Source organism: Protopterus annectens, chromosome 10.part0, assembly GCF_019279795.1.
Source record: "Protopterus annectens isolate FY-2018-M chromosome 10.part0, PAN1.0, whole genome shotgun sequence".
NCBI lineage: Eukaryota > Metazoa > Chordata > Ceratodontiformes > Protopteridae > Protopterus > Protopterus annectens.
The window spans coordinates 6,465,758-6,609,936 of record NC_056744.1 but is presented as its reverse complement, the minus strand read 5'-3'; positions in this window follow the sequence as shown (position 1 = coordinate 6,609,936).

Here is a 144,179-nt window from a genome sequence, read left to right as displayed (position 1 = left end):
ACCCACATGGTAAGAGTTGTGGGAGCTAGGTCCGACTCTTGACCAGTTACAAGTGACGTTCCACAGGGCTCAGTCTTAGGACCCCTCTTGTTCAGCATATACTTCTCAGAGGTTCAAGCAAGCACAGGGGGACTATAGCTGACCAAGTCCGCAGACGACTGCAAACTAGGGGCTATAATTGACTCTCCTGCTGACACAGACATCCTCCAAAAGGGTCTTACTGAGACAGATACCTGGTGTCAAAATCAAGGCCTCAGGCTAAATGCCAAAAAGTGCACGGTCATCCCCATTGGAAAAAACAAAGTACCCACAAATTACCACATAGGTGGTAGTCCCCTAAATATGGAAGATGTAATAAGGGATCTGGGGACCCAAGTAGATAGTAATCTCTCCTTTGATAATCACATTGCCAAAGTGGTTAGAAAATCCTTCTATGTGGCCCACCTAATCACAAAAGCATTCACATTCAGATCAAAAGAGGTCTTTGTGCCCCTGTACTCATCACTCATCAGACCCATCATAGAGTACAATACCCCATTTGGGATGTACTTTACAAGACACCTGCAACAGCTGGAAAGACCACAGAAATACCTCACCAAGAGGATCACTGGCCTCAAACAGATGCCCTATGCAGCTCGACTGAAAAATCTCCAGCTGTAATTGGTTGCATACCGCCTACTCAGAGGTGATCTCTGCCTGGCATACAAGGCCATGTCCAACCCAGAATTGATGGACATGCTCCACCTAAAGAAAACCATATCCCCTCGAGCCACACACTCTAGGAATCTAAAGCTCATCACAACAATAAATAGGACGTGTTGGAGAGATAAATTCCTCTCCCAGAGACTTCCCATGCTTTGGAACAAGATTCCAGTCTACATTAGGCAAAGCTCCTCACTAACACTCTTCAAGAGAAACCTTGATGAGTGGATGGGAAACAGAAAGTTTACCCTGGGGATCACTTCAGTGGCTGTGCTGGAGAGAGGCACAGGGAACTAATCTAAGGGGGCAGTGAAAGCCAACACATTCTGGCTAGGCTTATAAATGCCTTCGGGCAGATAGCCTAGTACCTACCTATGAACTCTGAACCTATAAGTGTTGATTCCACTTCATAGTTTTCTGGATTTATTTTTATGATTTTCACATACTTTTGCCTTTGAATGAAACGTATTCCATTTGTTAGAATTTTGTATCATGTATGATATGTAATAATTCTCTTCTATAATACTGTTAAATCTTCAGAAATTATGATACCCGTGTATTTAATTCTTGTATTAACGAGGCCAATGTTGAGTCTGTTTAATAAATGTGTATCTATTTTATGATTACTACATATAATTTCTGTATTATCTTTATTAAAATTAATTTTGAATTTTTTTTCAAATAATTTGATAACTATATATTTCATGCAAATATTTATGTCATCAGTGGTCAGTAATATGTCATCTGCAAATAACTGAATGTTATATTGAGGGGTTTCATTAAGTTTCAAACCATGTATATTTGTTAGTTCCAATATGCAATAAAAATAAGAAAGTGCTCGTACGTTACTTCACAATAAGCTACACATTTAGTCTGTGATAGATCCGTAAAACTTAATTTATTGAAACAAAGAGCTTAGCACTTTCATCCCTTCATCTATGCTCTGGGACATCACCCGAACTGAATGAGAGGGGAAAAAGTCACCATTATATATACAGAACATTCTGTGCTCTACCAATTAATACAATTACAGACATTAAATTGTAATTAAGCAATTAAAAATTGTGTATTGAACTAAAACCTTAAGGAATTCATAATTTCAAAGCTTTGTTTTTCAATACTGGTAAGAGAGAAACATAATCGTTAAGACCTGGAGCCATGGTAGCATTAAGTCTAAATATCCAGTATAACTCTCTTAAATCCAATTTTAATTCCCACCACCCACCACGGGACACAATTTTTAATTGTTTAATTACAATTTAATGTCTGTAATTGTATTAATTGGTAGATTGGGGAGTGTTTTGTATATATAATAGTGACTTTTTCTCCTCTAATTCAGTTCTGATGATGTCCCAGAGCATAGATGAAGGGATGAAAGCACTAAGCTCTTTGTTTCAATAAATTAAGTTTGACGGATGTATCACGGACTAAGTGTGTAGCTCATTGTGAAGTAACCTATGAGCACTTTCTTATTTTTATTGAGTACGGCGTTTAAATGCTTGGTCTGAACGTTTTTTGTGTGTTATTTCCAATATGTACAGCAAAGGGTTCTATGATTAATGCAAATATTAAAGGGCAAATTGGACAGCTTTGTTTGGTACCTGTGTTAATGTTAAATCCACGACAGAAGGGATCAAATTTTAATATATGCTTTAGAATTTTTATAAACATTCCGTAGTGACCTAATAAATTTATCTGGGAACCCATACATTTCTAATGCTCAGAAAAGAAAAGTCTAGTCAACTGAATCAAATGCTTTTTCTATGTCCAAACTTATAATAGCTGGTTTTGAGTTGGTTATCTCAACATAGTCAGTTATAGATGTAATTATTTTAATATTATTCTCAGTATTTCTATCCATAAGGAAACAAGTTTGATCTTTGTGTATAATTAATTTAATATTTTTTTCAATCTATTTGTAAATGTTGATATGAATATTTTATAATCTGCGTTTAATAATGAAATCTCCTATGTGAGGAACATTGTTCAGGGCCTTTACCTTGTTTAAATATTGGAGTTATTAAATATCAGTACCATTTCTTTGTGAATTATTACAAAAACTTTTCTCAATAAATTATTAATAATGCTAGGGAATAATTTATAAACATCAGAAAGAATTTCATCTGAACCTGTGGGTTTATTATGTTTTAGCTTTTCAGTTTCTTCTTTGACTTAATTTAATAAATATTTTTTCATTAAACGTGTAACTTGTTCCATATTAATTTTATTTTTAATGTTTTTTAAATTCTTTTAGATATTCTACATGCCTTGATGGGGTATATGTTTTCTTGAAATATTCCTGAAAACTTTCTAAGATTTCTCATATATCTGAAGTTTTCTCCCCTATATTAAAATTTGTTGAACATTAATTGTATTAGATTTATAAATTGATTTTGATCTGTTAGCTAATCTATGTAACACTTTTGGTGTTGATGCATATGAATGTAATTTGACTTTCCTTAAAGCTTGTTCTATCTTTTGAGTCAAAATATTTTGGAATTTTTATCAGTTCTTTAATGTTTTTAATATTTTTTATTACATTTTTATAACTTAAGTTTTTCAGAATGTAATTTACTTTCTATGTTTTGAATTTCCTCACATTATTTTTTTAATATTTGCACTACACCATTTTTTTAATAAATGAATCTTTAAATAATTAAATAAGTCCATAATATAAATTCATTAATACAGTTATTATTGTTTATATTTACTTAATATTCTATTTATTTGTTTAACCAAGCCTTAAATTCTGGTTGCATTAATAAATAAGCTAACGTTCTGTATGTAATAATATAAGATCTTGGGTCAGTGTGAGATTAAAGCATATGCAATTATGATCAGAAAATGGGCAGGTAATTATCATTGCTTTATCGAGTTTATTTTGTATTCAGGTTTTTGACCCAAACAGGTATGAGTAATGTGTATAGACTAAAGATTTGCGTCTCAGTAAAAATTTACATCATAAGATTCAAATTTTCTATCATTTTTTTATCTGAATCTGGGATTCTTGTTTCTTTTAAAGTACTAGTGTCTTTACTGTCTAAAACATGGTTAAAATCTCCACTAAATATTAAATTGTCTTTCATTTCAGTTAGCAGTAGATCAAATTGTTCCTTAATCATTTTTGCTCCAGCTCCAGGAAGCCAATACACATTTGCTTTTGAAATAAATCTTTCCATTTAATTCCATTCTGACAATTGATAACATCCCTTGTGTATCATTATATAAATCTAAAATTTTGGTATAACTACAGATTTTCTTTCCACAGAATAACTGTATCACTCATTTTATCTAAATGATGCAGCTGCATAACTCTGTTGTCTTTATTGTTTAGATAGCCAACATCTTATTCCAAAAGATTAGTTTCCGTAAGCAAAATTAGGTTTGCTGTAGTAACTTTCAAAAATGTAAATAATGAGGTTCTGTTTCTGGCACTATTGATGTAATTTACTTTTAATGAGATGATGTTTATAGGGCTATCCACAGAAAAAAAAGCATATGCCCTTATTACGTTTAGAGTATACCTTGCATCTAGCTAGCTGTCTCCATAATTTCTTTCCGAATTTGAACAACAGAGAGAATCAAAACTGTGTACTCTGATTATGTTTTTACAATGCAGGTATTATATTGCCAGTACTAAGTCTTGTAGGAAACTTATGCAGCTGTGGAATTCCTAGTATTGAACTGAAAAAGGGCAACCTGTATTAATTCAGACAATTCCAGTCTGTTGTTTCATACTATGCATTTTCTTGTTATTCCTACAGTGGTACAGCATTTCCCATCAGGATTAAGGTACATTCTAACAGAACATTTTTTTTGACGGCATATTGGTAAGGTAAGGGATGAACTCCAGAAGCATTCTAGAGGCAATTACATAGTCCTCTGTACATACATTTAGAAAGCATTAGAGACTCGATTCCTTTTCCAGGTCCAAGACTGGCTTTGCTAGGACCATTCTCCAGAGGCACCTGGATCCCCATCTTTTCTCCTTCCTTTGGTAATCAACCCATATAGTCAAAAGGTTACTGCAGCAGCAAGAATGATAAACATAATATAGTTGTGTAGGTTGCACTTACCTTAGTATATATTTGAATTCCTCACTGCTGCAGTAGCTGCTCCCCTTTACTTCTGTATATAGTTAGTTGTTGGGATATAAGTTATTTGTTACTGTCATATATTTAGGGGTTCCAGACAAGCACTCCTCTCTCTATGGGCAAACAAGTCCTGAAAATGCCTTATTTCTGTTGATTTCTCTCCTGTGAGCTGTCCATTCATCAGTCAGACTGAAGGTGCGAAAGGGAGCCAGAACTTTGTGAAGCTGGCAAGTTGTTTCCAGGGCAGAAAAAAAACATTTATCCAAAAGGCTACTACAGCAGTGAAGGATTCAAACCTCTACTCTTAGGCAAGTGCAACTTACACAATTGTTCTTTCTTGACAGACAGCCTATCCCTGTCTGAGAATCTGAAGGCTCATCTCTTTGACGCCCCTTTAGAAAAAGAGTTATACTTTGGACCCCCACATACCTCTCAACCTGAAGACATCCAAAATAGGAACAAGGGCCCTTGAAAATACCAACATCCAGCTAAAAATATGGTCATCTAATTGGCATAACATTTAAATACCAAATAGAACATAACTTCCTGCTTCCATTAGGAATGTGGGACACTAGAAAAAAAACATGTTTAAAAGCAGAGTGGCAAAAATGATGGAAAAATATAAGCACATTATCAAAGTGACTGTGAATTGTATCATAAAATTCTAACACACAAGGTCATTTAATTTTGCTTCAGAAAAAGAAAGTTGTAAGATGTGTGTCCTCTTTCTTTAAATTATTCTTTCCACTAGTATGTTGGTCATGTAGTGTGGTTTTATATGAATTAGATTACTTCAAAAATTACATGTGATGAGGTGAAGTCAGAAAATTGTGAGAAAGGATAAAGCAAGCCTGAAAATAGAGACATACCTCCAAAAAGAGCTACATCCTAAATCAGGCCTGAAAATAGAAATGTTCCTCCAAAATAGGGACAGTTGAGAAGTCTGGACCCCCCCCCCCCCGTCTTACAATGCTTTCAAAAATGGGAGGGTCTGTGGAGTCAGTAAAAGTGTCACCCTTCTGTTCCAAAGTACAAAAGAAATGATCTCCCTGAGCAAGGGCTTTACAACCAAAGGCAGGGAAAAGGCAAACCATCAACAGGTTGGAAGGATACACAGAAAAGAAAATGGCATCATGAGGTCAGAGAGAGAGAGAGAGAGAGAGAGAGATTGGGGGCCCTCAAAATTCAGCCATTAGCAGGGAGTAACTGTGACACTAACAGCCTCCTCCTTCCCATCAAAACCCATACCTCTTTCCTTAATTGCCCTAGGATAGGTGGCAGAATGGACTCCTACTACCAAAACCTGTCAAGGATAATGCTGGACCACTGGTTATTAGAGATCATCTCTACTGTGTGCAGACTACATTTTATCTACATGCCAGAAACAAAGGAGACATCTGTCTGTACCAAAAGGCCAGGAACCTTTAGCATCTCCCTCCTTTAACAGAAATGTTACTGTAAAGAACTATAGAGCCCTTTCACTTTGGCTAGGAGGGAGCTGAGCATTTACTCCACACTTCCTTGTTCCTGGATAAGTCAGATCATGGAGACATATACTTGAATTACAAAGGCAAAACATAGTCTTAAAATTTCCAAAATTCAAAATGTTCATTCTGCAGGATTTTTTTCCTCCCTTGCAACTGACCATTATCTGCCATCAGCTTCTCTCCTTATTCTCCACATCTACCTGACTCATCTTAGCCTCCTTCAGCTTAACTGTCCTGGTCTTATGAGGAGATCGATGACACTGGTGCAAGCATCATAATGCTGCCAGGGAGTGTGCCCTACTTCCTGCCACCCTGTGGCAGCCTTGTGACCCTTGCATTCAGTGTTCTCAGGAGGTGCATCGACATGTGCAACTTCCTGACTAAGACCTGAGCAAGCCATGTGGGAGACAAGAGGTTGGGAGGCCTGTATGAAATGGATATGTAGCAATGAGCAAGTATCAAAATACTGGCAATCTACATAATTGGAGAAGTAACTGCAGGACCTTTCATGTCATAAAAGGTACCACTACAATCAGCTGGTACATAAGTAAAGGGAGGTAAACATACACTTACTACTTCAAGTTAGCCATGCAAGCTTTTGAACAGATCCTGGAATACAATTTGCTCTTAAAGGCAACCAATATACCAGTTCAAAAGATCTCTCCTGCAGATCACTTAAACGGGACCTCCACTTAGTTACACTGGTGTGCGTTAGACTAGGATGCATTAGTAGACCTCATGAGCAGATGAGGTTTACCAGAGTTAGACCTCTGCCTGATGACTAATAGGCAACCTACAAAATTATGCTATAGAGCACTAAACAAATATGCTTAGAGAGTAGATGCCTTCTCCCGATACTGGACAGGTCTTTTTCTCTATACTTTTCCTCCAATACTCACACTTCCCAGAAGAGTTCACAAGTTGGAGCTGGGAGACACCAGAAATGGCCTGGATTGCCACATTGTGGCCTAGACATCACTGGCTCTCTTACCTACTTCAGATGGCAATGAGAGAACCTCTACTGCTGCTTCAGTGTGTAAACCACCTGATGTAGTGCAGGGGTCCATAATACACCCCAAATTGTCTTTACTCAGACTAGCAGCTTGAAAGGTATGACTTCGTTACCCTTTGGAATCATGATGAAAGATAGAAAACCAAATACAAGGAAGGATAAGTTCAAGGAACTCATACTTAGCTAAATGGAAAAGATTTTACCTTTGGTGCCCAAAGAGGAAACAGCAGTCACTGGATGTGTGTGTGGCTCTCCAGTATCTCTCTGAATTGTTCTTTTTAGGTTTTGCTTATGTCTCTGTAAGGGTTCATTTCTAAGTTGTTTCTGCATGCTTTCCTGGAGACTCCACACAGGCATTCAGTCCTCCACCCAATGCAGTTCTGATAGCCCTACACCAGTTGAGGCCTCTCAGGAGACAAGTAGCCACAACATGGTGCTTTATATTTGTTTTGGAAAACCTGTCCTTAGTACTTTTTTATCCAGTTGCTTCTGCACCTCTAAAATTCATTATTCTTGCAAACAGCCTTTTTTTCAGTCCCATAAAGATAGTCTGACCCCATGCACTAACCTCTTTTTTATGCAGAAATTAATTTCAGAAGCAATGCTTTAACCAAGCTATTTAACATGTGGTCATCTTCTTTCCTAATCTCCAAAATAAGAGTAAAAGGATCTTATACTCCCTAGATGTGCATAGACACTTGAGGTATAACTAGATAGAACTAAGACTTTCAGAAAATCATATCAGTTGTTTGTGTCATTTGCATAAACAAACAAACAAAGGCTGTCAGTGTCAAAAACAAACCATTTCAAAATTTTTAGCACATTACATTAACTCACTATAAAACCCATGGCAGGACCTTGCATGAAAAATTCCAACCGTAGTCAACAGTGGGGCACTAAAAATGTCCTTACATGCACTGCTATAGTATTCCTTACATATGGGTTTTCCTTGCTGTGAAAGCCCAATGTCGGCCAGTATACCAAAGCCTACTAAAGTTATATGGCACAACGGATGTCAGCCAAAATGTCCCCACATTGCTAGGGCCATAAAAGTGATGGCTAGGCGTCCCTTTCTCAGAACTTCTTTGCCATCTTTCCAAACGCATCTCCAGATTGTCAGCCTGAATGCCTGTGTCCTTTTCCTCCAGAATGAATGTATTGTTTGTTCTTCACTTTTGCCTATGTCCTCCTGCTGGTACCAAGCCATTTCAGATAAGTACCCCATAGGAGTTTTGTTTTTCTTTGTTTTTTTTGTTACTCTGGGGGGGGGGGTTAATAACATCCAGGAAGGATAAATGCCAGTGCAGGAGACAGATTCCTCATGAGGACCACTACAATGTGTCTTTTTTGTATAGGAGCTTCTCATGACCATAACTCCTGTCTAATTTGTCAGGGTTTTGTTCCTAAGACTCTCTGCAGTAGGCTCTCTTTCCTTTCTTTGTACCTTGAGAACCAGCGACTTATGCTGCTCGCGAAGGGAACAATGGAAGAAACTTCCTGCCCTGAGGGTCAAACATTGGTGAAGAAGGTGAAAATTTTAAAAACAGAATATTCTGCTGTCCAGCCTCTGTTGGGTATTCCTCTCAAGGTCATTGAGAACCCGGAGGCCTGCCTAGCCTTGTTGTTGGATCCTTCTGCTGTGACCATTTTCCAGGCTGGCAAGGAACCAGATACCAGTATGTCCACTGAGGCTATGCATGCATCTGTTTTGGACACTGAGGGGGAACCACGGCTGATTATTTCTGAGGGGCCTAGGGGAGTTCCTCAAATTTTAGTCAAGGAAGAGGTGTATTCTACAATGATTGAATGCAGGCCTACTTTGGGGCCTTCACAATTCTTCATGGCTGATGTACATTTGAAAAAGAAACAAATGACTAAACATATTTCTCCTGCTCCTAGGGATCAAAAATCTGAGTGGCAGGCCTTTACTCAAGGCTTATTTAATGCTTTGATGGCCTTAAAACCTCCTTCAGGTGTTTCTATTCCTACTGCTGCTGGCTCCTCCTCTCCACAATAAGGCCAAGGAAACAAGAGTCCTCTGAAGAAGACTCAGATTATGATGAGGAATCCCTTGCTTATTCTTTCCAAATTCCTTCTCATTTGGACTATGAGTCAGAGTAAAAAGAATCTAATGGTTGTGATACTCCCTTTGAAGAAATTTCTTTTGGGGATACCATCACTAGGATGATGGAATTTTTCAAGTGGGATTGTGCTCAGGTTTCTGATATCCACAAAAGGAACTACGAGTTGTTACAAATGGAGACTCCTAAACCTTCTGCTATTCCTCCTGTTTTGGCTGCCTTATTGGATGCCTTCTCTAATGCATCTAAAGCTCCTGATTCTCTTCTTCCTGTTCCCAAGAAAGCAGATAGATTTTGTAGGGTACCTGAGGATTGTAACTTTTTGTATAAATGTCCTGCTGCTGACCCCAGTGATGTCTGTAGATTCTGATAAACCTCAATTGCTTCCTTCTCCTAAGTTGCTCCCTTCTGACAAGGATAAAGGAACCATGGAAAGGTTAGGTAAGAAAGTATACACCTCTGCCACCTTAGCTTTTAGGGCTATTAATTATCAGACCCATATGTCTAGGTATGTGCTAGACCTCCTTTCTCAGGCTTGTCAGCTTATCTCAGATCTTCCAGATTCACAGGGTAAAATTTCTGCTCTGTCCCTGTTAGGGACTTCCTCTCAAGTGGTCAGGCATTCCATCAAATGCAGCTATGATGTTACAGATGCTTCTTATAGAGCTGCTGATTTTGGTTCTGTGAGAAGGGATTCTTGGTTTAGGCTTCAATCTTTGCCCAATGATATCAAGGTAAAATTAACGGATGCCTCTCTTGACAATAAGCTTTTGTTTGGCAAAGCTGCTACTGGTTTATTTACATCTCTTCAAGACAAAGGCAAGGCCTTGCAGGAACTTACATTTTTGTCTCTCCTGTGCCTAAATTCCAATCAAACTATCCTAACAAACTTGCTTTTGCTGCAAGCAATCTAGGTCTGCTTCTAAGAACAAAAAAAGTGGTAAGAGGCCTCCTCCTTCTAAGGCTACTCAGACCTCAGGGATTCAGGTGCCTTCTTTTCCTGATAAACCAGGGGCTATGTGACTAACTGTCTCTTCCCAAACAAATTCCTCTTTCTTTTCAGCTTTCTCTTTCTCTCCCTATCTGGCTTCAGGTTACTCAGGATTCTTGGGTTCTTTCCATCATTCACCAGGGGTACTTCATGGTGTGGAAATCCCTTCCTACCTTTATGGGCATTCTTCAACCACCTCAGGAACAACTCCCCTTTTTTCCCAGAGGTGCTTCAAGAATGTCTGACTCAGGATACCATCCAAGAGGTACCTGTGTCCCAAAGGGGAGAGATTTTACTCCAGAATATTTCTAATGCCAGCGAAAGAGGGTACTTGGAGACCTATTCTTGACCTCTCTCATCTAAACAACTTTCTGAAAGTCCCCACCTTTCCAATGTTGTCTTATTAAGCTCTCTTTCCTCTCCTATTCCCTCAGGCCTATATGGTATCTCTGGACCTCAAGGATGCTTATATTGATATTCCCATTCATCCTCTTTCCAGGAAGTTTTTACATTTATTTCTCTGTTGCTTCCTGGTATTTTCAGTTCTCTGCTTTGCCCTTTGGTCTTTTCACTGCTCCAAGGGTGTTCACAAAATGCCTGGGTCCTGTCATGGCCTTTTACAGGGCTCAGGGGATCCAAGTTTTTCCTCTCCAGAAATCCTGTTGCTAAATCTTCAGTTTGTAATCTCTCTTCTTCTAAGCCTGGGGTTCACAATCAATTTTACAAGGTCCTCTCTGAAACCTTCTCAAGATCAAGTCTTTTTAGGGTGCAAGATTCAAACAGTGTCATCCAAGAACAATAAATACAGAGGAGCTGGTTCCAATGGCTGTCCAAGGCACACCAGCCACCAAGGAAACACTGGAAATGAGAAATGAAAAACGTCAGCAGGTGTACAAAGATTACATTCCACACAGTACGCCACCAATGAAAAGAAACATATCAAAATCACTAAAATAAAGTACATGCATTCAAATCTGAATGGTGTTTGAAGATACATTCCACACAGTACACCACCAAGCAAATAATGTCACAAAGTCTTTCTTTGAACAAAGTTTAGTGTTGTTGTCCTGTTCCCATCCAGGACATCATCAAATCTAAAATTCCACTAAAAAAGATTTCTTTTAATTAGTTCCAGCCACCAATTAATTAATTACATATTAGAATAACTGAAGAGTTAACCCCTTAAAGGGACAGATATTTAAGACAACATTTGAACATAAAAAAATCATCAAAACAATACACTTCCATAGAGTTACAAACTAAATATACATATGAAATAAATAAAGGTACAAATGACTGGATTAATAATTACCATCATAACAATGTAGAAAACTTTATTATATATAACTGATGTTCCAATCATAATGTCGCTACCTTTAATTTTAAAGCAGGTACAATTGAAATACAGTCATTTAAGCCTGGTTGTTTACTGTCTTCTAAGTCCAATTGTCACATTAATTCCCTGTACTCTACAAAATATTTCCATTGCCCCCTTCTGTGTTCATTATTTAACTGTACTATTGCAGAAATCCCAAACTTTTTGTTGTGGCAGTACCTTGTAAACAATGTCCATTTATTAGTAACTCAGAAGTTATAGACTTTCCAGAAACAGAATTATAAGGACAAAGGCGTACTTCAATTGTAATAGTAGTGGGGTAGTATACATTGCTGTATGTGATCAATGTATGTCTTTCTATATAGGAAAACTGAAAGGACCTTAAGGAAGTGGGTATATGAACATCTCTATGACATCAATAAGAATAATGAGAATAATGCTTTGACAAAGCACATAAGGTACTGCCACAATAGAAAGTGCAGGTTTTCTGTAATAGAACAGGTAAAAAAGGAACCCAAAGGAGGGCAATGCAAAGATTTTTTTAGAGTACAGGGAACTAATGTGACAGCTGGACTTAGAAGCCAAAAAGCAACCAGGCTTAAATGACTGTATTTCAGTTGTACCTGCTTTAAAATTAAAGGCAGCTATATTATTGGAACATCAATTATATATATAATAACATTTTCTACATTTTTAATGATGATAATTATTAATCCAGTAATTTGTACTTTTATTTCATATGTGCATTTAGTTTGTAATTTTATGGAAGTGTATTGTTTAGATGATTTTTATGTTCAAATGTTTTAGAAGAATGTCCCTTTAAAGGATTAACTTCTAAGCTTATTTTAATATGTAATTAATTAACTGGTGGCTGAAGCTAATTTAAAGGAAGTTTTTAGTGGAATTTACTTCTGATGATGCCCTGGACTAGAACAGAATGAAAGGGCTAAATTTTGTTCAGATTAAGGCTTTGTGACATTATATGCTTGGCGGTGTACTGTGTGGAGTGTATCTTCGTACACCATTCAAATTTGAATGTATGTACTTTATTTTAGTGGTTTCAATATGTTTCATTTCATTGGTGGTGTACTTTGTGGAATGGAATCTTTGTACACCTGTTCAGGTTTTTCATTCCTCATTTCCAGTGTTTCCTTGATGGTTGGTTTGCCTTGGACAGCTGTTGGAACCAGCTCCTCTGTGTTTATCTTTCTTGGTTGTTTATCTTCAAAGCTGTAGGACCTTTTTGGTGCATTTTCAGTTTTGTTGTGTGTAGTTTGAATTTGGGGTCTAGTAACATGTCCAATCCTGAATCGGACATGGTAAATGATGAGTCACATGGTATCGAGAGCAACCCAGTCGGAGAACTAAAGCAACTGGTTGAGTTTCTGAGTCAATACTGTCTTTTTCTATTATTTCCATTGCCAACTTTGATTCTTCTGGTCTATCCTGTAAACTGGAAGGGTTCCAACATGAAGTGAGTATACTGACAGAGAATTGGAAGAAGGGGCCGTTAGTGTCAACTCAGAATTTCTGTACAAGATGAATGGATTTTTCAAACAACTGTATGAATCCTGGACATAATTCTCAGGAACATTTTGGTCCCTTTGATTTAAAAGCATGGCTACAACTGGATTTTTCTTCTCAGTACAACAAACTAGCAGATAATTTTGGACTTTACACGGACAATCTTATTAAGTTAAAAAGACTACTATTTAAGTACAGGTCTTTGCATTTGGACAATTGTTTTTTAAAAGAAAGTATTCTAAGGAAGCAAGTCCCAAAGGGACTTAGAGTATATACATTTACCAACAATATTATAAAAGACAGTGTGTTTCATTCTGAATTGGTAGAAATGTTCAGTAGATGGGGATTTAAATTTATGAGGGCGATCATAGCATATAATGAGAGTACTATGAAAAGCCTGTTTAATGAAATTGAGAACATAAATAGAATTATACAAAATGATCTATTGTTTACCCTGGACGAATACAAGAATAGGTATGAAAACATGTTTAAGGATGTAGATATTAAATGTAAGCTTTCCAAAGATCATAAACTCAATAAATTAGAAAGAGATAGAAAGGATTATGAACGAAAAACGATGTGCCCACTGCCTAAAACTGTATTTAACCATGCAGGGGATAACATTGTGGTCGCTGAGACACCGAAGCCCACAGGTGACAGAGTAATGGGGGAATTTAGAGAAGATAGGAATGAACCATTGAGAGATTTTGTCACTAACTTGGAAAACCCTTTAGAGTTCCCACCTCTCAGATGGTCAGAATGGTTGAACAACAGGGGTCATCAGCATAGTGGAACTCGTCAAGGCCCATACAGAGGAGGAAGAGGAAGAAGAAGAAAAAGAGAATAGGTAATGATGCCCTTGTAGTCACTAGTCCCATCTCTAACCCAATCCAGGAGGATAGACTTGTTTGGGAATTTCATAACTTTGCGTTTTTTAACTATAGTGATATTAATTGGAATAAAACTCACTTTTCATGAAAGGTTTGTTTTTGTTCCATTGAGTTTTTGCAGTCATACATGTACAGTGATTGATTTTTAAATTAAAAACAAAATTAAATTCTGTTTGAATCAGAAGGGCAGACTTTTGATAACAAAAATCAAAGGAAGAGTATATTAAATCTGCATTATACCCCACTCTACAGCAGTTGGACAGCTTTTGGGAATACAAATTGGAGGTCTTGACTAATAGTGACGTTACTAAGACATACAATTTAAATAAAAAAGAATACCTGTTGTTAAAGGAGTTAGCTAGTGATATGGGTATTCATATTATGAAACTGGATAAAGGGGAAATTGCTATTATGGACAGTGTGGACTGTGTGGATAGGATGTTAAATACTCATAAAGAAGGTGATACATACACAGTTGCATCAATTAATGAAGTTAATATCTCATATCCCTATATCAACTGTTTTTTGCATGATTTATTGATGCGAGAAGTGCTGGATATTGATACTTATTGAGTTTCTAGTGAACAAGCACCCTCATATTCCCTCAGTTTTGGAATACCAAAGATGAACAATGATATTAACCCCCCCCCCCCCAAGGTTACTTGTGTCAGCTAATGGATCAAAAACACACCCACTTGCAGTTTACATAGATAGAAAGTTAAAAGAATTTTTTGATATAAAGACACATATAATAAAACGTTCATGGGATGTTCTGTCATGAATGAATGATATTGAGTATAGAAAGGATATTATATTTATTATAATTGATGTTAAAGACTTTTTTTACAGTTATTCTGCATTCACAAAGTTTAGAATGGTTTGAGGACATCCTATATACGGTTTCCCATTTATCAGTAAATGGAATCTACTTTGCATGCTTGAAAGCCGAAATACTCAAAAGTTATTTTTGTGAGATGAAAATAACAAAAGCGAAAATCCCGAACTGCACATTTTTCCAAGTAAACACTTGCCCAAAACTTCACAAAAACACAGTGTAGTATCTGAAACTCACCTAGCTGTGGGTATGTCCCCCACACTCCCCAACTATAAATACCAACCCTGCCAACTCCAGGAATTCACTACAGTGGGGAAAAGGACAGATTTCCCCACATTGCACAAGTGTTTACTTGCCCTGGGAAAAACTGCATGGTTCAGGATTTCAGTTTTCATTATTTTCATCTTGCAAAAATAGCATTCGAGTATATGGGCTTTTGACCAAGCAAAGTAGACCCCAATAAATGATATTCGGACCTTGTGTGATTTAATGGTGTTAGTACTAAAATATAACTATATATACTATGAAGGAGAAATTTTTAAGTAAAATAGGGGAGTGGCAATGGGGGCAGCATTTGTGCCCCCATTTTCACAAATTTGGTTTTATATGCATGGGAGTTGAAGATTGTTACTAATTTCACATTTCTTCCAAATTGTGTGATATACACGAGATTCTTGGATGATATTTGTATATTATGGAAGGGGGACAAGGATCAACTGAAAGAATTTATTGATTGCATTGGTAACACTACATTATTTCTCAAATTTACACATGAAATCTTTGAGAATGAATTACATTATTTGGATGTAACTATTATCAAAGATATAAAAAAACTCCCAGTACATCTCTAAAATTTACCGGAAACCCTCCTATAACAATTCTTTCCTTCACCATGACATTGAATATCCACATTTCTAAAAAAAGAAACAGTGAAAGAGCAAATAATAAGTAGATAACATTAAAAACATGTTTATACAAAGAGGATATCCAGAGGACGTTATTATAAAAATACAGGGAGAAGTTTTTAAAGGTTGAGGAAAGAGATATGTACCCATTATTAAAGAGAGAGGTAATACGAAGTGTGGTAATGATGCCTCTCCAGTAAGTGTAGGTCAGTGTAACAAAGATTACTGTAACTTTGAACAAGCACTATGTATAGAGTTTAACCAATATTCATATAATATCAAGATTATGGTTCAAAAGTATTGGCAAATGTTTCAACAATTACCAGAGATACCTAAGGTGTTTAATAATTTACCGAAGGTGGTATATAAAAAATGTAGAACCTTAAAAAAATTTTAGGAAATGAGAAAAACATACACAAATTAATTTATGAAAGTGGGAACCTATAAATGTGGGATTTGTGAACAATGTCCATTTATTAGTAACTCATAAGTTATAGACATAATTTCCAGAAACAGAATTATAAGGACAAAGGCATACTTCAATTGTAATAGTAGTGGGGTAGTATACATTGCTGTATGTGATCAATGTATGCCTTTATATATAGGAAAAACTGAAAGGACCTTAAGGAAGTGGGTATATGAACATCTCTATGACATCAATAAGAATAATGAGAATAATGCTTTGACAAAGCACATAAGGTACTGCCACAATAGAAAGTGCAGGTTTTCTGTAATAGAACAGGTAAAAAAGGAACCCAAAGGAGGGCAATGCAAAGATTTTTTTAGAGTACAGGGAACTAATGTGACAGCTGGACTTAGAAGCCAAAAAGCAACCAGGCTTAAATGACTGTATTTCAGTTGTACCTGCTTTAAAATTAAAGGCAGCTATATTATTGGAACATCAATTATATATATAATAACATTTTCTACATTTTTAATGATGATAATTATTAATCCAGTAATTTGTACTTTTATTTCATATGTGCATTTAGTTTGTAATTTTATGGAAGTGTATTGTTTAGATGATTTTTATGTCCAAATGTTTTAAAAGTCTATTCCTTTAAGGGGTTAACTGTTCAGTTTATTTTAATATGTAAGTAATTAATTGGTGACTGGAACTAATTAAAAGGAAGGGTTTTTTTTGTTTGTTTGTTTTGTTTTGTTTTTTTGTTTGTTTGTTTTTAAGTGAAATTTTAGTTCTGATGATGTCTTGGATGGGAACAGGATGAAAGTGTGAAAGTGCTAAATTTTGCTCAAGTAAAGGCTTTGTGACATTATTTGCTTGGCAATGTACTGTGTGGAGTGTATCTTTGTACACCATTTGAATTTAAATGAATGTACTTTATTTTAGTGGTTTCAATACATTTTCATTGTTGGTGTACTGTATGGAAAGAATTTTTGTACACCTGTTGAGGTTTTTCATTCCTCATTTCCAGTGTTTCCTTGGTGGCTGGTGTGCCTCAGACAGCTGTCGGAACCAGCTCCTGTGCGTTTATTGTTCTTGGTTGTTTTTCTTTGGAGCTGTAGGACCCTTTTGGTGTATTTTCATTTTCATGGCATCCACCATTCCTATGCCTCCTATGGCTAAACTCCACATGAGAAAGTTTCAGTGGTATCTGAAGTCAGTTTGGCTCCAACAGGCATATCCCCCAGAATTTGTAATTCCTCTTCTACCTTGTCTAAAGAAGGACCTTCAGTGATTGATTCAACAGTTGTCTTTAAACCCAGGGCTACCTATTCATACTCTTCTCCCTGTGACATCTATCCTCTAGGCCAGTGATCAAGGAACCTCAATCTTCACCACTGATACTGGTGCGGAATGTTCATTGAGAGAAAAATAAACACATACAATATTTTCAGATGCAGCCCTAATGCACCAAGAACAATTTCCCTTAAGAGCGCACAGGGAGTGCACACTCTAGTCCTGGGGCTGGACTCCCTCTCCAGGCCCCAAATAAGACTCCACATTAGCCACATCAGAGTTGGGACCTCGACCGTGTGTTCCAAGCCAAGTCCTCCAACACCCTCTGTGTGAAATCAGTGCCCTGTGTTGCTGTTCAAAGTAACTGACACAGTCTTTGAGATTTAATTTACACACACACACACACACACACACACACACACACACACACACACACACACACACACACACACACACCTGGGAAAGGCTGGCACAGATTTACCCGTTATGTCACATCCACCCAGACTATAAGGTAGATACTGTCACCAGAAGACCCAAAAAACAGCTGCTTTAAGGCTCTTACAAGGGTACCCAATTACTCTTAGTGAAATTACTACTTATACAAATGGTAGTGCTAACCAGACAGCAAGACTTTCAGGAACATGGAACCGCAGTGCCACTAAATAAATGCAAGTACTCTCAAAAGTTAAAAATAATTTCTAAAAGACCAGCCAGAATGAAAGGCATAGATATATTTAATAATAAATAATAACATAGAAAACATGAAAATACTGAATATCTCTTTACAATAAACACCATAGTTTCAATCACAGGAAATATAAACAACAACAGTGATAGAAAGACACAGACAAATACAGAAAAAAACAGCATTTAACTAATCTCACTATGTTTTCCTAACTGACTGAAGAATTACTGTTCACTACTTGCTTGCTAGAGCAAGGCAAGATGAAGTTAGATGAGTGTCTCTTGTCAGGTCTAATAACAAAGTGCTGAGTGCAACTATCACATCTCTCACTAGTATCTAAATACAATTTAAGTGCTGGCTACAGGATGACATCACATCTGGTCACCTGACTCTGTGGTTCCAACACTACCCCCTTATTAGATACTTAGCCAGAATTTGGGACAGATGTGTCACAATTTACACACAGAATTTTAGCTAAAGGCTTAATACAGCATATGGAAGCTATAAAACAATTCCAGCACTTCTACCCTTCCTGCAGAAAGGCCTTGCATCTCTGGCTGCATTCAGACTTGTGAGATAGAATCTTCATGACCTTGACAAAGTCATTTAATTTCAGGCTATTTTTCTTAAGGTTAGCTGGGCTGAGGTTAACCCCTTCCCTTCCAGTATCCTCTGTTAAAATAAATATATTTCAGCAGTTACAACAATACATATTGACATACAAATATATTTCTTTTCTCTCCAGCAGGACCCACTGTTGATACATTTTTAACATAAGCACCTTTACAAATACATTTTTAGTGCAAGCATCTGTACAAATCAGTTTGATATTCAAATGACATAATTCTTTACAAAACTCCAGCTATCTATGCTGGCATATCTTACACATTCAATGCCCTACTCTCCCTAGCACAGCTGGGACTACCTCACATCATCGCACTCTCATCTCAGGAACTCTTCACAGATGCCTCAGATGTGGGATAGGGGGGTCAACAATGGGTCCCTAAAAACATAGGGGGGTATGGTCACCTTAGCAGAAGGAGCACTTCAATGTCAAGGATATGTGGGCCATTCTGCTGGCTCTTTAGACCTCTCACCCTCTCTTCATCCTGGGGCCTGTAAAGATATTCAAAGACAATACCACAGTGATGTTTTATATCAACAAAGAAGGAGGGACAGGGTCTTACCTCCTTTGTCGGTTGGCTCTCCTGGTTTGGGATCTTGCTGTAAAGTATCAAGTGAATCTCCAAGCAACATACATCCCTTCAGGTCAAAATGTTGTGGCAGACAATCTTAGCAGGTCCTTAACTCAATCCCATAAACAGATGCTTCACAGGGATGTGTTTCTGGACATTCTCCTCCAGTGGGGTACTCCTCAAGTAGATCTATTTGCCTTCCCTCTGAACAGACAACTTCCTTGGTTTTGTGCCAGTGTCCCAGGTCCTCTGGTGTGGAAGGTGGTTGCCCTCGCTTTTCCTTCCTCCCATTCCAAAAGTCCTGTGCAAAATTCAACAGAACACTCCAAAAATGTTGTTAGTGACTCCCTTTTGGCTAAGACAGCATTGGTTCCCTCTTCTACTGCATGTAGCCAAGGGTGAACATCACAAGTTACCTCAAAGGGTGGACCTACTCACACAAGACAAGGTATGGCTCACCCATCTTCACCTGTCCACTCTACAGCTGAGATAGTCGGTGATAAGATTTTGATTTCTTACAGACAACTTTTTTCTGAGGGTTTTGCAGGAGGCCAGAAATCACACTACTAGGAAATCCTACTTATCCAAATGGAAGAGTTTTTCTATGTGGTGTCTGTCTCATAAGCTGGACCCACTTACTTTGGTTCTCTCTTATTTGTGTGAGTTGTTCAATATTGGTTTGGCCTAGTCTTCTGTTAAGCTCCAGTTATCAGCTATCTCTGCTTGTCTGCCTTTATCTCCTCCTATGGGTTCTAGGTTTGAAGCTAAACAATTGCTTAAAGGGGTCCTTCATATCAAACCACCCAGGAAGCATATTCCTCATTCCTGGGATCTTAATTTTGTTTTGAAGAAGTTGACTCCAGGCTCCTTTTGAGCCTGTGGCTTCAGCGTCCTTGCAACATTGTTCTTGGAAGACAGTTCTTTTGCTAGCCATTACTTCTGTTAGGTATCTGAACTGCAAGCCCTTATGGCTTGCTTTCCTTTCTTGGTGTTTCATAAGGACAGGGTCTCCTTGCGTACTAATCCTCCTTTTTTGCCCAAGGCGGTTAATGTGTTGTCACTTAATTAGTCTATTCATTTGCCTACATTTTTTACCTCTCCACAATCTACCAGTGAGAGGGTGCTACATATTCTGGATGTGCATAGACAACTCAGATATTATTTGGATAAGACTAAGGCTATTAGGAAATCTGATCAGTTGTTTGCTTCCTTTCAACTTATGTCCCTAGGATTAGCTGTATCCAAGCTAACTATTTCTTCTTGGATTTCAAAGTCTATTTCCTTTTATTACACCTCTCATGGCAAAAGCCTTAGTTCTTCAGCAAAGGGTTCATTCTACTAGAGCTGTGGTTTCTTCTGGTGCCTTTTTCAAGGGGTCAGATACTACCCCTATTTTAGAAGCAGCTACCTGGACTTCTGTGCATACATTTACCAAGCACTACTGAATAGTATTGTAGTATTAGTACTGAATACTGAATAGTATTTCTAGAGCTAGAGTTTGTTTTGCCAGGGCCATTCTTCATGGTTTCATAAAATGCTCTACTGCTCCTTCCTCCTCCCAAGTCTCTTCTTAAGAATTAGCGCACTCCCATATGTAAGGAATACTTCAGCAGTGAATGTAAGGATAATGTACAGTTGTCCTTGCCTTCAATGCAGCAGTATCAAAGGTCCATAGGTTGGTACTAGGCTATTGGTCCTAGGGCCTATACAAGCCTAGCCATAGCAATTCCCTGGATATTTCTCCCCACAATATTTACTTCCCTGGACCCTTGTCTAGCAGGGCAACTGATGTGATCCCCTTGGTGAATTTCCTATCTCCCATCCAATCGTCAAGGTTCCTTTTGAAGAGGGCCAAGGAGGCACTCTGCTTGACATGTATGGGCAGTCTATTCCAAAGTATGGGGAGTCTCTGGGTCAGCAACCTACCCCTCCAGCATGTTTTGTTCATTATGATGATAAGGTTTAGATCCCTGGAGCGTGTGGCTCTGAGGGATTGGGATTTCTTTAAGTGGAGCATGTCCAACAGCTCAGGGTTTGACATGGCCTTTTATGTTAAGCAGAGATCACCTCTGAGTAGATCATATGCCACAGAGTATAGCTGGAGTTTTTTTAGATGGTCAGCATAGGGCATCTGCTTTAGGCCTGTGATTCTTTTAGTGAGGTATTTCTGCGACCTTTCCAGCTGTTGCAGATGTCTTGTGAGGTACATACCAAATGGGGCATTGTACTCTGTAATGGGTCTAATGAGGGATGAGTATAGTGGGACAATAATCTCCTTTTTTCTGAATGAAAAGTCCTTAGTGATGAGGTGTGTCACATAGAAGGATTTCCTGACTGTTGTGGTGATGTGGTTATCGAAGAAGAGACCACTGTCCACCTGTGCCCTTAAGTCTCTCATCACACCTTCAGTCTTTGAAACACCACCATGACCAAAAACTAATAATCCACAAGAAAGGACAGATAGATCCACACCAAAGTGAATGATTTAGCGCTTTCGTTTTTTAATAAAAACTTCATCAGAATTCTGATGAAGTTTTTATTAAAAAACAAAAGCGCTAAATCATTCACTTTGGTGTGGATCTATCTGTCCTTTCTTGTGGATTACACCTTCAGTCTTTAGTGTACTGCCATCTATGTGGTAATTCGTGGGTACATGTTTTTTTCTCAAAGGGGATAATTATACATTTCTTGGCATTAAACTTGAGCCCATGGCTCTGGCACCAAGCATCTGTTTCTATAAGGTCCTTTTGTAGAATATCCACATCATTTGGGGATTGAATAATGGCTCCCAGTTTGCAGTCATCTGCAAACTTTGTTAGCCAGAGTCCCTTAGTGTTGGCCTGTACTTCAGAGACATAGATGCCAAACAAGAGCGGTCCCAGGACTGTACCCTGAGGTACTCCACTTGTCACTTGTCTGGAGCTGGAATTTGGAGTTGGCTACTTTTACAGTCTGGGTTCTGTCAGTAAGCCAGTTGGCACCCCATCGAGTGATGTAGGGATTTATGCCCAGCTTAGTAAGTTTATCTATGATTCCAGAGTGGGGGATGGTGTCAAAGGCCTTGGTGAGGTCCAGATAGGCTGTGTGGACTGCCTTACCCTCATCCACAGCTCTGGAGACTGATTCGAAGAAGCCATTCGGGTTCAGGAGACAAGCTCAGCCCTTCACAAACCCAAACTGGGTGGGGTCCAGTGTTTGAAGGTTGCCAATGTCTTTGTTTATAAGTTCCATGATAATACATTCCATGCCCTTGCAGATCAGGCTCGTCAGACTGATGGGACGGTAGTTCCCAGGATCCAAGGTGTATCCCCCCTTGTGGAGTGGGATAACTGTAGCTGTGCACCACTCAGTGAGCACAAAGCTTGAGATAAGGCTATGATTAAACATAACACTTAGGTGAGGTGCCAGTTCATTTTGTAGTTCATGTAGTACACAGCCCGGGATGTCATCTGGTCCCATGGATGCTGTATTCTTAGCTTTGGATAGTGCGGTTTCTACCTTTGTGGCCATGATTACCGGAATTTGACAATCTTTTGGTATTGAGATGGGCCCTTTAGGGGATGAGAGGGGGGAATGAAGTTGGCACTAAATCGATCTGCCAGGATATTGGCAATATCCTTGGGATCAGTATATTTAATGCCATTCTGTTGTAGCTCAGAGCAGATCTGAGCATTGCCATTTAGATTCTTGACATAACTATAGAAAGCTTTGTGGTTGGCTTTGGAATATTTGGCAATTTTATTTTCGTAACTAGCTTTGGAGGACTTTATGAGGGATCTCAGCTTCTTACTGAGGCTGGTAAGGGAGTTTTTGCATCCTGGGATTTTCCTCTTTTCTGCAACAGTTTCTTCCTTCTGTTGTATTGTTTGTTTATGGCAGGGAACCACCAGATTGGCTTCCTTTTTTTGGAGGAGAGCATATTGGTTCTATTTGGGATGGCATGATTCATGCACGAGTGGATGTGCTCGTACAGTGCCTTAGTGTAGGATTCAGCAGTCGAACTATCAGCTCCTGTCTGCATGGATGTCACAAAGTTTGTCACTTCTGACTTGAATAGCATGAAGTTGGCTTTGGAGAAGTTTTTTATGGAGGTTTCCTTACTGGGGGCTGGGATGTGGATGTCAAGGGTGATTAGCTTATGGTCAGACCTGACCAATGAGGGGGTGACCACTAGTGTGGAGCATCTATCTCCCATGTTGGCAATGACCAGGTCTAGGATATTGGAGCCCCTGGTGGAACAATGGATTAGTTAATCCAGGGCATTGGAATTTATGCATTCCAAGAACCATTGGGAAAAGGTGTTGGTACCCGAATAGTTTTCCCAGTTAATGGCAGGGTAGTTGAAATCACCCAGTATTAGGGTGTTTGGTTGTATCTTAATATTTTTCAGTATGTTTAGAAAGGTGTAGTGAGAATCTTGGGGCATGGTGGGGGATCTGTAGCAAGCTACAATTTGGATTGCAGTCTTACCTAGTGTTAGTTGCACCTGGAGAATTTCAGATGCATTGTGTTGGGCAACTAGCCTGGAGGTGTGAATATCCTTGGTGAATATGGACACTCCTCCACCTTTAGTGTTTTGGTCCCTCCTTTCCCCCTTAGTCTTTTCCCTTCCTGGATGTGCTAGTCACCTCCTGTGGTTCCTTAGACTGGTGTTTCTACTTGGGCAATCAGTTCTGAGGAGCCATGCTTGGACGTCACTTTTATGGTCCATGCAACACAGAGACTGTACGTCTAATGTCCGGCATTCCATAAAATTTTAGTAGATTATCGTATACTGGCTAACAGTGGACTTTCAAGGCAGGGAAAACCCATATGTAAGGAATACTGCAGCAGTGAAGGCAAGGACATCTACTGTTATGGAAAGATTTTACACAACTGTACTTTATCAATGTCTTACTGAAAGGATTTAGTGCCCATGACATTCTAGATACAGACACCTGCTCCTCATTTCACACCTTTTCAAAAATTACAGGTTAGCTGCTATATTTAGGGCATGGGCATGATCTGCCTTTGCAGTCCTGAAGAGGCATTCCCCAGTCCCGATCCAAACAGTAATGCGCCTCCTCACCTTGATTAGAAAAGTTTTGGGAATGTTCTGTATATGTTATGATTGTAAAAATGACCCAATAAAAACATAATATGGTTGCGTGGGTAACCTTTTTAAATGCAGTCATTGTTGCAATCATGTCTCTCACCCTTTTTTCCCTCTACTGCAATAGAAACATGAGAGGCCAGGGTGGGTATCCATCTCACTTCTTCATCCTTTCAATCCTGTACATTACTCCTATCTCTTCTTGTTCAGGTTCCCTAAGAAGGACTGATATTCACAGTGTCACAGGCTGGTTCATCTTAAGCCAAGCCAGCAGACCTTAATTTAAGCATGGTTGTGGAATGGAGATCCAAAGATGGTGTGGGCAAATGATACCTATATAGCAGATTCACAAATATATCTGAGTTGACAAAGTTAGAGCATCTATGGGGCATGTGTACTCAGCTCTGAAAGTTAAGTGCCATATGTTGGATTCAGGCAGCAACAAAGAGCCCTTTAAGCTATGACTGCAACAGTGGCTGTATTTGAACATCTACCATTATGGTACGTTGCCTGCATGGCTTTGCTTTCTTTAAATTTGGGAACTTGCTGAAAGCAGACATCTATCCTTCTATCATGACTTCCAGAGCTTTTGCTAACATTTCTTGAGTAAAGTTGGACTCCTCCCCAGAACTGGATATCAACATGAAATACACCCTAAAATGGAGGACCAGCTCTTTCCATTTTCCATTTTTTTATCCCCTTGTACCTGATCCTACCAGCCTTGACCCTAGTGTACCACATACACACTAGGAATACCAGCCATCTTCTTACCCCTCCATATTACTTGGGTATTGCTGGGGCTAGTTGTAGATCCCAAGGGCATCCAGGGATTGGCCATCTGTGCTTCTTGCTGGAAGGGTTCTTTTATATATACCATTTTACCTTTCCCTGCCTTCCACATTCATTGACTGCATCTGAGGGCAACTTCCCTTCTTGGGCCACACCTCCTCTTAGGGAGCAATTTTCCATTTATTTTTTATTTTTATAAGAGGCACCTGGTTGAAAGTCTATTGTTCTGTCAGTCCCTTCTAGCCAACTACCAAATAACAGCACATAGTCAGTTTGGGAAAACTTTTACTTTATTTTATTGCTCTTTAGCTTGAAAGAGTGCCTCCTGGGTATAAATGACATGCTTGATTTGTATTTTGAGTAGAAAAATTAAACAAGTATACTTGTGAAAGACAAATTCCATTAAAGGACTGCCATCTGCAGTGTCACTGTGTTTGGAAAAGAATTGCAAAGTTTCTTTCTGCAAACACTATGTTACTTTTAATAAAAAGGCTTTGCATCTCCATCCTTAAAATTTGAGAGCATTTCTTGAGCACAGAATATACTTGGCATTAGCAGGGCAATCAAATCCTTCATTATCCAAAAAGGAGTACAACTCTAAAATGTGTAGAAGCCAAATGAGAGTTGGTGAAACAACTTGCAAGCAGACAGCATAATGCTTTTGTGACCATATCAGTCCATCTGAAGAGTATACCTCCCAGATTCAGAGAGGTATTGCATGGTCCATTCTCATTTCCTTGGTCTTCATTAGTATTCCTACCTGTGTTAAGCCTGTTCAAATGTAGCCATCAGCTGCCAGTCAGGTCTCTGCATTACTGTTTGAACCCTCCTACCTGGAAGCTTTCGAAGCACCCTCAGCAATACAAAGAGAATAATTCCTTCTTTCAATGGCTAGGGGATAATGTTTCCTGAAAGCATTAAAGTGTCTTCCCAATCTGGGACAGCAATAAAGATAAGACAAAAACAGACAGCACTTAGTAGAAGCACAGGCTGTACGATGCGTCTTAGCATGGCTAACCTTTCTTTTAAGTTAACCTAAGTCTATGAGTATGGCTGTTAGTTTGGGACAATTGTTCCTATTAGGAGGGTAACACTTTAGTATTTCAAAATGTACAGTTTTGTGTGTTAGCATTAAGTTAATAGATTTTAGGGGTATAGTGGGATGTATTTGTTTTTGTTTTATTTATTTATTTTTTTTGTTTGGGGACTTTCAATGAAACAAAAGATTTTGTAAGATGTGGCATAGGCTCAAATGGATATGACAAGAAACAACTATAGAAAAGATCAACCTGCCAAGCATTAGTGTATGCATGTAACACAAAAGCTGGAACCAAATACTTAACAAAACTGTTACGCATAAAAGGTGGGAATAAGTCTTTGAGTAGGGAACTATATTAAAAATGTGTAGTACAAGTAGTTATGCAACAGGATACACATTTGGAAAGAAATGAAGATGTGAATTTGACAAAAGAAAGGTTTTGGGATGGTTATTTAGTGGAATACCTGGAGAGAGGAAAAGAGGAGTACTTATATTAATAGCAATAGTGATAGAATCCAGTGGTGATAAAAGAGGATAAAAAAGATAATGATGGTACATTTGTAGCACTAAAAGGCTACTGGCATGGGAGGATGATTACAATGGCATGTATTTATATTATTATACCTAAAACTGCTGTGATGGAGTATACAAAAAGTCTGGGAGAAATAATTTCAGCAGGGAATATTACTTCTAGGTGTGGACTGGAAGATGTGTCAGGAAGGCAGAAAGGAAATATAACAAGGGAGGTTAGATTTTTGAAGAAATTTATGAAAATATTTGTATTTGGCATGGAAAATATGAATTCAGTAGTAGGAGTTTGGAGTGAATTTATTTATTATTCACCAAGATATAAAACCTGGACTAGGCTAGACAGAATTTGCATTTCACAGGAAAATACACATTTAATTGAAAGTTTTAATACATTTTCAGTAACTATTTCAGATCATATGCCAATAGTAACTAAAATACAAATGAAACACTGGCACTTTCCCACCTACCTGTTGAAAATAAAGAAATTTAAGGAATGGGTAGAGGAAATTATTCAAGATAGAAATTTATTTTGAAAATATAGCTGGGGAATGGAATAAAATTAAAGTGGAATTTAAAAATATGGTGAAAATAAAAAAAAATAAGAAAGCTATGTTAGGAAATAACAAGAATTTCTATTTGAGCAAAAGAACTAGGCAGGGGTGTCCTCCCTCCCCTTTGTTATCTGCATTATGTTGGCAAAGAAAATCAGGGACACAGAAATTCAAGGATATAATTGGTATGGTATTCAAGAAAAGCTGGGTCTGTTTGTTGATGATATCATTTTATACCTGATAAAACCACAAAAGGGCATTTCCATGCTGTAGAACATTTTTAGTCAGTTTCAAATCTCTTCAGGATACAAAATTAATGGCGCTAAAACAAAGGCAATAGATATAAATTATGTACCCAGACATGAATTGGTTCAGCAGTATCCATATTTATAGGCACATGATAAAATTAAGTATTTAGGAGTATGGATTTAAAAAGATCTTTAGAAAAGGGTAGGCACAAATTACATCGAAAAAATGGGAATTGTGGGAGCAAAATATACGGGGGAAGAATGAGGTTTAAAAGAAGACAGAATTTGAATGAGCTAAGTAATGTCTGACAGACAGTGGTTTGGTAAATTACAAGTGATGTGTAATGTTTGCAACTAAAATGATGTCAAAATAGTTTGTGATGTATAATGTTTGCAACTAAGATTATGTCAATATAGTTTGTTTCCATTTATATAAATGTATGATTTGCTATGTCAAAAGTGATAATTTAATAAGGATGGTTCTTGTTTAAAAAAAGATTCTGGTGTGGCAGATGGTCCTTGTTTAAAAAAATATTCTGGTGTGGTAGCTCAGATTCTGGTATGGCAGCTAAGGATATGTGGGAAGAGACTAAACAAAATATACTACAAAAACTGAGAAATTGGAAGCTCTGTTCCACAGATATGGATAGCAAAATACAAGTAGATAAGATGTTTTTAGTCACTTTAGTTTTATACATAAGCCAGGCATATTTTTATCAACCAGATAAGTTGTGGATAGCAATTTATAAAGATCTGAAGGATTTTATCTGGGAGGAGAAGATGGCAAGAGTCAAGTGAGGTAAGTTGATTCTTCGAATAGAACAAGGGTTTGGGGATTACCAAATTTGAAGGGGTATTTCAGAGCTATACAGTTAAGGCACCCATACATAGCACAAGCAGAAACCTATAATTCAAAGTGGAAAGGGATGATGATGAAACAGGGGGAAGCTCAAGAAACAATGAGGGGCTGAGATTTTGGATGCAGATTCTTTAGGAGAATAGCAATAACGATGCAAAATATTATTTTCATAAACTAACAGAAAGTATTCTAAGAACTAAGCCAGCACTGGAATGAAGAAAGGAGGTTTTGTCAATAGGGATGATTACAATTAGGAATACAGACAACAGGCAAGAGGAGGCTGGAAAAAGAACCAAGGTATTGGCAGCAAATAATTAGAGAGGGAAAGGTAATAGAACTGGAAGAGGCTAACAATTTATTTGGATTGCAGGCTAGAAATTGACTTTCCAGTCTCTTTGCCTATACTCTGATATCAATCACTGATAGGAAAGGCAATCTCAAGGCTGCAGTCCAAATGTCTTTTGGTCTCTTCCCATTTTTTTAACTTTCTCTCTCTAATTATTTGCTCTCAATACCATGGGAACCCATGTAATGATAGCTGAAAAAAGATAATAATGGCAGATTTCTGATGGTGAGGCACTATGGGCTACCGGCAAGGGATGAGGATTACACTTGCATGTATTTACATTGCACTTAAAACTGCTATTATGGAGGTTTAAGAAAACTGGGAGAAATAATCAGCTTTCAGAAGAGAATATTACTTATAACTGGGGACTGGAATTTGAGTTGCAACAATGAGGATGTCCTGGTGGGTCTAGAACGGCAAACATTACAAAAGAAGGTTGATTTCTGAAGAAATTTATGAAAATTTTGGTATGCGAGACATAAATTCAGTAGTAGGAACTTGAAGAGAGAATTTACATATTATTTACCAAGGTACAATAACTGGACTAGACTAGAGGGAAATTATATTTCACAGGAACATATGAATTTAATTGAGAACCTGAACATACATCCGATAACATTTGTTATATTTTCTCTTCTAGGTCCTCCAGATATATCCTCATTGTTGCAAATCAAATTCTAGTCCCCACTTGTGAGTAATATTATCTGATGAAAGCTGATTATTTCTTCCAATTTTTTTAAGCTCAATTATGGCAGTTTTAAGTGGAATATAAATACATGTCCACATAATCCTCATCCCTTGTCAGTAGCCACTTACTACCACAAATCTGCCATTATTATCATTTCCCCCTGTTCTATTACTATTGGAGCTCCTTTAGCAATTAATGTAAGTACTCCTTTTTTCATTTGTCCCCAATATTCTGCTTAATATTCATCCTGAAATCTTTATTAAATTCACATGCTCAGTTATTTCCAAGTGTGTCTCCTGTAACATTGCAATTTGCACTCTGCATTGTTTAATTCAATTACTTTTTCCTCACATTCCAAGATAATATAGGAAGTGTCACCATTTTGATAAGAAGTCATTATTCCCACCTACTATATGACAGCTTTCTTAAATGTCTTTTTCTAGCTTTTGCGATGCATGGACCCACTAATGTTTGGCAGGCCAATCCTTTTCACAGTTTTCTTTTTTATCAACATTAAAACCAATATCACATTTACAAGACTTTTTGTTTCAATGAAAACCCTCAAACAAAGACCCAAACACACTCCCACAACACCCACATAACTGACTAATGCAATACAAATACACAAAACTATGTATATCTTCAAATAAGGAAGTTTAACCCTCCTAATAGGAATAATTTTCCCAAATAGACAGCTGCAAACACAGGCCTTAACTAATCTAAAATTGAGGTTATATATGCTAAGGCCCATGTTATTGCCTGTGCTTCTACTTTTCCACTAATTGATGCCTATTGTTTTTAACTGTATTCCCCTCCCAGATGTGAAAAACAGCTAGCATGTTTTCAGAAAACATTAACTTTTGGCCTTGGAGAAATCATTGTTCTGGCTTTTTATTGCCCTATTATCAACTTGTCTCCATGGAAATGCAAGAGAAAAAATGTAGCCTCAGCTGCAGACTTCTAATGATAATCTAAAACATTTATTGTTAAAGAAAAACTTTTCATTATATTTAGTGTTCTATTATTTACTTTTTTCCACATAAAACGTGTTATTAGATTAAGCCAAGGGACTTAATCCAGACATTCAGCTATTCAAACGTAAGAGAAAACGTATCAGCTCTAATACTAAAAAAATAAGAAAGAGGAAAAGAGGCATTTGTTTAATTTAGTATATTTATCACATACAACAAATAAAAATGATTTATTATAAAACATGCAATTTATATCAAAAAATGTTCATAGAAATACTATGAACAGAAACTGTTTTACTTACAATTACATTTTTCATTCCTCTTCCCTCCTGTCAGTGTCCTACCAAACATTAATGACATGAAGTGAGGCAAATGCCTTTCAGTTCCCCACAAGTTTGACAAAGTCAATACAAATCAATCTCATCGATCTTATTTGCTGCCATTAAAAATGGTGAATGCACTATATATATATATATATATATATATATATATATATATATATATTTTTTTTTTTTTCCCCATTCCTTTTACTGTTGTTTGTACAATATTCTGTAGTTGCTGCTGTTCTTGTTGTTACTTAATATGGGTAAATGTTTGCAAAAAATGACTAAATGGGAGCATAAAATCTCACTCCTGGACCTGCTTGACAATTGTGTGATTTTTTTTGAGGCCAAACCATTTTAATATCACATGTTCTGTTTGTCAAGGACTCTGTTCCGGAACAGAGAAGAAGAAGGACAAAGATAGAGACAGTGAGAAAACAGAAAGCAGAGGATCATACTCCTTCTTCAGATTGTAAGATTCCTTGATCACAGATAAAGGACTCCCCACCACCATTCACAATGGCAGCTACAACTGAGTCTCCCTTAGAGACCACTGTTATTTGAGACAAGTCTCTTTCTCCAGTTCTGAGTAGACAGTCATCTGAAAGAGAGTTATCTAGAATCATTCCACTGAGGCCACCTTCAGCTATGTCAGTAAGATCCTTGGAGTCTTTCGAAAGTACTGCAGAATCAGATTGGAAACTCATTATTGGGGCTTTTCTTAAGATTTAGAGATGGGACTCAACCTATCCCCTTCTGTATCTAGAGAAGATTTGTTTCCCACCCTCAACTTCACCTCTGCTAGTGGTTTCAGAGCTGACCTGTCTCCTAGAGCCTGTAACTTCGGCACTGATGTCTTCTCCTCCTTCAGCTCCAAGTTTTTTGCATCCTACCCACACATCTCAGAGCCAGCTACTCAACATCAGATCTTTGGTACCTTCTTTGGCATCAACTCGTGATACAGTGTTTGAGTCATTGGACTTTGAGCTGTTAGCATCTGTTTCAGGCTGTGACCCATCCAGTTCCTCACTGCCAACATTTCACCTTTGGTATGAACCCCAATTGCTTCAGCAGAGGATGGCTTGGCTTCATAGTTGTACTCCTATATGCCAATATATTCCAGACTGGTGATTGAAAGCATGGAGAAGATGCTATCTTCTCTACTGATCTGCTCTACTGGGCTTTCCTCAGCACTGACCCCCACCATGAAATATCCACCTTTCTGTTTGTTAGCCCTCATATTATGACTCCCAGGGACAGAGCAGAGCTGACATCCCCAAAAAACTACCACAGTGCTAACAAACTGTTCCAGAGACTCAGACCACCCATGATCAGAGATCACAAGGAAGAAAACATGTAAAAGGAGACACACGGACTTTTCAGTAGAGACCCCCAGCTTAGACACTAACTTGGAGGATCAAAGGTGTTTCCACAATCCCATCATGAAGATGCCTCATTTACTGAAACCCTTTAGCTAATGAGACAGAGGGGATCTTGGCTCACCAAACTACCTCTCAGGATGAAGAAGGGATTTTTGAGGCAGACTGTTCATCTCCCTCTGCCTCTCAGGTGGTTCCTCCTGCTGACAGTCTTATGGACTTAGTTGCTAGGACAGCATGGCAGGAGCCAAATGCTACAGTAGCCATACCCCAGAAAGGATGGCAAGATATTGTACCCATCTAAGGATAGGCATTTGTGATCAAAGGGGCCTCCGGTGAATTCCATGATCATTGCAGCAGCCATGAAGAAGGAGCTCACATGTGAGTCTTCAGCTGCCCATCATCCTAACATAGAATCTAAAATTATAGACAGAATGGGGAAGTGAGACTACACTTTGGGCATCTTTGCTCTGAGGGCATTTAACTATCTGACTCATATGCATTACTTCGGGACCTAGCTCATAAGGCTGTGAATACTATGAACACGTTTCCTCACAAAATTCTCAAAAGAAACTAGAAATAACCCTGCAAATGATGTTAAGTATCACAAACCTCTATGTATCTGCTCCATAATGCTTCCAATGGGGCTGTTAGAGCATCAGGTATTGGACTCACAAGGCACTGCCACTCCTGGCTCTGCTTATGCAGTTTTGCAGTCAATTTCAAAGCACCTTCCCCTAACACCCAGTTTGAATGGCACCTTTTCCCTTGACCCTATGGGGAAAGAGAAGTTCTCCAAGTGTGAACAGGAAGGCAAGATGTTGTCTACCACGGGAGTTAGATTTGAAAGCCCTCAGTGACCTTTCAATAGTAATATGAATGGCTTCAAATCCACGTGCTTTATAAAACCTCAATGTTTTTGATTCATTTTGGACAGAACTAGCCACAGCAGTGGCATACCCTTTAATGGATGCTGACCTAGAGGTTGAAATGGTCCACAAAAATCATGGTTTTCACAGTCCCTTCTCCAGAAAGTAGAACCAGCAGTCCTGAAGGGTTGCCTGACTATCCACTTCTGGAGACAGTCAGGAGGCATCTTTCTCTTCACTCAGATGAGTGGCTGGCCATCTTGCAAGACAAATTGGTGAGGGAGAGAGAGAGAGAGAATATCTAGATGCTACACTATTCCCTTTTCCTTTCCCCAGTCCCTCTGAAATTACAGCATGAAGCAGCCAAGAAGGACATTGTCATCCTTCTTCAAAAAGAGCCATCCAGGAGATCCCATCACACCAGAGGGGTCAGAAAGTTATTCCAGATTCTTTTTAGCACCCATAAAAAACAAGGACTTCAGGCCAGTCCTGGACCTCAGCAGCATAAAGAACTTTGTCAAAAAGACACCATTCAGAATGGTCACTCGCATGCTGACCATTCAGAAGGATCACCATGCAAAAGATCTTGCCATGTCTAAGAGCAAACAATTGAATGCATTTAACAGGCCTCCAAGATGCTTACATCCACATGAAAATTGCAAAAGAATCCCGGAGGTATCTATGCTTCTGGCTGGGAGCCAGTCACTATCATTTCAGAGCCCTGACCTTCTGTCCCATCATAGCCCTGTGGATGCTGAAGTGCAAGGTGATAGTCACAGCCCACCTGTCACTCAAATGGATGCTTGTGTTTCCGTATATGGATGATTGTCTCCTTGCTGAAATGAGCTTAGAGTCCTTACTTTCAGCCAGAGACTATTTTTTACAGTTGTATACCCTTAGGTATATCTGTCAATCTTGAAAAAAAATCATGCCTTCACTCTGTGCAGAACATAAAATTTATTTGATTTAAATACAATAAGCAATTTTGTAAGTCTTCGAGTAGAAAGCTCTGCAAACTATCAGAGCCCTAAGCTACATGTGTTATATCCTGCAAAGTATATAACAGCTGGCCTGCTTCCAAAGCTTCAGTGCTCCTTCCACACATCCAAACACACAGCCAGCTTGAGCTGAGCTGACCAAAAAACTAATTTATGCACCAAGCCCTTCATAGCCTTCCTGCTGCTTAAGAGAAAACTCCTCTCCGGGCTTTTAAGAATCCACAGTCAGCTCGTGCTGTTTCATTGTTGGGCAGATAGGTTCTCTTTGGGGGATAAACCATCCACATATTAATTTTAATGTTTAAACCATAGTGCACTTGTCTGTTTGACAGTTTAAAAGTTGATTTAAGCATTATATAACCATTTTTCTGTGAGGAAACTGTGTTTAAATTATGTTTTGGTCTAGTAAAGCATATTAGAATGCTTTTTGCTGTGTTTTTTTAATTGGGAAACATTATTTTATACTGTTTTTAAAAGGTTACCAGGTTGTGCTGATTAGTTTCCCCATGAAAAAAAACACTGTTTTTGTATTGACCATGGAACAAAATGTATTTATTTATCCTTTGGTAACTGAGTTAGTCCCACTAGGCTAATGCCCTTTTTCAGGAGAGACTTCAGGTGGTATTCATATTACTGGGTGATGTGGCTAGGGCATCAGGGAACTTCCCTGACTCTTTTCATTGTGAGGGGAACATTTTGCTGCACTTTCTGCTTCTATTCCTGGCACAGAGGTAGTTAGGAGAAACTGTGCAGTAATGGAGGGAGAAGAGAGTTGTTCTTTTGGTGATAGCTGTGTGGTACTGTCAGTCAGACAGAATACTGTTGAAAAGCAAGTGGATAGTACAAAGAGAATCTGGCTTACTTTAAACCTCAGGATTTAAAAGCAATTGTTGTACCTGAACGTATTTAGGTTTGCCTGATAAAAACCTGGTTGGTTTATTGAACAAAGATGATCCTAGGGATGTGTCTGAAATTTCATGGTCAGATATGAATGAAAAGGTTTTCAGAATGGACAGTGAGTTGTATGGAAAGGAAATGTGTCATGATATGGGTGCACATAAGGTTATAGGCAGTTTGCAGTCTGGAAAATTGGATGCTGATGCAGTTTAAGGAGTAACAGGTACTGTAAACTGTACTAAAAATGTTTGTTGTTCAGATAAAAAAGGAGAAATAATGAATAGATATTTTGTGTAGGATAATATAATGTTACCTTTGGGTTCTGAAGCAAAAAATATTATATCCTTGATTCATTTGGGGAAAGAGACATTTTGTGATTTAATATTTGATAATGAAGACTTAATGGAAAGTTTGTTGTTTAATTGTGAAAAAAAAATAAAGGACTATTACCTGTGGGATGAGTTTACCGCAGTGGTGCAGCAGTAGCATTGTTGCCTCACAGCAAAAGGTTCTCCCGTTCGATTCTCGGCTAGAGTGTGGGGAGTGCCTTCTGTGTGGAGTCTGCATGTCCTCCCCGTATTTGGGTGGGCATTTGAAAGGCATGCGTAAGTGGGCGTGCCTTCATTGAAGGTTGAACGTCGAACTGGCACCTCGGCATTCATGAAAATCTACTGCCAATCATTAGCGGACCAAAGTTCCGCTGTGGTGACCCCTAACTGGGAAAAGCCGAAAGACAAACAACAACAATAACAACCTGTGGGATGAGTTTATATTTTTAGGGCAAGGGACTCAATTAAAAAAATGCTTGCTCAGCTTTGCACTAATAAAATTGAGTTAAAAAGTGTTAAAAATGATCTTTTATTTATGTGTTATTCAAGTTCTGATATTGTGAAAGTTAATGGTGAGAAGGGTATTTGGAATGGGGAGTGTTAAGTGAATGTTATTTTAAAATAAGAAAAAGATGTGCTAAAGCATTTACCAAGTGTTACATATAGATGGTAATAGAGGTACAATTAGGTATATGGGACTGCCAATACCTTTCTTTTGTGGAGCTTTCAATCATCTGATAAATGACTGTACAAAAATATGATGCAATCATTGAGGGGGGAAAGGTCATATGATGAATAAGTGTAAAAAGGAATGAGGAAGATGTGAAAGTGAAGGGCATTTTTGTTTTTTTGTAAAAAGAATAAGGAATATAATGTTGGGCAGGATGACGAAAATAGTAATGTCTTAAAGTAACAAGGAAGTGGGAAATAGCTGTTAATGAAAAACAGGATGATGTAATAAAAGATAACTTAGATAAAAATATTATATTTCAAGAGGATAAAGTTAACTGTACTGAAAGTGTTGAAATGAAGAAAAAATTGAAAATGATGTCAGATATTTGTGAAGAGACTGTAAAGGATATAAGGAAAAGAAATGTGATAGGTGCTAGGGAAAGGATGAGGAAAAAGATTTAAAAATTCATAACCAAAGATTAAAAAGAAAGTTAATAAGTAGTTTCAGATGTGTTTCATTTAATGAAAACAGTGAAAAATCAGAATTTGAGGATCAAGGAATAGTTGTACATAAACTCAGAAACATATTCAAGTGGCAAAAGAATAAATAAAAAAATAAAATGCTTCCTTTAAACTTAAAAAGAAGAAGAAGTGTTTATCTTAGAGTGCTTTCAGTAAATATGAATAGTATTATTAATATTGTAAGAAGGATAGGGACACTAGAATGGTCTGCTAAATGCCAAAGTAAATATTATTCTTATAGAGGATGTAAGATTCCTTATAAGTAAAGAAAGACTACAAACAGAAAAATTGTGGGGAGGAAAAATATGAAATTTAGGAAGTGAATGTTCTGTAATAGCTGTATTGTGCAAAAATAGTAAAATATTAGATACACTGTTGGTAGGGATGGGAAGATTAACTGTTGTGGATATGAGGTGGAGAGAATATGTTTATAGAATTATAGTATTATATGCATTATACAAATGGCAAATAAAGAAAAAATCTGTTTCATCAACTATTAGGTTATGTGGTGGTTAACATGAAAATTATTATTGCAGGGGACTTTAGCTGTGATTTAAGGGGGATGTGTAAAAAGAAAGAGAAATATGTTAAAATACAAGAAGTTATAAAATGTGGTAAGTTAGCTGTGTGGAATAAAAGTCAGTGGACTTTTAGAACAGAGGCAACTGGATATGAAATTTATTATTTTGTATTGTCAGAGGTTTTGGAGTAATAGATGGTGATACAACAGATAGCTTTTTGGATCATTTTCCAATATGGATATGGTGATTGAAGAAAGAGAGTATATTAAAATACGAAAGGAAATAGAAAGAATAAATGAGAAATTATGGGATGAATTTGGAGAGTGAAAGCATTGCAGTCATGGAGAGATCATATAACCATGAAGGATCTTTATAAAAAAAATGGTCTGAATGGTAGATTGAATTTAAAAAGAAGTAAAAAAAATTCCCAGTGGCAGGAGGATGTAAGAAAGGAAGTGAAAGTGAAGTAGGAAAAGATGTATGGAAATATATTGGAGAATTTAGAGATGAATACAAGAAAGCATTATAACATTACTGTTTAAGCAGAGATATTATTTACAAAGGAGAAGGGAGGAGGTGTCTACATATCCAGGTGAAATAGTAAAGGAGGATATCTGTATAATAAGGGAAACTAAAAATGTTAAGGAAGAGATAAAAACAGCACAAGAGTAAATTATAGAGAATAGAAAGTGAAAAAAAATCAAGAACAAGTTAAGGTAGAATTTGAAAAATAAATTACTGTTTACTGAATTGGATGACGTACTTAGGAAAGTAAATGTCCAGATGGTATAGGGTATGAAATGTTCAAGAAATTATGGGGCTAGCAAACAGAGCATTTTGTAAACATTTTGAAGGAATGGTTGAAAGAAGGGTTTGTTTATGAAGAGTTATGTAGTAGAATATTAAAATTTATATGGAAGAAAAATGAAAAAAAAATTAAATAAAAATGGAGACCTATCACATTAATACAGATTATAATATTATGAGAATAATGCAGAGGAGAATGAAAGGAAGGATGAAGGACATAATGGAAGAATGTATATATTGTATAAAAGGGAAGGTATGCCAGGAATTGTTATTGGTGGTTCCAGAAATTGTGGATTATGTTATAAGTGAAAAGGAAGATGTGAAATTTATGGTAATGCTTTGTGTGATGTTATGGAAAGGTATGGAATAGGTAATAGAATCAAGAGGGTATGTATGTCAGCATATCAAAATAGTAGAGTGAGATGGTTAGCAAATAGGTGGCTGAGTAAAGATATATGCATGAATTGTATTATAAAACAAGGCTGTCCCATGAGTGGGATATTGTTTGCATTAGTAATGAATGTGATAGTGAGTGAAGTATCTTATAAAATGAAAGCTGCTTGATGTGTGATGCAAAAGGAAGTGGATATTTCAGTAGTTTTGACATCTGCAGATCATATAGTTGTGGTTGCTAAGAATAAAATATTTTTGAGGGAAGTGTTGGTTTGTCCAAATGAACAATGAAAGGAAATGGGAACAACCTTGAATAAAGATAAAAGTAAGGGTTTGGGTGTGAAAATTGGAGGGGTGTATTTTTCAATGAATGAAATATCTTTGTTAAGGACAAAATTTGTGGAAATGGCATAGTTATGAGGCAATGGGAGGGTCTAATAAAAGAAATGAAAGAAGTATGTCAGTGTGGAGAACTCATAGATTATCATTCAGGAAAAAGTTTTATCTGGTGAATTATGTTTTAATGGGAAAATAGCATATATGTCAAATGTCTATATGATCCCAAAAATATGAAAAATAAATTGTGCAATTAGTGTTTTCTTTCATATGGAGTTCAAGATTAAACCCAGTGAAAAGATGTGTGCTGTATATGAGTGTAGATGAAGGGGGATTGTGGTTATAAAATCTAGTTGTTTGTTCTACTTCTTTAAACTTGTAACTTAAAGTGGGTAAATGAAAAGAATGAGAAATTAATAGTGTAATGTTTTAACTATAAGTACAAAAAACAGGAGATAATAAGTTCAGGAAAATTGATAAAGATTATATTAATAAAGAAGTTAAAAATCATCAAGAAAAATACTAATGTGGAAAATGAAAATTGATGATATAGAGAAGAATAGAAGGATGTGGCATAATAATGTGATGAAACAATATTATTATGCAAATCCATAGAAAATTTTATCAGAAGAAACAATAAAAGATATTAAAGAAAGGAAAAAGTTGTGTATTACGATTGTACAGTAATTTCCTTTGGGGACTTATAATAAATAATTTATCAGTAAAGGGAAATATGCCATATAAAAAGAAGGCTGAAAAGTGTGCTTATTTTGTGTACAGGAAGAGACAACAGAGCTTGTTTCTAAAATGTATAAGAGTGGTTAAACTCTGGAAAATGTTCTGTGAAGATTTATTTTGAGAATATTAATGATGTAAACAATATAAATATGAATGGATATTATAAAAATAATAAGAAAGAACATGTTAGAAGGGTTAGATAAGAATTTATTTTATGTAAATATGGGTTATTTGGAATGAAAGTTTGAATGAAATTTTGTTTATATGGATTTTGGCTGTTATATTTTGCAAAAAAATTAGATTGTGGTTGTAGAAGAAGGACTGGGATCAGTTATGGAAGAATAATAATGATGATGTTCTATAGGAATGTGTAGATATGTACCTGTTAGTATGTATATTTTGTAAATATGTAAATAATACATTATTTATGTTGTGTTAATTAAAGGACCACTACTCTTTTTGATAGGTGCTGTGAGATCTTTTACATCCACCTGAGCTACCACCAACTCAAGCAGATGGGGTCTTGGTTTATTATCTTATCCAAAGAATGACACATTTCCCTTATGCTTCATTGCATTGTCAGGAATAGAACCCACAGCCTTTTGCACAAACGCCAAGCTGCCTGTTGTGCCACTGATACTACCAGTCCCATAGTTGTTCCTTCTTCCAGCCACAAAAAGAAAAAGTTAACTAAACAGTCTTTGCTACCACATCAGACTAGCAGTTTTCCTCAGCCACTGGTGAGTGACTCTGATGTGGCAAAAGTTAGTTTTTCAGATCACTCATCTTTTTCCCCCTGGTGTTGTCCATACACCCGCTGTGGATCAGAAGTTAGCCACGTTCTCTGTGGCTGTTGGGGTCCCCTCAGTGGGCAAGGGAGAGCCACTTTTCTCAGTTTTTGGAGAAAGGGCAGGAAAGGTACCCCTGCTTATCCAAAATGTTGTAGCCATCCCTGGTCAAGCTGTTCCTGCAATTAATAATCCTGTTTGTGCAAACTTTTCAATGAAAAAGAAACAAAAAAATCTAACTTTACCATAAAAAAGAAACAAAAAATCTAAATTTGCATCTTCTCCTGCTCCAGTTCCACTGGAAAGGAATAGTTTATTAAGTCTGACTCATGGTCTTGTACAGGCCGTTGACCCTCCTTATCAGATGGTTTCTTTTAAAAAAAACCAAGGGATTCCTTTTTTCTGGTAGAGATTCAAGAAACTGAATATGGTGATGAATGTGATGAGACAGATACAGGCTTTTCTGCTCCGATTTCTGATACAGACTCAAAAGACAGCATGCTATCTGAATCTCCCTGTCAAAGATTCTGTTTCTCTGAGACTGCTTCCAGAATGTGCCAGTGTTATCAGTGGGAGAGCACTGGTTTCTCAGTCCCTCAAAATACAATGAATTGTTACAAGTGGAATTCCCAGAACCTCCTCCAGTCCTCCCAGTGCTGCCAGCATTGAGTGTTGTGTTTGTCACAGCCTGTGGTTTCCCTGACAGGCAGATGGAATGTACAGTTCCATTCAGTCTTTTGAATTTCTAGAAACTCATCCCAGACCTGAACCAGCAGCAATAGCTTTTGTTAATCCAACTGCTGCTAAGCATTTTGTTAATTCTAATCTTTACACTTCTGACAATGATGGCAAAACAATTGATAAGTTTGGGAAACAAACAAAATCAACCGTATGGTCTGTTGAAAGAGGTATATCTCACAGAGGATACCACTGCTCTGGAATAGACTCCCCAACCACATTAAACAAAGTTCTTCCCCATCCATATTCAAATGCAACTTGGAGCTGTGGAAGTGAAACAGAATAGCTACACCAAGACTGCCCCCTGTACTTGTACTACAGAGGCAAATGTTAAATGCTTTATCCCATACATAGGTCCTCTCATACTATCTATGATATTATCCCAGTTATTTAATTAGGGGTAATATATCATTATCAACCATGGTCTGGGTATGGCCAATCTCTAGCTAAATGGGATAGGTTAATTCAAGCACAAAAAGAGAAACTGGATAGGCTTAAAATGGTTCACAAAGTTAGCTAGCCTAATACTATTGTAAGAACCTAAAAATGCTTCCGCAACTTTAATTTTAGAATTTTAAATTGTCAGGCTCATACCTTAAAGTTTATTCTGATTAACTGCAAAAGTATAAGGAATGCTTTATCTGCAGTTTCTTCCTGTGAGGAAAAATCTGCTTTTTGTGGTTTAGTTTCTTCTGTTTCTCAGGACAGTAATCATTGTTTAAAGTGTGTTTATGACTGTAGACACTACATGTAGGGCTGGTCCCACTGGTACAGGTCCGAGGAGAGTTGTCACTGGCCGCATTCTCATAACCTCCCAGAAGATATAAAACATGAGATTTTAAATTATCCTTTGGCTAGATATTTAGATTTTGGACCTTGTACTGCAGAGTTTATCAAACAATGTGATGGAAGTTGTAAAATAATACAGGGAACCTCTCTCTGATTTTTTAGCCCGCGTTTAAATTTTCTGAGATTTTCTACTCTCTCATCCAGTTTTGGCAATAAACAAGATAATCATTCATGGTAGAATGCTGCAGTTGTTTAAAAAACAATGACGGGGAACTTCCAAGATATGGGACCCCCCCCCCCCCAGAACAAAGGACAGTCAAATAAGTCAAAATGTCCATAGCATTGATATATATATATATATATATATATATATATATATATATATATATATATATATATAGATATAGATATATATAGATATATGTGTGTGTGTGTGTATGTGTGTGTGTATGTGTATATTTATTTATTTTATTTTACATTTGTTGACCGGGATAGTCTGACTGGATACATGTCCATTTTCAGCGGAGGCCCGGGGAGAAAAGCTCCAAAGGAAGTAATACAGAGAAGGAAACTTATATAAAACACTCTAAAGTTCATAGATAACAGATAGTCAAGTTAACACTCATAGTGTAGGATAGCTGAAATAGGACAGCCGATTATAACACAGTAGAACTGAATTGACTATTATTTACAAAAGCAATTGTTAATCTGATACAGGTGTACAAGTGTTACCATGTATTTAATCAGGCCTGGCACTGGGACAAAGCCACTGAGTCATGAAGTACTCTCTGAGGTCTGTCTTAAATTTAGAAAGGGTAGTGTTTGTTGTGATGTCTGGGGGTAGTGAGTTCCAAGCTTTGCCTACCGAGTTGGCAAATGTGGCGTTCCCGGCTAAGTTGTTAGCTATAGTGGTTTGCACTACAATTCTATTGGATGATCTTAAGTGATCTTTGGATGGAGTGAGGACTGATGATATTTCTTAAAGCAGGGGTATTATCAGGTTGGTTAAGAATTTTGAAAGCCACAATAAGTTGGTTGTACTGAATCTGCCTTGATAGTTCTAGCCAGCCTAGATTTGTTAGGTTTATACAGTGATGTGTTCGGTAGGGCAGCCGAGTGGCAAATCTAGCTATGCTGTTATAGCAGGCAGAGAGTCTGAGTTCCATTTTGTTTAAGTTGGCAAGTATTGGGGAGCCATAGAAGAGGGTGGAGAGGAGATGGGAGCGGTCAATAGCAGTCCTAGCTGGTGAGGTTAGGAATGATTTTATTCTATACAGTGAGCCCAGTTTTTTATTAATGGTTTTTATCATTTTATTTACATGGGCATGAAATTTAAGATTGTTGTCTACAATTACCCCAAGTAGTTTTGTGTGGACATCTGGGGCGATGATATTGCCATTTTCAGAGGTAATGGAGAAGGATATCACCGGGGATTTATGCGTGGGAGAGAAAAATAGCAGTTTAGTTTTATTGGGGTTTAGAAGGAGACATCAGCCTGCAAGCCAACTTTCAACCAGGTTGAAAGTTGATTGAGTACTAGCCTGTAGCTCATCCTTGGTGGTACCAGTGCAGATAATCGTAGAGTCATCTGCATACTGAATGCAGTTGGCATTTGGGATGACAGTGTAGAGATCATTGATAAATATGGAGAATAGCAGTGGACCCAGGATAGACCCTTGGGGGACAACTAGGGTGTTAGGATGAAGGTTAGATAGATTATTTTGCCATAGTACTGCTTGTTGTCTACTATGTAGATAGGATTGGAACCATTGAAGGGAGTGGTGACCTAGGGATATATTAGTCAGAGTGTGGATTAACAGCCGGTGGTTAACCATATCGAACGCTTTGGAAAGATCCAAGAATAGAGCTGAGGAGAGCTTGTTGTTGTTTCTGTTATGGTAAATATCATTAGTGAAGGAAAGGAGGGCTGTGGTAGTGCTATGATGTGGTCTAAAGCCATGCTGAGATTTAACCAGTAGATTGTTCTGGGTTAGGAAGTACAGGAGTTGTTTGTGGATGCATTTTTCCAGGATCTTAGCCAGTGGTGACAAGATGGCTATGGGCCTATAGTTTGATAGTTCGGTAGAGCAGCCCCCTTTATTGACAGGTATAACACGAGATATTTTCCATATGGAGGGGACTTTGGCTTCAGCTATGGACCGAATGATTAGAATGCTGATGGGGAATGCTATATTATCTGCGACTTTTTGTAAATATTCAGCAGGGAGAAGGTCAGCAGCTAGGGTGGTAGGTTTTAGTTTTTTGATTAGATTGCAAATAAGCTAAAGGAAGACTGGGAATTGGGATTGATGTCCTGAGTGCTAGTAGGGTTCAAAGGTAATTGGCTGGCTAGGGCTTGGATGGTTTCTGTAAAGAAACTATTAAAGGTGTTTGCAACATTCTGTGGCAAACTATCAGCTGAGGCTGATGGAGGTGGAGTGGTGGTTTGACCTGGGTGTAGTAATTTATTTATACCTACCCAGAATCTTTGAGGATTATTTTGGTTTCTATTCTGGAGATTTATATAATAGTTTCTTTTATCCAGTAAGATGGATTTTTTAGTCTCGTTTCTTATTTGCTGAAATTTGATTTGATATATAGGGGTTTTTGTGGCACACCAGGTAGCCCAGGCTTTATTCCTGATTGTGATTTTTGATTTAGTATCTTTAGAGAGCCATGGGGCAACTTTAGTTTTAATCCTAGTGGAACGAGCAGGCGCATGAGAATCTAGGATGGAGAGAAATTTATTGTTAAAGTAGGCCACAGCATGATCAAGGGGCAGGTATTTTAGGGCGGACCAGTTGCATGATTATGCGTGTATATCTATCTATATATCTATCTATATATATATATATATATATATATATATATATATATATGTATATACATATATATATATATATATACATATATATATATATATATATATATATATATATATATATATATATATATAGTACTGCAGTGGTGGTGCTGCGGTAGCGTTGTTGCCTCAGAGTAAGCCGCTGTTCAATTTGATTCTCAGCTAGAGCGTCTTCTGCGTGGAGACATGCATGAATGGGCGTACATTCATTGAAGGTTGTGCATCAGGGCTGGCAACTCGGCACGTAAAAATCTATTTGCCAATCATTAGTGGACAGGAGTTCCGCTGTGGCGACCCCTAACCGGGAAAAGTTGAAAGATTCAAATATTAATATATATATCTATATATATATATATATATATATATATATATTTTTTTTTTTTTTTTTTTTGTACAGGGTATTTGAATGGTTGTTATGTAACTGTTCATGTAATTTGTCATGGTTATATAACAATTGTTCATTTTGTGTTTCATTATTCTGATGAAGTCCTTATGAAAGTGCCAAATACATTTTACTTGTCAACATTTCTTTAGGTGTTTTTTAGTATAATGTTCCTGCATGCTTTTCCATACTATTTACTGATTTCCAGAGTACTTCTGATGATTCAGAAGGAATCTCCTGAGATAATTGTGATGATTTCCTTCTGGTCTAGGCAACAGAGGTTTTCCTTTCTTTTGGTATTGGCCAGAGGGAATTACCACAAGCTTCCTCTCAGACTGGATCTACTCACACTAGAACTGAGGTGTTTGAAACTTTCCAACCCCAAACAGCATACACTGACTGCTTAGATAATAGTGTTTTAATACTTTTTAGGCACTTGTTTACTGAGGACATGCAGCAGGTACTAATGGAGGCAAGAAAGCCTGATGGTAGAAAATCATATATTAGGAAATTGAAAAGGTTTCTAGTTGGTGCCAACAATGTAACCAGCACCCATTCAGGGCTAATGTTTCTCTGGTTTTATAATATCTGTGACAGTTACTTTCCTATGGTATGTCTTACAAGGTTAATTTGTTGCCCATTTCAGCATGCCTGCCCACGCATCCCCCTCTTTCAAGATATTGTCATGTAAAAATATTTTTGAAAGGGGTAATGCATAATAGACCACCAAGAAATGCAGTGACTCCTTGGGATTTTTATTTTGTGTTACAGAAGCTAACACTTGCTTCATTTGAAACAGTTAATCTGGCTGACTTGAGATTCTTAACATGGAAAACAGTTTTACTGGTTGCTCTGAGCTCTGTAGAAAGAGTATCTAAGTTGTAGAGTCTAATACTGGGTCAACCTTATCTCATTTTCTACAGAGGCAGGATTTCCTTGAGAACTAATCCTTTTATGCCTAAGGTGGTATCCAAGTTTACTTTAAGCCAAACTATCCCTCACTCTGTGTTCTTCCCTTATCCTAAAAATGTGGAAAAAAGGATGCTTCTTACCTTGGATGTCCACAAACAACTCAGGTGCTATTGACATAACAAAATCTTTCAGAATATCCAATCAGTTGTTCATTTCTTGTGAAGGTAAGAAGAATGGACAACCTGTGCCAAAGCAGATGATTTCCAAATGGTTGCCTCAGGCTATTACCACCACAGCAAAACTATTCCAGACAGGGTCAAGCCACACAATACCAAGGCCTTGGCCTCATTTATGGCTTTTTGGGAAGGGCTGGCCTCAAGAAGTATTCTAGAAGAAGCAACATAGTCCTATGTACAAACTTTTACAAAGTACAACAAGCTAGATTCTTCCTCCAGATGTAGGTCAGGCTTTGCTGGAACCATTCTCCAGGGGTTCCCTGAACCCTTCTTCTTCCACCTCCCACTTCTAAGTTATGGTACTCTACATTTTTTAATTTCTGCAAATCTTTTGGGAGTCTAATACCATGATGGGAATGGACCCCATTCCTAAGTCAAAGTATGATTAAAGTTCATGGAATTAGTATTGTTTCACTCTTTGATGTCAGCCAAAAGTGCTCTTCTCAGCAGCTGCAATGTACCCTTTAATGACTCCTTCTGCAATTCATACGGAGTTACATGGATCGGTAGCATATCTAGATGTGATTTTAATACTCTACCCACATACCTTTGGCAGTTATCCATATGAAGAGCATAGTACAGTTGTGCAAATGATTGCTGCTGCAGTTACCACTCCCTCCCTTCATCCCCATTGTTTTTAGGGTGTTTTGTTAGTCCGGGGCATGAACATTTTTTTTGTTTCTTTCTAGCAGTGTCCTGTCAGGGCTCAACCTACCTCTCTCAGTTAGCATGAAAGCTGTGTAGGGCTTGGTACCCAAACCAGTCTTTTAGTCATCTCAGCTCAAGATGACTAACAGTTTAAGCACATGGAAGGTAACCTGAAGCTTTAGAAGCTGGCTGGGTGTTATAGCTTATGCAGGATATAACCTGCATAGCTTAAGCTACTGCAGCAGCAATCATTCAAACATCTACAGTTACATAAGTTTAATTAGACAACTGTAGTTTCCGAAAGTGCTAAGAAAGGATTCATGCTAGCTTGCTGACAATGGTCTTTCATGCCAGCCTTCACAAGAGGATTCTCTAGAGGATACCCCCCACTCAGTGGTCACAGCTGTCACACCCTCTGTCTCATTCAGTCCAAATAACTGGTCTATTTTCGCTCATCGAAGTTTCTTTTTTCAATACTCAGATGAGCAAACACTAGACCTCGGATGTTCATTAATTGAATATTGAGTTTAGCGAAAGTGTAAGATGGAGAAAGTTACCAGTTGGCCAACATTTCCCCATCTCACACACCGCACTATTTCAAACCCACCCAGGTGGGGGGCTTTGACCCCCACACCCCCCAATGTGTGGTTTTGCCCCCCACACCCCCTATATATAGCAACTCTGAGTTCACACTATAGTGGGGAAAAAGGCAAATTTTCTGATGTTGGCCAACTATTTGCCCTTTTCCCCTCTATAGTGCAGTTTCAGAGTTAGTATATTGAGTTGTGTGGGTGGGTTTGAAATAGTGCAGTGTGTAAGACAGAGAAAAATTGGCCAACTGTTTACTTTTCCCATCTCACACTTTTGCTGAACTCACCATTCAATTAGTGAATGTTCAAAGTCTACTGTTCGCTCATTGGAGTTTCGAGGAAAAAAACTTCGATGAGTGAAAACAGAGACCCCAAATAGCACCATCATGCAAGAGAGAGATCTAAACTGGTGGCTGATCTCACCAAATCTTCTTTTCAGATGACTGTTCATCTTCCTTCGTCCAGCAGCTGTAGTTACCATGGACATCTGCTCTCTGGGGGACAGGTAGGTATTCCAAGGGTAGGATGGTCCAATGAGCATGGACACAAGCAGGGGCCAACTTTCATATCAGTGTTCTGGAGATGAGAGCAGTCCTCCTAGCATTCAGGAATTCTGGGACCTCATTTCCCCAGGGAGTAATCTTGATCCAAATGGGACAAGATGTCAGTAGTTTGGTACATCAACAAGCAGGGAGGAACCAAATCCTACCCTCTTTGCAGACAGATTATGAGTATGGCAGTGGGGAGAGGATTTGCATTACTTTCTAGCAGCAACGCATATTCCATGGAGTCAGCTGTCTAGCAGACAACCTCAGCAAAGCTATCCTGATGACTCATGAATGGTTTTTCAACCCATCAGTGGGTCAGTAGATATTCAGCCATTGGGGCATCACTTCCTGCAACCTTTTTGGCACTCCCTCCACTACCAAATGCAGTCACTATTTCACTCTTTACCCCCAGAGGGGCAGACACCATGGGATGGTCTTGTCTGTCAGTGGCCTCCCAAACTTATATGCCTTCCCTCCTTTTCCCCTCCTCACAAGTTTTTTCCAGAAAGCATTGTGGTGAAAATCAGCCATGATTTTAACTGTCCTCCCTTTGGCCTAGGCAAATTTGGGTTTCCATGCTGAGGCCTCACCAGTAAAAATCTATTTGACCTTTAGACATGCAAATGGATCTTCTTTCTCACACATCAGGTCAGTCTCACCTGTACCTTCACAATCTCAACCCCATTGGATGGTATCACAAATTCCTATAATGATCATGGATGCTTTCTTGTCAAAGATGGTAGTTCATATTCTCTCTGCTTCCCAGAAACAGTCTACTCAAAAAGTATATAACACCAGGTGGAAAAAGTTTTCCTGTTGGTTTTCATGCAGAATGTGAACCCTTTATGTGCCCTGTATCAGAGGTTTTACACTTTCTGGCAACTATATATGAACAACCAGCTAGTTTCTCCACAATTTAATTATGGATAGCCTCTATTTCCAACTACCACTGCAGATTTCAAGATCATTCTTGGCTTCTTACAAACCATGCAAAGCCTTCTTCAAAGGCTTATTTATGCTGTACCCCAATAAAGGACCCCACAACCCATGGAATCCAAATTTCATTTTGTAAGCTATGGCAAAATTACTCTTTGAACCAACCACTTCAGTAGATCTAAAGTTCCTGTCTTGTAAAACTCTTTTCCTGGTTTCTATTACTTCTGCCAGAATATTGGAACTTCATGATTTATCATCCACTGCCCCCTACCTGTACTTCCACAAAAATAGACTTTCTCTGGGAACCAGTCCATCATTTATTTTCAAGGTAGCCTCTGAATCTAACCTGAGTCAACCGATTTACCTGCAAGTATCTTTTCAAACCACCCAAACAGAGCAGAATACTTCCTACATGCACTAAATGTTCATGGTCACATGGTCAATAGTGGTTCTGTTTGCAAAGAACCAAGTCCTTCAGGAAGGAGTTTCTGTTCATCTCTTTTGCCTGAGTAAGTTGCAGGGGAAAAGGTTTCTAAAAACCTATATAATGATTGTTGAGTTGTTTAATCTTCCTGTATACAAGTATGAAAGAGTCTGTCCCATCTAAATCTAAAGCTTATTTCACCAGCTCAGTGGCTACACCTGGTGCCTTTTTCAGATATTCTGTAGTGGAAGAAATATGTTCAAAAGCTACATGACCTATCATGCATACTGTTTTAAAACTCAGATGTGATTTCCAGGTCCAGCGATTCTTTTGGGGCTTCACTTCTGAAAGGTATCCTGTCATGATGCCACCAAAGAAAGAATTAGCCTGAGATTCTGTCCCAAAAGTCAAATGGAATGGATGGATGAAACATAATACTAAAGTTATATACTTAGCATAACACTGGATCTTTTTCATCCTAGTCCATCCAATACAGCATCCAGTCATTTCCTGTTTCCACATTTCTGTTTTAATTGTCATGATTCCAGGATCTAGTTGTATGATGCTAGGCAAATTCAATCTAAGGCTAGGTACAGCATGGAACATTATGGGAGGGCAAAGTTCAGGAGCTCATGACAGAAACTGCCGGCAAATGGCCAGATCAGGCTCAACAAGCATTTCCAGTCCCAGTAGTCATATCTTATGGACTAGACTGAAAAAGATCCATCATTATGGTAAGTACATAACTTTAGTTTTTTTTTTTTTTTGATTTTTGTTTTAGGGTCTACTACAAGGTATGAGTCAGTGAGCCAATTTTCTAGGTTATGGAAATTGTTTTGTGTGGGTTGTTGAAATTGGGCAATGCTGCTAGCTGTGGAGATAAGGGTGGAGTTATTTGCATATTGTGCAAGGTCAGCATTAGGGATACTGATATGTGCATCATTTGAATCATCCCAGATAGAACCCTGAGGAATGCCAATGTTCATAGGTTCAAATAATGAGAAAGTGTGCTCCCAACAAAACTCTTTGGGATTTGTCTGGAGAGGTTATTAGTAAACCAGTTTAATGTTTGGTTATTTAGGTCCATTTTGGCTAGCCTTTGCAGAAGTAGTGGGTGTAATACTGTGTCAAAGACTTTTGATTGGTTAAAGAATAGAGTGGTGGTGAGTAGGCCTTGATTTCTATTTAGATTGATTATTTTTAAAAAGCTTAGAAAGGGCATTTTTCACAGTTTGTTCAGCGGAGAAGCCATGAAATTTTTTTTTACGGGAGATTATTATGTATAATGTGAGTTAGGAGATGGCTTTGAAAACATTTTCAATTATTAATGAGGGAGATCATAAGACTACAGTTGGTCTAGTTAGCAATGTCATTAGATGTTCTTCCTTTGTGTGTTGGGATTCATACAAGATTGTTTCCAGAGTTTGAGTACATATTTTTTTCTGTGATAGATTTCTTAATAAGAATGCAGCTGGGTAGACAATGGCTTCTGTGGTTATGTGGAGATATACTGATGGGGTTTGATTGGCTGAAAATGTGGTAGCTTTTAATATTTGTAGTAACGTTTTTCTGTTGCTTTCATTTATAAGCTGTATAGTGAGTGAACAGTTAATTGTTTCATTGGGATTAGGTGGGTAGAGAATGTTTCCAAGTTTGTTACAGAGGTAACTACCTGTATGAAGTGATTATTGAGGATATAGAGCAAACTGTAGTCAGTTCCTAGAGGCAGTGATTTAGGTGTAGATTGCATTCTGGATTGTAAGAGTTTATTGATACTGTGACCGGTATTGTTTAGCAGAGCCATAATTGCTTCATCCAGTACCCAGTGCCAGCCCCACACCCTCTGCTTCTCAAAAAAAGGTCTTTAGCTTTTACTGCCAATCTTGGAAACAATCAGCTTTCTACAACAAGTAACACCCCCAAAGCTCTAAAAGCCAAAAAAAAAAAAAAAAAAACAGACACCTGTTTTTACTGCAGAAAGATGATTGGTACATTTTCACCAATCAGCTTTCTACAACAGTGAAATCCATGACCCCCTCAGCTCTTCAACTCTTGAGCAAAATAAATAAATGAACTTTGACTTTTACTGTAGATAGCCAATTGGTACTTTTGTACTAATCTGCTCCTTAAAGCAGTGAAATTTACAACCCCCATCAGCTGTTCAACTCAAAAGCAAATTTATTTTTAAAAAAAGGACTTCATCTTTTACTGTAGAAGGCTGATTCATAGTAGACGGCTTCCTATACAGGTCCATGCCCCCTTCAGCTCAGCTCTTCAGTTGTAGAGAAGAAAAAAAAAACTTTTACCAGCAATTCAGTACAATGCAGGAAATCTCAATCATGCCCCCCACCTCCAATGCTTTGCATCTGGGACACTTGCTCCCTCTGCCCCGCCCTAGTTACGCTACTGGCTTCTGTATGCATGTTATGTAAATCAAATATGTAGTTATTTCACTATGTACACAAAACTCTAGGATATTATATATACTCACAAAATCTCTATGGTTCATTAATATATTTTTCATCCAGTATGGGCAGCTTCATATTTTGAATGCATATGGCATGGATGGTTGCCTGCAAGGTTAAACTTTGTGATATCGGCTGTTTAAAAGAGCAATGTGATTTAATTATTTTTACTTTTGTCTTTGTTTAGCGCTCTTTCCATAAAAATGCAGCTGATTATACAAAAGCTTTATTTTATAACTAGCACTATGCAGAAGCTTTATTTTATAAGTAGCACTATTGCTACATTTTAAACGTTTTTAATAAAAAAAGTGCTTTTTATTTTATTGTATCTATCACTATCTGATTTCCTAGTAGTATCTAAATAAATGTGCATGTGCACACCTTTGAACAGAGTGATATGTGCATAGTATATCCCTGTAGTGCAGTTTGTACCACTTCTATAGCTATTGTTGTATATTTGGTCTGGAACATTTTGGAACATTGGAGGCACATGCTTTTAAAAGGTAAGCAGACTGGAATACAGTTTTCAACTTAAAAAGTGGTTTATTTGTGGAGGAGGTTATTCAGAAATCTGTTAAGCATTATGATTCTTTTCCTTCCATGTACTGACTTCTGTCTCACTGTGGCTATCACTTTTGTTATTGAGATGTACTATTTATCCCTTCCAGGTGGATTGCAGTGTACATCAAAAGGGAGATAAAATGTGTTAGTTTGTAATTAATTAAAATTCCTTCTCCAGTTCTTAAGAATTGTAATTGCAGTTAATCACTCTGTCACTTTTACTTGTCATATGCATCTTACTATCAACACATTTCCTAAGAGACGTCAATGAAGAAAAAAAATGTCCAGCTGTGTTCTGGTATTTACACTGCCCTCATATGAGACAGTTTGATATTTTCTTCAGTATTGTGTGCCCTAAATGAAAAAAAATAATCACTGGACAAATACTAAAAGATGTCAACATACAGTTTTAATCTTTCTGATTGCCTTGGAGGGTAACGGAATAGGCATAGATAAGGGGGTGTGGGGGGAAGAGGTAAAACGATGGGAAAAATTATAAGAAAGGCACAGTAAGAGGATGAGTTGGGGGCACTGCCATGCCATACAGGACCAGGAACTTAAGCAATATAATGAGCCAGCTATATGTGGTATGTTTCACAGGAAGTACTGACAATATAGGCAAAAAAAACACAAACCATAGGGAAAAGGGACTAGAATGTACGACTATGGATTGTAAGCTGCTCTGAAAGACAGGCTAACCAAAAGGAAGACGAGAGCAGTATACGAGAACAGAATGGAAAAAGATGCACAATGGAGTATGTGGAGGAGAACTTTGGGGAGGGTAGAAGGGGAATCCTGATAGATCCCAGTGGCATACAAGTCACTAGGTGCGGAAAAAATTATGAAAGGATTACCATCAAAATTAGGACACGTGTGAAGAAAAGGAAACTCACATTAGTTAAGTGTATTAACATTCTGGCAATAGACTATGATGTATCAACACTGAGAGCACAGAAATAAAACTGTACAGGTGCTGAAAGAAAGGCTTCAGAAGAAGGTACATGTTTCTTTGTACTGTGGGAACATGCTGGCCATGCTTCTGCCTCACTGAAGAAGGGTTCAGGGAAGGAGAGGGCAAGAGGACAGTGGATAAAGGTGATTTATCTTCTTTGATGCTTGAGAGGCATGCAGTGTGGAATGAGGATTGTGGTATGCCACTTTAGCTGGGAGGATGTTGATCTGGTTGGTAGGAAAGTAAGAAACAGTGTAGAAGGGTGGAACAGAATGCAAAAAAATGTTGAGGTACTCTTCTGGTGACTATTCATAGGTTAGAGTGCAGAAGGATATAACAGTGTATCAGGAGAAGGTAAAATGAGGCAACTGACTTGTGTAAAACAAAAACCGTAACAAACAATTAAAAGCTAAAGAAAAGGTGCCTTATATGAGGGATAGAAATAATGCACAGATGAAGATCATGGCCTAGTAGGAGGCTAGGAATAAAATTTTGGAAATGAGGGCAAAGAATACACTGGGAAGCATGAATGCTTAAACTAGAAAATGGTTACTGGAAGCAGTTAGCGAGAGTTATGAGGAACACAATGAAAATACTAAGATGCCAATCACATTCTTCACCTCTGTTTCTACAAAGTAATAAAAATGGTTCCAACATGGCAAGTGTAGTAGATAAAAATGACAATGGCTGAGAAGGCATAGCAGTAGCCTGGAAAAAGGTAGAAATGAGATCAGACAGTTCAGTAGTGGCAAGAAAGTAGCCAGATGATTTGCCCCTTTAGCTACTTTCAGAACTGTCAGTAGTGCTTAAGAGAGCCTTTGGAAAGTCACTATAACCTTTCTGTGAGGTCAAGGTAACTACCCCATGACTGGAAGGTGGTTATAATGGTACCAGCCACTTAGCCTAATTTCTATCTCTACAAAAAGGAAGGGAAATAATTCTGAATAGATGCCTAACCAGATTCATAGGTGGTAAATATATAGCAGAGGGATAAACTGTATACCATCAAGCTTGAGTTGGTGCTCTAGACAGATGAAGACCTACGTATGACTCAGATGTGCCTATCTTGGGAGGAGGGAGCATGCTGGACAAATCTTTCAATGAGCCATAGCAGATCCCAGGGACCAGAAGTATTACCAAACTAGGAATGTGGGTGAGCACAGGAGGTGTGACCACGTTTGGCCTGGGGCATGCTCATCTTCAAGCCACTTCTCATATTTTCCTCAGTCTAATAACATATACAGTGTCAGCATACTGGAGGAACAGTAGGGCTGAGCATGGAAAAGCCCTTGCAAGCATTGCAGGATGATACTGGAAGAGACTGGCCTCTTTCTGTCCTTCTATAGGTTCCCATTTCCATTCTGATCTGCTAACAGCTCCACCAGGAGGATTGCCTAACCTCCTTCACTATGGTTCCTTTTCTCCTTCCCACCTTGCTAGTGACCAGTCTGGGGAGTAGTACCAGCCAGGCAGGTGGAGATATAAAGGCAGTCAGTGTACTAAAAAAGAATTACATAGCATCCTATGAAAAAGGACTACCTAGACTAAAGTCTTTGACCATTTGAAACATTATCTATATTTTAACATTCTAAGTGACAGTGTACTCTGGTGTGCTTAACCTAAATAGTTCAAGACTGCTCAGCCAACAGACTATTCAATATAAAACTTAAAATTGCCTTTCTGAGTCCTCATCCAATATGTGTAGTGTTCCAAAAGATTGATTTTAGTTTGTCACTGTATCCCATGTTCTTAGACAACATTAGCAACTGACTTTTAATCCGTAAAAAATTTCATATGTCATTGTCTTGTTACACAGTAAGCGTCATCCTCCCTATGTCAAATAAAAAGTCCTGAAAGGATATTTCTGGAACTTAAATCCAGGTTTTCAGAAAAATAAATAATTCTCAACAGAACTGATTCTATGATTTTTGGAATAAATGCCACTCCAAATTAAAGTATCTTAAATGGGTCAGAAACAGTTCAAATTCAAATGTTCATTGTTTTGTTGCTTTTTTATAAACATCTTTATTAAATCACAGCTAAAAACAGTGAAACAGGTATAAATACATTCATTTAGTGCATGGAGTGCTTGTATTACACTCCAACATTGGTTAAAAGAAAAGATAGTTCAGCACTACTCTAAAGCTAGACCTGTACCTTTAACTGTTAATTACACTGTGCTGAGAGAAATGTACAAGGTTCAGAGTGTTCAGAGTTCTAATAAAAAAATGATAATTGGTTAGACAGCTCCTCTCCAAATAAAAGCAATTGGTAATGAGAAAAAAAGTAGCCAGTAGCATTGCAAAATGCATGAAAGAATTGCTGTAAATTTCACTTAGGGCACACTACACATACTTTTCATGGTTAACTGTCAGCACTTGTAGACTTCTTATATCCTACTGAGAGTATTTATTAAGGAAAAATAGCTAATGATTTGGCAAATACAATAAAAATACCATTTCCACGCCTTTCATTTTGTCTTATTTTTCAGACCCATTTGGTTAAAACATTAACCTTGTATATTACCTACATTAACATTAACATTATTCTTAATATCCACCCTTGTAAAAGTAGGGGAGATTAGTATCTAAGTTTTACATTTAATGTGATCAGTACTCTTCCAAATACCCCACCCTAGCAGTCTAATATTGTATCATCATATTATAGCAATAACCCACGCCTGGGTGTGGGTAATGCTGGATTTACCCACGGTTGGTGTGGTTTGGTTCGCCCGAGGGACCAAACAAAGCCAACCGTGGGTAAATACAGCATTACCCACACCCAGAAGTGGGTTATTGCTATTATACCATGACATTATTTAAGAAAAGAAACTATTGCTTTTCTTAAATAATGGCATAGTATAATGCCTGTTTACTGCCCTTCCGCAGATGTCTGGCATCCGCGGCAGTTCTGATGTACTGCGTGCCTGCACAGTACATCAGAGCTGTGGGCAAAAGCAACGGAGAAAGCAAGATCTCCGTTGCTTTTTTTTTTACTGTTTTCGCTATGTTAAATGGGTTTAACATAGCGAGACAGTTTTAAAATAAGCAACGGAGATGTCCGTTGCTTATTTTAAAACTGTCTCGCTATGTTAAACCCATTTAACATAGCGAAACAGTAAAAAAAGCAACGGAGATCTTGCTTTCTCCGTTGCTTTTTTTTTTTAAAACCTGTCTCGCTATGTTAATGGGTTTAGCATAGCGAGACAGCTTTAAAATAAGCAACGGAGATCTCTGTTGCTTATTTTAAAGCTGTCTCACTATGTTAAACCCATTTAACATAGCGAGACAGTGTTTTAAAAGTAGAGTTATACTAATGAAAAAAAGTCTGGGCGACCGAACCTTTTTCCATTAGTATAACTCGATTTACAATGTGCACGCTGGCCAATCAGCGTGCACATTTTGGGGGGGGGGTCATGGTATAATATAGCAATAACCCACGCCTGGGTGTGGGTAATGCTGGATTTACCCACGGTTGGCGTGGTTTGGTCGAGGCGGCCGGACCAAACAAAGACAACCGTGGGTAAATCCAGCATTACCCACACCCAGAAGTGGGTTATTGCTATTATACCATGGTGTTAGTTTGTTTTGTATTATATTTGTATTGTTTTTATTTAGGTTTTTGTTAGCTTTTTTTTGTATTCTTCCACTTTTTGTGAGATAAAATAGTCCACACTTTCAGTTTGTTTTTATTGTTTATTTCTGTTTTAATTTAAATACATGTTATTTTTTAATTTTTCAGGAAATGTTAGGAAATAATTATATTAGTAGATATAGTTGTAAAGCTTTTGGTATGTCTTCATAGTTTTAAAGCTTTTGGTATGTCTTCTTGTTGTAGTTTATTTTATATTTCTGTATTGGTTCTGTCTTGATGGTTGTCTATGTTCATATGTCGGCTTGAGTTCTTCTTAGTGTAGTATCTGTAATGAGAAATTGTGTTTACAGTTAATTTTATGTTTATATATTGCATTATATATATATATATATATATATATATATATATATATATATATATATATATATATATATGGTTTTAGTATAAATTTAGAGTTTACTTACTTATTTTGTTGGGTTTCTATATTGTAGATGTTTATTGTTCCATACTTTATAATCTGTTGTTTGTCTTGTGGTTTTTCTGGTTCATTTTCCAGGTATGGAAGTTCTGTGTTATGGACTTTCATTTTTTTTTTCTTGGTCCGTTGTCTGTTGTGTTATTGATATTGTCTTCATGTATTGGATTTTTTGGTGTTTCTTGTGTTCCAGATATTATTTTTCCCCATGTTTTAAATTCATCTACTGAAGGTTGATAATACAATCTTAGTGATGCTTCACTTTTATGTCCTGTGACAGTCATTATTTGTCTTGCTTCCATCCCTGATTGTGACAGTAATGTTACTGCTGTTGCTCTTAAGGAGTGGTTTGTGTATCTCTTTGATAGGTTTGCTTGTTTGCAGATTTGTGGTAACATGTTTGCGAGATAGTTTTTTCCCATTGGTTGTGTTGTGTACCATGTATCCATTTTGTCAAGTACATGTTGTGGATATCTTTTTGGGTGGAGGAACAGTTGTTTTGTATTAGGTGGCCTTTTTTGTAAGTATTTTTTGAAACTTTTTACAGGACATGAAGGGTCTGTGCAGTTTTCGAACATGAATCCTCTTAGTAAATGTTTTGTAACATCATAATGTTTTTTGTGGTTTTTTTTATGTTCGTTGAAATTTTTTGTTACATATTCTGTGCCATCTGTATATTTGTTTATTGCAAAACTGTCTTCTGTGAGGTATTGTACTCCTTCATTCCCACGCCGGGCAAAGTGTAGCTGTATATCAAACCAGACTTTTCTTACGAGTCTGTCTGCTGTGTTTGGGGAAAGTACTTGGCTGTTTCTCAATTGTGTTATTTCTTGCATTGTGAGTGGCTGGTGGTGTTCTGCTGTATCTTTTCCTTGTCTTCTGTAATTTTTAATTACTGACTTAAATACATTATTTGCATTTGTTAGAGCTATATCTGTTATGATGTTAATGTTTCTATTGAATGGTGGGTTGTTTATATATCTGTTTAGTCCTGCACGTAAGGATACAAATGCACTTATTACGTATTCTTGTCCTTTTGTGTTTCGTACTGTAGCATAGAATTCTCTAAGTATTTTGTTTAATTTTTCTGGTGTAATAGTGTGGAAGTCTATGTTGTAGTGTTTTTGTTTTTTCCAGTTTTGAAATATGTTTATAGCCCACTGTGTTTGTTTTCTTGTACTTAATTCTTCTTTTCTAATTCTAGTGTTTCTATTTCTTTAAGAGTTTTTCTGCATGTCTTTTACGTTTCTGAGTGGCATAGGCTTTTAATGTTTTTTTACCTTTCTGAAGAGTATGGCTTGTCACACTGTTGTCTTCTATAAGGGCATTGTTATGCTGTAGTAATTCCTGTTCTTGTGGTTGGAGAATTTTCTTGCTTGTTGATGGTTTCATTGTGGTTTGTGGTATGTTCTTAAATATTTCTTCTATTTCACTGTCACTTATTACTTCAAAGTTTACTTCCATTTTTTTTTATTATTTTCTATCTATGGTGTCTCTTGTTTGGGTGTTTCTTCCTGTCTGAGTTTGTAGTCTTTGTATTTAACAGGGCTCGTGCAGGTTTTTGAAGGGATGTAATCAAAAGGGTAGGTGGTGCTTGTTATAAAATAGTTTAAGCAGTGTAGAAGTTTATAACGTGTAGTTATGTTTTAGTAGTTATGGGTATGTTGAAATGTGGTGTAGTGTTAATTTGTATTAATTTTTTTAAAATATGTACTTTTAGTAATTGTCACTAGATGGTGGTGTTGTATGCGGTTTTAGAAGATGTATGCTGATGTGGACGTTTGGTATGGTGTGTGTTTTTCACTTTGCGAGGGATGTGTGGTGTGTTTTTAGTATGTATATTTTTGGAGTTGTGTGTGTATAGGTATTGTAGGGAATATAGGTGAGTGAATGGTTTTATGAGAATGCTTGGTTTTGTTGTGTTATAACTGGTGGTTATGTAGTGTGTGTGTGTGGTGTATTTGCGACTGCATGAGTTTTTATTTTGTTTGTGTTCGAGGTGAGGGAATGAGGAATATAATATGGGAAATGGTTAATTTTCTCTGTTTTAGTTGAATTGTGTGTTTTTTGGTTTTACATTTATTGTACTTTACTGTTTACTTGCTGTCACCGCAGCACGATATTTAGTGACCGGACTTGTTTCCTTGTTTATGGTACGATCTACTATGTGCACGCTGGTTGGATTAGCCAATCAGCATGCACGTTTTTCGAGTTTCCGATCTTCGCATGGTATAATAACTTTTAATTTACTTCTATCTTGCCTCTCTCACCCTGACACAATGAAAAGATTTCATCTGTTACAACTAAGAAAAATGCTTTCTTGCTTTAGTACCTTTAATATATACAGCAGTCAGTAGTAAGACACCCCCACCTCACATTTAAAATACCCCCGAGTACACCCTGTACAATGCAATTTATATCATTAAATTGTTATAGAAATAATAATAAGAAAACATATTTTACTTAGTTATTTCCCTTAATGACATAAAGTGAGGTATTTGCTTTCCAATTCACCAACAAGTTTAATACTTGTCAACAAAATTTCAATTTTTCTCAACCACTTCTTTTTGCAAAGCCACATTTGACATGTCTAATCATAGCAGAAACAACAGCGGAAATAACCAAAAGTAAAAAGGTGGCGTTAAAAAAGCAAACGCTGAACGCCCAAGAACCAAGTGGATGCAGCTGAATAAATCTCCAAACGCTGGTAGCAATACAATTGTCAGGCACTGGATTGGATAATTCACTTTTCATACGTTGTTCATATTATTTTTATAAAATTCTTATATGTATTTATCAGTATTATTTTTTAAAGTATATACATGTTTTTTGATTGTAGCAATATATAAATATTTTAGATCATTTTGTGGATGTTATTGCTTTAAGAGTTGTTTTTAAAAATTCTTTTTTGGTGCCAAATCAAGTATTTAAATAACAATGTTACAAGCTATTAATTGTTCTGAAGAAGCCTACGTGTTTAGTAGGTGAAAGCGCTAAACTAACGTATTTGTTACAATTAAAGGATTTTTACTGTTCGTGCTTGGAGCCTGACAATTTTATTGCTACTAGCGTTTGGAGATTTATTCAGCTGCATCCACCTGGTTCTTGGGCATTCAGTGTTTGCTTTTTTACATGTCTAATTATGTAGCTAATAGGATTGATGCTTTACAGTCTCCCATTTATTCTCTAATTTTACAATCTTATTGGTCTGCTAGTTGGTCATCCCTGTCCCCTAACACTAGTCTCTGGTTCAAATCTAAAGTACATGTTTTTCTAGTCAACCACGGAGAGAGAAGAATCAGGAAACAGTTCTTATTCAGGAACCAGGAATTTATTAGTTAGAACACTCGAACCACCAGGTTGAAACCACCCAAGAATAATCCACTCAACATTAATGTTATTGCAAAAAAATACGTTTTCGTCACTAGGCTGGACTTCATCAGATGATACAATACCTCAAACAATTCTCATTTTATATACCATTCAATAAGGTCATTATTCAATTATTGCATTTAATTAAAAAGAAATGTTTTTCTTACACAACCATTTTACTAAAAAAACATGTTTCTAAAAATATGCCTTAAAATCCATATTATATATTTCCTGTTCTTACTGTATTGTAATGTAGTTAAAATGAAATTTGATGTATATACTTTTATTATCTTAGAATGTTTTAAAAGTTTAAAATTCTTTTAATAAATTAAATCTATTTAAATAAACCATTGTAACTACATATGTTTCAAGCCATCTAGTGGCCATTTCTTTTAATGCAACCATAAAATACATTCAAAGCTCACAAAGTCCCTAAGGTAACAATTGTGGGTGTCCACTTATTCAAAAACTTTCCTTGTTACAAACTCATGTTCCATATATCCCCTCTTATGATAAACCCCGTCATCACAAAAAAACACTTTTAATACATTAATAAACATTAAAAAAATTTTGGGAATTAAAAAACTATGTAACAAAATTTAATTACCTAAAAACCTATGTTAAAATCAATATTAAAATAAGTTATAATTTAGCTGCTCTTAGTTTCAAAATAGGTAGTATGCTAGTGTACTCATTTAACCCGGGCGGGTTGTATGCTTCTAAAGTCATTTGCCACCACAATTCACGATATTCTAGCGTTTCTTCCCAGGGTCCCCCCTCTTATATCCTTTTCTGTATGCTCTAATACAGAAAAAATGAAACTAGATTGAACACATTCCTTGCTATGCTTATATAAAGCATTAGTTTCCTTACAATTCTTTATGTCATTAAGGTGTTCATAAATTCTCCTTTTTATTTTCCTTTCGGTTTTCCCTATATAGAATGCTTGGCATTGTTTACATGTTGCTAAATACACTAGACCTGTAGAGTCGCAATTATAGAAATGCTTATCATTGACAATAGTTTTCCCTCTACTACTAATGTCAATGGTATTACTATTGGATATATTTGGACATTGGGCACATCGTCCGCATTTATAGGTGCCTTTTCTCCTTCTATCCTGTGGATCTAAAGAATTTTTGTTTTCTAAAAGATTTCTCATACTTAGGGAATTTTTATATACAATCTTCACTAACCTATTACCCCCTAAATCAAGTTCCGTTAGGTCTATAAATCTATCCCATTCTTTGTTGAAAATCCTTTTTATTTTACTATTAATGGTGTTATATTCCAAGGTCAGGGCTAAATCAAAACATTCTTGTTGTTTGTTACTATTTATGCTAGGTACAATAACTATCTCTTTATCTTTTTTAACCAAGGGGGTAAATTTAGTTCCCCTTCCTTTAACTACTTCTTGTCTAATTTCCTTAATAAAATTATTTGGATATCCCCTTTCTTTAAACATACTCTCTAGTAAATCACATTCTGTTACAAAATCTTGGTCCCTACTGGTCATCCTACTTCCTCTCACAAACTGACCCTTTATAATGTTATTTTACACATGTATAGGGTGAGCACTATCAAAGTGTAAGAATGAGTTACAGTAAGTAGCTTTTCAATGAACTCTAGTTTCCAAGTGCCCTTCATTTTTATATATTTCGATATCCAAATATTGCACTACGTTAGATGTCACTTTATGGGTAAATTTCAAAAAACTACAGGTATTATTAAGGTATATCAAAAAGGAATTTAGTTTTTCCTCCCCACCGGTCCAAAATAAAATAATATCGTCCAAAAACCTACGGTATATTATCCAGGAGGACTTAAACTCACTTTCTAATACATATTTTTCCTCCCATTTGGATAAAACCAGGTTTGCATAGGTGGGGGCGCAAGCCGCCCCCATAGCCACACCTTGTACCTGTTTAAAAAATTCACCATTAAAAAACAAAAAATTGTTGTATAAAACTATTTCCATCAACCATCTACTCACTAATTTGTCTTCATTGGACATGTTTTTATCTTTAAATAAAATTTCTTCAAACATGTCTAGACTTTCTACATGTGGAATGGAAGGAAAAAGATCTACAACATCTATCGTTACAAACATGAGACCATCCATATCTGTGATGTGCGAAATAATTTTTAACAGGTCCCATGAATCTTTTAAAATATGTTCTCTTTGTAACCATAGTTTTTTAGTTTTTGTATCAATAAATTTAGCTAAGGAATGGGTTTTAGACCCATTAGCTGAAACTATTGGCCTTAATGGGGGGTCAACCTCATTTTTATGTATTTTGGGGATTCCGAATATTGAGGGAACTTTGGGTTTTTCTACTTTTAGAAAATTAAAGGTTTCCAGATCTATTAACCCTTCAACCAACATGTCATTTAAATTCATGTCTATTCTATTATAAGCAATGTTTATCTCATTTTTAGACGCTGGTTGGTATTTATTGTCATCCCACAAAATCTTGTACATCCTACTATCATATTCCAAATTTTCCATTATTACAATACCTCCACCTTTGTCCGGCTTCATAATCCTTAGGTTCATGTCTTTCTTCAAATCATATAAAATGTTTTTTCTTGTGTGTTTAGATTACTATTATATCTTATATCACTTAATTCAGCTTTCCTAATTTCTTTTTCTATCACTTTTTCAAAATTCCTTAGTTACGGATGTAAAGGTGGGTTTTAGGTAGACCTACATTGTAATTTTAGGTTAGTGTTTTGTATATTACTAGGAAACAGAATTTTAAAATTAATTTTCCTTAGAAATACTTTTATTTCTAACAATGATTTTACAACATTCCCTTTAATGGATGGAATAAATTTAAGCCCCTTGGAGAACAAATTAAAATGTCCTTTTTCCAAATTCAAAGGGCTGAAATTATATATGTTAAAATTATTATATGTCCATCTATTACCAGTATGTAAAATCTCATCAAAAGTGGGGGGGGGTTGGGATACAACAGGTTAAATTGAAATTAATCAATATTTCCCTCCCTCTCCCTCTTCTCCCCCCTCCAGTAAAAATTTCCTTCTCTTTCCCCATATTTGTTAAAAATTCTTTCAGACCTCCTCAGGGGTGGAAATTCTTCCTCATTAAAAATAATTTCTTCTTGTGCCTCATGATTTTCTATAGGTTCATTTGTATCTTTATTAAAATGTCTGTAAAACGTGTCCCTCTGTCTTTTTCTAAGTGGGGGGTTGGGGTAACAAATATTACATTTGTATTCTTCTAAATCTTGTTCCATTTTTTTAATTTTATTCTGGACTAAATCATCCATATTTCTATCTATTTCTATCCTCATATTCAAATATTTAGCTTTACCTTTAGATTTATCAGCGTTAGGTGGTCGGTTCACACGCTTCTGTCGTGTTAAAAGAATTATTACGAGGAGAACCTAGCTTGGCTATGGCTAAGGAGAAGCGTGTGAACCGACCACCTAATGCTGATAAACCTAAAGGTACTGTTTCTCCCTGTAAAGATTTAAATGGTTGGCTTAAACGCCAATACGCATTTAAAGACTATTCAAAGAACAGTTTTGTTCCTAACAACGATAACACATATAAAGACAATTTAAATAGTTTGTACAAACTCATGAGCAAGTACAGAGTGTTAAATATTGAGAACACCTATTTAAAGGAATGCATTCTAAAAGAAATTGTTCCAAAAGGGCAACGCCTTTATAAATACCCTAATAATGTCATAACTGGGTCAAAGTTCCATTTAGAATTGTTAGACATTTTTAATAAAAGTGGTATTGAAATGTTGAAGCTTATGGTTAAAGAGAATACAAGATTGCAAGAAGACATTTTTTTAGAAATTAAAGCTTTAGACAAAATTGTTACTAATGACCTAATATTTTCCATAGAGGAAGAAAAAGCTAAATATTTGAATATGAGGATAGAAATAAATAGAAATATGGATGATTTAGTCCAGAGGAAAATTAAAAAAATGGAACGAGATTTAGAAGAATACAAATGTAATATTTGTTACCCCAACCCCCCACTTAGAAAAAGACAGAGGGACACGTTTTACAGACATTTTAATAAAGATACAAATGAACCTATAGAAAATCATGAGGCACAAGAAGAAATTATTTTTAATGAGGAAGAATTTCCACCCCTGAGGAGGTCTGAAAGAATTTTTAACAAATATGGGGAAAGAGAAGGAAATTTTTACTGGAGGGGGGGAGAAGAGGGAGAGGGAGGGAAATATTGATTAATTTCAATTTAACCTGTTGTATCCCAACCCCCCCCCCCCACATTTGATGAGATTTTACATACTGGTAATAGATGGACATATAATAATTTTAACATATATAATTTCAGCCCTTTGAATTTGGAAAAAAGACATTTTAATTTGTTCTCCAAGGGGCTTAACTTTATTCCATCCATTAAAGGGAATGTTGTAAAATCATTGTTAGAAATAAAAGTATTTCTAAGGAAAATTAATTTTAAAATTCTGTTTCCTAGTAATATACAGAACACTAACCTAAAATTACAACGTAGGTCTACCTACAACCCACCTTTACATCCGCAACTAAGGAATTTTGAAAAAGTGATAGAAAAAGAAATTAGGAAAGCTGAATTAAGTGATATAAGATATAATAGTAATCTAAACACACAAGAAAAAAACATTTTATATGATTTGAAGAAAGACATGAACCTAAGGATTATGAAGCCGGACAAAGGTGGAGGTATTGTAATAATGGAAAATTTGGAATATGATAGTAGGATGTACAAGATTTTGTGGGATGACAATAAATACCAACCAGTGTCTAAAAATGAGATAAACATTGCTTATAATAGAATAGACATGAATTTAAATGACATGTTGGTTGAAGGGTTAATAGATCTGGAAACCTTTAATTTTCTAAAAGTAGAAAAACCCAAAGTTCCCTCAATATTCGGAATCCCCAAAATACATAAAAATGAGGTTGACCCCCCATTAAGGCCAATAGTTTCAGCTAATGGGTCTAAAACCCATTCCTTAGCTAAATTTATTGATACAAAAACTAAAAAACTATGGTTACAAAGAGAACATATTTTAAAAGATTCATGGGACCTGTTAAAAATTATTTCGCACATCACAGATATGGATGATCTCATGTTTGTAACGATAGATGTTGTAGATCTTTTTCCTTCCATTCCCCATGTAGAAGGTCTAGACATGTTTGAAGAAATTTTATTTGAAGATAAAAACATGTCCAATGAAGACAAATTAGTGAGTAGATGGTTGATGGAAATAGTTTTATACAACAATTTTTTGTTTTTTAATGGTGAATTTTTTAAACAAGTACAAGGTGTGGCTATGGGGGCGGCTTGCGCCCCCACCTATGCAAACCTGGTTTTATCCAAATGGGAGGAAAAATATGTATTAGAAAGTGAGTTTAAGTCCTCCTGGATAATATACCGTAGGTTTTTGGACGATATTATTTTATTTTGGACCGGTGGGGAGGAAAAAATAAATTCCTTTTTGATATACCTTAATAATACCTGTAGTTTTTTGAAATTTACCCATAAAGTGACATCTAACGTAGTGCAAGATTTGGATATCGAAATATATAAAAATGAAGGGCACTTGGAAACTAGAGTTCATTGAAAAGCTACTTACTGTAACTCATTCTTACACTTTGATAGTGCTCACCCTATACATGTGAAAAAGAACATTATAAAGGGTCAGTTTGTGAGAGGAAGTAGGATGACCAGTAGGGACCAAGATTTTGTAACAGAATGTGATTTACTAGAGAGTATGTTTAAAGAAAGGGGATATCCAAATAATTTTATTAAGGAAATTGGACAAGAAGTAGTTAAAGGAAGGGGAACTAAATTTACCCCCTTGGTTAAAAAAGATAAAGAGATAGTTATTGTACCTAGCATAAATAGTAACAAACAACAAGAATGTTTTGATTTAGCCCTGACCTTGGAATATAACACCATTAATAGTAAAATAAAAAGGATTTTCAACAAAGAATGGGATAGATTTATAGACCTAACGGAACTTGATTTAGGGGGTAATAGGTTAGTGAAGATTGTATATAAAAATTCCCTAAGTATGAGAAATCTTTTAGAAAACAAAAATTCTTTAGATCCACAGGATAGAAGGAGAAGAGACACCTATAAATGCGGACGATGTGCCCAATGTCTAAATATATCCAATAGTAATACCATTGACATTAGTAGTAGAGGGAAAACTATTGTCAATGATAAGCATTTCTATAATTGCGACTCTACAGGTCTAGTGTATTTAGCAACATGTAAACAATGCCAAGCGTTCTATATAGGGAAAACCGAAAGGAAAATAAAAAGGAGAATTTATGAACACCTTAATGACATAAAGAATTGTAAGGAAACTAATGCTTTATATAAGCATAGCAAGGAATGTGTTCAATCTAGTTTCATTTTTTCTGTATTAGAGCATACAGAAAAGGATATAAGAGGGGGACCCTGGGAAGAAAGGCTACATATCGTGAATTGTGGTGGCAAATGACTTTAGAAGCATACAACCCGCCCGGGTTAAATGAGTACACTAGCATACTACCTATTTTGAAACTAAGAGCAGCTAAATTATAACTTATTTTAATATTGATTTTAACATAGGTTTTTAGTTAATTAAATTTTGTTACATAGTTTTTTAATTCCCAAAATTTTTTTAATGTTTATTAATGTATTAAAAGTGTTTTTTTGTGATGACGGGGTTTATCATAAGAGGGGATATATGGAACATGAGTTTGTAACAAGGAAAGTTTTTGAATAAGTGGACACCCACAATTGTTACCTTAGGGACTTTGTGAGCTTTGAATGTATTTTATGGTTGCATTAAAAGAAATGGCCACTAGATGGCATGAAACATATGTAGCTACAATGGTTTATTTAAATAGATTTAATTTATTAAAAGAATTTTAAACTTTTAAAACATTCTAAGATAATAAAAGTATATACATCAAATTTCATTTTAACTACATTACAATACAGTAAGAACAGGAAATATATAATATGGATTTTAAGGCATATTTTTAGAAACATGTTTTTTAGTAAAATGGTTGTGTAAGAAAAACATTTATTTTTAATTAAATGCAATAATTGAATAATGACCTTATTGAATGGTATATAAAATGAGAATTGTTTGAGGTATTGTATCATCTGATGAAGTCCAGCCTAGTGATGAAAACGTATTTTTTTGCAATAACGTTAATGTTGAGTGGCTTATTCTTGGGTGGTTTCAACCTGGTGGTTCGAGTGTTCTAACTAATAAATTCCTGGTTCCTGAATAAGAACTGTTTCCTGATTCTTCTCTCTCCATGGTTTACTTAGTTTTGTTCGCACCTGCTGTTTGGTTTTTGTTCTTCTAGTCAGACACTGTCCTTTTTTCTGTCATTCAAGCAGTTTTCTTTGGAACAATGGAAAAGGTTTCACTGCTTTGTTACTGTCAGAAGAATAAAAAGCATAGTCCTTTCTGCTTGCTGGCTAACTCTTTGTTGACTAAATTCTATTTCCTCCTTAGCTTATTCTGCATTCAAAAATGTCTTTGATCCTCCAGGAAAAAATATTTTGAAGACAGTTGGATACAATAGCTTGAATCTCACACCTGACCATTGACATTCCCTGGTGTAAAGTGAATAATCATTTTCCACACTCTGTTTTCTATTTTAATAGTTTTCCTTTCTGTCACAATATTGTCAAGAGCAACCATTTTTGCTGGTATGATTGCATCTTTATTAATATAGGTCTTGGCTGCTTTCTTACAGCCAGGTTTGGAGCATACACTTGATGCACCCTTTCAAATAAATCCTAATGTGGAACACCAGTCTAATTGTTTATTTCTGCCTTCATAAAATTAATGCAGTCTGTTCCTTCCAGTTTCTCTGGTATAGCAGGAAATCTCAGGTTTTCTCTGAGAACTCTGTTTTCTAACCACTAGTGTTGAAACAGCTCTTCTTGAAAAGCCTCATGCTCAATCAGATCTATCTTCATTTCAGCCTATTTTGCAGTTTTATCAACTCAGTTAAATAGCTAGTTAAAGATTTTTCTATTTTTTTCAGCCTTTTGTTTTTGACTTTATATATTCCTTCACTGTTTCCTTTGTGTTGAGCACTGATGAGTGCATTTGATTTTTTTACTCTAAATTACTAGAAGCCATCTCCTTGTACCAAAGCTGAAAGAAACCTGAACTCCTTTTTGCTGAACAGCTGAAAGTTTTTTTCCCAGCCAGAGATTTCTATTCTCGTTTTCTAGTTGATTTTCTGTTACTTTTCCCAAATGCCTTCTCTGATGGAATCTGAGCAGAAAGCCAGTAATTAAATTTTATCCAGTTTGACTGCTTTAGGAACATTCATCACAACTGCAGTTTGGCACAAGGAGAGTTGTAATAAATGTATTGCTCAGTGTGGCCATCTTGGAAGTCCCATTGCTTTTGGTAAATTGGTATTTAGCATGACCCTAAGCTATTTATGAACCAACTTGCCCAGTATCATAGATAAATAATTTCTAAGCATCTGATTTTTTTTGAAAGATTTAAGGTATCTTTGCTCTGAAGTGAAGACATTCATTAGCAAAAATGCCATTATTTCCCCCACTAAAAAAAGTGTTCTTCACCTCTTACATTCAACATCTCGGCAAACTGATTTGAAGAGATATTTTAGAGTTACATAGCTAAGGTTCATATACATAACACAAGCAGAACATTAGAATTTAAAGTGGAAAGAGATAATGATGAAGCAGTGTGGAAGTGCAAGAAATAAGGAAAAAGAAGAATTTTGGAAGCAGATCCTTAAGGAGAAGAATAACAATATAGAATATCACATTCATAAAGATGAAGAAAGTATTCTAATAACATATCCAACAAAGGAATAGAGAAAGGAGATTTTGCCAGTAGGTATGACTGCAAGTAGGGGTACAGAAAATAGGCAAGAGGGAGTTGGAATTTACTGGAGAAAACTGGCAAAGGAACCAAGGTATTGAGAGCAAATAGCTATAGAGCGAAAGGGAACAGAGTGGGATGAGGCCAAGAAAAACTTTGAACTGCAGGTTAGAGACCACAATCCCTACCAGAGACTGATATCAGACTACCGGCAAAGAGAAAGGGCTAGGAGAGTCTAAAGTGAATGACCTGCTCTTGTAGAGTTTTTAACTGAATCTATAACAGAAGCTGTTATTAAAATAGGGATAATTAGTAGGGTATATAAAGTATTGATTGGTAACTATAAGAAAAATCACAGGAAGTTAGAAAAGATTGGGAAGAGATACTGGAAAAGCAATTTACAAAAGAATAATGGTAAGACATATGTATGGCTCCCAAGTATGTGACAAAGTCCAGAAGGTTTAGAATGTTTGCAGGACTGGCCTTACGTATAAGCAAACAAGGTGTTTACCTAGGGCACTGTGCTTGTTGTACTTACAGAGGCACGTTTTTCCTGTTTATTTATTTATTCTTTAGAGCAATATTTCTTTGTTCTAAAAATAAATACATAATTAATGCTCCTCAAAAGAAGAAGAAGAAGAAAATGCATCTGGTAACATTGGACGATCGAGGATATGGTACTCAGCTCCACTTAAATCATAAAATAATAAATCATGTTTTTAAACATTGCAAAGTCATGAAGTCATGGGTGTATGGACCTCATAGTGTTTAAATATATGAACAAAGGCATACCTGAAGGAAGCCTTTTGTTTGTATGTGTAGATATATATATATATATATATATATATGTATATAAACTGAAATACAATTGAATTGGGGCATTCTGATGAGTTATGCTTGTATTCAAGGAATGTTGGTGTGGTGAGTTAGTGTTACTGTCATTTTAAAATAACGTTGGCACCAATCAGCCAGATACTTATTTTTCTACAAGAAACATCTTTATTGAATTATCCCTTAAGACACAGGCACTCATCCATTTATATAAATAAAAACAAACCATATTGACATATTTTCAGTTACATATACATCAGATATAATCTTATATATAGACAAAAACAAAGCCACTCCACCAAATAAAGTCCAGACCAGGCTCCAAAAATATAATGCAAGAAGTCCAAGCAGGCAAAAGATATGCACAGCATAAAACCAAACAGTTTATTTAGTAAAAAAACATGTAAGCGCTTTTGCGTAGTACTCGTACGCTTCATCAGACATAAAATTCTATCACAAGCCCAAACATTTTAAATACTGTTAAACCAATCACTGGTAGCAACCTTTTTCCCCTCCAATTAAGTAATTAGTGGGAACCCAGTGATTTTAAAGTAACCTAACACTTTAGCAAAATAACTACATGTTTAATATGTTTCTACCACAACTTATATAATAAATTTCAGATATATTAAATAAGGCATATATTGCAGATATCTAAACAGTATAATATGCATCATACATAAACCACCTTGTTATGCTGTTGCAAATATACTGGTGTTTGGAAAATTTTAATGCAGAACTGCATCAATAAAGCCTGAAACAGTCCTGCCATCCACAAAGTTAACTAAGTATATTCCTTGTATGAAATAACAATAAAAAACTAAAACTGCTACATGAACACTCATCAATCTGCTAAGATGTTCAAAAAACAAACACATAAACAAACAAAAAAAAATATATAAAAATAAATATAAACAAAACTAAACATCATATACATATATCTGCAATATATGCTTATTAATTATATCTGAAATCTATTACATAAGTTGTGCTTGGAACATACTAAAAATTTGCTTATTTTGCTAAAGTGTTAGGTTACTTTAAATCACTCGGTTTCCACTAATTATTTAATTGGAGGGAAAAAGGTTGCTAGCAATGATTGGTTTAACAGTGTTTAAAATGTTTAGGCTTGTGACAGAATTGTATGTCTGATGAAGCGTAGGAGTACTACGCAAAAGCGTTTACGTTTTTTACTAAATAACTTGTTTGGTTTTATGCCCTGCGTGTCCTTTGCCTGCTTGGATTGTTTGCATAATCTTATATATAGTCATTGTAAGTCAAACATTACATAGCTCATTCAATTCCTACCCTCCCTTCAACCTTATTCCACCTCCAAAACATTATTCTGCATGTACTATTCCCATAGTTACATTTTTTCTATGTAATTTGCCCAAACCCTTTTCTAAAGATCCCACTTCGAGTTCATTTATATATGTTTACTATATTCACTACTTCTAGTATGGTTGATTTAGACTTTGATTTCTATTTTCTAGTAATTGCTTTTTGGCAGCCACCAAAATTAGACTCAGCAAGGCCTTATTATGTCTAGGCAATTCCAGTTCTGTATCCCCGCTCAAAATAATCATTTCCCTAGTCACACCAATTTGCTCACCCAGTATTTCTGACAGAGTAGTCTGCAGGGAATTTTTAAAGACTGCCAACTCATTCACTCCAAAAATATATTCCCAATTACCTCTTTCTTCTCCATCACACTTCCAACATTTGCAATCTACCTGAGGAAAATTTCTTTAGAATCTGCTTGGGGTATAAACATACCTATGCAAAGACTTCCAAGAAAAGATCCTAAATCTTCTAGACTTTGTTGCATACATGGTAGCCATACATGTATCCTTCCAAATTGCTTATCTAGTCTCTCTTCCCAATCCTTTCTAACCTCCTCTGATTGATTCCTATAGTTATCACACAATAGGTTGGGAGGGTGGCCTAATGGTTAAGGTGTTTGCCTTACAAACACAAGGTGCAGGGTTTGAGTCTCACAAGGGATAATTGGCTAAGCTTAAAATGGCTTGAAAGGGCAGTTAGCTTAGTACTAACCTATGAACCTATAATATTTTATATGCCCTATTTGGAAGCCATACATATACCCCCTTCAAAGCAGGTAATCCCAAACCACATTGTTCTACTGGAAGGATCAAGTTATTCCACTTGACTCTTGCCCTCTTCCCCTCCCACATAAAATCCTTCAACTCTTTTATTAATTGCTATCCATAACTTCCCCTCTAGTTGATAAAAAAGCCTAATCTATGTATAAAATTATGTGGACTAAAAACATTTCCACTGCTTCTATCTTACTATTGATATCCATAAAATAGAGCTTCCAGTTTCTCAGTTTTTGTATTATCTTTTGTTTAGTCTCTTCCCACATATCCTTAGTTGCCATAACAGACTCCTTTTTAACCAGTACTCCTAAGTACTTTATTTTATCATGTCCCCATGGGTATTACTGAGCTGGTCATTTGTGGATACATAGTTTACAGCTATTGCTTTTGTTTTATCTTCATTAATTTTGTAACCTGAAAAGACTTGAACCTGTCTCAAATGTACCACAACATTGAAATAATCGTTTCTGGTTATATCAGGTACAAAATAATATCATCTACAAATAAAGCCAACTTTTCTTGATTAACATACCAATTATATTCTTGAATTTCTGAGTCCCTTATTTTCTTTGCCAATAGTTATAAATATAATGCAAATACAGGGAAAAGAAGATGCCCCTGTCTGTTTTTTTTTTCTGTTCAATTAGAACTTATCAGAGAGGACCCCCCACACACACATACACTTTAATTTTTCACCTCTAATCCCTCATATATTTGCCTAATTAACCTTATTATACAGTGAGGGGACTGCAAATGCTTCTTGCCCTACTTATAAAATCCCAGCTTACTCTGCCAAATGTTTTCTCTGCATCAAGACCCACCAACAGCAATGTTATTTTCTTATGTTCTGCTCCTCTCTAGAACATAATTGTTCTATTAATGTTGTCAGACATTTGCCTTCCCTCCACAAAACTACATTGATTTATATCTATCAATTTTGGCATCACCTCTACTGTTCTTTTAGCCATTATAGACATGGATCTTTTGGGTCTTTACTATCTTTAGGTATTACAGACACCACTGCTTTTTCCAGGATGTTGGTGCTTCTCCTCCTTTTAAAATTCTGTTAAGCAAAACCATCCAGATCTTAATTACTTTCTTCCCCCATAATTTCCAAACTTCCACAGGAATACCATCTATTCCTGGTTACTTTCCTGTAGATTGGTTATACATCACCATTTTATCTCATCTCTTGCTATCCTAATTGTTAGTAACTGAGACTCATCTGTGTCCAGTCATTATTTCAGATCACATGCCAAGAATAACTAGAATAAAAATGCAGGGTAATGAAATAAAAATGAGAAACTGATGCTTCCTCATCTATCTGTTAAACAGACAGCAATTTAAGGAATATTGGAAATTATTCAGGAGTTATTAGGGAAGATAAAAATTTCTTCAGAAAGTATAGGGAGGGAGTAGGATAAAATGAAAGTGGAGTTTAAAAATATGGTTGAACTTTAAAATAACAGAGATAAAGGAGAGTCTCCAATAGTAAACAATAACTGTAGATCAATATGTGTGTATGTACCAGCATTGGCTCCTTTAAGAATGCTTACTGGGTGTTGTGGTGAAGGCGAACGGGAGCTCACGTCATGTCCAGCTGGCTGTGAGCGGGAAATTAGCTTGACTGGAGCAATTGTGAACAGATAGGAGTGCGAGCGGGAAAAGGATCAGGAAAGTATGGAGCAATCAGGTAATGAGAGTATGTGTGAAACAGATCAGGAAATTATGAAGCTGTGTGTGTGTGTGTGTGTGTGTGTGTGTGTGTGTGTGTGTGTGTGTGTGTGTGTGTGTGTGTGTGTGAATGCCCCCACATAATACAAAAGGTGTTTAGGCTCAAACCCTGTACATTTGCTTCAGGGTAAGAAGAGCACGGCCGGCCTTAGGCATAGGCGAACTAGGTAACCACCTAGGGAGCCGTAAAGGCCAGCCTCTTAAAGGGCGCAGTTTTTACTTAGGAGTATATTTATTTTAATTAAGAAAGTGTGCGGTCTTCTCTGCACCCTGTTAAAGTGTAACCGGAAGCCGGAACCATGGGGGAGGGGGGGTGAGTGCCCTCCCACTTACAGCTGCAGGTCGGCCAGGACAGTTTAAAAAAAAACAACAAAAAAAAAACTTTACTTTGTAGTACGAGAGTCTGCTGTAAGGAGGAACATGAATGTGCACACGTGTTTACTCTGCGGAAGCAAATTGCTGTAGTGTGACTCCACCGTGTTTTTCCAGCCGGAGTGGGATACTGAAGTTACCTTACAAAAAAACTTTTGAAGTGGTGGTCATTGTCATTTTAATGTCACATTCTAGATTATATGGGAGTGCTCCAAGCAGTACTTGGGAAAGTTAGGGCTGCTCCAAGCAGTACTCGGGAAAGTTAGGGCTGCTCCAAGCAGTACTCGGGAAAGTTAGGGCTGCTCCAAGCAGTACTCGGGAAAGTTAGGGTTACTGAGTCATGCAGATGCAGTTATTGCTAGGCTAAGTTACTGTCAGTAGCCCAGATCCAGCAGCTACGGAGTACAGAATGTTGTTCCTTTATAAATAAAAAACATGTTTACAACTTAATGCATCGTGCGTGTTGATTCGGTAGCTGTGAAATGCCTCCTACTTTATCTCAAAACTTTAGTCTGCACATTCTGCATCTGGTAATTTGTGGAGAAAAGGGGGTTGATTACACTTAATGACAATAGTTACATTTGCAGAGTTGTTTTACTTTTGAAAACACATGCCAAGCCCAATTCACATTCTCCTGTCTTGTCAATTTTCCAGATTAATAACAATATTTAAAAAGTGTTCTTAATGTGTGGCTGTTGCTCTTGATTGCTTTATAGTTTTGGATCCGATTCTGGAAGTAAGACATTAAGAGCTATCATAATGACCCCGTAGAACAAGCTGTGCCAAGAGGTAATAAATGCTGTTACATGTTTATGAGTCTGTATATTGCTTGGGGAATACATATTTGATTAGTTGGTGTGTAAATGATGCATATGGTAACTTGGAGCTGTCAGCACAGCTCCAGAATGAACATGACATGCAAAGTGATGAGAATTTTACCAAATGCTGTAAAGACTACTACCGGGTTCCTTTTCGGAATTAATTTTTCACTCACTTGTAGACGCTTTACTAATGTTTTACAGAAACAAAGGCAAGTTAGCAATTGTATAGCACTAATATGGATCGGTTATGGAGAAGGAGCTGCCTAAAACAAAGGCAAACAATGTCTTGTAAGTTATTGTTTTTATGCACTTAAAATAGAAACAGCACATTGCAGTGATCATATTTTTATTAATTGTATTTTCCCTTGTAAGATACAGCGAATTGCAAAAGTTATGTTTGCAGTAGGTTGACCTGATGTACATTTTTGCAACCTGTTGAAGTAGGAACTGTTGTACCTCTCAACTGTACAGATTTTCGCAGAATGTCCAAAGCTTTGCCTCATATTTTTGGTCTGCTCCTCAAAAAACAATTGGTTTTCTGGCAAATCATTGAGGACTGAAGTCAGGAAATAATGACAGAGGTTTGAGTTACAGACTTCATACTCTTCAGAAAATTCATGCTAATGCAAAATCTGTTATTCTATCAACTTTCTAAGTTTGTAAGAACAATATTTATAAATTGTCCCTATTTTGGGGCTTTGTCCCCTCATTATATATGGCTTTGTCCAGATTTCTTGGTCTTAGAGGTTGAGAGGTTTGCATGGAGTTTGGTATTGCACCTTATCCCAGACAACTGTTGCACTGTACTTTTTTCTTATGTACAGATGAAATACTTTTGCTTGCCGAAATTTTTAGAGCTGTAACCTGCCCCATATGACATAATAGAAGGCATCCCTTGGAAACAGAGCATTTATTTGTTTTATTTTTTGACAGAGCATGAGTCTGTGGTGTCTAGACATCACAACATTAGTTACAGGCTGCCTGTATTTCCAAGCTAACTGCAGCCACAGGAGATCTATGCTCCCTGTAAAGATGTACTGCCAACTAGATATTGTAGATGACCTACTTTAATCCAAGGCTGATTGTATAAAGTGTTGTAGTATTGGAGCCACTGCGTAAATGTCTTCACATCTGCATAAAAACAATATTTTTATCACCTAAAATGCTTTGCTGTTGTATGATGAGGCCTGGCTAGTGCCCCACATGTAGTCATTCAGCAAGTGTGAACACAGAGAAAAGAAGCAAAATTACCAGACAGACTTCGTGCTTCACAGAATAAACTATGACTTCATAGAGATGTGAAGAGCTAAAATGTGTTGGTGTTAATGGCAGTCAGCCTGGTGAGATGCAGGAACATATCCATTTTCCAGTCTGGTGACATTTAAGTTTTTTTTAAGTACTTTCCATGTTTTTCTGTTTTTAGTGCTAGAGGAATGGAGTTCTACATTTTTGAAATTTTGTTTGAGTATATGGAGTCTCCTGCAGAATTTAAGATTTCTTTATGGTGAGCAGAGATTTGTCTTGTAAGGGAAAGGAGTTGTATGCAAGGGCATCCGCAGGCAGGTGCAAGGGGGTGCACTTGCACCCCCCTGGAATCCGCTGACTAGTTAATCATTTAATTTAAAATAAAAAAAAATATATATATATATATATATATATATATATATATATATATATATATATATTTTTTTTTTTTAGGGCGTTCTTTTTTAAGAAGAAAGAAGTCTAGTTGCGGGCGTGCTGACATCATCGCGCACAGTGCACATATTTTCAAGTTTGCGAGCGGGAACCGAAACGGATGGTTTAGAGGACTACTTGCGAGAGAGCGGTTCGATTTAGAGGACTACTTGCCTACTTGCGAGTAAGCGGTTCGGTTTAGAGGACTACTTGCGAGCGGGAACTGAAACGGAAGATGGGATTTCAGAAACGGACGGACGGAAGATGGGATTTCAGAATGAGTAATGTGTGTAAGATGGGATTTCAGAGTGGTGTGTGTGTGTATGGGATTTCAGAGTGGTGTGTATGTGTGGATGGGATTTCAGAGTGGTGTGTGTATGGGATTTCAGAGTGGTGTGTGTGTGTGTGTGTGTGTGTGTGTGTGTGTGTGTGTGTGTGTGTGTGTGTGTGTGTGTGTGTGTGTGGATGGGATTTCAGAATGGTGTGTGTGGATGGGATTTCAGAGTGGTGTGTGTGTGTGTGTGTGTGTGTGTGTGTGTGTGTGTGTGTGTGTGTGTGTGTGTGTGTGTGTGTGTGTGGATGGGATTTCAGAGTGGTGTGTGTGTGTGTGTGTGTGTGTGTGTGTGTGTGTGTGTGTGTGTGTGTGTGTGTGTGTGTGTGGATGGGATTTCAGAATGGTGTGTGTGTGTGTGTGTGTGTGTGGTATGTATGTGTGTAGATGGGATTTCAGAGTGGTGTGTGTGTGTGGATGGGATTTCAGAGTGGTGTGTGTGTGTGTGTGTGTGTGTGTGGATGGGATTTCAGAGTGGTGTGTGTGTGTGTGTGGATGGGATTTCAGAGTGGTGTGTGTGTGTGTGTGTGTGTGTGTGTGTGGATGGGATTTCAGAGTGGTGTGTGTGTGTGGATGGGATTTCAGAGTGGTGTGTGTGTGTGTGTGTGTGGATGGGATTTCAGAGTGGTGTGTGTGTGTGTGTGTGTGGATGGGATTTCAGAGTGGTGTGTGTGTGTGTGTGTGTGTGTGTGTGTGTGTGTGTGTGTGTGGATGGGATTTCAGAGTGGTGTGTGTGTGTGTGTGTGTGTGTGTGTGTGTGTGTGGATGGGATTTCAGAGTGGTGTGCGTGTGTGTGTAAAATGCCCCCAGTGCTACATGGTGGTGGGTAGAGAATAAGGCTTGAACCCTGTACCTTGGGCCCAAGTGGCAAGAGCCTGAATTCCCTACCCACCACCATTTGTAAAAATGTTGCAGGTTTTTCCCTCATACTTGTTCTGTTCCTCATAAAATCTGTGGTTTCTGTATTTGTGTCCTTGCAAAGCCAGTAGTGCACTGGGGCAGTGGTAGCATTGTTGCCTGACAGCTACATGTTCTCTGGTTTGATTCTTGGCTGGGGTGCCTTACCTTCTGTATGGAATCTGTATGCCCTCCCTGTTTTTGTTTCCTCCCATCTTACAAAAACATGTCTGTCTGGAGTGTTTCTCCCTGGGCCTCTGCTAAAAATTAGCTTTTGTTCCAAGTCAGACTTTCCTGGTTAAATGTTAAAAAAATGACACTCATTTGAATATCAGACTTCATATTCTTCAGAAAGTGCATGGTAACACAAAAGCTTTTATTCTAGCAATTTTCTAAGTGTATAAGATGGATATTTGAAATTTATCCCTATCTTTGGGAACTGTATTCCCCCCGTTATTGGCTTCATCCAGGTTTTGTGCTAAGGTTGAGAGCTATGGTAAGAACTGAATTCACTGAATATGTTTGGGGGCTATATTCCCCCATTACTGGCTTTGTCCGGGTGTTTTTTGCTAAGAGGTTGAGAGCTGTGGTGAGAACTGAATTCACTGAATGTTTGGGGGCTGTATTCACCCATTATTGGCTTTGTTCGGGTGTTTTGTGCCCATTATTGACTTTGTTCAAGTGTTTTGTGCTAAGAGGTTGACAGCTGTGCTATGGTGAGAATTGAATTCACTAAATGGTAGCCATTTAAGTTTCAGTCTTCCTCTTTCACAAAACAGCTGATTTGGCATAGTGGTATGCTGCTCTGACTGTTTTGCACAGGGTCCCCTGGGTTCAAGATGTGGCAGTGAAATGTATGGTGGTAACGCAGCATCTTATTCTAGCAACTTTCCAACATTATACAAGCAATGTTTAAAATGTGTCCCTGGTTTTTGTCCTTTTGTCCTCCCCCCCAATAAATTTTGGCTTTTTCCAGATTTCTTGTGCTGCAAAATTCAGGGATACAGCTGAGTGTTGAGTAGATTTTACAAGGAGCTGACAGCTGCAGGGGAGCAAAAGTTTAGTGCTGCTTATGTGTAGTCTACTTGTATTGTTAATAGCACAACAGGTAGTGTACTTGCTTTTGATGCTGAAGGCTGTGGGTTCTACTCCCACAGTAGGTAAATGCATTGCTGATACTATAGTGTGTTGTAAAGGGGGTGGATACTGCAGTCCTTTTTGGCAAAGATACCTAGTAACTATGAACCTGTTATCAGTTTGCTATCCATCCCCTATTGCGGTATTACTAGCTTATCATGTTTTTAATGCATGCAACAAAGGCAATTTATTCTTCAAGAGCAACAGGCACTTTATTTGTAGATGAAACAATGACATATAAAGTTGTTTGCTAGCAGCAACCTCTTTATTAGTTACAGATTTCTTTAATGTGGATTTTATTACTTCAGAGATTGTGCATATTTACTGATACTGGTGGACTATAGAAGGTTGAGTATACTTTTTATGATGGAAATGTTCTGAATTGGGCAGTTTTGTCATTGGTGTATGCATTTTGTTTCATTGTTTACTGGAAAAATGTTCAAAACAATACATTTAAAATGCCCTCTAACAACTGTACTATATTGTACAAGGAATATAATGTAATACAGTCAGGAAGGTGTATCAAAGAGCATGTGTATGTTTCATGTTCAAGGGGCCTATGATTTTGAAGACAGCCCAGAGTTAATATTTATCTGCCACTGGCAAAATGTATTTTCTTTGAATGTGGGTTTCAATGCTATTTCAATGTATGTGAGTTTCAAGGGCAGAGAAGGTTTAATGTTAAGTCTATTTTCATTGTGAGACTGCATTGCTTTGTTTAACAGATATCTATTAGGGTTCGTGCTGTAAAATGCAAAATAAGACTTTCAAATGAAATCTAAATGATCACAGAAGTAAAGCAGTATTACAGTGTTTATGGTAAATGGGGCAAAATAACCAAGGAATGGGACATTGGAATGGCTGCAGGGGGGAGGCTCCATTCGACCATGATTTTGTGAGGGGGGGGGTAGCAAACTCAGACAGCCCCGGTTGAACTATACCTCTCAGTTGTCCATATTTTTGCAGAATGAATAGATATTTACTTCTTATTTTTGGTTTGTTCCTCATACAATGAAGTCACTAAATGACAGACATTGAATTTCAGACGTCATAGCCTTCAGAAAAATGCATGCTAATGCAAGACCTGTTCTATCAACTGTCTTAAGTTTATACAAGAGCAATTTTTAGTAGTGTTTGTATGTTCCCCCAATATATTTGGCCTTGTCCAGATTTCCTGCATTAAGAGGTTGAGAGGTATGTGCAAATCGCTTTGTAGAATTAGGAATATCCAAACCTCTCCATTGTCCCCAATTTTGGCTCAGTGTTGCTCTCCCCTAATAATCCTTCCTCAAAATGGCAATTTCCGAAGAAAATGTGATTGACGTCTCCTAGAATAATGGTGTTGGCTTAATGCATAGGGACACCATATTAGTTAGGAGATATGGACTGATGGGGTACATAGAGGGGACCTATAGTTAGGTATGACACAGTAAGGAGTTTTGTTAATGCTAAGTTGGATGCAGAGGAATTCCACATCATTATCTCACCTAGCAAGTCTGGAGATGATGAAATGTTGTTTAAGAATATGTAGACACCATCACCTTTTCATCTCGGGTGATAGGCCTAAACTTGTGGCAGGTATGGAAATCCTGCATTAAAGGAGTGCTGTCATCGGTCTTGAACTAGGTCTCTGTGATGCATATATAGATGTTTTCCAGGGGAAGCAGTGCTTGTACGGAGTGGACTTTAGCTTATGCTCTGAAAAGGAAATTGGTTATTTTCTAATTCATGTAGCTATAAAATTCAGTATAAAAACTGTAAAAGTTTCTGAATGCAAACACACTATTAAAGCAGCATCATGGTAGTGAGCACTTCAGTACAGAGATTCAACTATATACATAACCATGAGTTCCTTTATACCTTTCTGTCAAAAACAAACACACACCATGGTCACACAGAGTTTACAGTTGTTGTAACTTCCTTTATACCTTTCTGTCAAAACACACTCCATGGTCACACAGAGTTTACAGTTGTAACTTTGAAAAAATATATTTATGTATTTCTTGCACTAAGAAGTTGAGGGGTGTGTGTGTGTGTGTGTGTGTGTGTGTCAGAGAGAGAAATGCCCCAGCAGGTGGAATTTATTTTCAAGTGCATTTTCAGGGAATTGTGAGCTTCAGGGGAAACAAAAGTTACTGCTGCTCATGCTAAGTCTGCTTAAAATGTGCAACTGTTTTGTTTAGCAAATGGTATCATTATTGTGGTATAAAATTTTAAAGCAGTGTTAGCACAGTATGTAGCATACTTGCATCTTGATGCAAAGGACTGTAGGTTCTATTTGTACAGCATGTGCATTTGTATTTTAAGGGGGGTATGGTAGTGCAGTTCTTAGTATGTCCTCCTTTGGATGAGGCACTTAATAACTATGAACCTGTTCCCTATTGCAATATACCAACTTACCATTTATTTTAATGTAGCCCAGGCAATTTATTCTTCAAGGGCAACAGACACTGAATTTGTAAATGAAACACTGAAATAAAGTTTTTTCTAGCAACAACCTCTTCATTGGTTTCAGATCTCTTTAATGTGGAATTATTCAGATGACTTATACTTCTGCAGAGATTCTGCATATTGATTGATATTGGTGGATTGTATGACAGAAGTTTGAGTGGCCCTTTATGGTTGAAATGTTCTGAATTGGGCAGGTTGTCATTATTGGTTCATATGATTTGTTTCATTGCTTAAAGGAAAAATGCTCAGAACTATAAATTTAAAACACACTAACAAGTGGCGCTGTATTATACAAGGGATATAATTCAATTATTATGTAGTATAATTAATACAGTCAGGAAGGTGAATCAAAGAACTTTTGCATGGTTCTAAAAATGTGTCAAGGAGCCTATGATTTGGAAACAGGCCAAAGGTAAATTTACCCTGCCACTGGCTAGATGCATGTTCGTTGAATGTGGGTTTCGATTGCTTTGTTTAGGTTTAGTAAATGTCTATCAGTGTTTGTGCTATAAAATTTGAAATAAAAGTTGTAACTTGAAATCCAGATAGCTGTAATCATTGTAGAAGTAAAGCATAAAACAGTATGCACACAAAGATTTGAACAGTGTCTATGACAAATGGGGAGAAATAGCCAAGTAATGGGACACTGGAATGGCTGCGGGGGGGGGGGGCTGAGTGGGTGGGGGCAGCAGAGGGGTGGGGCTGCATGGGCGGGGCTTGGGTTTGCACCCCCTGCAAAAAATCCTGCGGGCTCCCTTGGTTGTATGATATTTTTTATGGTAGGACAGTTGTCTGTCTTGTGTAATATTTTGTGTACGTCAGTAAACTGTGATAAAGATAGGTAGTCAAGTAGTTCTAGCTGGATAAGTTCTCTGAGTGCTAGACAGTTATGTGACTGACAGTAATAGTTTATTTAGGTGTTTTATAGAAAACACTAAAAATTTTAAAGCAATGGCAACATGTCATCATCCCACACCATCAAAGCCATTTCAGAAAGTTATGTTTGTAATGCTTGCTTGAAACCACTCAAATGAGCATTCTCAAAGTCACAGAGGTAGCAAGCTCCAGAAGTAAGGGGCTTAATAGTAGAAAATTAGACCTAATGTTTCAGTGTTGACTTATAAAGCAGAGTGTAATGTACAGTGTGTATGTGTGTGTGTGGTTAAAATGTTTTGAAGTGAGTAGTTTGTCATTATTGGGTTATACATTTTGTTCCATTGCTTACTGGAAAAATGTTCAAAACTATAAATGTAAAACACACTAACAAGTGGTGCTGTGTTATACAAGGAATATAATTTAATACAATCAGGAAAGTGAATCAAAGAACACATACATGTATGCATGGCCATAAAAATGTGTCCAAGGGACCTATGGTTTGAAAATATCCCTCTCCACTGGCCATGTGCATTTTATTTGAATGTGGGTTTTATGCTGTTTCAATGAATGTGAGTTTCAGTGGCAGAGAAGTTTACTGCTCATGCTGAGTCTTTTTGTTGTGAGACTGTATTGTTTAGCAAATGGCTATCGCTGTTTGCGCATTTTATTTCAATATCTGTAATCATTGCAGAAGTAAATAAGAAAACAGTATTCACACTGATAGGTTTGAACAGTGTTCATGGTAACTGGGGAGAAATTGCCAATTAATGGAACACTGGTATGGCTGGGGAGGAGACTGCTCGACTCAGGGGGGGGGCACAATCTATTTCACTGCCTAGGGCCCCATTTGACTATAATCTGGCTATGCTAATAATTTAAAGTATAAGAATAGTTTACATGGCCCCTTTAAATCCTGAAAAAATACTCACTGGTGGCAGCGTCTCCTCCTTTAAGGAGGACCATAAGTACTTCACATGCACGCATGCTGACATGAGTAGTGGGTTGTGAAAAATTACTGTTTTCAGAAGCGTGTCTAGGTCCATAAAGGTTTGGGAACCACTGCTCTACACCAACTAGTAGACTGCTGACAGAAATGAGTTTGAGTTTCAGTGCATTTTCAAGGGATTATGAGTTTTAGTTCATTTTCATGAAATTGTGAGCTTCAAATGAAGAAAGTTTACTGCTTCTCATGCTAAGTCAGTTTTCAGTGTAAAACTGTTTTGTTTATCAAATGATACACTATGCTGCAGAATTTGAAAGCAGTGTTAGTAGTATAATTGTCTTTGATGCAGAAGGCTATGTATTCTGCTCCCACACCATGTAGATGGAGTATTGCAGTGCCCATTTGATTGCTGATTATTTGGTGCATTATAAGTGTGGATAAGGGTTCTACACTCCTAAGTATGTCATCCTTTGTATGAGATGCCTAGCAACTATGAACTTGTCAATTTTAGTAATTTCCTATTGCAATATTACCAGTTTACCAATTTTTAATGTAATATAGGGAAGTAATTCTTCAAGAGCAACAGGCACTGAATTTGTACATGAAAACATTAAGATGTAAAGTTGTTTGCCAATCGCAATCTCTTCATTAGCTACAGACTTCTTTAATGTGGAATTGTTCAGATGATTTCTCTTTTGCAGAAATTGTTTGTATTGAGTGATATTGGTGGATTGTAATGACAGAAGTCTGAGTGGCCTTTTATGGTTGAAATTTTCAGAAATGGGTAGTTTTGTCATTATTGGTTTATACATTTTTTTTTCTTTGCTTATTAAAAGAATGCTTAAAACTACAAAATTAAAACATTCTAACAAGTGGTGCTGTATTACATAGGGAATATACTTTAATGCAATTTAATGCAATCAGGAAGTTGAATCAAAGAAGAAATACATGTATGCATGGCCGTAAAAATGTGTGCAAGGAGTCTGATTTGAAAACAGCCCAAATGTAAACTTAATCCTCCACTGACCAGATGCATTTTCTATAAATATGGGTTTTCATGCAGTTTCAGTGGAAGTGAATTTTACCATTCATGCTAAACCTGTTTTCATTGTGAGATAGTATTGTTTAGCAAATGGATATCTGTCTAAAATCCAACGATATATGCTGGTTCCGGATGTACCAGGAAACACCCACGAAGTGCACCACTCGTTGTACATACACAAATGCAAGTACACTTAAAATCAACTCCTTCTTCACTCGATGTGATAAAACTGCAGAACTTTATTAAAAGTAAGCGCTTTCACCGATTAGGCTTCTTCAGACTTTTTACATTCACTGCATTACTCTAGTTTAAATATAAAAAGATGTCTTACTATTGGTTACTTAAACAGAGGCTTAAAGCGCTACGCTCACTTCATATGAACATATACTTTAAAACTTCATTATCATTAAAAACTTCACTAACATTTAAAAACTATAATAAAGCATATGAAACATCTTGTGATCAATAGCCAAATAAAGCGTACATAAGAAATAATAAATCTATACATAAACAAAGACACCCATATGCTGGAAATACGCATTGGTGTGCATAAGCAGAAAGCAAAAACATAAACAAAAAACAGTCTGACATATCATAGTCGACATCTAAATCCATATGCGTACACACAAATGCAGGGTGATATCTTATAAAAAGCATTCAAGCATATATCTTGAGACTAACCTACGTAAACAGTGATAAAATCACATATGCACAGGTGAGAATAAACTGACATCAACGAGTGGTGCACTTCGTGGGTGTTTCCTGGTACATCCGGAACCAGCATATATCGTTGGATTTTAGACTGTTTCTATTATTTAAATTGCTGGTTCCAACTCTCATATTGCTGGCTGTATTTTTTGGATATTTATCTAAATGGATATCTGTGTTTGTGCTATTCTATCTTAAGCTTCTGTACACAGGGAGGAGAGAGGTTGCTATTCTACTTTCACTGAGCTGTAAGGCTTGCTCGCCTACCCCAGAGTAAATTAAACTGTTTAGATTAACCTAAGCAACCCTTTGACCCAAAGCACATGGGCTTCTATTTTCTGAAGAAATGACGTTTATAGTAAAGTATGTGTGAAGGAGAAACAGATTAAAGCAGATTTATTTTAGGAAATTTCCACTTCACTTGCAGTTTAAACTACATTACAAGGTATCCTTTCTTGCATGCATTTAAATAATTAAAAGAAATGACAGCACTGGCTTTCTTGGGGAGTGAATGACTGGAGTGGCTTTTTTGGGGAGTAACCAACCTGTGGGGTGTGGGCGGGGCTTAAAGGGCACCTGAGCAATACTTCGCCTAGGGCGCCATATCAGCTAAGGCCAGCCCGGAAGAAGAGTCTAAAGTCCCTAACCACCACCATTTCTGAACTTTGTTCAGATTTTTATTTCTAACAGTTGTGAGCTATGGTGAGAACTAAATAAGTATTCCCCAGTTGTGGTGACAAGTGAGAACTGAAGTTGTATTCTCCCATTATTATTTTTGTTGTTTGTCCAGGTTTTTGTGCTAAGGTGTGAAGTGAGAACTGAATTTGTATTCCCTCATTATTGCCTTTGTTTGTCCAGGTTTTATGTGCTAAGAGGTTGAGAGCTATCTAATAGCCATTAAGTTTCAGTCTTCCTATTCTTCAAACTGCTGATTTAGCATAGTGGTATGTTGCACTGACTGTAGTGCATATGGTTCTGGGTTCAATACATGCATGGTGGTAACACAGCACTTTATTCTAGCAACTTTCCAAAATTATACAAGCAATGTTTAAAATGTGTCCCTGGTTTTTGGGCTTTTGTCCCCCCCCCCCCGCCCCATGAATATTGTTTTTTTCCAGATTTCTTGTGCTGCAAAGTTCAGAGATACAGCTGAGTGTCGAGTACATTTTACAAGGAGCTGAGAGCTGCAGGGGAACTAAAGTTTAGTGTTGCTTATGCTGAGTCTGCTTATATTGTTAATAGCACAACAGGTAGTATACTTGCTTTTGATGCAGAAGGCTGTGGGTTCTTCTCCCAAAGTAGGTAGTTGCATTGCTAATACTGTACTGTGCTGTAAAGGGGGGGGGGATGCTGTAGTCCTTTTTGGCGAAGATATCTAGTAGTAACTATGAACCTGTTATCAGTTTGCCATCCATTCCCTATTGCAATATTACTAGCGTATCACTTTTTTAATGCAACATAGGCAATTTATTCCTCAAGGGCAACAGGCATTTTATTTGTAGATGAAACAATGAAATATAAAGTTGTTTGCTAGCAGCAACCTCTTCATTAGTTACAGATTTCTTTAATGTGGAATTGTGTAGATGGCTTTTACTAGTTCAGAGATTGTGCATATTTACTGATACTGGTGGACTGTAGAAGTTTGAGTAGACTTTTATGATGGAAATGTTCTGAATTGGGCTGTTTTGTCATTATTGGTGCATGTATTTTGTTTCATTGTTTACTGGAAAAATGTTCAAAACAATAAATTTAAAATGTTCTCTAACAACTATACTGTATTGTACAAGGAATATAATTTAATACAATCATGAAGGTGTATCAAAGAGCACTTGTATGTTCCCTGTGCAAGGGGCCTATGATTTGAAAACAGCACAAAGTTAATCTTTATCTGCCACTGGCAAAATGTATTTTCTTTGAATGTGGCTTTCAATGTTGTTTCAATGAATGTGAGTTTCAAGGGCAGAGAAGTTTTAAAGCTAAGTCTAGTTTCATTGTGAGACTGCATTGCTTTGTTTAGCAGATATTTATTGGTGTTCGTGCTGTAAAATGCAAAATAAAACTTTTCTAGCAAATCATTTAGGAATGAAGTCACTAAATAATGACAGACATTAAGTTTTAGACGTCATAACCTTCAGAAAAATGCATGCTAAAGCAAGACCTGTTATTCTATCAACTGCCTTAAGTTTATACAAGATCAATTTTTACTACTGTTTGTATGTTCCCCCAATATATTTGGTCTTGTCCAGATTTCCTGCATTGAGGTTGAGAGGTACGTGTAAATAAATTGCTTTATAGAATTAGGAATATCCAAACCTCTCAACTGTCCCCAATTTTGGCTCAAAATGTTGCTCCCCCCTAATAATCTCTCCGCAAAATAGCAATTTTGGAAGAAAACGTGGAGGCTTTACAATTATAAATAAATGTAATGATCAGAGTTATACATTACTTTTATTTCAGAAATGCATGTAGATTCTCTAATTTTGTCAGCTGCTCAAGTTAACAGCGCTCATATTAAAATGGTGTCCCTTCTTTGACAGGTAGCCAGTTGTATTGTCTGGCAATCTTTATATTTTTGCATCACATTTTTGGTCCGTTTTTCATAATATTGCAGTTTTCTGGCAAATTAGTGGCAAATCATTAAAGACTGAAGTTAGAAAATAATGGCAGACATTCGAGTTTCAGATTTCATACCTTTCAGAAAATTCATACTAATGCAAGACCTACTACTATTCTATTATCTTTCTAAATTTATAAGAGCAATGTTTAAAAAAAAATGTCTTTATTTTTGGGCCTTTGCCTCAGTTTTATTTATGGGTTTGTTGTTCTAAGAGATTGAGAGGTATGTATGTATGTATGTATGTATGTATGTATGTATGTGTGTGTGTGTGTGTGTGTGTGTGTGTGTGTGTGTGTGTGTGTGTGTGTGTGTGTGTGTGTGGTAGGTAGCATACCTCTCAACTGTCCAAATTTTGCAGAATGTCCAGATTTTTGCCCCATATTTTTTGTCTGTTCCTCATAAATTTTGTGATTTTCTAGAAAATCATTGAAGGCTGAAGTTGCTAAATAATGACACATTTGAGTTTCAGACTTCATGTCCTTTAGAAAAATTCATACTAGCACAAATCATGTTATTCTAGCAACTTTCTCATACTAGCACAAATCTTGTTATTCTAGCAACTTTCTAAGTTCACGAGAGCATTATTTAATATCTGTCCCTGTTTATTTTAGGCTTTGTCCATATTTCTTGCACTAAGAGGTAGGTGGGGTGTGTGTGTGAATGAAACACCCTAGTTAGGGGTAGCAGGTGGTTAGTAATTTACTCAAGCTCAAAACCTGTACTTTAGTTACAGAAAACAAAAGCATGAATCCTCTACCCCAACTACCATGCTGCATTTTTCAAAGAACTGACTTTCAGGTTCATTTTCAATTCAAGGAACGGAGTTTGAGTGAATCTATATTATATTACTGAAGAGGCATTACAGCGAATGACTCTTCATTGATGCTAAAAGAGCAAACCGTGAATTACGAGAATTGCTGTAGCTTGGCTGGGGAGGGGGGTAGCAGTTTGTGAGCAGTGAGTTCAAATTTGAAAATCCTAGCTACACTCCTGTAGAGGCGGCATGGCTAAAACAACTTAAGGCATGTCCTTGGAGCTGGAGGAATATACAGCAGTGAATCATTCCTATAATGTGCATACTTCGCAAAACAGGTCAGAAATAAATTTCAGATATTAAAACTTGCTCAGCACTATTTATTTTTGTAAAATATGAAATGAGGCATACAGACCATTCTAAATGATATTCACATAAACCAGAAAAATGGGAAATAAAGTGTTCACCACAAAAACAACCATAAAACAGTTAAAAAGAGCACTTTGGAAGCAAACACCACACTGCTGAGTGTAATTCTTTAATTCCACAATAAAACGACATACAACCAGACAAAATGTGGTTTATTGTCTGGCTGTACATTGTTTTATTGTGGAATTAAAGAATTATACTCAGCAGTGTGGTGTTTCCTTCCAAAGTGCTCTTTTTAACGGTTTTATGATTTTCACATAAACCGATATGTACGATATTGATAAAATATTCTAATTACTACAGAAAATGTTTGAAATAAATTCCGAATTGCATAAAACAAAATAAAGTTAGGGGAAACTACCACATTTTCACAAAGCATGTATTTTTTGTATTAAGCAAATATATCCGAGTTATCAGAAGTGTATAAAGTGTTTGCATGTTTGTGCAGTATTATAGTAAAGTTGTTTTGCAAAATACAACCATTACAGAGCATATTTCACAAAGCACAGTGTTTTGAAGAGTTTGAATGTTGTTACAAGCTCACAGAACAGTGGGCCATATCTTCAATGTGTTTTTACATACTTTATGGGCATTGCAGATGGATTTATTTTGAAAGCCCAGTGCACTTGTGTTTGACAGTAATATTGCTGAGAACTGGAGAGTGTTTGAGCAAGAGTAAGACATTTTGTACAGGCTGCATTTTCTGATAAAGATGATCATACAAAGGCATTTATTCTGCTTAATTTAGCTGGGTCAGAAGCTATTGAAAGAGAACATTCATTTGTGTATGGATCTGCTATTTATATAGGAGAGGGAGAAAACCATCTTATTTTTGTACAGGCTGGGTCAAGGGAGGACCCAGAGTACTTAAAATATAAATTTAGAGAAATGTGTAACCCCCAGACAAATGTTACAATGGAAAGGCACTTATTTTACACAAGGGATCAAAAGCCTGGTGAAACTTTTGCAGCATATATAATTGACCTGAGAAACAAGTCTAAAACGTGCATATTTGGTGATTTAAGGGATGACTTGATAAAGGACAGGCTTGTGTGTGGTATTAGAGATGATGCTGTGAAGATTTTGCTTCGCAACAGTGATTTAACTTTGAATAAGGCCATTGAGATTTGTCAGATATAAGAGCTCACAGAAAAGCACACAAATATGCTTACAAATGAGAACAACTGTAGAAGGGACATTAATGAAGCTCATGTTGATAGTATGCAGCATGTAGTTAAAAGAAACAGGCCCAAGGACATGGCAGCAACTGTAGCCCCCTGAAGCACTCACTGGTAAACCCCACAGTTTTCCAGCAAATTCCAGAGATAGCACAGTCTCAGTGAAACATGAGTGAGTCAGCAAACTCAAAGCATGGGCCCCAACCTAGTTTCATTGCCAACTGTCGTAATTGTGGTGGAAATCATGAATCTAAAAGGAAGAAATATTTAGCTTTTGGTCATCAATGCCACAAATGCAATAAACAAAATAATTTCAAAAGGTTTTGTAAATCAAAAGGCCCACATTCTTTCATTAAGAGTGAACATTTTAAGAAATGAGTTGATCAATTAGAAAGCTGCAACCCTACTTTTTATGTGGATGGTGTGTCAGTGCAATGCAGTAGATTTAATGGCAAAGAATGAAGTATTTTGTCCTATTCGGATAAATGGCAAACCCATAGAGCTCAAAGTTGCCACAGGTTCCAAGTGCAATGTTATGTCAGCAGAAACATTTGCGAGAGTGTGTCATGGTGTAAGACTTTATTCAGCATGGTGTGTGAAGCTTGTTGCTTATGGAGGTGAAGAAAATCAAACTGAGGGTTCAGTAGTGTTTTCATGTTATTCTGCTGGGAGATGGCACGTCCAGTCATTATTAGGGCTCAGAGACAGTTTGAAAATGTCACTGCTTTCATTTAACAAGGAAGTCCATCAAGTTACCTTAAAAGACCACTATTCTCATTTTGCCCAGTACATTTTTTCCACCTATGCTGATCTCTTCAAAGACAAACAAAACAAGCTTCCAGTTGTGTACTCCATGACATTAGACCCAGAAGTCAGTTTAGTTATCAGGCCAGCACATAAAGTTCCAATAGCCATACAGGATAGAGTCAAAGCTGAGCTAGATAAAATGGTGCGACATGGTATGATTCGTCCAGTTGCAACTCCAGCTGAATGGGTATCTTCCATGGTGGTAGCTCATAAGAAATGGTCATATGTCATCAGAATTTGTATGGACCCACTAGATTTGAACAAAGCATTAAAAAGAACTCATCATCCAATGTGAACAGTCGAAGAAGTCGCAGCCTTGATGCCAAATGCCAGTGTTTTTTCTGTCTTGGATGCAAGAGTTCATTTTGGCAAATTCAGCTTGACAAACAAAATCATCATTGCTCGCTGCTTTCAGTACTCCATTTCGCAGGTACTGACTTTTGAGAATGCCATTTGGGATACATTCTGCAAGTCAAGTCTTTCAGTGTGCAATGGAGCAATTTTTTTCTGGGTATCTGTGAGCTATTATAGTAGACAACATACTAGTAGGTCATGATGAAGCTGAGCATGATAGAAACCTCAGAAAGGTTCTAGTAAGGGCACATCAAATGAATCTTAAGCTCAACCTGCAGAAATGCAAATTCAGGCTACAAGAAGTTACTTATGTTGGTCATTTATTTACCAGTACAGGCTTATGACTAGACCCTTCAAAGCAAACAGCCAATCTTGAGATGCCAGCTCCAGACAATGTTCAAGGCCTGCAATGTTTTCTTGGCATGGTTAACTATCTAGGCAAGTTCATTCCAGACTTCAGCCAACTATCAGCACCACTCAGAGAGCTGACACATAAAGATGTATCCTGGTCTTGGTTAGAGGAACACCAAAGAGCATTTGATGTCCTAAAACAGAGAATTGCTAATCCACCAACTCTCAGATACTATGATGTTAACAAGCCAGTTACTTTTTCATGTGATGCTTCAAAATTTGGTCTTGCTGCAGTCATTCTACAAGAGGGTCAACCTGTTACTGGTGCATCGAGAGCTCTTACCCAAACTGAGATGCAGTATGCTCAGATCGAGAAAGAGCTTTTGGCAATTGTGTTTGCATGTTCAAAGTTCCGTGATTATGTTTATGGTAGACCTATCTAGATGGAAACACCAACCTCTAGTCACTATCTTGAGAAAGCCTATGCATTCAGCTCCAGTCAGACTGCAATGTATGATGCTGAGAGCTGAGACTGCAAAAGTATAACTTCAATCTAGTCTACAATAAAAACAAACTTCTTTATCTTGCTGATACATTATCCAGATCACCCAGAAACACCACAGAACAGCATGAGAATGAGAACCTTGATTCTGAAGTCATGGAAATCAGAATTTTTTCTTCCACACGTCTTGATGAGCTGAGAGATCAAACAGCCACAGATCCAGTTTTAGAAAGGCTCAACCGCATTATCAGTCAAGGATGGCCATCAAAGCAATCTAGTTTACCTCAAGATGTGCAACCTTATTTTCCATACAGAGAAGAGATTTTGTCTGACAAAGGTATCATTATGAAAGGTCCAAAAGTAATTCTTCCAAAGTCCTTGCAACCAGAGTACATTAATGTCTTGCATCGTGGTCACCCAGGAACCAACTGTACCAAAACAAGGGCGAGAGGACTAGTATTTTGGCCTTCTATGTCACAAGTTATTGAGAGAGCACTTTCATCTTGTTCCATGTGTAATAGTACTAAGCCTCATCAACAGAAAGAACCACTTCATCTAAACCAGATTCCTGAACTATCTTGGTCTACAGTAGCCACCAACATTTTCGAGTGGAATGGTCAACATTATTCGGTATTAGTAGACTCTTACTCCAGCTGGAGTGAGATTGACCTACTTCGTAATCTAGGATCCAGTACTGTCATTACTAAGATGCTGCATCATTTTGCAGTACATGGTAGTCTGCACAAAGTTATTTCTGACAAATGGCACACAGTTTACAAGCCAATAGTTCAAAAGATTTGCTGAAGAATGGGACTTTACTCATGTCACGAGTGGCCCTGAGTACCCAGAGTTAAATAGTTTGGCAGAACATGCAGTTCAAAGTGCAAAACAATTACTTGAGAAGTCAAAACGAGATAATAGTGATGTTTTCCTGAATCTCTTAAATCTCAGAAATGTTCCTCATGATAAAAATCTTGGTTCACCTGCTCAGAGACTGCTGTTGAGATAAACCATAACCACATTACCAGTCAGTAGTCAATTGTTAGTTCCATGTGTCAAGAACAACAGGTCAGTGAAAGAGAATCTGTTGAAGAAACACCTAACCCAGAAGTCCTACTATGATAAAACCAACAAACCACTCAATCCATTATGAGAAGGAGAAGTGGTAAGGATGCAAATGTCCAAATACATGCAATATGAATTGGTGTCATGAAGAATATTTGTCCAGAGCCGCGATCTTATATTGTGGAATCACAAGTACCAGTCTGTAGGTGGAATCAGAAGCATTTGAGACCAGTGTCCCAGCCTATACCACAGCACATAGCCTGCAAAAAAGGCTCTTTATCTGCGTGAGTTGCCCGGTGTTCCAATTCCAGAGGAAGTTCCAGAGGATATTCCCATTCCTGTGACGAATCCAGAAGTTCCTGATACAAGTTGTGCACTGAAGAATGTCCCCGTTGCTAAATTTTGTCCAAATTGTTATGTTATGAGATATGGTTGTATCTCTAAATCCTGTAACTGATATGAAGCAACTTGGACATAAACATTTTGTTTTGTTTCTAATGTATATAATAATGAATGTCTAACTCTGATATTGTTTTTACAAAGGGCAATCTTTTAAAGAGGGAGAGAGTAGATTAATATGTGTATATGTACCTTTAAGGACCTATTCAAGGGCTTGCACAAGTGTATAAATACTGAGCATATGCAAGCTAGACTGCCATTTTGTAGCAAGCCGTTGAGATGTAAGCATGCATGTATGTAAAGTCTATCTGTTAAGCAGTTCAGTTGTATTCTATGATGCTGCTATCCATCCTGATGTGTTTCTATGTATTAAAGCATCTAAACAAAATACCCCGCCTACTTGTTATCTATGTTAGAGAGAGAGCGAGAGAGATGAGCAGCAATAACCATAAAGAATATTATATTCATAAAGTAGCAGAAATTATTCTAAGAACTAAGCCTACATGGGAATGGAGAAAGGAGAGTCTGCCAATAGGGATGATTGCAATTAGGCAAGAGGGGCTGGAATGTACTGGAGAAAACTAGCAAAGGAACCAAGGTATTGGGAGCAAATAATTAGAAAGGGAAAGGTATTAGAATGGGGAGAGGCCAAGAATACATGTGGACTGCAGACTAGAGATCACCTTCCCAGTCAAGGATTGATATCAGAGTAGAGGCAAACAGAAATGAATAGGGGGATCCCAAGTGAAAGACCAGCAATGGTAGAGTTTTTAGTAGAATCTAGAACAGAAGCTGCTGCTAAAAATGGGGATAATTAGTGGGTCATATACAATACTGCATGATAACTATAGCAATGAATAAGATGATGTTAGAAAGGATTGGGAATTGTGATCATTTAAGCAATTCACAAAAACAATGGGAGGTTATATGCATGGCTGTAACTAAAGAAATTATTATTTTGAGCTGTGATACAGAATCAGAATTCCCTAAACATAATAAAGCCTTGCTGAGTTTAATTCTGGTGGCTGCCATAAAAAGCAATTACTAGAAAATGGAAATCAAAGTCTAAGCCAACCATCCTAGAAGTAGTTAATATAATAACAGGGATAAAAAAAATGGAAGTGGGAACTTTAGAAAATAGTAAGAAGAGAAAAGAGAAAAAAATGGGAATTGTGGGAACAGTACATGCAGAATAATGTTTTGGAATAATATTTGCAGGAGGAATGAGGTTTAAGGGAAGGCAGGAATTGAATGACCTATGTAATGTTTGCTTGACGGTCACTGTTTAAAAGACTTTCCCCAGAATTTAATAAAATCTGTGTATGCTCTGTGTAGAACCTGCATGGAATGTACCCATGTACACGGCCGTGGTTCCCCCCTCAGCAGCACATTATGCATATTAATCATGGTGCGCTGCTGAGGGAGAGCATAGTAACAGGAATATTGAATCCATGTAGAATGTAGAGAATCCATGTACATAGGTTCATAGGTAGGTACTAGGCTATCTGCCCGAAGGCATTTATAAGCCTAGCCGGAATTGTGTTGGCTTTCGCTACCCCATTAGATTAGTTCCCTGTGCCTCTGTCCAGCAGAGCCATTGAAGTGATCCCTGGGGTAAACTTTCTATTTCCCATCCACTCGTCAAGGTTCTCTTGAAGATTGTTAGCAAGGAGCTCTGCCTAATGTAGATTGGAATCTTGTTCCAGAGCATCGGAAGTCTCTGGGACAGGAATCTATCCCTCCAGCACATCCTATTTATTGTTGTGGTGAGGTTTAGATCCCTAGAGCATGTGGCTTGAGGGAATATGGTTTTCTTTAGGTGAAGCATGTCCATCAATTCTGGGTTGGACATGGCCTTGTATGTCAGGCATAGATCACCTCTGAATAGGCGGTATGCAACTGAGTACAGCTGGAGTTTCTTCAGTCGAGCTGCATAGTGCATCTGTTTGAGGCCAGTGATCCTCTTGGTGAGGTACTTCTGTGGTCTTTCCAGCTGTTGCAGGTGTCTTGTAAGGTACATCCCAAATGGGGCCTTGTACTATATGATGGGTCTGATGGGTGATGCGTAGAGGGGCACAATTACCTCTTTTGATCTGGATGCAAACCCTTTTGTGATTAGGTGGGCCACATAGAAGGATTTTCTAACCACTTTGGCAATGTGATTATCAAAGGAGAAATTACTATCTACTTGGGTTCCCAGATCCCTTATTACGTCTTCCAAATTTAGGGGGCTACCACCTATGTGGTAGTTTGTGGGTACTTTGTTTTTTTCCAAATGGGATGACTATGCACTTTTTGGCATTTAGCTTGAGGCCATGGTTTTGACACCAGGTATCTGTCTCAGTGAGACCCTTTCGGAGGATGTCTGTGTCAGGTGGAGAGTCAATTATAGCCCCTAGTTTGCAGTTGTCTGCAAACTTGGTCAGCCATAGACCACCTTTGCTTGCCTGTACCTCTGAGAAGTATATGCCGAACAGGAGGGGTCCTTGGACTGAGCCCTGGGGAACGCCACTTGTAACCAGTTTAGAGTCAGACCTAGCTCCCACAACTCTTACCATGTGGGTTCTGTCCATGAGCCAGTTGGCAACCCATCTCGTGACGTAGGAGTTTATGTTGAGACTGATGAGCTTGTCTATAATACCTGAGTGGGAATGGTGATGAAGGCCTTTGTGAGGTCTAGGTAGGCTGTGTGAACCACCTTTCCCTTGTCTATAGCCTTGGTAGCTGTCTCAAAGAAGTCCACCAGGATTAGGAGGCATGATCTGCTCTTAACAAAGCCAAACTGGGTAGGGTCCAGTGTTTGGAGGTTCCCAATGTCTCTGTTAATGTGATCCATGATGATGCACTCCATAGCCTTGCAGACCAAGTTAGTCAGGCTTATAGGGTGATAGTTCCTGAGGTCTGTTGTGGCTCCACCTTTGTAAAGCAGAATAACAGTTGCTGTGCACCACTCTATGGGCATGTAGCCTGTGGAGAGGCTGAGTTTGAACAGTGTGTTTAGATGAGGGGTTAGTTCATCTTTAAGCTTGTGTAGGACGCAGCCTGGGACACTGTCCGATTCCACTGATGCTGTGTTTTTGGCTTTGGAGAGGGCTGTTTTAACCTGAGTGTCTGTGATTTCAGGGGCACTACATTCTTTTGGTATGGTTATGGGCCCTTTTGGGGGTGAGAGACGGGTGAAGTTTGCACTTAACCTGTCTGCCAAGATGTTGGCGATATCAGTCAGTTCAGTGTATTTTGTGCCATTCTGCACTAACTCTGAGCAGATCTGAGAATTGCCACTTAGATTCTTGACATAGCTAAAGAATGCCTTGTGGTTATCTTTGGAGTCCTTGGCAATGTTTCTTTCAAAGCTAACCTTGGATGATTTTGTGAGGGATCGTAGTTTCTTGCTGATATTGATCAGGGATGTCTTACCTTCTTGGGATTTTACTCTTTTCTGTACTAGTGTCCTCCTTCTATTGTATAGCTTGTTTATGGCAGGGGTCCACCAGATTGGTTTCTTTTTCTTGAAGGAGTGAGTCTTGGTTTTGCTTGGGATTGCATGATCCATGCATTCTTGTAGGTGCCTGTAGAGTGCATTAGTAAAGGATTTTGCAGCTTGGGTAGCATTATCCTTTAGCATGGGGGCTTTGAAACTTTCTGCCTCAGTCTTAAGTAATGTGAAGTATGCTTTTGAAAAGTTTTTCATGGTGGTTTCTTTGACTGGATGTGGGGGTGGAATGTGAATATATCGTGGTTTCTTTGACTGGAGGTGGGGGCAGAATGTGGATATCCAGAGTGATTAGTTTATGGTTAGATCTAACCAGCGAGGGGTTGACCTCAGGTGTGGAACACCAGTCACCCATGTTGGTGATGACCAGGTCCAATATGTTTTCACATCTGGTGAGGGTGTTGACCAGTTGATCCAGGGTGTTTGAGTTTATAAATTCTAGGAAATGTTGGGCAAGGGAGTTAGTACTTGAGTAGTTTTCCCAGTTATAGGAATTACCCAATATCAGGGTGTTTGGTAGGACCTTTATGTTTACCAGTGTTTCCAGAAATGTGGAATGGGGGTCCTGGGACATAGTGGGTGATCTGTAGCAAGCTACAATTTGAATTGCAGTTTTGCCCATTGTTAGTTGCACATAGATGATCTCTGAAGCATTGTGCTGTGCCACTAACTTGGAAGTGTGGGTATCCTTGATGAATATGGATACGCCCCTGCCTTTTGTATTTCGGTCCGAGTTTTGATGATCATTTGTCTATGATCCCCTTCACAATCTGTATTTGTCTGAAATTGGCATTTGGCATAATTATTTGGATGACTGCTAGTTAGTAAGGAAAGATGATGTTGCCTTCTTAAATGAATTTTTAGATTATATCAATGGCAACAAATGGGGTATCCATTTTACATGCAACTTTGATCTGAACCAGATTACTTTTTTGGATGTTCTGATCAGCAGGAATCCAGATCATACATTAGATACACAGGTATACTGGAAATTTCCGGAATATAATGCCCTGTTGCATGCTTCCAGTCATCATCCTCCCCATATCATACGCAACATACATAAATCCCAATTTATGAGAATCAAGCGTATTTTCTCTGATTCCAATACTTATGAACATCAAAGGCATGAGCTGGTGGGTAGATTCAGGGCATGGGGGGTACAAATCTGGCACCATTACCATGGCTTGTAGGGAGGTATCCTCATTAGATAGACAGGATCTTATGAGAAATAAGGATAGGGCACCCTCTCAGGGCTCACATATTAGATTCATCACTACTTATGAGTGTAATACACATAATGTTTTACAAGTGATCCAACAAAATTGGAATATCCTGATGGGAGATTTCAGGCTTGCCAATATGTTATCAGAGAGTTGCCCTTTTGGGTATAGGAGAAGTAGAACATTGGGATATTTTTTTACTCATTACAAAACTGGGCTCTTGGACGTTCAGCCACAACATCAAACAACACTGATGGGGGATCATCTGTTTGGGTGTTCCCCATGTGGGCACTCCACCCATTGCATCCGGATGGGCAAGACCAAACAATTTACTAGCAGAAACACAGGTCAGGTTTATGATATAAAGTTTTTTGCTAATTGTTCTAGCGAATGGTTGATCTACTTGACTACCTGTTCATGTTCTGCGTTTTATGTAGGACAAACTTCGAGACCTGTGAAATTCCATATTAGTGATATTAAAAACAAAAAAGCAAGTAGTGCCTTGTATAAGCATGTTTTGAACCACCCTACAGCCAATTTTAGATTTACTATTATTGATATAGTCATTGGTAAGAAAGGGAATAAGGTTGGCTGGCACAATATATTAAATTCCAAAGCAAGAAAATGGATCATCAAACTGGGGGGGGGGGAGGGGGGGGGTTAATGAGCAATTGTGACCAATCATGTTCTTTTGCCAATTAACTGTTGTATATATAATGTGGCTATTTGTGGAAGTTTTGTTACACTGAGGAAGGCTATGTAATCTTTGCCGAAACCGGTCTGTTTGTTGTCACATTAAATATTATTTATACATCACTTTGGGCTGGCAATTTTTTCTTGGGTATTGTTATTCATTTTGGTGCTGTGCCCTTGCCGTAGCTGCTGAGGCTGGTTGCTGTGTGTATCTGTGCATCATGCCACATCATGCAAACTTGCTTAAAGTTAAATGGAAAAACTGGGAGAGCACCTTGGACTCTGGTGCAAGAGTACACCACTAGAAAGCCAAACACACAAGAATGGATGTAAGTGAGTTCTCTAATAGCAGGTAAATGTCCCCTTTTATCAGCAACATTTACAAGTACATATGCTAAGGCATTACTGGCAAAGAACATGTACAACAGGGACCCTGGTGCAGAAACATCCATATAAAGCCATGCACATAATGATGGCTGTAAAAAAGTATGTAACAGCCTGTATGTGTGTACTTACATCCTGAAAATACACCTGCTATAACAATGATTCTGTAGCTCAGCCTGTTAAATGCCTTGCAAACAGTACATTTTGCCAGATACAGTCCTGGGTTCAAATCCAGTAGTGTGTAGCATTTAAATAACATTATTGTGAAGCCAGCAATTAATTACTGAGTCAAGCACTCTTTATCCACACGATGCATTACAAATGAAATGTCTGTTTGTCACTGATCGAAGTCACAGGCCTGCAGATAGGAACACACCACATATCCCTATAGCAAAAATGTAAGTGCATAAAGTGTCAAGTCATGCATTAACATGCATTTAGAGGATTTTAACTAAGGTAATGCAAATAAGGCCCTCAACTATCAGAGTGCAGTACACAATCCTTTCATACTCACAGTGCAGATTAGCACAGCTGATAAACTAACATACACATATGAAGCCCCTGGTTGTAACAAGGACTGCCAGCATACATGTTCCAAATGAGTAACAGACTGTAACACATGGCCTGACACTTGCCGAATTGGTGGACATAATGTCATATTTATCCCCTATGTTGCTCAAGGACACAACAAACATTTAGCCTAGTACTCTGTTAATGATACTGTTGCCTAAAACCTTAAACACATGCCTTAATTAGAGTGGAACGGTTATCCCCACTTTGGCTCTGCCTCTACTACAAGGCTGTCACAGCTGTCACAGTTACTTGTACAGCTGGTTGTACTCCAAAGTGTTCACACTCTCTGCCTATGCCTATTACCTGCAGCAGCAGCTGCAGCCTGTAGCACACACATCTCTGTGTAACAGTAGCTGCTACAGACTACCCTCTGCAATGATGTAGTCTCCTCACCCAGTAAGGTCCAGCACAACATATCAGAAAGGGCTTGTAATCTACATGTAGGCCTTAAATCTTGTACAGTGGTTGCATATAACTGGCTGATGATAGTGCAAATCAGCTGTGTTGGCTGCAATTAGCATTTCAGAACCATGCACTCCAGGAGGTATGTAACCTTTTTGTTTACAACAGGATGCAGGTGTGTGAATATACTTACCGGGAATTCAGATTACAGCATTAAGCCTTTCTTACAATTGTTATAATGACATGTCATTGATATCCAGATGTGTTACACCTACAGAGGACTTACAATACAATTCAAGCGTGGAATGCTTTTTGTCAGTGTGGCGCACTGGTCTCTTGGGACTGTCCCTTTATAGCGGTTGTAATAGCACACTGCAATTTGTTTGGCACTGTTGTTTTGACATATTATCAGGGCGAGTTGCCCCTAGGGGACACACTGCAATAGACTCCAGTGTTGGGTGTATGATCATACAGCAGTATCTGTCATGCCACACACAGGAATAGCTGACTATCACTAGTATATTAGTTGCATCCACACATTTACTATGTTTGCACATTGTGTAATATGACATATGTGATCATGCAGTGGATACTGCCAGCCATTCTGTTCTTGCTGTATCTCTACATAGTGTACTTCCATATATATGATTCTGTCATATGTTCTCATTCTGATGCCTTTCAGGACACAAGTACCCAAGATGACATGCACCTTTCATGGAATGCGGAGAATGAGATTATACTTGAGGGCCTCTGGCAACACCATGAACTCCTACTGTCCAGGGGAAGGCAAAACAAGGAACAGCGAGCAGCATTGTGGGCTGACTTTGTCAGTGACATGAGTGCTACAGGTCATCAGAGCAGGACATATCACCAGGTTCGACACCATGCAACAAATATGATCAGTGCTGCACGCAGAAATGTGTCAGATGTAGCCAGGGATTGTGGCCTCACTGGTGGAGGGCCTGCAGCAGAACAACCACTCTCAGCCACTGAGAATTTCCTGGTGAACCTAGGCACATGCAACAGCTCCCAGGCATCCATTACACCATACAGGATACATGGATGGCAGACAAGTATGCAGGTAAGCTTAGTTTGATCACCACTGCAATACTGTAGCATTCAGTGTGTCAGGGTGTACATACAGGTAATTACAATTGTGAATCCCAGGGGGTAGTTTATTTGGCTATGTGCTCAAAATGCAACTCCTACTATGTTGGAAAAACAGAAAGAATACTAAAGAGAAGAATATATGAACATCTGTATGAAATACAAAAAGAAAAAGACACGAATGCTCTATTCAAACACACAAAAACCTGTAAAGAGTCTAAATTTTCTTTTTTTGTTCTGGAGCAGGTGAAAAAAGAAATGAGAGGAGGCCCCTGGGAAGAATGGTTGGAGTACAAGGAATTATGTTGGCAAATATTATTAGAAGCCAACAAACAACTTGGTTTAAATGAATGCATTTCCCTAGCTTCAGTTTTGAAATTGAGAGCAGCTAAAGTATGAGTTGAACTAGCAATGGTTTATTAAAAAAGAACAGCAGGTGGCACCATTGTCCAAACTTTATCCCTGACAAAAAATATTTTCCCTATATTTACACATTTACACTAATCTTACTGAGGTTTTTAATAACATCTATTTATTTATTTGAACTAATACAGAAACTATTTACTGAAGCACAAATTGATTAACTTATTTTAAAAGTTTTTAAATTTTAGAATAAACTTTTAGAACAGTTTTTAACAGAGTTTTAAGATATTTATTCAGTGTGTGTGTCTTTCGGCTTTTCCCGGTTAGGGGTCGCCACAGCGGAACTCCGGTCCGCTAATGATTGGCAGTAGAGTTTTACATGCTGGCTTGCCGGGCCTAACGCACAACCTTCAACGAAGGAACGCCCATTCACGCATGTCGTCACACAGTAGACGCTTTAACTGAGAATCGAACGGGCAACGTCTAACTGTGAGGCGACAACGCTACCGCAGCACCACCACCGCAGTGACTTAAGATACACATGACTTTTTTATTTTTAATGAGCCCTTTTTGTTTCCCATGACTGTAATTGGTCTAAACAGAATGCAAATGTTTTAATTGGTTGCTTTTCTTTGAATTTTATTATATAATGATTAATTAATTAAAACTAAATTGTCTGATGAAGTCTTAACATTAAGGTGACGAAAACGCATTGATTTGTTCCAAAGCATTTACCTTGTGGATTATCAGTGGCTTTTGTGAACTTGAATAAAGTGCGGTTTGGGTGCGCTGTTTCCAGCTTTTTTCTTTTTTAAGGGTGTACATACTGTTACATGAGTGTCAGGTCTGTGTTCTTTGTGGGGGATTTAACTGCAGTTTGACTCTTATGCGCAGATGTTGACCGCTACAATAATTAACATAGTAGCTACTGTAAATGTGAGATATATGGATATATTACCTTGTTCTAGTGCAACATGTGGTGGTACTGACATTACCTCTCCCTCTACTTTGCACAGGTCCATCAGGAATCGGACAAGGCCGTGATCCAGCTCCTGGTAAGCACAACACTGGTTTGTAATAGATGTAGGTTTACAGCAATGTAATCCCTAAGTGCCATCCCAGGCCTGCTGCCTGGACAGCTGTACTGTCAGCATGATTGCCAACTGCACAGATATTTTATGTACACGTTACAGTCATAAGTATGCCTTGTATGTCACCACATTGATAGATGAGACAGTATTGTCAAGACATTGCAGATTGCCATGTGTGTCAACTGTGCAGAGTCTTCACAAATGTCAACAGTGTGCCTCATTTCTGCTGATGAGATTGCTGTGTAAAGAGCTTTTATTTACAAGTAACTATAGCTGTTTGTGTGAATATTAATGTCCTCTTGTCCTGGTATATGAGGTTGGGGTTTCAACATGTCTGTAACAGTGCCAACAGTGCATAGAGCTGTAAATTTATTGCAACATAGTACTGCATAGCATAATAGTGTAGGTATTAATATACTGCTTTTCCTTTGCTTATCACAGGTAACCAGGGAGGTTGGTCTCTATCCCCTACACAACCTGATGTCAGTTTGTCTTCAGACTCTGATGATGATGGTGGCCACAGTGAGGTACAGATTGGGGTTTCAGGGGCTGAATGTGTCCCAAAGGTTGACATCACTCCTCTGCCCTCATAGTCACCACGCACAGTATGCCTACATATACCCAGTCCCCAGAAACCACAGATATTGGACAGTTAGAGGGTGGGGACATTGAACAGGAAAGTGTGGTGACTATGGCTCCACTGAGTGTAGACACTGGCCACAGCCAGAGAGCTGGTGAGGTTTCACACAGGCAGATTGATAGGGGTGCTTGTAGGAGGCCTGCTGTCCTTCCATCACCTGTTGCAGGTACCACATCTCTGTTCACTCAGCGTATGTTTCAGGCCATCATGGAGGCACAGGCACATTCTGAAAGGAATTCCAGATGTATGCTCAGGGTTATGGATGCAGTACAGTTTGACATCCGTGATTGCCTACACCACATTGGAGACACACTGTATTGGTTCACTGATGCAGTGGACAGAATGTAGGCTGAGACAGTATCTGTCTTGGAATGCACACTGTCTGTGCTGGAACATGTGGTTGGAGTTTAGAGTTGGCCTTGTGGATGTAGGTCAGCAACCCCATTTGCTGAGAGTCCACGTGGCCATGCAAAATCACGCTCCCATAGTAGCAGTACATCCAGTGCTACAGAGAGGAGTTTGCTGTCCATACCAAGACTTAGCAGTCCATGGGCTCATGGCCCTGGGCATTCTTGTGGAGGACACAATCACAGCAGACAGTCACCATCAGGTACTAGCACCACTTCTGACTTTGGGCATGGAGGTGCCAATGCAACTCCTGGCAGAGCCGGTTCCTGTGTTCAGGGTCAGAGATGGTGAACTGCCAGCTCTTCCATGCCTGGTTCAAAGCTGTCCAACATACACACATGTAGGGCTAGCACCAAGCTTGACTTTGTACATGCACACAATCACACACCGCTGTCAAATGCAGGTCACCTACAGACACACACGGTACAATTCCATGGTCCATCTTGCCTGCTTCCCTTCCTGACTCACACACATGCTGTCAACCTTTTAGGTCAGCCTAGGCCTCCTGCACCTCAACACAACACCCTGTGCAAGTGAAGATACCTGTGCCACACCCCTGTCATCCTCATCATAGATACAGGAAAATAAAGCTATGTGTCTGATGCACAGGATGACTATATAAATTAACATGTACTTGTGTAATGCATTGTTTTGCCATACCACTTGTAGTGGCTACTGACAGATAATGTATGCCAACATTTGTAATGTGTAAGTCACATCATTTTGTGTACCTTATGTTGTATGATGTTGCAATGGCTGTACACTTATACAATGAAAGGTGTGTCACAGACCTGTTTATGTTTCTGTGTCAGGATTCTGTTGGGGACACCTATGAATCCGTAGATCACAGCACAGGATAGAATGTCAGCACAGAAGAAATCTGTCCTCAGCAAGGTATAGCACTATAGGTACATGGCTCCATAAGTCCATATGGTGTCATTCAGCATACTCATGCATCCCTAATCTGTGAAAAGGTCTAATACCCTTGATAAGTGACATTAGGGATGTGGGCGTTAACACATCTACAAGCTATGGTGCTGGGGATGACCCATCTACACATTTCCTGTGTCCAGTACAGACATTTGTCTGACAACAGCTATGATTGTCTTGTTCTGCATCCCATGGTGTAACCTGCACATGATGTGTGTCACAGCAGATGTGTGCTTCACATGCATGGGGGGCTTCTTACATATAGGGTGTACTGTCTGTGTTACACACCTGTCTCTCCAGCATGTACTATGTATAATACAGTGATGGCATGTAGGACGGGTAAGACATGTGATAGCCCTGTCATGGATGTGTAGGAGGTACACAGTGGGATTTGACACCAACCTGTATGGCAGCCATACACATCCCCTCCAAAGCATTTATGAGATAGACTACACATGTATGGTCTTGACATGGACTCCATAGGACATGTTATCTGCAATGTGTATTGTTGTACCATAGAACCTGTGTGGCTGCTACAGCTGTACGATATGCTTATGTAGTGACATAAGGGTGCCATTGTACACAATGATAGATATGATAAGAGCCACATTCAGTATGGCAATGTCAGTCTGGGAGTTATATCACAGACCTGTTTACCTTATACAACACTGAATGCATCCCCATATCTCACCAACCACTGAAAGTCAAAGGCTACATTTCTCTTTGTGTCCATACTACGAGTAATGGCTCAACTGTGTGTGGTATGCAGACACTAATATATTTCCCAGGGATGGATGATTTTCCAAAGGATAGTATTGTGCAGTCATTGACATTTAGTATTTGTCAGTGGCTCAGACAGCAACTGCATGTGTGTCACAGTCCATCCTGGGTAACTTTTGCTTCTGTGTGGGATTCAGTGACAGCTCCTGATATGCAATCACCTGTTAATGTAGCCAGTTAGAGGGCACTGACAGTGGCTATGACTGCAGAGAGGGAATGGGTAGAAGGGGTACACCATCAATGATGTCTGGGGAAATCCACTGGTGAATGGCATCACTGCAGCATAGGTCTGCCAATGCTATCTTCCCAGATTATGACTGTCATGACACTTGCCTACCCACCAGCTGACATAACACTTTCTAGATAACCTACATAGTTTCCAGCAAGGTCTGCTGGCCTAATATTGTCAAACACCTTGTCAGGCCATGGTAGGTAGAGTGAGTAATATTCCCGTCGTCATCCATTGCATAGTGTAACACTCAGTGGGGTCCACCATTTAGTCAGTTGGCATGATGTGGCCTTGAGCATAACAAACAGTGTGTGTGGTCCAGTGTCAGTAGGTGTACAACAGTGTTACTGCTTGTATCCATGCTAACTCTTTTTCATGGCATTTCATGTCACATGACCCAGATATCTGGGGACACTGCTTGGCACTACATGCTAGTTGTCCTTTGTGCAAATAAGTATTGCAGTTGCTTCCAGCATGTTCCAAGCAGAGAGTTATCCAAGGTGTGTGTACAGAGCATAGACAAATACATTAGGGAATTGTATAAGTATACAATTTGAAGGTAAGGTGGGGGTTTACACGGGTATTCTGGAGTTGGACAGTACCCAAGTGGTGGGTACTGGAATGACACAATTATCTTGTGAAGAAGACTGTGAAAAGCAGGGGAGTCCACAGAATTTCCAGTGCCTGGCAACTACTAATGCTGGTCTTACCGACACCACTCTCACATGGGACACCATGCTCCAATACATTTTCTGTCATCACACACAAAATGGTACTACAAAGCCTATGATGACAAGCAGGACACAGCCTGTCTGTTCCTCTACATAGCTGTTCCACATCATGAAAGGCTCTGTAGGCTTTACATATCCTTTTCCAAGTAGATGCCTTGATTAGCAACCTGGGCAATTAGTTGGCTTTTGCATGTGTTATGCCATCTGTCCCATGGTTGGTGAAATGTCAATGGGGAACTGACAAGAGAGGGATTAGGAGCACTGCTGTAGTGCCATAATATAATGTATGATGTCTATTGACATAGATGTCCAGTCTTGCTGTAACAATCAGCACTTTGGTGGTCAGCCATCGTAGGTGACACTTTCATAGCACTTCATGCATCCTGCCCTTCAACAGATTACTGGTGCAATCTGCATGACATGGCTGTGAGGCCTACTGCAGTAGACTGGCCACCATTGGCCAATGTGTATCCACCTGCCACATGTCCTAGGCATGTCATATTGTACACTTATGTACCCGACACACATGCCTGTGTTCCCACATCATGTCACACAACAACCAGTGTGCTTTCTAGTTGCTTAACAGGCATTGTACGCTTGTGAGGCTAAAGTAGTCACTACATATGGCAATGAGCGTTATGCCAACATGCACAGCTCACATCTTGCACTACCTACACCCACATCACACACACCTGCATGTGTGCAGCTCCTTAACAGACACATTGCCAAACATACACCTCAGAACATCCTGCCTCTGGATTGCACAGTGCACATAATACCGCATGCACCACTCAAACACCTGAGGCAAAACACAAAACCACACCTCTTAGTCAGAGGTAATTACATTGTAAGACACAATGATGTCTGTGTCAAGTGGCTACATATGGGACAGATCACAGATAGCTGTCTGTGGGGTGACACAATAGGCCTTACCACACATTGTCACAAATCAAGGGATATCAGTTAACATAATGTTGACATCATAGTTCCTGCAGGTGTGTATGACTAGGGACATGTCACCAGCCTGTATGCAGACACATGACTGTGCTTAGCCAGTCTGTCTCTCTCATGGTTATACATATACTTTTCAGCTGCAGTTGACACTCACATGGTATGATGGCTCCATACACATGGAAATTGATGGAAGTCAATAATTGCCTTAGCTTGTGGTGTCATTGTCAGGGGAACTGCTACATGTTTGCCTGGGATGCCTTGCTCAACAGACATCAATGCTTCACCAGTGATGGTATTCATCTCTCACCCGTGAGATTTGGAATAATAGTCATGGCTACTGACACCCCTACAATGCATCTTAGATACACTGTTCAGGGAAAAGTTGGCAATGAGAACAATATCTTTATACAACATCATGGTTATAGTGCTACATGGTGGGTATGGCAACACTGAACCCCACTCTGTGGAATGTGTCCTCACCCTGGATTATACAGACATGTGTGCAGTCAAGGGCATCTGCTTCAACACTGTGGACAGCACCACAGCCATACCAGACTACATGTCCATCCACATCTTCACACCTCAAAATGACAGTGTTCAAGGTAATGCAGGTAGTGTATACATACTCATTAAGGATAACTACACATCCAGATTTTTTGAAACACTGTGATTTCCAGGAGACAATGCAGGTGCCGTTCCATACTGGAAGGGCACATAATCAAGCAATAGCTGGCTACAGAGCAGGTCCATGTATCCAGACACCCATTGTGCATATTTGTATGTACATGTGTCTATCAAGATATATCATTTCACGATGTTGTGGGGTGGCATTAAGTGACGACCAGCTGTGTTGCTTAATCATGCTGCAGTTCACTTGGCCAAAGGTTAATCTGTGTCCTTAACTACAATGTCTTGAAGCAGTGCCATGACATCCCCCCAAGGGGAGCCAACATATTGCATCATGTGTTTACCAATATGGGTGACCACTGCAACCCCCCATGTGAGGTCCTAGTGGTGGGTGCTGACCACAGATCAGTGTCATTAAAACTACCAGAACTACCCCCCTTTGCAGACAATAGACATATATTTCAATAAAGCCATTTGTTACCTCATATGAGATAGTTTACATAGCTTGCCTGCATCTACCCCCTCTGATGGGACAGCAACTGCATGAACTCGGCTGTATCTGATAGGAGGAACACAGGCTCCTCTTGGCACAGCAGACCTGTCATTATCAGGCTGTACAATAGGAGGTAAACATTGCTGTGTAACAGTTGGGGTGAGGGTGCCCCCCCCCCTAAAATGGAGACACAACCTCCTCAGCTACAACAACCACATAGTGTTGTTGTGATGTTGTGTAGACACAGTAAGTGACAAAATTAGCCACCCACACAAAGCAGAACCACAATGCAAATTGTAGTTACATGTGCAATCCTAAAGCACAGGCCCAGATTGTCGGTGAACTCATACTTAATGATGTCACATAGAATGGGTCTGTACCCCATAGCTAACATGTATCTCACATGTTCTGCATCAGCTTCACTTCCCTGTCCCCACCATATGTGACACATGACATTTCTACAACCTGTCCCATAACTTCCATATCTACAGAGCAGGCCATAAATGGCCACCTATGGAGGATACAAAGCATCTCTTGGACATGCTAACATCCCAGGCTGCATCCTACATGGGATGTGTCATGGATTACTAACACCACTGGGAACACCTTGCAATCATACTGAAACCACTGGCTGGACTACAGCTGACTGGACAATGGCAACTGTTATATCCTTGGACAAAAGTGGTGCATGCACTGACCACCAGAACTATAGAGTTCTTTGCCTGAGTATCCATATCTGTATGGCCATAGGGCCAATCATCATGGAGCTGATCAGAACACATATATGTGATCTACACACAGTTGACTGTACACAGTTTGAATGTCTGACAGGGGGATCATGACTGTTAAACATGGTGGGCATTTCCAAGGTAGTCACCAAGGACCTGGGTGAGGGGACATCATGGCATACAACTCCTTGGACTGAGCCAAGCCATCTGACTATATCCCCCACTCAGGCATCATTTACAAAGCACCCACTTAGGTATCCACTGTACTATCATTGTAGGGGTCACTTAGTGGCCCATTGATGGCAGACATACTCAACATATGGACATCTGCCTCCAATAGCTGATATGTAAGCAGCAGTGTTCATCAGGCTGAGTCTTGTATCCTCTACTGCTTGGAATCCATTTAACCATGATACAAGTGAATACTGACTGTCTGTAGTTAACAATATTGGCGGATGCCTGCAAAGTGTGAGCACTCATGGAGTCTGTGACTATGTCAATATCCTACAAGAGGGTAGTGATGAACAAATGCCTGTTGATATAGTAATGGCTATATAAACTGCATGCAAATATATATGTAGTATCATTTCCATCAGTAACACCTATGTACCTGGTAAGTAGCATATCAGTCGCAACATGTGATGTACATATACAGGGGTGAAAGAAGTGAGCACACAGACATGACCACACAGGTTTACACCTAATGTGCCTGAGATCACCATGTCCCTCCAGTAGTATGACGGGAATCATATGTCATAGCTGAGGGCACAATCACCCATAACTGACATATTCATAACCTCCATGTACTCCTCCCTCAGCATGCCAATATCTGAGTACAAATGCCATTTCGTAATGGATCTTTCCACGCAGTAAAGGCACTTGCCCACAACAGTATGGTCTCTCACAAGGGAACTTCATGTCTTCAGCATGTATTCAATGGGGATCATCTGAAAGGATTGTCATTGTAGCCTGTGGCATATACACTACTCAGAGGTGATCTCTGCCTTGCATACAGGGCAATGTGTGACCATGCTTAATTGTAAATGCTGCATATCTGTAGTTGGCATAGTACATGGTAAGGACATTAACCTAGTATGTGACGTTAATAATACATGCTGGTGGGAGATATTTGTCTAGCAGACCTTTTGAAACAGAACCCTAGCTAATGGCAAACAGAACACCTCAGCACATGCCATCTGCATGACTGGCTGGGCGACCATCATTTCACCACAGGGCTTCTGCCTGTGTCCCTCTTGGACTGTGGCAATATGTGCTGATAATGTAAATAAGGGTGTACATTATCTATGATTGTGATGGCTGTATGGTCATTATGCTAGTGAAGTTCAAAAACCCTACGGTTCCATAAGCTGATGTAAATTGCTCTAACAGCCATACACACAAACATGGCTACATTGAGGATAGCACCACTTCCAATTACTGCTTACTGGAAAAGACACGGCACACACATAGTGCAAGTTGGCTCTATGTAGATTAGAACACTTACCTATGTAATGGTACACAGTACAGATCACAGTACGTGATGCACACAATGCACCTCATGTCTGATAGCACTATCAGTTTAGAACATATTATGCTTGATGACATCAGCAGGCCAAGTTGTAATCAGGCATTTAGAGGGCCACATCACCTGCTACAACTAAACTTCTGCAGAATCCTACCTCTTTGTAAGTTACTGAGATGATTATATTTATGCCATATGGACATATACACATGCACCAGGTGCCCTGTAGTGAGATTAGAACCCCTACCTATCTAGTCTCACACACTATAGATCACAGTACTTATCACATGCACCACAGCTTAAGTCAGATGCTATAATGGCAGCTGGTAGTCTTAAGGTAGATGACTTACAAGTAGTGTGTAGGTTAGGGACTTACTTTGCGAATGCAGCAGTTGACAGAACTGTAGTTCAGGGCTGACTATGTCTGATGGAAGAAGTACACAGTCAATACATGGATATGTAAAAAGTGTGTGGGTTGCCTGGCATTAATTTTACTATATGTATGTGAGTAGCAGTAAGGTGTTAGTCCCTGTAGTAATGGCAGTGTGAGATGTCCTCCCTAGAAAACATCTGGTACAGCTGTGATGTGTGCCAGATATGGGAGTTGTGATAACTGTCAGGGCTGCCAGCACGCACATTCATGATAATCCCCTGGGCATTGCACATGACCTGGCAGTTGATGGAGTGGCACCCCTTGCAGCTGACATAGATTCTATTGTCCTCACCAGGTGGTGCCTTGATGTGTACATGAGTGCAATCTATGGCACCAAGTACCTCAGGGTAGTGTGCTACATAGTAGAAGTGTTGCTTATTGCTGGCCCTCACCTCAGCGGTGAGAGGAAAAGAAATGTGCTCACTGGTATGTGGTAGCATGGCATCCAGGAACTGGTGGAGTACCCTGGATACTGATGCCTGTGAGACACCCATCATGTCCCCAGTTGGTCTTTGGAAAGTATCTGTACCTAGTATCCTAAGGGCTACATACACCTTTGTTTTCACTGGGATGGATTCCCCTCTGTTGGCTAAGGGTCTGAGTTGAGGGTGGCAGAGCTTGATGAGGTCTTGTAGCATGTCCCTGTCCACCATGCAGTGCTCTACATCCTCCAGCTCATGCAGCTCCTGGACGGTTACCCTGGGCCTGAACACTCTTCTCCTTCTCTGTCTAGGCCTATCGTCAGCAGCAGCAGTTGCATTGACCTCAGCATCTAGCACATACATATGTAGCAGACCTGCAGCAGCCTCTACCATTCCCTCAGTTAAAATTCCCAAATCTGTACTCCAATGGTGCAAGTATTGGGGAAAAATCAGAATGTAGGGTGTATGCATACTTTATAGAGCTCTGCTGTGGGTGCAGAATGTGTGACTGGGTAACTATGATGCATTGCACCTACCTATAATATAATTAACATAGCTTAAACAAGGATCAAAACTAATTAAATAAATGTTTTAAACATGCTCAGCATGACAACGCTCCTCGCAAACACACGCACGGAAGGTAAACAAAGCTTAGAAGTTAGTGGACACATCTCTCTGTAGGGACACACTCAGCAAGGCAGTGCACTGGACAAACATGCATACCTAGGCTGAAATGAGCTTAGAAGTCAGTAGATACCCCCCAATGTCAGTTGCCTCCTGTGTAAACAGCAACATGGGTCTAAGCCTACACGAAGGGGATATGTGGACACGATTACTCCTTTCTGCTGTCCATGCTCACAGCCTAGAAACTACATGCTTCAGAGCCCAATCACATTAGCAACAGCACCAATGTACCATTGTAGGGACTCCACGCACAGTCCTGTAATACATTTCTGTCACATACTAATGAATTTGTTTTTTTTCCATTTTGTTTCTTTTTTAATTTTTCTATAAAGCATGTTTGCTCACTGAGGCATTCTGCACAAACACGGCCAGATTATTAAAAATAAATAAATAAATAAATCGACATATTTCCTTTAATTTTTCCGACATACAGGACGATAGTTTCACTCATATGTATATGTGGTATGACATTTCTTTCCAAATATCTACATTTTTACAACTACTTTTGTCTGTCTACACTCCTGTGCACAGAATTTTGCTGTGTACACTGCAGACACCGGCATGGGGTCTGAAGAGCTGCCTATCTGCTTGCTGGATCACTCTACATGCCTCATATGCATGACATTCACCTGCTTATGAAGTGATTCGCATGCCACAGAAGTTTCCATGTTGGAGCGTGCATGCGCACCTCTCAGCAGCGCTTACTGAATCTAAAAATGTTTGCAACCATGTAAGCAGCACAGTGCAATGCCTACACAGTAAAAAAAACATGTGTAGGGCTTATTAAATTCCCCCTTTGTGTGATGTAGAATGTTTGCAACTGAAAATATGTCAATATGCTTTGTTTTTATTTATATAATTGTATGATAGACTATGAAATAAGTGTTAATTCAATAAAGATGTTTCTTGTTTAAAAATATTAGTCTAAGATGTAGAGAAATTAATCTTTGCTTGCCATTTATTATTCATATTTTCATATTTATGTTCATATTTTCATAACGGAGATACCTACATTTTATTGAAGTGACTGACATGAAGCACCAGTGTGGAAAACATGGCAGTTCACTGAAAATACTGGTTTATATCCCATTAGAATGGAAATATTGCTAGTTATTTGTTAGTAATTATGAAAATAAGCAATAGTTGAAACCTTAAATGTTGTTGAAAAAAATTGTCTTTGATATTTGAACTGTAAGTTGCACATACTGAGTGATATCCAGTATGATTAGTATTGCTGATTAATTATACAATAAAGCATTTGTTTTCATACTTCTGTTAATATCTTAATAGGCATGCACTTATTGAGGAATGCCTTGTCATGTGAAAGCTTATTAAGAAAAATTAACAAAAATTTATAACAGTATATGCCTAGGTTGTATATTTTTCAAGGTATACAGATTTGTATAAGTTTAGGAAAAGTGTAATTTGGGGTTTGTGTGCAGTATAATATATTACAGTATTTATGGAAAAGACTATGAATGGCCATAGTAGTACCAATGTAAAGGATACTTATTACTGATAACATTGCTATTTGTGCAGTTTAATAGCTTTTATTGCTCACAAAACATTTACATTAATTTATCTTATGTTTTTAAGTTTATTTTTCAGAAAATTATCTGGAATGAAAGATGTGTGTAGGCTGCTAGAGGTGCAACATTCCACACCACATAGGTGTTAATGAGCACACATATCCCTTGCAGCAATAACATGATGTCACATCAAATACCCAAAAATCTCAGAATTGTAACACCACTTGGACCGTGGCTTACTCATTCTATTAAATATCATATAGCTTCGGTTGTTACATAGTTAGGTGTCGAAAACCCACACTGAATAACTATAGGCATTATGTGTCCTAATGTTATGCATGAATGACATCTGCAGCTGATATAATGTGTATATTTACAGTGGGAGAAACCTCCCCAACTCTTTTATTTAATACAAATTATTTGCAACACAGTCATGTGATGTAATGACTTCACATAGGTAGACTTTCACAGCTTTGTTAAGACTTCCACTATGATACATGTGATTCACATACATGACGTTAGTCTGTGAACTTACATAGCTTGCTGTTCAATTACAGCAAAGTGCAATATTCTGTGACTGTACTGACTTTACACAAACACCACTGCATGAAGTTATTATTCTCAATTTTTACTTTGGGGAAAGAAATATAAAGTCATTTTGTAATATCCTGTCAGTGAAATAGTTGTTTTTCCAATGTTGTGGTGTGAGTGCTCCTGCGTCACATGCATTCAGTAATAACTTGTATAACATACCTACAGAAACAGAGTGTGGTTCAAATCTGGGCAATGTCGTACAAAACAACAGGAACAGCTTCATTTGCTGAGAAACATTGATACTGCACTGCTCACAGATGTGTGAATATTAACATAGTTACCTCTCTGTCATCATTCTGACAAAGTGTACAAATTATCCTTAAATGTCCTTTATTACTTCACACATTACTTTAATTTATTTGTGACAAAATCCATTGCTATGTCATGTGGCAGATGTAGTCAATACACAGGCTTGTAGAGTGTGTAGTATGATAGGCAGGGGTTTGAATTTGGTAACATCTGTCTGTCACATAACTGTGTCATATAGGAGTGGCTTAGGCAAAGGAAGTATTTATTGTAATTTTAAGGCATCCCACTCCACAGTAGGGGGTCCATACCCATAACAATTGGTGAAGAGCTGTAAGCCCTTCAAGTGTGTTTGTCATGACACACACAGTATGCCTATTTCTGTGGCATCACATGCTCATACGCATCTTTTTGATACATGGCATGCATTTGAGTCTGGCAAGACGCAAATGTTGCGTATGTCATTTCTTGTTCACAGGCATTACTTAATTTCCATATAACAATGCACTGTATTGCATGTCTTCCTCCAAACATTCATGTATTACTGTAATTGTTTTCTTCACACTATACAGCTTTATAGTACATGTGGACTTACATAACATTTTTTATTGTATGGCATGATGCAAGATCATCATAAAGTGTGATTAGGCCTGTACTAGGAAACTTTCTTCTGGGTCTGCGTGTTTTACATGCTATTATGGCAGTGTACACTGTAATGTCTTGTGATCATGCCCAGTATAATTATGTCATAGATGAGCTCCATTTACGAGCAGAGCAGAGGCGCTGGAAGCTGTTGAAGACTGGTGGGGGGGGGGGCTTGAGAGGGGCACATAGTGATCTAAAAAGGGCAAATTTTTAAAACTATTTACTACCACAACATGGATTTACTTGGAGGACATTTTAAGCTTAGCCAATTTCCCTTTTGGTGCTTGAATTAACATTTCCTGATTGGCCTTACCTGTCTCTTGGCTGATAATTATATTTTAGCCCTAGTGAGAATAACTATGATCATACTATAGATAATTTGAGGGGACCCATGTAAGGAGTGCAGGATTTAGGAACTGCCTCTATCCATTAGTGGCATGAGGGGCAATCCTGGAGTACATTTTCTATTACCCATCCTTAGATCTAAGTTGCATTTGAATATGGAATGGGATGAGCTTTGTTCTACTTAAATGGGTAGTCTATTCTGGAACCACGGTAGCCTCTGTGATATATATCCATCTCTCCACAACATTCAGTTTAGATACCTGGACTGAGTATTTCTGATGGCATTTGACTTGCTGATGTTCAGTAGGTCCATCTGTATTAGGTCGGAGGATGCCTTGTATGCCAGACACGTCACCTCTAAGCACTCTGTAGGTTACTGAGTATAGTGATAAATCTTTGAGGTGCTCCATGCAAGACTTGTTGTTTAGGACTTGTATCCTTTTGGTAAGGTATCTCTGTGGGTATTCCAGTTGTTGCATGGGTCTGGACAGTTACACGCCAAAGTGGGCATTATACAAAATGATTGACCTAATGAGGGCTTTGTAAAGGGGAACAATAACATCTCGAGATCTGGTCACACTCAATTTGTTTATAAGCTGTGCAATACAAAAAGACTTTCTTATGATTCTGGGCACATATTGGTCAAAAGTTAGGTCACTGTACACACAAGTTCCCAAATGACTGGGTCATTTCTCAGAGGGCATTGTCAATTTGGCAGTTCCCTGGAGTAGATGACTTTACAAAGAATACGATAATGTATTTCTTGGAGATTAGTTTCAAGTCATGATTCTGGCACCAGTTATTGTTTGGGACAAGCCTTACTGCATGATGGTTAAGTCGTTTGGGGATTAAATAACTGCTCCTAGCTTGCAGCCATCTCAAACTTAGTCGGCCAAAGCCCTTTGGCATTTCCTTTTACGTTTGAGATGTATATGCCAAACAGAAAAAAGTCTCAGCACCAAACCCTGAGGGACTCCATTGGTGACTGGTCTCTTCCCCTATTTTGATCTCCAGCATCCTGTGAGCAAGCTGGCAATCCAACTAGTGATGTAAGTGTTTGATCGTACATTATTCATCTTTTGTACTACATCTGAGTAGGGGATTGTGTCAAAAGACTTGGTCAGGTCAAGGTAATATGGTCTGAACTGTTTTACCTTATTCCATTGCTTTGGTGACAAGAGTAAAGCTTAAAATTTGCCCATGATTTCGAGCCCTTCACACTTTTTCCCGATTCTTGCCCTAAAAGGTTGACAGATCAGAGCATATGTTTGACTGTCCCTGATTCTGTGTCATATTTTTGGTCTGTTTCTCATATATATGATTTTCTGGCAAATTTATGAGGATTGCAAAACTTAAATAATGATAGACACGAGTTTCAGACAAACACTGACCAATTTGCTAAACAAACAGTACTGTCTCACAATGAAAACAGACTTAGCATGAGCAGTAAACTTCTCTGCCCTTGAAACTCACATTCATTGAAATGGCATGAAAACCCACATTCATTTTGCATCTGGCCAGTGGAGGACTAAGCTTACCTCTGGGCTGTTTTCAAACCATAGGCTCCTTACACATTTTTAGGGCCATGCTTACATGTATGCGTTCTTTGATTCACCTTCTTGATTGTATTAACCTGATTGTATTAAATTATATTCCTTGTATAATACAGCATCACTTGTTAGAATGTGTTTTAAATTTGCAGTTTTGAACAGTCTTCCAGTAAGCAATGAAACAAAATGTATGCACCAATAATGACAAAACTACCCATTTCTGAAAATTTCAACCACAAAACTTCAAACTTCACATTACAATCCACCAACATCAGTAAATATGCAAAATCTGTGCAGAAGTAAGTCATCTAAATAATTCCACATTAAAGGGATATGTAACTAATGAAGAGGTTGCTGTTAGCAAACAACTTTATATTTCATTGTTTCATCTATAAATAAAGTGCCTGTTGCCATTGAAGGATAAATAGCCTATGTTACATTTAAAAATGATAAGCTAGTAATGTTGCAATGGGGAATGGATGGTAAACTGATAACAGGTTCATAGTTACTCTTCCAAAGGATGACATTCACAGGACTGCAGCATCCATTCCCTTTAAGGTACAATACAGTACAGTATCGGCAATCCCTTTGCATACTGTGGGAGTAGAACCCACAGCCTTCTGCATCAAAAGTAAGAATACGACCTGTTGCACTACTAACAATGCAAACACCATAGCACAAGCAGCACTAAACCTCTCTTTCCCTGAAGCTCTCAGCTCCTTGTAAAATCCACTTGACATTCAACTAAATCTCTCAACTTCGCAGCACAAGAAATATGGAAAAATCCAAAATTTATTTGGGGGGGGGGTGGCCCAAAACCAGGGACACATTTTAAATATTGCTTGTACAATCTTAGAAAGTTGTTAAAATAAAGTGTTTTGTGTTACCATGTGTTTCCTGAAAGATAACCACCCACCCACAGGCAGATGCAGACACCCACCGACCCACTCACACACAGGCAGATGCAGACACCCATCCTCCATTTACACACAGGCAGATGCAGACACCCACCCACCCACTCACACACAGGCAGATGCAGACACTCACTCACCCACTCAAACACAGGCAGATGCAGACACCCACCCACTCACACACAGGCAGATGCAGACACCTACTCGCCCACTCACATATAGGCAGATGCAGACACACACACTCACACACCCCCACTGGCAGATGCAGACACACACACTCACATGCCCTCACTGGCAGATGCAGACACACACACTCACATGCCCTCACTGGCAGATGCAGACACACACACTCACATACCCCCACTGGCAGATGCAGACACACACACTCACATGCCCTCACTGGCAGATGCAAACACCCCCACTGGCAGACGCAGACACTCACACACCCCCCACTGGCAGATGCACACACACATACACACAAACACACACACACACACACACACACACACACACACACACACACACACACACACACACACACACACACACACACACACACAGACTGTCTGGCAGAAAGAGTGCAGGCATGGCAGCAATGATCTGATCAACTATCAGCACTTGGTGGGGCAGCATAACTCCTGTAACGCACACTGCTACAGCTAGTTGGGCAGCAATGATCTAGGCAACTTTCAGCACTAACAAAACTCTCCTTACTGGCATGACTGGAACAGTGGCACCATAACACAAACTAAACTCTACTTAACTGGCATGAATAGAACAGTGGCAGCATAACATAAAAAAAAATCTCCTTTCTGGCATGACTGGAACAGCGGCAGCATAACACAAACAAAACTCTCCTTAACCGGCATTTTCTGTGTTTACCTTCCCCTTGTAATTATGTCAAATGCCTCGCCATTTTGGAATCAACTTTTCAGAAGTCAAAGCTGATATCGAAAGCCTCTAGCTGACCAAGTTTGTGTAAGACTTCAAGTTCAGCTCAATTAGAGAATTCTCAAAGAATACTAATGTCCTCCTAGAGGGCTTGTTGCAACCTAATAATTGGTGCCAGAGACATTTTCTAAAACCGAATGCCAAAAAATGTATAATAGTATCCTTAGGAAAGTTGGCCAACCTCTGGAATTACATACAGACAATACACAACCAACAGTAGCCTCACTGAATAGGGACTTGGTTACATACATGGGCAGTGACTTAGCCTTTGATCATCATGTGTCTACTGTTACAAGGAAATCATTCTATATTACATGACTTATAAGGAAGGGTATGGCATCCAGGTCCAAGGATGTCATTGTCATACTGTACTCATCCCTCATTAGTCCAGTCACTGAGTACAGTGCTTCCTTTGGTATGCAACAACTGGAACACCCACAGATGTTCCTCAGTAAAAGAATTGAAGAATTTAAACACATGGAATATGCAGACTGACTGAAAGCCTTATCTTTATAGCCAGTCTCCTACAGACTACTGAGAGGTGATCTGTGCCAGGCTTACAAGGCATCATCCGATCCAGTACAGATGGACTTACTGCACATCTTCAAGTCTAACAGCATTAGAAAACATCAAAGGACTTAACCGTGTTTGCAACATAAACAGAACATGTTGGAGGGACAGGTACAAGTCTCAGAGACTACCCCTAGTCTGGAAGAGGTTTCTCATCAATGTTAAACAGAGTTCATCCCTGACCCTATCCAAATGCAACCTGGACCAATGGATGGAATCTGAAATTTGCCCTTGGACTGGCACCTGAGCTACAGTTGGATCGAAGTATCTTATAAATGCTGTTCCACCTACACCCAACTAGGGGTAATTAATCCACACGCGCACACACACACACACACACACACACACACACACACACACACACACACACACACACACACACACACACACACACACACACACACACTCCAGCGGCAATAGTCCGAGACCCCATAAAAAAATGGCAGAAAGGGAAATGATGGCTGTGTGTGTGTGTGTATCAACACCCTGTTGAATGTTCATTTTGTTTATATATATATATATATATATATATGCGTTACCTTCACTGTGAAGAATGCACATTTGATCAACAGAATGAAATGTATGCAGTTGGTGCACTTTTGATCAGGTGAATGTATGGGTGCTAGCAGACATGGAAAGAAGGAAGATCAGTTGCAGAATGTAAGTATGGTCCTACTGAAAGTTTTGGCACTGGGAGGATGGGAGAGTGTGTGTGTGTGTGTCAGAGAGAGAGAGTTTGTGGGTTAAGGTTACAGTAACGGCTAGGGAGAGGTTAGATTTACTATTGCATGTGTGTGTGTTTTGGTGTATGTGGTGTGTGTCTGAGTGTCTTGTGTAGTGGCAGTGTTACAAAAGTTTTTTTTTTTTTAAAGTAAGGTGTAGGGTTGGGGATAGGGGCAGGGGCAGTGTTATGTTTATAGGTAGATGCATTTGTAAGGAGGTGCAGGGGGGTTGTTCATTTCCTGTGATTACTAATGCACGTTAACCCTAACTCTGTCCTTAAACGACAGCCTTACCTTACTACACCTTACCTTAGAAAACCCTTTCTGTAATACTACCACTATTCAAAGTATGTCTGTTTTTTGTGGTATGGATTGGTTCATGGACTGCTAAAGGAAACTTTTCCTTTTGTAGTCTTTTGTGTTTTCATTATTTTGGGTTTTTTGTAAGCTGATTGTTTGAAAATCTGGCATCAGTTGTTTGTGTTTTGATGCTTTTGAATTTTGATCAGACACACACACACACACACACACACACACACACACACACACACACACACACACACACACACACACACACTCAATGTGCTCTGAGGATTGCAGTTGTGTCCTCACACTTTCAACAGGAATCTTAGGCGACTAACTGTCTGCTTAGATCTTATTTATATGTATAGATGTGTATGAGATGGAAACAAGCTTTTGCAACTGGAAAGTGGTTGTTTCCAGATGGACCTACGGATGTCCTGCTTCACACAGAAGGTGGTAGGGTCCTAGTATTTACTGGTAGTGGTATATTTTATGTCCATAGAAAATTTTAACAAGTATCTGGAAATAAAGAGAGAAAGAAGGGGTAACTGCACGGGGAGGGTGACAGAAGCTTCTGAGCTGGATGCAGTGAATGAACAGACTTAAGGGACCATAGGCCTTCTAGTAGCATTCTTATTTGTTTATATAAGTAATACTCCAAAGACCTGGTTTCAGTAACTCTACAGCAACTTGTAGTAACCAGACCTGTGATGCAGATAAAAAAGCCCTGAGTACAGCATAGATGATCTGGGGAACAGAACTACCAATGTAGGTATATTGTTAATCAGGCTCAGGTGAAGGGCAGACCTCAGACGGGTCTATATTAGATCACCAAATGCTTAGGTAAGCGAACGGTGATTAATCAACCCCATGTAAGCGAAAGCTTGCAAAACTGAACTGTCTGAATAGCGATTTTTTTTCCAAGGGAAAAAAAAAATCGCTCTTCCAACAACAAAAAAAAAAAAGCACAATAAAACATGAGATTAAGTGGGGGGCTTCGCCCCCAACACCCCCTGACATGGGGGGCTGTGCTCCCCACACCCTCCCTACTTAAATATACCAACTCCGAGACCGCAATACAGTGCCGAAAATGGCAAAGTACCAAAGCAGCCAAGCAAATTCTTTCCCAGGCTTACATGCTGCTTCGATATTTTGCAGTTTCAGTTTTGTCAGTTCGACCAAGACGCATTTGAAAACATGCATCTTCGGTCTGCTGATAGGACCCCCTCAGACATACAGCTAGGCTAGGCTTTCAGGATGACCAAGGAGTTGTGGTTGCGTTTGGACCCAGGGATGCATTTCCTCAGAGGACATGCTTCATTGCTTAACCTCCTTTAGATGTAATATAAGTACATTTGGGGAGGGGGAGGGCTAAAGCTAAGAAATAAAAACAGACTATGAGCATCAATGTAAAAACTCCTTACTTGCCATAATCCCACCTGGATATGCTTTAAGGAGAAAACCCTGAGATCCTGCATGTGGGGCTCAGGGGTTTCCATCTATGCAGGGCCTCCCCTACCTGGTATAAGTTAAACCATGGCACTACCTTAGAGTGGCATCCTCCAAAGATGAGACCATTGGAGAAGCTTGAAGTTAGTGGCAATAGTAAAGCAAAAAAACAAAAAAAAATGTTACCCTTGAAAAAACTCACACTGTTGTCAGGAAAACTGCATGCATGAATGGTGCATTACATTTGAGAATCAATTTAATGATTTTTTTTCTTTAATAAGAAATAATGGCTATCCTTTCAAAAACTTTGTTTATTTGCACTCCTGTCCTGAGTCCCTGTTTCCTTACTTTTATATTTTAACTCACTTTCTGTTTAACATTATTAATATTTATGACAATGCTACTGTACTAGCTAGCATGATAGTCATTTATCAGTTTTATGATACAGAGAAATAAACCCCTGCCTCTAATACAAGTGAAACAGGTGTGATTAGTGTCCCAGACAGTGGACATGCTGGTTGGGAGAGAGAAAGGAATGATGCAATAATACCCACTTATTTTGTTCAGTGAAAAAGGTAAGGGTGCCTGTGTACAGGGTGCGTACACTGTGTTAGAATCCGGTATACAGATCAAAAAGCACACAGAGGTAGTTGGCAGACTTTAAAGATTCCCTGCAGAGTACTCTGTCACATATACTGTGTGAGCAAATTGGCATAACTAAAAATTATGTTTTTGAGCTATGATACAGAATCAGAATTGCCTAGTCATAGTAAGGCCTTGCTTAGTCTTATAATGGTGTCTGCCAAATAATCAATTACTAGAAAATGGAAATCAAAGTGTAAACCAACTGTATTAGAAGTAGTGAATATAGTAACAGAAATAAAACAACTGGAATTGGGATCTTTAGAAAAGGGTATAAGCAAATTACATAGAAAACATGGGAATTGTGGGAACAATACATGCAGAGGAGGAAGAGCTTTAAAAAAGACAGTATTTGAAAGAGTTATGTAATGTTTGCATAACAATGACTGGTTAGATTATAAGTGATGTATGATGTTTGCAACTAAAATTATGTCAATATGGTTTGTTTTCATCAATATAAATATATGCTTGCTTATGTCATATGTGATAATTTAATATAGATATTTCTTGTTAAAAAAGAGCATACAGAGGTATTTCTTGCAAGTGGGGCAAGGTCTTTGAGAGTTATGTCACTTATGAAACCACATTGGCAAAATGCACAGCCTCCATTTGATATATGTGGACATATGCATGGGGGAATGTAGGGCCATATAGGGGAAAGTTGTGATCCCTTATGAAGGATTTCAAACAGAGACTTCCAACATGGCTGCACTTTGAGTAACAGCTTAATTCTAGCTCTCCCTGAGTGAAAACTGAAACTTAGCAGAGAAAGCCTAGATTTCTGAGTAATTCCAGTAACTGGACTAGTAAGTGCACTGTCTGGATGCCAGGAAAGAAAAAGAAATACAGCGGACCTAAAGGAAAATCAGCTACAAAAGGTGACAAAAAACACTGACTGGGAAAAGTACTGTAGCTGTTCAGCAAAAAGCAGACAAAGCTCCAGACTGTAGACATGACTTCCAGTAACCTAGAGGAAAAGTATAAGACAACTGCACACAGACCTGACTAAAATAAATGAAACACTGATGGAGTATATCAATTCAAACAATAAAAGGCTGGAAAAAAATGGAAGAAGCTTTAAACAGATATTCAGATAAGGTGATAAAACTGCAAACCTCAGAGGTCAAAATGAAGAAAAGGCTGGTTGAATATTATTCTGCAGAAGAAGAGATGTTTAAAAAATAATAGAATTAGAGAACAGAATATGTAGGGAAAACCTGAAATTTTCTGCTGTACCAGAGAAACTGGAAGGAACAGACTATATTAATTTTATGAAAGCACAAATAAGCAACTAGACTGGTATTCTACAACAGGAAGTGTTAATTGAAAGGCCACATTGTGTTATGCTCCAAACCAGGCTATGAGAAAACAACCTAGACCTTTAATAGTAAAGATGCAATCTTACCAGCAGAAAGAGTTGATTCTGACAAAACTGTGGCAGAAGGACAAAATACTAAAAGTGGGAGACAGCAGAGTGTGTGTGGAGAATGACTACTTACTGTACACCAGGCAGAAGGGGAGTAAATTTATTCCATTATTCAGGGAATGTTGAGAAGCAGGCATGAGATTCAAACTGCTGTACCCAGCTATCTTCAAAATATTTTTTTCCATGAGGTACAAAATCATTTCTTGATGAAGTACACGCTAAGGAAGAAATACAAAAGTTTGCCCTACAAAAAGTGAGCTGTGAAACAGAAGGAGATTCTGCTTTTTTTCTGGTAATAAAAATGACAGAGATGCTGTGCCAGTGAAACTTTTTCCAGTTTTTCAATAGAAAATCCACGAGAGAGTGAAAAAAACACAATAGTTGATTAAAAGAATAGAGAGTACATTGGAAACGAAGCAGAGACAGGTTAAGTAGGAGGAGATGAACAGGAATAGACAAGAAAATCTGAAAATATTGCACTATCTAGGACTTTGTTAAACTTGTAGGTGACTCTAAAGCATATGCCCTACTTCATGTGATTAACTTTTGGAGAATAAAATCAGTTACTTGGAAATTGACAAATGTGGGATTAAAAATTAATAATTATATTTATGAAACATGACAGAACAAGAAAATATGGAAACACTGGACTTTTTTTGACTTTGTTAAACTTGTAGGGGACTCTAAAGCATATGCCCTACTTCATGTCATTAATGTTTGGAAGAACACTTGGAAGAGAGGAAGAGGAGGAAGAAAGTTAACTGTAAGTAAAAATGTTTAATAGTAGTATTTAAGTGGTGCATGATTTTCTTTGTATGCTATAAAGTAACATTTTTTTCAGTTATTTTTAAGTGTAATGGGGATACTAATGTAAATACTGTTTGTTTTTTTTCTTTATGTTTCTTTCTCCCTTCTCTCTTTCTCCTTGTTCAGTTTTAAGAAATGTAAGCACTGCAATGTAAAAACAAATCTGGTTAAAAGAGCATGACAAAAAAAATTACTGCTCTTTTTCCCATTCTTGTACAGGGGAATGACCAGGTTAAGGCCATTAGCTTAATCTAGTAACAAGTTTCATGAGAAAACAAGCAAATGAAAAAGAATATTGAATATTATTACGCTTTTTCTAGTAAACAGTGTTATGTCTGGTTCTCATATATCTAGCAGACAATCTGATAAAGAGAAATGGCTTGGATAAAATGTTTTCTGAAAGCATTCAAGTGTTTTCCCAGCTGAGAGAGCTATAAAGATAAGACAAAACCAGACAGCACTTAATAGAAACACAGGCTATGCCATGCCTCTTAGCATGGATATCCTTTCTTTTAAGTTAGCTTGAGTCTGTGTGTGGCTGTCAGTTTGGAAATTTTATCCCTTTTAGGAGGTTAAAACTTCAATATTTGAAGATGTACATAGTTTTGTCTGTTATTCTTAAGTTAATGGGTTGTAGGGGGTTGTGTCTGTGTGTGTATTTTTGTCTGAGGGTTTTCAATAAAACAAAAAGTTATGTAAGATGTGACATAGGCTCAAATGGAGATGACAAGAAACAACTGTATAAAAGATTAAGCTTCCAAACAGTACATGCATGTAAGACAAAAGTTGAAACTAGACATTTAACAAAAAGCTGTTATATATAAAAGGTGGGAATAATAATCTCTCATGAATACAATGGTGTCTATAATGTCTTTCAACATCAATGGTTTCACAGATAAATACAAAAAAGAAAGAGTAGTGAACTATATTTAAAAATGTAGAGTGTAAAAAGCTATGCTACAGGAGACACACTTGGAAAGAATTGAAAATGTGAATTTGATAAAGAAAGGTTTTCAGGATGATTATTCAGTTGAATATCTGGGGCAAAGGAAGAGAGACGTACTTCAATTAATTGCAAGAGGAGCTACAATAGTAATAGAAGAGGATAGAAAAGACAATAATGTTAGATTTGTAGAAGTAAGGGGCTACTGGCAAGGCAGGAGGATCAAACTGGCATGCATTTATATTCCACCAAAAAATGCTATAATAGATCTTAAGAACATTCTGGGAGAAATAATCAGCTTTTAGCAAGGAATATTACTTATAGGTGAGGACTGGAATTTGTAATAGTGAAGATGTGTCTGAGGGGCCTAGAATGTAAAATATAATAAATGAGGGTAGATTTTTTAAGAAATTTATGAAAATATTTGGCATATAAGATGTAAATTCAGTACAAGGAGTTTGAAGTGAATTTACATACTATTCCTCAAAATACAAAAACTGGGCTAGACTACAAATAATTTACATTTCTCAGGAACACATGCATTTAATTGAAGGTCTTGATATGCCCCAATAACTATTTCAAACCATGGGCCAATCATAACTAAAATAAAAACACAGGGTAATGAAATGAAATAAAATGAGACACTTGTGCTTTCTCACCTATCTGATGAAAATAAAATAATTTAAGGAATGGGTAGTGTTTATTATTGAGGAGCTATTAGAAAATATAGAAATTTCTTCTGAAAATATAACTAAGGATTGGGGTAAAATTAAAGTGGAGTTTAAAAATAGGGTGTCGATAAAAGAAAGGAAGACATGGTTAAGAAGTAACAGGAATTATTTAGAGGGACTGAGAAATGTTAAAGCATTGAAAAATAGGGAGGAACCTCACAGAAGAAGAAAAGAAGCAACTGCAGAATCCTAAACAGAAAATAAGGGATTACCTTGATAATATGCATTACTTTAGAAAGACTGCTGTTAAGCAACTGTTTTCTGATGATAACTCTAGAGCACAAAAACTTTTAGCATAATGACTCAGGCAATACAATGTAGAAAGGGCTGTCACCAAGCTTTGGGAGCCTATAACAAAGAAGATAACAAGGCATCGTTTAGAAGTATAAGAAATATTTCAGAAATTCTATGAAAGTTTGTATAAAGTAGAGAAATATAGAAATCAAGAAAAGGTGCAAATGGAAATGTTTATAGAAGAATTAAATATGCCAAGGTTAGAGGCAGAGAAAGCTCAAGTACTAACAGGAGGATATGAGATAAAAATGGTGACGTATAAACTATCTACAGGAAAGTCTCCAGGAATACATTATATTCCTGTAGAAGTTTGGAAGCTAGGAGGGAAAAAACTGATAAAGATCTGGAAGATTTTGTTTAACAGTATTTTAAGAGGAGAAATACTAATATCCTGGAAGAAAGCGGTGATAGCTGTAATAATTAAGGAAGGTAAATATCCATCAGATCCAGCTTCATACAGGTCCATGTCAATAATAAACCATGATTATAAAGTGTTTATGTCTATAATGGCTAAGTGAATGACAAAAGTGATGCCAAAACTGATAGATATGGACCAATGTGGTTTTGTGGAGAGAAGGCAAACATTTGACAACATTAACAGAACATTGATGATCCAAAGGGAAGCAGAAAGTAAGAAAATACCATTGTTATTGGTGGGTCTTGATGCAGAAGAAGCATTTGACAGAGTATGCTGGGACTTTATGATCAGGTCAATGGAAGTGTTTGCATTCCCTGATAAAATTATATGATTGATTAGGAGGATATATGAGAGATCATAGGTGAAAATGAAAGTGGGCAGGGTCCTGTCTGATAATCTCTGCTTGAGCAGAAGAACCAGGCAGGGGTGTCCTCTCTCCCCTTTGTTATTTGCATTATATTTAGAACCATTGGCAAAGAAAATAAGGGACTCAGAAATTTAAGGATATAATTGGTATGGAAGTCAAGAAAAGCTGTCTCTTTTTGCAGATGACATTATTTTATACCTGACAAAACCAGACAGGGACATTACAGTGCTGTGGAACATATTGAGACAATTTCAAATTTTTTTGGGATAGAAAATTAATGAAGCTAAAACAAAGGCAATAGTGGTAAACTATGTTCCCACATACAAAGTGGTTCAGCAATATCCATACTTATAGAGACATGACAAAATGAAGTATTTAGGAGTATGGATTAAAAATGATTCTGGTGTGGCAGCTAAGGAAATGTGGGAAGAAACTATACAAAAGATAATACAAAAACTGAGAAAATGGAAGCTCTGTTATATGGATATTGAAAGTAAGGTACAAGCAGTTTTAAGTCCCTTTAATCTTATACAAAGGTCAGGCATATTTTTATCAACCAGAGGAGACATTGTGGATAGCAATTAATAGAGTTGAAGGATTTTATCTGGGAGGGGAAGACGTTAGGAGTCAAGTGGAATAAGCTTATTCTTCCCATAGAACAGGGCAGATTGGGATTACCCAATTTGACGGGTTATTTCAGAGCAACACAGTTAAGGCTCCTATATATAATACAAGCAGAAAACTATAATTCAAAGTGGAAAGAGGTGATTACTGCTGTACTAGCGTTTGTTGGTTTGACAGACATGTTACAAAATATGAAGACAATTTGCTGTGGTTGGGGGTCCCCAGAGACAGCAGGTTTGCTGGTGTCTAAAGCCGGCTATGTATTGAGTCAAAACAGTAGCAGAAGCCCTAGACAACACAGTATCTACATAATGATACAAACGCCTTGAGGAATGTTTAGATATTTGAGAAATTTGGAGACAATTGAGATAGGTACTACCTTCAGGGAAAGAATGCTAGATTGCTCAAATCATCTACAGAAAAAGTAGAAACTTCCACACATGGGTCTGATAGTTGAGAATAATGTATGCCAAAATGGAAGAAAAAATTCTCTTACCAAATCTGTCAACAATTTTGCTTTCCTTGTCCACTGGTAAAGAGTTAGATGAGACTAACAGCCTGTTCCCTGCTGGCGTAGATGTTGATATAGCTGCAGGGTCTGACCTAAGCTGAGAAAACAAGTGCTTGTTAATTTCAGAGACTTTGTAAAACATATCTGCTTGCTGGGGACTGAAGGTTGTAAATCAGGGTTGTTACAGGCAACATTATATATAATCTCCAAGGTTGGCATTAGAGGAGGAACAGGTGTGGAGTGAGGCATATCCATTTGTAACATAGTGTAATATCTCCTTAATTCAGAAGGAACATCCACTTGTTCCTACAAAAAAAAAAAAATCTCATTCATCCTGGCAATAATATGAGAAAGAAATCCTCCAGTAGAGGTTTGACGACCAGTTTTCCTCAACACAATTTTGGACTTGTGAATCTGTAGGAGAAGAAGCCTTGTCTCTGTTTATGTCAGAAAATGGGGAGATGGATAGTTTGGCTTACATTAAACTCAGAAATATTTTGACTGATCTTATTTACAAATACTGTACTTTGTGTTCCAGTGATGACAGCCAAAAAATTGTTACAGACATCATCTTTTCTTGCAGATACCATATGATCAGATGAACACTGTTCAACATTTTGTTTTTTCTTTGCAGGTATTTTGAGTGGCTGACCTAAAGAAGTAAGAATAGTTGTGTAAAATTTTATCATGACTATAGATGTCCTTCTCTTCCATGTTGCAGTATTCTCACATGTTGGATCCTCCACCTCAGGCGACCTGAACGTCTGGCTCATATACAAAAGCTTAGCCTGGCTGCTGTAAGGTGCGTGGGACGTCACACGCAGGGACCATAAACCATGGGCCATAAATATTATGTCTGCATGCACAGACCTCAGAACTGAATGACCGGTCAGACAATACTCTAAGGTCAGCTGAAAAGATGCCATCCAGATAAGGGAAAAGGCCCTATAGGGGGTAGGAGGGAGGGATAGGAATACTGCAACATGGAAGAGAAGGACATATATGGTTATGGTAAGATTTTACACAACTATTTTATGTCCTTCTAATCTCATGTTGCAGTATTCTCACATGTGGGAGAGTATCAAAGCTCAATCTGTGATATGAGTGAATGAAGAAGTTGCAGTCTCCAAGAATCCATGGAGGATGCCTTTGGAAAATCCTGCTCTAGCTCTGGGGATGCAGTCCAATTTATAGTGTTTAGTGAAAGTGTGGACTGAGGACCATGTAGCTGTCTCTAGAATGGTGGCTATATCTAGACCTTTTAGCAAAGCCCCTGAGGAGGCCACTGCCCTGGTAGAGTGGGGTCTCATGACATGTGGTAACTGTCTTCCACAGAAGGCGTAGCAGAAGCAGATAGTTTTGGATATCAAAGAAAATATAGTCTGCTGGGATATCAGTTTCCCCAGGGCCCTGGGGTGAAAGAACACAAAAAGCTGGTTGGGCTTTCAGATGTCCTTAGTCTTATCCAGATAGAACTTACATTGCCTGTGAACATCTAGGAAATGGAGCACTCTCTCACTGTCATTCTGTGGTTTAGGAAAGAACATAGATAAATGGATAGATTGGTTAAGAGAAAGTTCATTGACCACTTTAGGCATGAAGGAGGGGTTAAGTGTGCAGAGATACCCTATCCTTATGGAAGATGAGGTAAGAAGGGATAGCCATGAGAGCTTGTAATTCTGAGACTCTTCTGACTCATGTGAGGGCTACTAGCAGAACAGTTTTCCAGGTACACATTAAAGCTGCTAGTTCAAAGGGAGCAGTAGTAAGTTTTTTTCAGAATGAAATTCAAGTCCCAAGGAGGAAGTATGGGTTTCCTCAGTGGTTTGATGTGAAGGACCCCCTTGAGAAAAAGCTTCACTTCTAATCAGGATAACAAGGGTGGATAAAGAGGTAAACAAGCTAAGATAGTAGACAAGTAGACTTTCACTGAAGAATATGAAAGTTTAGACTTTAGGAGCTCACACACATAGAACAAAACTAGAAGTATATCTGCTTGAAAGGGGTCTAATTGCCTTTTAAGATACTAAGTGGAGAAACTTTTCCATTTGAATAAATGGAATCTCCTAGTAGTAGGTTTCCTGGCCTCCTGTAGGATAGATAGCATTTCCTCGGAGTAAAGATGTCTGAAAGGGATCAGAAGTTTATCACCCACAGGGTAAGACTGTTTGTAGATGTGAGTGGATGAGATCCATAGTTTTGTGTGATGAGGTCCACCTTGTGAGGCAACTTGTAGTAATTACCCTTAGCTAGTGACAATAGAAGGGGGAAAGTACAGTTTTGTACCTACCATAAATGTAGATGTCCGAGAGGTATGCATCTGCAGTCCTAACAAATGGGTTGTCCTGCCTCAGGCAGCCCTTCGGTTGGCCGGATTCCAAAGTCTGGGTCTGGCCTCGGCTGATGTCGCACTTCACCCGACGTCATAGCTGCTGTTAACCGGGTATAAAGGCATTAGCCGACGCCATTTTCCTCAGTGTTTCTTGCCCTAGATGCCAGGTGCCCTCTAGGAAGGCTAAATTTGGATAAATGCAAATGTTTCCAAACAATAGGGAGCAAATAGAAATAAACATGTATATACATATATACAAACAAATACACCATAATAGATTCCCCCAGCTAGCTACAAGATGGGCAAATACCCTAGGAGTACCACAGAGGGGAAGGAGGGTGGGTAATCCTGACTGCAGATGCATACCTCTCGGACATCTACATTTATGGTAGGTACAAAACTGTACTATGTCCTTCAAGGATGCATCTGCAGTCCTAACAAATGGGTAGAATACCATAGCCAAACTGGGGGAGGAGGTACTAAGAAGATTATGGTGTAGTTAAGATCCCTTGCAAAACAGCAGTGGCAAAACCTGCTCGGGATCTGGAGTATAAAGGTAGATTATAATGCTTGGCAAATGTATGCACGGAGCTCCAAGTAGCAGCCTCTAAAATGTCTTTGGTAGCCACTCCTCGTAAAAAAGCTGTAGTGGTGGCTGCAGCCCTTGTGGAGTGAGGTCTGATGTTTTCTGGAGTTGTCTTTCCATGATAAGAGTAACAAAATCTAATGCAATTTCCTATCCATTTTGAGATTGTCTGTTTTGAAATTGCTTTTCCTTCCATTCCTGTTGCATATGCTACCAGAAGCTGGTCAGTTTTCCTATTGTTCTTGGTTCTGTCAAGGTAGTAGCGCAATTGCCTATGCACATCCAAGGTATGTAGTAGTCTTTCTCCCCTGTTCTGTGGGTTGGGGAAGAATGTAGGCAGGTGGATTGCTTGGTTTAATGATACCCTGGAGACCACCTTTGGCATAAAAGTAGGATTAGTTCTCATGGACACTCTATCCTGATGGAAGATAAGGAAGGGCTGTACTGCCATTAATGCCTGTAATTCAGAAACCCTTCTTGTTGAAGTGATTGCAAGCAGGAAAGCAGTTTTCCAAGATAAGTACTGTAATTCTGCTGTTGCTGCTGGTTCAAAAGGGGGAAGTGTCAACTTTTCTAACACAAAGTTCAAGTCCCATGTAGGCAATGGTGGCTTCCTTGGTGGCTTTACATTTTTAATTCCTCTCAGGAACTGCCTGAGTAGAGGATGAGAAAAGACTGGAGGATCCATGTTGTATTCTGCTGAAATTGCTGACGCATGAATCTTAATGGAGGAGTAGGACAGGCCATTGTGGAAAAGCTCTGCTAAGTATTCCAGGATGTTAGCTATGTTTGCCAGTGATACATTTTCTCCTTTTGCTGCACTCCAAATGAGATATCTTTTCCATTTTGCTGAATAAGTTTTTCTTGTTGAGGGTCTGCGAGCCTCCAAGATAATGTCTTTAACCCTTTGAGATAAATCTGGGTTATTTTGTCTTATGCAATGTTCCAAGCAGCTAGCTGCAGTGTTTTCAAGTTTGGATGCAGGATTTTGAAGTTGTTCTGTGTTAGCAGTAAAGGAACTAGGGGTAGAGGCCATGCGTGTTCCCGAGACATGCTCCTCAGTAGTGGGTACCAATGCTGCCTCGGCCACTCTGGAGCTATCAGGATGATCCTTGGGTGATCTTCTTTGATCTTCAGTAGCACTTTGTGCATCAAAGGAAGAGGTGGGAATGCATATGCTGTCAGGTTTTCCCAACTGAAAGATAGGGAGTCCACCTTCCAAGCAAGTGGGTGGTATGTCCTTGTGCAGAATTTTTTCAATTGGTGGTTGTGTGGGGATGCGAATAGGTCTATTTCTGGTAGTCCCCATTTCCTTGCAATGGATTTGAAGACGTCTGGATGCAGCATCCATTCGTGGGCATCCGTGGTAGTTCTGCTTAAGATGTCTGCTAGCATATTTTCTTTTCCTGGCACAAATATTGCCTGGAGCTGAATGTTGAGGTTCAGGGCCACATTCCAGAGGTCCATTGCCATCCGGCATAGAGGATATGAATGTGTGCCTCCCTGTTTGTTGATATACCACATAACTGTGGTGTTGTCCGTCCTTATCAGCAAATGACCCTGTTGAAGAAATGGTCTGAATGTCTGAATTGCCAGCTTTACTGCCAGCATCTCTTTTTGATTTATGTGTAGGTTCAGCTGGTCTTGAGTCCATAAGCCTTGTATGCACTTGTCCACCATGTGTGCCCCCCAACCGAGGTCTGTGGTGATAGTCTGGCTTGGGTGAGGGCTGTGGAAGGGCAGTCCTTTGTTCAATTGACAGGCCTGAGCCCACCATCGGAATTCTTGCTTCAGGCATGGAATTATTGGAATTTGGGTTTCTAGGCTGTGCTTGTGCTGAGACCATAAATTCCTTAGGTACCATTGCAACTTCCTCATATGTAGTCTGGCATGTGGAATCAATATTATGCAGGATGCCATGTAACCCAGGGCTTGCAGGACTTTCCTTGCTGTAAGCTGGTTCTGCGTTGTTAATGCCATGAAATAGAGTGGTAGGTGCTTCTGCTTTTCTGCTGTGAGGAATGCCATTTGGTTTGATGTGTCCAGTTCTGCACCCAAGAAAGTTATCCTTTGGGATGGTATCAGCCTTGACTTTTTATGTTGACTGTGTATCCCAGGGCTTGCAATAGGTGAATGACCTTTCTCAAATCTTTTGTTAATTTGTTTTTGTTGTCCGCTTGTAACAGGCCGTCGTCCAGGTATGGGTAAATTTGAATTCCCTGAAGCCTGCAATGAGCAATTACTGATGCCAGGCATTTCGTGAATACTCTGGGCGCAGTAGATAAGCCAAAAGGCAATGCTGAGAATTGATAATGCTCTGATCCTGCAAGAAATCTGAGGTATCTTCTGCAATTTGGTCGTATGGGGACGTGCAGGTATGCCTCCTTGAGATCTAGAGTTACCAGCCAAGACTCCTTGCCCAGCATGGGAAGAAGCTGCTGTAGGGTCAGCATCTTGAATTTTGGAACAATGAGATATGTGTTCAGAGCGGACATGTCGAGAATAGGTCTCCATTGGTTTTCCTTTCTTGGCACCAGGAAAAGTCTGGAGTAAAATCCTTGTCCTTGTTCCACAGACGGTACCTTTTCTATAGCTCTCATCCTTAGTAAGTGGTCTATTTGTTCTAGAGCGTTTGTCTTTTGATTTGGAGGTAGGTTTGGCATTCCTCTCTTCCTTGGTAGAGTATGGAAGTGAAACCTGTAACCTTTGTCTATTGTCTGTAAAATCCATTTGTCTCCTGTAATGTAATGCCAGTTTACTGAAAATAAGGCTAGCTTTCTGCCTAAGGGTGCTTCTAGTTGTTCCCTGGTAGGCGGTTTCAGAGCCAAGTCACTGTGATTGACCTGTGGAAGTGGTAGTGGCTGGATCTGTGGCAGTACTTCTCTGGTTGTTAGGCTGCCACTGACGTCCCCTGTAGGCACCTCTGGATTGACCTCTGCCTCTTGGGCGCCTATTCCTGCCTCTCTGTGCTCTGTTGGTGTCTGGAAAGGATCAATTCTTGGAAGGCCAGTTCCTACTAAACCTCGGAGGCTGGACCTGTAAGAAATCCTTGACTGTCTGGACAGATTTCGCTTTCTCTTCCACCTTCTTCAACACTTGCTGCGCAGGGGAGCCAAACAAACTGTGTTTTTCCATGGGAGCATCTAGGAGCTTTGACTTTACATGGTCTGGTAAGGATTGCTCTTTTAACCATGCATGCCTTCTGATCACTGTACCAGTCATAGCTGATCTAAAGGAAGCCTCCAGTGCATCATGATTACTGACCTGCTGAATGTTATGTACCAATTCCTGAAGGGACTTTCGGCCTAAAGGTTCGGGCGAGGACAGTTTTTTAATTAGCTGATCTAACATAAATTCCTGATACTGAATCATGTGGAATTGACAGTTTAAGGCCCTAGCCGAAAGTAGTAGCAGAAGTATAAACTTTTTTACCCCATCTCTCTAAGGCCCTAGATTCTCTTTCAGAGGGGAGGGGGTTTTTGGCAGAGGCAGCTGCTACAGCTTTGGGGCCCTGTGAAATAGTTTCAGGATCTGCAATAGGAGCCTTATACAAGTGATAATGCATGTCCAGAACCCTGTAGTATCTGTCGGGCTTACCAGGGGCCAGAGGAAGAGAGTCAGGAGCAGTACAAGCATCATTAAATGCATCATCCACAACTGTAAGCACTGGAGGAATGGCTAAAGGCCTATGCTGTGGCAAATGTAAAAAGGTCCTAAGCCTTTTCCTAGAGTCTGAAAAATCCTGGCCCTGCCATTGAAATTGTTCTCTCATAGCATGCAAGGTTTCCCCAAAAGAAAATTCCTCAGGAGGAGAGGCAGAAGGAATGGAGTCTTCTGCATCAGAGTCCTCATATGGAGAATAAGGGCCTTCTGGAGGGTTTGTATTTTCTGAATCATCAGAGGAGTAATCTGTAGAAACTGGCTCAGGGGCTCTGCTCTAGGCCTCTTCTCTGGAGGGGTGAGAGGCCCTGTCAGGGTGAGGCTGGGATCCCCTGATCAAAGAAATGAGATCCTCTGCTAGACTAAGCATTTGAGTACTAGAGCTAGGCCTGTGAGAGGGGGTTTTAGCAGGCACGGTCTTTGTTGATTTAGCTGCTTTAGCCCTGGTAAAAGCCTTAATTGACATGGATGCAGGGGGCCTAGCAGCTCCACGTGCAGGAGTAGATATATCTAAAGGGATAGTATCTGATAAATCCTGAGAACCTGTAAGAGCAGGTGGAATTTCAGTAGCAGATTCAGCCATGCTGGATGAGGCCTCGGTTGTAGGAGGTATGCTTTCGGCCAAAGGAAGAACCGAGGACTCGGTTTCAGCCGAAACCGAGACACTCGCGGTTGGCTTAACCGCGGTTTTGGCCGAAACCGCGGACCGCGAGTGTCGGTCCTTTTCCTTACGCTTTTTAGCTAATTGTGAAGTCGGAGTCTCCGACGGCATGTTGTAAGCAAAAGCGGAGCCGAAAAACTCCTCTGCAAACTCCGACCGACGTCTAAGTGTCCGTCGGTTGAAGGAAGCACAGGCTAGGCAAGCTGCTATGTCGTGGTCTGGGCCTAAACAAGGTAGGCAGTAAGAGTGGAAATCTTTATGAGGTATTTGTTTCCCACAAGTTAAACAGTTATTCACTTTTTCTGACATCGGCTGAGGCAAGAAAGAGTTCCCAACGGGGTACTTAGCTTTTTAGAAGTCTTCGGTAGTAGCAATCTCTGGTTCTGACCGACCGGCACTTGTGAACAGCTTCTGCTTCGGTCGCCACGCGGCAAGAAAGACTGAGGAAAATGGCGTCGACTGATGCCTTTATACCCGGTTAACAGCAGCTATGATGTCGGGTGAAGTGCGACATCAGCCGAGGCCAGACCCAGACTTTGGAATCCGGCCGACCGAAGGGCTGCCTGAGGCAGGACAACCCATTTGTTAGGACTGCAGATGCATCCTTGAAGGCCATCCAGTGCTGCCTTGGCCAATAGGGGGTCACCAGCAAGAGTTTTGGCTTGTTTTCATGAATTTTTAGCTGGATCTTCTAAATTAGGGGGAAGAGGGGAAGCATACAGGAACATCCCCTTACATGAAATTGAGAAGGCGTCTACTCTCCAAGCTTGTGGGGAGGGGTACCTTGAGCAGAATAGCTGTAGTTGCCTGTTTGAGGGGAGGCAAACAGATCTATCTGTGGAGTGCCCCACTGGTGGACTATGTCCAGGAAGACATCTCTGTGTAACATCCATTCATGATTTTGAGACAATAATCTGCTGAGGGCATCCTCCTGATCATTGTTCTGTGATGGGATGTACACTGCCTGTAGGGTTATATTGAAGTGAGTAGCCAACTCCCATGCGTGTGTGGCTAGTCTGCACAGTAAGTAAGATCTGGTTCTGCCCTGCTTGTTGATACACCATAGGACTATGGTGTTGTCTGTGAAGATTTTGAGGGGGACCTGGATGTATGAGGGGGAGGAATGCCTTTAGGGCTAAAAGAGCAGTCACTTCCCTGATATTTATGTGTTTTTTCCAGAGGCAGGGCTCCCACTGACACTGCACCTTGAATCCATTCATAGTGGCCACCAATCCCGGATCTGATGCATCTGTGTACATATGTTGATTTGCTGGGAGAGGCTGTAATGTTAGTCCTGGATTCAGGTGGAATTGCTGAATCCACCACCTTATTTCCTTCTTTAGGCAGGGAAGGATGGGTACTTGAAAGTCTTGGGGGTTTGAGTGTTGGGACCAAACATTTTTCAAGTACCACTAGAACTTCCTCATATGCAGCCTGGCAAGGGGCAACATGGGAAGAGTCGCTGCCATGAAACCCAGAAGGCAAAAAATTCCCTGGCTGAAATGGAGCTGACTAGGAGTAGATCATGAAAATAGCTGGTCAGAGAATTGACCTTTTCTGGTGGGAGGAAGGCCTTGAAATCAAGTCTGTCCTCCTTCTGCAACCCACGAAATTTGGTCCTGGGATTGAGTAAAGGAGGACTTGAGTAAGTTGACAGTGAACCCCAGGGTTCCTAGGAGTGAATTTGTGAATGTGAGTTGTCTTTGTAAGGTACTTGCCTCCTCTGCCTGAATGAGGAAGTTGTCCAAGTATGGGAAGATTTCTATGCCTTTTGTTCTGCAGAAGGCTACTACTGGGGCTAGACATTTTGTAAAATCCCTTGGTGCTGTGGATAAACCAAAGGGCAAAGCAGTAAATTTGTGAAAGTGTGGTGGATAGGGATGTGAAGATATGCCTTCTTAGGTCTAAAGTGACCATGAAGGCACTGGGTGACAAGAGTGGAAGAAAGATTTGTAGGGACAGCATACGGAAAGTAGGTACCTGGAGAAAGGGATTTAAAAGGGACAGGTCCAGGATGGGCCTCCATGGGCCATCCTTTTTTGGAACTAGGAAGAGCCTGGACCTTCTTGTCCTGGGGAACCCTCTCTTTTTCCTTGTTGGAGCAAATCCTGAATGACCTGAGGTATGAGATGGATTTGTTTTTTTGAAGGGAGCGGAATACCTTTTGGAGAAGGCTTTTCCTGCCAAGTCATGAAATAATCTCTTTCCACAGTTGACAGAACCCAGTTGTCTGAGGTGATTTGATGCAACAGGGGAAGACAGTGAGAGAGGTGGACAGAAAAAGGAAGATGAGAAATGGCATCTAGCCAGTCACGCATTGTTAGGTCTATCAGGAAAGGGCTGCCTTGGAGTAGTGCAAGAGGAGCCAGTCCTGGAGGAAGGAGGCTTCCTGGTCTTGGTTTAGAGGAAGGGGGCCAGAGGCCTTTCTGACAAAACTTGGCTTGGCTAGGTAGTTCCTATGAAACTTAGGGACTGAGGAGAAAAAGAGATGCGTAGTTCCTATGAAACTTAGGGACTGAGGAGAAAAAGAGATGCTTGAGATCCTGCAGCTCTTTGATTTTCTCTTGTAGACTTTTATAAAGCTCTGATGACTACTTTCCAAAAAAGAACTTGTTAAGAGAGGCATCCATGATTTTGTTTTTAAAATCATCTGGCAGGGGCTGTAGCCTGAACCAGGAGTACCTATGCAGAACTGAGGCTGGTTCTGCAGTTCTAGCTGATGCTTCAGTAGCATCATAGCTGCATTTAATGGAATGCCTGGGTACTTGGGCAGGCAAAGAGAGCTTAGAGACAACTTGAGGTTTGTCTGGAGAATCTGGCATTAAGAAGAGCAGTGTTGAGGTCTGGGGACTAGGTCTAAAGCATACTTAACCATATGAGTTTGGTAACTGATGGCTCTAAAAGCCAGGGTTGAAGAAGTGTAAATCTTCTTTCCTACTCTGTCCATCACAAGTTGACTGGACTGTTTGTCTGCTGAGACAGGAATCCCAGCAGGGTCTGCCATAGGAGGTTTAATGAGGAATTTAAAGTCATCAGGAACTTTGTAGAACCTGTCTAGTCTCTTTGTAGTTGGTGGCTGAGATTCAGGGGTCTTGGAAGCAGAGGCAAAGGTGTCCAAGTATGCTGGTATTACAGGGGGGATAGCAGAGGGTGAGGGAGATTCCATCTGCAGAAGCTCAAAATATTTCTTCTCCATCTTTGTCATTTGGGTGGAATCCCACTTGAAATATTCCCTCATTTTTGGAGATAGTGTCCCCAAATATTATGTCCTCAGGTGGAGCATCCCCTTCCAAAGAGAGCAGTTTTCCAATGTAGTGGCTAGCTGTGAAGCATAGAAAAGGGACTAATCAGAGGAAGAATATTCATCTTCTGTGCGAGGCAGTGGCATAGGTCCAGCAGAAGCAAGCCTAGGGCTTAAGGGTGGAATGGCAGCAGATTGAGAAACCGTAGGCCTTAGAGCAAAAAAGGCCTGAAATAGGGACTGGGAGAAAGCCTGCCTGTCAGGCACATCTTGTATAGGTGAAAATATGTACTTTGTCTTTTGCTTCCTTTTTAGGGAAAGAGTCTTGCTGAGTTGGAGTAGACCTAGTATCTGATGTCAGGCCAGGAGTAGAAATGCTTTCCTCAGGGGCGGATGGTAGTACTGGCCATTCGGGTGAACCTGGTTCCCCCCAGCAATGGAGACTGACGGACATTCCTCAGCCCCTAGACTGGAAGCTGGTTGGACATCCATACTCAGAGGTGCAGTCTCAGGCCTAACTACCTTGGCCTTCTTTTTTGGCAGTTCGGATGAGACAGCCAGTTCAGGATCCATACTGAGAGCCAGGTGCTTCAGATGCTGGTTTTTGATGAAGAGCTTAAGGACTGCAAAACGGCTGCACAGTGTTTTAGGAACAAATGACTGTCAGATGGAATATGCTTTGTAATCTTGGGATTGGCCTAAGCAAAACAAGCAGAGGTTCATAGGTAGGTACTAGGCTATCTGCCCGAAGGCATTTATAAGCCTAGCTGAAATGTGTTGGCTTTCGCCACCCCCTTAGATTAGTTCCCTGTGCCTTTGTCCAGCAGAACCATTGAAGTGATCCTTGGGGTAAACTTTCTGTTTCCCATCCACTTGTCAACGTTTCTCTTGAAGAGGGTTAGCGAGGAGCTCTGCCTAATGTAGATTGGAATCTTGTTCCAGAACATGGGAAGTCTCTGGGACAGGAATCTATTCCTCTAGCACATCCTATTTATTGTTGTGGTGAGGTTTAGATCCTTGGAGTGTGTGGCTCGAGGGGATATGGTTTTCTTTAGGTGGAGCATGTCCATAAATTCTGGGTTGGACATGGCCTTGTATGTCAGACAGAGATCACCTCTGAGTAGGCGGTATGCAACCGAGTACATCTGGAGTTTCTTCAGTCGAGCTGCATAGGGCATCTGCTTGAGGTCAGTGATCCTCTTGGTGAGGTACTTCTGTGGTCTTTCCAGTTGTTGCAGGTGTCTTGCAAGGTACATCCCAACTGGGGCATTGTACTCTATGATGAGTCTGATGAGTGATGCGTAGAGGGGCCCAATGACCTCTTTTGATCTGGATGAAAACCCTTTTGTGATTAGGTGGGCCACAAAGAAGGATTTTCTAACCACTTTGGCAATGAGATTATCAAAGGAGAGGTTACTATCTACTTGGGTCCCCAGATCCCTTATTACATCTTACGTATTTAGAGGGCTACCACCTATGTGGTAGTTTGTGGGTACTTTGTTTTTCCCAAAGGGGATGACTATGCACTTTTTGGCATTTAGCTTGAGGCCATGGTTTTGACACGTCTCAGTGAGATCCTTTTGGAGGATGTCTGTGTCAGCCGGAGAGTCAATTATAGCCCCTAGTTTGCAGTCGTCTGCAAACTTGGTCAGCCATAGTCCTCCTGTGCTTGCCTGTACCTCTGAGACGTATATGCTGAACAGGAGGGGTCCTAGGACTGAGCCCTGGGGAATGCCACTTGTAACCAGTTTAGAGTCAGACCTAGCTCCCGCAACTCTTACCATGTGGGTTCTGTCCATGAGCCAGTTGGTAACCCATCTCATGACATAGGGGTGTGTGTTTAGGCTGGTGAGCTTGTCTATAATACCTGAGTGGGGAATGGTGTCGAAGGCCTTTGCAAGGTCTAGGTAGGCTGTGTGGACCACCTTTCCCTCATCTATAGCCTTGGTAACTGTCTCAAAGAAGTCCACCAGGTTAAGGAGGCATGATCTGCCCTTAAAAAAGCCGAACTGGGTAGGGTCCAGTGTTTGGAGGTTCCCAGTGTCTCTGTTAATGAGATCCATGATGATGTGCTCTATAGCTTTGCAGACCAAGCTCGTCAGGCTTACAGGGTGATAGTTCCTGGGGTCCGTTGTGGCCGTGGGCATGTAGCCTGTGGAGAGGCTGAGTTTAAACAGTGTGTTTAGGTGAGGGGTTAGTTCATCTTTGAGCTTGTGGAGGACGCAGCCTGGGACACCATCCAGTCCCATTGATGCTATGTTTTTGGCTTTGGAGAGGGCTGTTTTAACCTGAGTGTCTGTGATTTTAGGGGCACTGCATTCTTCTGGTATAGTTATGGGCCCTTTTGGGGGTGAGAGGGGGGGTGAAGTTTGCACTGAACCTGTCTGCCAGGATGTTTGCTATATCAGTCGGTTCAGTGTATTTTGTGCCATTCTGCACTAACTCCAAGCAGATCTGAGAATTGGCACTTAGGTTCTTGACATAGCTAAAGAATGCCTTGTGGTTATCTTTGGAGTCCATGGCAATTTTTCTTTCGAAGTTAGCCTTGGATGATTTTATGAGGGAACATGTTTCTTGCTTATACTGATTAGGGATGTCTTCCCTTCTTGGGATTTTACTTTTTTCTGTACTATTTCCTCCTCCTATTGTATAGCTTGTTTATGGCAGGGGTCCACCAGACTGGTTTCTTTCTCTTAAAGGAGTGAGTCTTGGTTTTGTTTGGGATAGCACGAGTCATGCATTCTTGTAGGTGCCTGTAGAGTGCATTATAGGTTCATAGGTAGGTACTAGGCTATCTGCCCGAGGGCATTTATAAGCCTAGCCAGTGTGTGTCTGCTTTCGCCACCCCACTGATTAATTAACTGATCCTCTGTCAAGCAGAGCCAATGAAGTGATCCCAGGGGTGTATTTTACCCTTCCACTCATCAAGGTTTCTCTTGAAGAGTGTTAGTGAGGGGCTCTGCCTGATGTAATTTGGAATTTTGTTCCAAAGCATGGGGAGTCTCTGTGATAGGAATCTATCCCTCCAGCATGTTCTATTTATTGTTGTGGTGAGGTTTAGCTCACTGGAGCGCGTGGCTCGCAGTGACTTGGATTTCTTTAGGTGGAGCATGTCCATCAATTCTGAGTTAATCATGGCTTTGTAAGTCAGGCAGAGATCACCTCTGAGTAAGCAATATGCCACTGAGTACAGCTGGAGTTTTTTCAGTCGGGCTGCAGAGGACATATGTTTGAGACCAGTAATGCTCTTGTTGAGGTACCTTTGTGGTCTTTCCAGCTGTTGGAAGTGTCTTGTGAGGTACATCCCAAATGGGGCATTGCACTCTATAATGGGTCTAGTGAGTGACAAGTAGAGGGGCACTATAACCTCTTTATTTCTAGATGTGAACCCTTTAGTAATTAGATGGGCCACAAAGAAGGATTTCCTAACTACTTTGGCAATATGATTGTCTATCTACCTGGGTCCCCAGATCTCTTATTACCTCTTCTGTATTAAGGGGGCTGCCACCTATGTGGTGATTTGTGGGTGTTTTGTTTTTCCCAAATAGGATGACTATGCATTTTTAGGCATTTAGCTTTTGGCCATGACTTTGACACCAGGTGTCCGTCTCAGTAAGACGCTTTTGCAGGATGTCTGTGTCAGCCGGAGTGTCAATTATAGCTCCCAGTTTGCAGTCATCGGCGATCTTGGTTAGCCATAGTCCTCCTGTGTTTGCCTGTACTTCTGAGAAGCATATGCCGAACAGTAGGGGTCCCAGGACCGAGCCTTGTGGGACACCACTTGTGACTGGTTTACAGTCAGACCTGGAGCCCGGTATTCTTACTGTGTGAGTTCTGTCTGTAAGCCAGTTGGCAATCCATCTCGTGAGGTAGGGGTTTATGTTCAGGCTGGTGAGTTTTCTGTAATACCCAAGTGGGGAATGGTGTCGAAAGCCTTGGCGAGGTCAAGGTAGGCTGTGTGAACCACCTTTCCTTTGTCTATGGCCTTGGTGACTGTCTCGAAGAAGTCCACCAGGTTTAGTAGACATGATCTGCCCTTAACAAAGCAAGTGTTTGGAGGTTCCCAATGTCTTTGTTAATGAGTTCCATGATGATGCATTCAATAGTCTTGCAGATCAGGTTAGTCAGGCTTATGGGGCGATAGTTACCAGGGTCAGTTGTGGCCCCTCCTTTGTGGAGAGGAATAACCACTGCTGTGCGCCATTCTATGGACATGTAGCCTGTGGAGAGGCTGAGGTTGAACAGCGTGTTTAGGTGGGGGGTTAGTTCGTTCTGTAGTTCGTGCAAGACACAGCCTGGGACACCATCTGGTCCCATTGACACTGTGTTTTTGAC